Raw genomic sequence first — 144,179 nt, forward strand, 5'->3', positions numbered from 1 at the left:
AACCCTGGTCCCTGTGCACAGCTTTGGAAGATGGGCTGTACATAGGGGAATTGCTTGGGGACTAGGAGGGAATGGAAAACCTGTCTTCCCCAGCTGCAGAGTAGCCCAAAAGTGGCTCTGTGGCCACCACTGCATCCTCACTGAAGACTCCATTCAAAGGGTTTGGCTCGTGAACACTTGTAATCTCAGATATACCAGCCATACTCCCCCACCGCTAATGTGGAGAGAACCCCCACAGAACAGTGCTCTGTGATGCTTAAGGGGCAAAGAAGAACTCCCTGTGCAGATTTGCTGTACAGCAGACCTGCACCAGTTCCGCTACCTATTGGGTCAGAAGCATCAATGAAGAGCATGGCAGAATTTGACTACGAGTTATATTTGCACTGCTGTAAGCTTATTCGCCAGTCAGACATGAGCAGACAAGTTCAATGGTGATTATCTGAGAAAAAGAGAGTGAGTTTTTGATAGTTTTTTTTAAAGCCTACTTTAAATTCAGTCCTGATGGACTTCACCGAGTGTGGAAACTAATGGCCATTACCTTCAAGTACAGCCACTACATGGGGTTTTCCTTCTAAAAGTGAGGAGTTTTTGAATGTGGATCAGGCCAGCCAAAGCACTGGTATCAGCAAAACAGAGATGACAAGGGAATGAAAGCATGGATTGAACTGCAGCAAAAAAGAGCTCTTTGAAATCCTTTGAGCAACACCAAGAAAGGAAAGAGTTTATTCTCAGGCTTCAAAAAACATTTCTGCTTTTCCTTCCTGCAGCATCCGAAAGAAGGATCTGGAGACTGAGTGGCGAGGGACCCAGAGGAGCATTGAGATGTTAAATTTATCTTTTATATCTGTGACTGCTAGATCAAAATATTTAAATAATAGAAGTGGGTTTTAAAAAAACCTTTGACAATAAACTTTGTTTCATTCCAATCAGGATGAGTATAATAAATTTGTGGTGAGCCTAACACATAACGGATGAGATCTTCAAAGGTGCCATGGTGTTTTAGACCTAGTGTGCTCATTGAAATTAATAGGAGTTTTGCTTCTAAATCCCGTTGCAGCTTTGAAAATCTCAGCTAATAGGAAAACAGCATCCTAAGTGTTTGAGGTTAGGTTGGTTGGGTTTTTTTAATTGTAATTTGTGCTTGACACCCAGTAATACACACAAACCAGTTCAGTTCATCACATAATTGTATCCATTCACTGCACCAGACAGAGATTTTCCATTTCATGCCTCATTCAAAATTTGGATTTCAGAAACTGACATTACCATATATTACCTGGTTATACTTTTTTGTTCTTTTTGGAAAGTTTTCTCAAGTTGGCTGCATAAAGCAAGGGCCAAATTCTGACTTCAGTTGGTCTTGTGTAAATCCAGAGTAACTCAAGTGACTTCAATACCATTATACTGAATTTATATCTGACGACAATCTGGCCCCTGGTGTGCATTGGTGGTTTGAGGACTTTCTGGTTGTGCCTGTGACTTTAATCCAACATCCCATAGCACTGAGGCAGCTGTTGGGAAATCTAGGCCCATTTCATTTTAGTATATCACAAATTCTCCACACAGCCTTGTCATTGCAATGTTATACGTGTTTAATATTTGTATTCTGCTGACATTTGGTGAAGTCCCAGTCTGCTGTTTCAGAAATGATCAAAACTGTAGACAGCACAATCTATGCTCTGGTTCCTGTATCTGCACTCCCCCATTTCTAACTTGGCCTTTTGGGATAATGTCCCCTGTCCGTTCAATGGGATGGAGCAAACTTCTACCTCTTGATGGAAAGATCAGTTAGAATAGAACTCATGGGGTTTCTACTCCACTCTGTGTATTTTCCTGTGGTGGAATGGAAAATGATTTACTCTCCATGGAAAAGAGAATGTATTACGGTATCTTTTGTAAAGGGCTCTCACATATTGTATATATCTAATTTAGTTCTAACCTTTTGGAAGAAGGATGTAGGAGTCATTCCGATCAGCTTATACAGAATGTACATAAAGGCAGACAAGAAGGCAGATCATGAAAAGGTGGAATAATGAGGATAATACAACCGCATGTTAATACTGACAATGTTCTTGATTATTCAAAAATAAAGTGATGCTTAGCAACTGTTAGATAACTACAAAAAATCTCTATAAATATTTTCATTGTGTATTTAAATAACATGCAATAATTAGCAAATTAAATGTAAACCAGCTGATTCAGAACTGATTAGCACATAGGATGCGTATTTCAAATTGGTCTTTCCGTTTTCATAGAATCATAGAATATCAGGGTTGGAAGGGACCTCAGGAGGTCATCTAGTCCAACCCCCTGCTCAAAGCAGGACCGATCCCCGACTAAATCATCCCAGCCAGGGCTTTGTCAAGCCTGACCTTAAAAACTTCTAGGGGAGGAGATTCCACCACCTCCCTAGGTAACACATTCCAGTGTTTCCCCACCCTCATAGTGAAAAAGTTTTTCCTAATATCCAACCTAAATCTCCCCTACTGCAACTTGAGACCATTACTCCTTGTTCTATCATCTGCTACCACTGAGAACAGTCTAGAGCCATCCTCTTTGGAACCCCATTTCAGGTAGTTGAAAGCAGCTATCAAATCCCCCCCCCCGATCACATCCCTCTATCTGCTGGCAATGCCCCTACTTATACATCCCAAAATGCCATTGGCTTTCTTGGTAACAAGGGCACACTGTTGACTCATATCCAACTTCTCGTCCACTGTCACCTCTAGGTCCTTTTCTGTAGAACTGCTGCCGAGCCATTTGGTCCCTAGTCTGTAGCGGTGCGTTGGATTCTTCTGTCCTAAGTCCAGAACTCTGCACTTGTCCTTGTTGAACCTCATCAGATTTCTTTTGGCCCAATCCTCCAATTTGTCTAGGTCCTCTGTATCCTATCCCTGCCCTCCAGGGTATCTACCACTCCTCCCAGTTTAGTGTCATCTGCAAACTTGCTGAGGGTGCAATCCACACCATCCTCCAGATAATTTATGAGGATATTGAACAAAACCGGCCCCAGGGCCAACCCCTGGGGCTCTCCACTTGATACCGGCTGCCAACTAGACATGGAGCCATTGATCACTACCCGTTGAGCCCGACAATCTAGCCAGCTTTCTGTCCACCTGACCTTCCCTTGGTGAATCCATGCTGACTGTTTCTGGTCACTTTCCTCTCATGTAAGTGCTTCAGGATTGATTCTTTGAGGACCTGCTCCATGATTTTTCCGGGGACTGAGGTGAGGCTGACTGGCCTGTAGTTCCCAGGATCCTCCTTCTTCCCTTTTTTAAAGATGGGCACTACATTAGCCTTTTTCCAGTCATCTGGGACTTCCACCAATCGCCATGAGTTTTCAAAGATAATGGCCAATTTTTTGTCTATTTCATTTGAGATCCTATTGCCCATTTAACTAGTTTTGTTTGGCCCTTCTGGATTTTTGGTAATTAGTACTGTGTTAAATTATTATTAAAATATTTGCTAAGGATTACAAATGTAGCAACTACATTATTATGCATAACAGATAGTTTTAATGAACATTTTTATTAACATGAAATTGCGTTATATTTGTCTAAAACCATATTTACCTATTTTGATTTAAATGGTTATTTTAAATTTTTGTGTATCGTATATTTATGTAATCTGCATGTACTAAATAAATGGAACTCCCTGAACATATGGATAACTTTCTGAGAAGACCTTAAAAAAGACCTTAAAAGAATTTAAAAAGAAAGCACTGAAACATCTGGAGGGGAAAATATTTGTTTGGATTCCATGACTGGTGGCAATTTTTGGAAAAATAATTATCCAAACTTCAGTGCTACTTTCTCTTGCAAGCTAATTTTTTCTCCATTAGAAAAAGGCACAGTGGGAACAGATGTTCATGGAGGTTTTACGTCTCTGAAGTAGTTGTTCTCTGTTGTACAGATGGACCCTGAATGTGAAGCTACAAACTTTTTGCATGTTAGTTTGAGGCTCATGAAATGTATTCTGTGTAATAGCTATGGGCTGGATATCTTTTCCACTTCTGCGAGCAGAAGGGACCTGGAGCATTGATCCCTGTCTTGGGACCCTGCAACAGTTCCACTCCAGTTTCCTCTGCATAAATTTGGGGGCAATCCTGGTAGAGAAATGCTGGTAGGGAAACAAAGCTCATTCCTGGATGAGTCTACAGATATCAAAGTGAATATGCTTTTAGGAACTGATGTTACTTTTAGCTGCATTAACTCTTACTGGGGTCCTTTTTGTAGTTGCTACCACAGGAGACTTGCTGATAGGAATCCTAGCTATCAGTGAGGAAATGGGCTAACCCAACCCCTCCACACAAGTGTTTCTGTATCTAGCCAACTGTATCTGAAGAGCTACAGGTGAAATTTGGGGCCCTGGTACATTATGTTCACTGCCCCCTCCCCACTTCACTTTATTTATACAGACATTGCAGATCTTTGGTGGGGGAGGAGGGAGGAGGCTGAGCTTGAGGCCCTGGTACAATTGTCCTCACCTTCCTCCTCTCTCATCAGCACTGACAGGGCATGCAGGCTGCACCTACTGCACACTGTGCTCTCCACAAAGCCTCTCCCCCTGTGGGAAAACCTACTGGGAAACTCTGAGAGCACAATCACAAACTGTTTCCTGGCCCCTTTATTCCCCACTCCCTAGTAGCCCTCTAGTGGAATTCTCTGTAAGAGAGGAAAGGAGGACTTGTGGCACCTTAGAGACTAACCAATTTATTAGAGCATAAGCTTTCGTGAGCCAGAAGAGTTCCCAGAAGTTACCTACTACAGGACAGGCCTAACAAAGAAAATAACAGAACCCCACTAGCCATCACCTTCAGCCCCCAACTAAAACCCCTCCAACGCATTATTAAGGATCTACAACCTATCCTAAAGGATGACCCAACACTCTCACAAATCTTGGGAGACAGGCCAGTCCTTGCCTACAGACAGCCCCGCAACCTGAAGCAAATACTCACCAACAACCACATACCACACAACAGAACCACTAACCCAGGAACTTATCCTTGCAACAAAGCCCGTTGCCAATTGTGCCCACATATCTATTCAGGGGACACCATCACAGGGCCTAATAACATCAGCCACACTATCAGAGGCTCGTTCACCTGCACATCCACCAATGTGATATATGCCATCATGTGCCAGCAATGCCCCTCTGCCATGTACATTGGTCAAACTGGACAGTCTCTATGTAAAAGAATAAATGGACACAAATCAGATGTCAAGAATTATAACATTCATAAACCAGTCGGAGAACACTTCAATCTCTCTGGTCACGCAATCACAGACATGAAGGTCGCTATCTTAAAACAAAAAAACTTCAAATCCAGACTTCAGCGAGAAACTGCTGAATTGGAATTCATTTGCAAATTGGATACTATTAATTTAGGCTTGAATAGAGACTGGGAGTGGCTTAGTCATTATGCAAGGTAGCCTGTTTCCTCTTGTTTTTTCCTACCCCCCCCCCCCGCCCAGATGTTCTGGTTTAACTTGGATTTAAACTTGAAGAGTGGTCAGTTTGGATGAGCTATTACCAGCAGGAGAGTGAGTTTGTGTGTGTATGGGGGTGCGGGGGATGTGAGAAAACCTGGATTTGTGCAGGAAATAGCCCAACTTGATTGTCATGCACATTGTGTAAAGAGTTGTCACTTTGGATGGGCTATCACCAGCAGGAGAGTGAATTTGTGTGGGGGGGTGGAGGGTGAGAAAACCTGGATTTGTGCTGGAAATGGCCCACCTGATAATCACTTTAGATAAGCTATTACCAGCAGGACAGTGGGATGGGAGGAGGTATTGTTTCATATTCTCTGTGTATATATAAAGTCTGCTGCAGTTTCCACGATATGCATCCGATGAAGTGAGCTGTAGCTCACGAAAGCTTATGCTCTAATAAATTGGTTAGTCTCTAAGGTGCCACAAGTACTCCTTTTCTTTTTGCGAATACAGACTAACACGGCTGTTACTCTGAAATCTGTAAGAGAGGATGAGCCAGCCCTTAATTTTCTAGTTTCTATGGGCTTAGTTCTAGTGTAAGTCCTTGGCATTAGGCCCAGGATGAATTTGGCCCTGTGGCTTTGATCAGACAAAGGTGATGCTGTACGCTGTACAGTGAGGAAGGAACTGAACTTGCAGTACCTAAGGCTTTCTTCCTTCCTGGGGGGGTCTATGATCATGGTCCAGTTCAGAGGGGAAAAAAATCACCTTCCCTTCCTCTCACTTTTATTCGCAGCTATTTGTGTGCACATGTGCTATTCTTCAGGCCTAATTCCATGCTGACATCTTACAAGTGAGCACTAACTGGGTCACAGACCTCTTCTTTATTTCCTCTTCCGTCTATTAGTTCTTTTCTTACATTTCTTCTGGCAGTTCCTCCTCTCCCTCCCCACTTAGACAATGGCTTCTATTGAAATTGAAGATGTTCTTGCATCTGCTGCCAATACTCACATTGCCTCTGAGTCTCTTCCTCTTTATTCTCTGGTTTACAGGGAGCTTCTTTCTTTTGCTGCCCTCTCAAATTCCATTTGATCAACTTTTCCTCCTTGAGTTTTCCTTTCCATCATCCCCCTCCAAATGGCTGTTGTTGGCAGCCATCAGATTATATTAAAAACCTGTTGAAGGCACCCATTCTCTGAGGAAAGATGAGCTATTGAGTTGTATTGTAACATCCATTGTTTAATTTTACGATTAGGTCTCAAGTGATATAAGAGTAAACTGTCCTTTTAAAAATGAACAGTCCCACGTTCTGCACTGATGTAAACCTCCTTCAGCTCACTGAATTTAATGGAGTTGTACCAAGGTTAAATTAGTGCAGGATTTGACACTGTGTGAAGCCAAATGCCAGCGCTAAGTAATAAATCCTTCCATTTTTTATTACAGTCTTGTTTGTGCTGCAACAAACAAACACACGCACCATGGGAAAGGACCGTGGCCCTGCTCCTGCTCCCATAGAAGTCAATGGAAGTTTTGCCGCTGATTTCCCTGGAAGCAGTATTGGGTCCATTTTTTAAAGAGCCATGCACACCTATGGCCCTGGGGCCAGGCACACCTCTGGCACATTAATCAAACAGAACACCTGCACTGTAAACTGCACACTAATGGCAGTGTGTTTACCATAGTTACATTAGACCAAGAGGTTCCACTGCCAAAGCCTAATGCCCATTTAACAGCAAGGCACTTTTTTTCCCCCTGGGTCGATGGAATACTCTTAGGTAATTATTGAGAGCTAGATGGTACCCAGTTACAGTGGAGGTGTGCAAAGGATGCGTGAAGCCTTTGCAACACTTGCATCTCCTCTACAGTGGTAAGACCCAATGGCTGCCTCTCCAAGTTCCCCTGTAGACTCTAGCCACCCCAAAAGGGGTTGGCTGGACGCATCCACCCTCTCAGGGAGGTAGGAATAGGCATGATCCCCATGCATGCTTGGGAACACTGGAAGATGTCTTTCCTGAGTTCCTACTCTCTCAGCTTCTGCTCTCAGGTCTTCTTATACATTGCTCTGTATGTTTGCTATAGCTTTGCATCATAAAATGACTGTGTCAGCACTTCCATGGTACCTGAAGCCTTAGGGCTGTATTAGAATGGTGTAATTCTGAAGTAATACAATGGATTTGTATTTACTCTGTATTTGCACTGATTTAATTAAGAGCAGAATTTTGGCTCTTTCTCTGTGAATTAGTATGAGCACAGGAGGAGTGCATGGATCATGTCATATTTGTTCTGGGAGACACTGGGCTACTATAAAGTAATTATGTATCTGGAGTAGACACTATAAAAATAATAATGTATTGTATGTTTCTTGTACTTTCTCATAAATTTTGAACAGCAGACTTTCTGGGCTGATCTGTGTAGAGCAAAGTTGATCTGACCACTCCCCTGTTCCTGCATCTGCTCTGTTCAAGGCTATTCCCCTTTCAGAGGTCAGAGCAGCGCTGCTCTTAGACCAGCTCTAAATAGCCCCAAGAACCCCAAACTGCAGCCAAATCTAATTAGATTCACCCTTACCCACAAAACAATTTGTAAAATATGTGGTCAAAAGTTGGATTAGGAGCTTGATTCTGGTCTTGCTGATATTGGTATAAATCTGAGTCAGTGGAATTATACCAATGTCAAACCAGAACCAGGCCCCTAATTTCTATCTTGTATCTTTGACACAGTATTTTCTACCTCCTAACAAATTACAAACATTCTCACTATGTTAGAAACCAAGGGCTTATTGTACTGTTTTGGAAAAAGCAGAGCTCCTGAACCTACCTGAATCTGCAGTCAAGAAAAATGTGAAAAAAATGGCTTAAACACCCCTAGATTTGTTTCTAGTCTGAGACGTGCATCCACCCCCGCAGACATTTTCCAAGTTCATCTGACTCTCACCTGGACTCTTAGATGTTCTTGGTTTCAGTATTATTTCATAGTTTTCCATAGCAGTTTATTATTCCTCTTATACTAATCCGATGTTTTATGAAGTATGTAATTCTCTAAACTTCACAGACAAAGAGGCATGTTGTAGTTCAGCTGATTGGATGTTCCGAGATGAACTTCGGATTTTAAGATCTAAAACTGTGTGTTTTTCCTGGATAGAAATTGGATAATGTGTACTAGCTGAATTCTGGGACGGATCCTTTCTTATACCAAAAGTAACTGACTCTTGGAACTGTTCCTTGCTCCTAAGTGACTGCAGTTATTTTAGGGCTGGTGGTTTGCAATACTCGTTATGGTTTACTAATGAAACCAAATTGGTGACCTTTGTCCTTACCAAAAAATGATAACACGCACATGTACAAAAACCCACATTCATGTGCAGTTTTATTGGTGCATTACAACATTACATTTCCTTCACATTAAGAGAGCATGAAATTAAAATACACTGATCCACAAAAATGCTTTCCTTACGCTGACTTGTACTGGTAATTATAGCTCCTATGGCCTTTTCTGTAAGTTTCATTTTATTACATTTTTCATAATTTTAATTACACCTTAATCAAAGCTTTTCCATGGTCTGTTTTATTACTTTCAATTTAATTACATCCATTAAAATACTTTCTTTGCTGCATTGCAAAGTCCTTTTCACCCATTTATCTTGCAATATAAGTATTATGGTGCACAACATTTCATATTCCAGCATTTTCACAGTTGCGTTTCTTCTAAGTGCTGTGTCAGCCTTTCCCATCCCAACTAAGAAGGGGAATATAGCTAACTTGTATCAAAGTCCATTAAAATAGTGGGGATTTTTACAGCACATTTAGGAGGCCCTACTCATTTTTTAAGAATACACCAGATTTATATAAAAATGTGTAAAATGCACTATATCTCAATAATAAAAGTTCAATTTCAGTTTAAGAATTTTTTAAATATTTGCATACATGCCAGAAGCCAGGTTTTTCCACTAAAAGACAAAGCTAATGGAAAAGTCCTACAAAATTTATAGAAATGATAAATTTGCTAGTTTTCTTCATCATCCTATATAAAATTATATCCCTGATTTAGAATTCTGTAGAATGGTGTAAAAACTCTATAGCAAGGAGATAATTCTTTATTACATTTGCTTAGGTTTCTAGAGTAATGATTGGTCTACTACAGCTGGGTTTTGTTGGTAAAGCTAAACTAGGAAAACCCTTCTAGTGAGGATACAGTTAAACCGGCATAACTATGCTTATATTGGTTTAATTTATGTCATTCTGAGGAACTGGCATAAGCTATAGTGGCATATAAAAACAGTTATGCTGGTCTAATTTTATCTACACTAGGGCCTATAGCACCAGTATAAACCAGGCCTAATTTCTGTGGATCCCCTATTGGTCTCATCCCTATTGCATTTTCTACGACTTTTCCATAAGGTCATTTCCTATTAATGTATATTTCACAATTTTGTATCTGTTTTTATTAAATGACTTTGGCAGCATTCTTTTGCGTGCATTTTTTTTATTTAGAAAAAGGATTCATAACTTGTTTTTCTTCTATAAAAATTCAAGTGTTGCCAATCAGGGAATAGCTCTTCTCAAAAAATCTACAAAGTGTACCTTTGACAAAAATAAATGACAAGCCTTTACACTGAGACACACAGCTTTTTTGAATCACAAAACGCCTACAAGGCCAATACATATTCCAACAGGAACACATTAGTTATAAGGTAGCTATGGCACCGGTTTCCTCCAGTCTAAAGCACCATAATGGATATTGTTGATCAAAGCTGTCATGATCACCTTAAAGAGCTGATCTAGCCAAGAAATGTTCAACTGTCAGAGTGTGATTTTTAGAACATTTTACCTGCTCTTTCCTAATCCATCTATTAAAGGAAATGCTGGAAGCTGACATTCTGCCATTCAAAGGTACATCATTTCACTGGAGTGTGATATGTTTTTAATATGTCATACTGCATGAATAATGAATGGAAACATGAACCTAAAAAAATAAATTAACTAACATAGGTTGGACATACACATAGTTACCTCCTCTGCACTGCATCCAAAGCCCATTGGAGTACTATGAAATGATTCCCATTGACTTAATGGGCTTTGGATCAGGCAACAAGATGACCCTTACAAATGCTAGGCTTAGCAATATGATGAATTGAAAATGGGGAAATGAGCAAATGGAATATTTTTCTCAGAATTCAGCCAGGCATATTACAGTGCTGGAAACTGGCTGAAGCATTCATACATGTGAAACCAGTGCTGATGAACCAAAGTCCTTACATTCCTTAAGATCACAACCAATGCTGGAGTGAGACATTAGAGACAGTTCTACCAGGACAGCTGTGGCACATGGAGATTCACAGAAAACATGGTGTTTCTTCAACTGTGCAGTTCTAGGATTTTTGCTTGTTTGTTTTTAAGATTGCAGCTTGTTGTATGCCATGGGAGTTGCTGCAGTTTCATTCAATTTTGAAAATAATTCCTGCACGAGCTCTCAGAAAAAAATGCTAATATTTTAATATCCAGTTTCTAATCCAGCCTATGAACATATGTTATTGCAAGCTGACAATTTCCACAGCTTTGGCTCACTCTGCTGTCAGCCTCATCCTCCAAAACCCTGGATGTGAATAGACTTGGCTCTTTTCAGACTCTTGCTCTTCATACATTTCAGCAACTGTTTAATTAACAGCTCAGAATAACCCTGCCAAAACTTGATAACTAGCACTTCAACATCATGTGGAAGATTTATTATGTTAGACGACTACAACAGAAACAGAAGGAAGTTGCCGCTTACACATCAAATTATATAAAGAAATAGACCAAGGGCTGATGATGGCGGTTGCTGAAAACCTCCTGAAAGTGATGACCACACTCAACACTCACTGAAGTCATGGACAGTTGAGGATAATCTGCTTCCTAGGAGGTGCTCAGCATCACACAGCATCCACTGTTTTCAGATTGACTGTATCTTCAAATACCTCTCATTCAAAACTATGCAGTTAACTAGCCTGGATTTGGCATGTTCCTTCTATTGACACTTTTCTCCTCCCTGGATTTTTTTTGTTCTGGCAACGGACTGAAAAGAGACAGCTGGACAAAACAGTATGCACTGAAAACTGAACCTTAAAAGTAAGAGGATGTTACTGTATGAAAAAGAATATCTTAAAAAAAAATCACTGCCCAAATGTACTGTAGGAAACATCATGTTAAGAGACCAGTTTGGAGGAATGTGAGAAGGGCTAAAAGTTCATTGTACACAGTTATTAGTCATACTGGTCCTTCAGTTACTCCCTCTAGAGGCAGGCTGGTAGCATTATCTGCTGTAGGTCTCTCTTCTTTCTTCGTTGAGGTCTGAACTAGGAGGCTGACGTAAGGTTTATGGCAAGCCATGTTACCCAAAGGTGGGTAGTGCTGTCTGTAGCAAATATAAGCGAAAATTAGGCCAATGATTCCTCCGACAAAAGCATCTAGGTAGGAAAAGCAACAAAAAATCAAGCATGTTAGTGTTGAAATAACAGCCAATATCAATGGGGGTGGATGGGGGGAATTAAAGCCTGCATCCAAGAGGTGGAAAGATTCTCTATCAGTGTAAGTGACATTGCATTGGGGCCTTAGTAAGAATATCAGAACGGCCATCTTAAGCCAGACCAATGGTCCATTTAGTGCCAAAGGCTTCAGAGGAAATGAACAGAACAGGGCAATTTCAAGTGATCCATCCCAGTCATCCAGTCCCAGCTTCTGGCAGTTGGAGATTTAGGGAAACCCAGAGCAGGGGTTTGTGACCATCGATGGACTTACCCTCCATGAACTTATCCAATTCTTTTTGGAACCCAGTTATACTTTTAGCCTTCACAACATCCCCTGCTAACCAGTTCTAAATGTTGACTGTTCACTGTGTGAAGTACTTAATTATGTTTGTGTTAAGCCTTCTGCCAATTAATTTAATTGGGTGACCCTTGGTTTTTCTGTTATGTGAAGTGGTAAACAACAGTTCCATATTCACTTTCTTCATTCCATTCATGATTTTATAGACCACTATCACAGTGATCTCCATTCCCTCTGTCCTAATCGATAGCATCACATTGGAACTCCTGCTGGAAAATGTCAATATAATGGCAACTCTCATTATATTGATGAAGATGAGAGAACAGCACCCTTTTCATTTAGAGAGGATACTAGGACTCCCAGAGTATCCAGAGCTGCAAGCACACTGTTAATTATGTTATGTCCTTTCCACTATGATCAACATAGTTAGTTGCAGTATAATGACCTCCTTTTGACTCAAACTTCTCCTGACAGCATTGGACTTTACAGCTCAGGCATGAGTATTTTTACTTTCTCTCAGGTTCTTCAAACAAGAGCAGCTGGGAAACCTTGTGTGTTCGTCCTTTCTCTGTCCTTTAAAAAAGAGCTCACCCTTCCTGGAGGCTTTTGAATTATGAAGATTAGTACCTTTTCTTTAGGTTATTGATATGGCATGATTGATAACTCAGACCTCAATTCTGCCAGTCTTACATATAGTAAGTAGCACCTTACTCATGAGTATTCTGATGGACTTCACTGTTACTACTCACACGTTGCTATATGTAGCGAGGATACACAATCATGTGTTCCTACTACTCTATACTGTACACTACACCCACCTGTTACATCTCCTTAATTAGAGCTAGATTGTACAAACCTTTAAATTGGTGAGCACAAGTTGACATGTAGAGCCCCACGGAAGTCAAAGAGATTGCTTGTGTGGGTACATTCTTGTGTGGGTAAATGCTCACCAGTATGACCAAGTGTTTCACAATCTAGCCATTCATACACTCTTTGGGGTAGGGACTGCTTTTATTGTATGTTTGTACACCATCCACCACAGAGGGACTCTGATCCTGACCAAGGCCCATGGAAACTACCACAATACAAACTAACCACATGACTGCAGTGCTTTAGATCTCTGGGTTGCTGATCTTGCCCCACGTACTCCACAAAATTAGAGTAAGCATTTTCAGTCTGGTTTTCTCCAAGAAGACGCCTGTGTTTAGTTTGAGATCCTAGTAGAGACAGTCTTGCAAAATACTATTTTTAATTAATTTACCAACAATAGAAAGGGAACATTGTTCCAGACTCCTTGTTTACTCCGGTTCTATATATTTCCATTTATCTAGTTAATAAATTCATTGGAATCTTTTCAGATTAGAGAAAGCCATGTGTTGAGTTAGGGTCTTAAAATAGTCAATATACTTGGGATTCTATATGGAATATGCTAATCTGTTATAGTTCACTAATGCCAGCACAAAGATAATAAACACTATACTTTCCATCATAACTGAAGGCGGCTCGGAGAAAGCTCATAATATTGATTCTGAGATTCCGTTCTATGGCTTTTTAATGTAAGGTAATGCTATTTCCTCTTTCACCTACAGTTCACTAAGTCCTGTACAGTATATTGATAGTCCTTGCTCATTCCCCACTGGACAGTTAAGGCTGTATCACAAAGCCACCATAAATAATTTAACACAATTGGCTGCCTCCACTGAGCACAAAAGACAGGGGCTGAGCTACAATGCTAAATTTTACAGAGTGACTCGCCCCTCCCTGGAGACTGCGGTTTTCTCAAGTAAGAGCTAAGGTCACTTGCAGGATAACATGGCTGCCTGAATAATCTCTGGTTTGTAAGCAGCCAGCTGAGTTTTCAGCATCATCTACTTAAGCTTCAAAGACAAACATATGCAGCTGTAATGGACATAGTGGTAACCCCTTGGGTGTAATCTATTTCCACAACATATAAAACACATCATAATTATCTGCCTCACAGCACATATTTTAGTCCATAAATAATTCTTGCTCTTGGCAGGATAAAACACACTGCAAACATGCATAGACCAAGCTAGAGAATAATTACTGAATCTTTTCTCACGGACACGCACAGTTTTAATACTACATTCCACAGCATATCTATCTCTATGCACATGAATTTGCCGAAATAATTAGTCTGCAATTTCAAGTAGTTATCTGAATTTTTTAAAATTTAATTTCTATTTTTCTTCATTGATTTAGAATGTTCCACCATCCTTAAAATGTCTTGTCAATAAATTGCTATAAAAATGACTGTCTACACTTGAAATTGTTGCTATTTTACTGTACATTACTTGTACAGCTGGTCAACATTGTTTGACCAAATTTTTTTTCTGTCAGAAAATATGGTTTCATCTAAATCGATTTTGACTAGATATTTTAAATTTTCGAATCAGAAAAAGTACAATGAAAAATTTTGTTTTGAATAGGATAAACCCACTTTTCCATGTTTTGTTTTAAAATTCTTAAATGTGTTGAGGTTGTTTGAGATAAGCATGCAAAGCAAACCATTTTTAAAGTTTTTAATTTTTAAAATTTCTTTAACAAACACTTTGTTTCATTTTTTTAAATTATTATTTTGAGGTCTGTAGTGTCAATGATTGGTAATAATTTTGCAGGTTTAGGAAAAACGTATTTTTAAGAAAAAGCAAAAATACTTCAATTTTGCCATTTTAAATTGTTGAAGGTTAAGTTGCTAAAGCGCAGATTTTACTTTTTTTTCCTGAAATAACTTCTTGGGTAACCCCTCTTTGTTAACAAAACATCAGGGCTGCTACTACACTAACTGTGAATTGAATATCAAGCCACCAGAATGAAGGGCTCTTGCAACACCAAACTTTTTGGTGATTTCTCTGAATGTTTTGTTGTTGTTTTGTTTTTGCTCTCTTTGGGTGTTGCAAAGGGCTCAGAAATGCAAATGTAGTTCCAAAAAAACATCAATTTGTTGCTTCTTTTAAAAGGAGACAACAAACTTGGGTAAGAACACCATCAGGACTAAAGATTTGTTTCCAAGTGTCCAAGATTAACCACTAGTGCCTAAAATATTCGTGGTTTGTGTAAATGTATAGCTTTAACTGTGTAAGTGGCAAAAGAGGGGATTTCGCACACACCCCCATCTTTACCCATCCAGGGCATAGAGACAAAGACATGGTAAGAACTGGTTTGTTCTTCAATATCTTACAAATATATAACAGCACCAGTTTTAGCTACAAATTAAGTGAGTTTGAGTTCTTAGTGTTGTTAACATCTGGAAAATTTAACTGCAATTTTGGTAACATTTAATCAAGTAACATCTGTAAATCCCAGTTTTGGAATAAGAAATTTGCAACCCTATAATGCAAATTACACTATAATCGAGTACCTTTTTCTTTTCCTTCCCCCCCTATATGCTTGTGATAAAATAAGGTTTTTCTTAGTAACTGTGATTTTATGAACAAATGTCTGATACCAGGCGGAATTCATTCATAAAAAAGGGGGATTATATTATGATAATTGGTCTTACAAATTTATTCTAATTGTGAGCTCAATTGTAAAGGATATGTGAAAGTTCATAAAATGTCATAATAACCTATAATAGCAAATGTTAATGGGAACAGGTGCAAAAAAACCTGATAAAAATAACCTCAGAATTAGTCAAAACAGAAAAGTCTACTGATATAATTCACAGTCTATGTCAAAATCATGCTTGGTAAAGACAAAAGGTATGTAACTGGATTATAATGAACTGCAATTGGTGTGTCGGATATTAGGTCTTATATTAGGAACAAAATAATGAGGGCATGAGCTATTCCACCCATCCCTCCCTTTTTGGGGGGAACCTTAAAGAAAGACTTTGGGGGGGGGAAATTAGAAAGCACAGACGAAGCTACTGGAGCGAGCTGCACCATCATGGCGGCCATCCCCAGTGTTTCCTGGGACCCTGGGCCTTCTTCGTCCTAATCCTGAGGGATGTGCTGACCAGATCGGGCCAGAGGGAGGGATTCAGATGACATTGGTATCCCTACCTGCTTGAGCTAAATCCTAAACACCTCTAAGAATAAGCAAAATAGGACTTTAACAACAGCAGCAGCAACAGCTCCAGCTCATCTCAGCTAACTTCTTCTCTTTTACCCAAAAGGACAATTATTACTATCTTTAATACCATCTAAAAGATTGTCAAACACGGGTTTTTTTCCCTTCCAAAACTCTCTCTAGCTAAAGGGAAAATGAACAAGGGGTGTTGTTAAAATGAAAGCCTTACTTAATACTCTACATTTCAAATGCTTTAACCGTTTTGCCTACTTTTCTTTATCTTTAATAAAAGGTTTAAATGATTTTGAATGGTGTGTTTGCCATGGTACTAAGCAGGCTCAGGTTTCTATACAGCAAAAACCGTTTAAGACTGTTTAATGTTAGACAGTGACTGGCTTATGTTAAGACCTTTGACCCATTTATTCCATGTAAATTAATATGACAGTGGCAAGATCTTCTGACTCTGAGATCTGATTGCAGAATTAGGAAAGCACTGCATGTTCCTGCAATAAAGAACATGTCATGATAAAATACATTCTGAATATTTTAATTTGCAGTTGCAACTTAGTGAACATACACTGGTACAATGTACATATTAAATCCCCCCAGCTAACATCTGAGAATTAGTGCATTCTGAAGTAAAATACTGGAATCAAAAATATCTGCCAGAAGCTATGGAAAATCAATTTTATTTTTTATTGGACATGGTGTGAATATGATATAGTTTCCTTACTAAATTAGGTGATTAATTTGGAAACAGAGGTTCTCATTCCTCCAAAGCCATTATGACTGTAGCCTTTTACCCAAACATCTGTTCTACTAAAAAGTTGTAAGACATGAAGCTTTGAGCGTGGGAAAAAGTTGTCACCATCCGTATTCTATACTATATATCTTACGATGCCACAATCCACCTAGTAACATTTCAGAAAGAGTCCTGTAGTTTTCTGTTCTGCAGTAATGGGCCAAAACATGCTTATATGCATTCAATCATATATAAAAACACACAGATATACTGGGCCCCGTCATATTCACACACACTGTTGGAACTAAAATGATGCCTAGAACTAGCAGCGAGTCAAACAAGCTATAACCACTCCATCCCTGGAGCTCTCACTGCAGAAATACAAGGATAATAAAAAGGAAAGGTATCACCATGACTCACCTTGCCAATGATGCTTGTAATCACACATGCGTGACAGGGCAATCATCATGGCACAATACAGAGGCAGAATTGCTGCACAAAGCCGCCAGCTTTTCCCTCGGCCATTTTCGGTGAAGCAGTGCAACTTTCCAGCTAAGTAGAAGGTCGTAAAGCCAAGGCCTGAAAATGCAACTGAGAAGAAAAACACAAAATTACAGAATCATGTAATTAACAACTGGTGTAAGAGTGTGATCCTGTGAGGTTTAACAGAGAAGTGAGAGGCCTATGATATACAGGAGTCAGACTAGATGATAGGGTGGTCCCTTCTGGCCTTAAACTCTATGACTTTATGACAGGTATCTTTCTACTGCAACACGGTCCTGGTCCTAAGGTCCTTTTAGGTTTTCGGACATTAGAACCAGAAGGATACACAAAGCACAGGCCATGCATCCTGAACCCAGATAAACTGTAATGACCATATTGGGGAGCCACGGGTGTAGAGTATCTGGTGGGAGGCACACAGCACTCTTTAGTCTCAGGCCCATATCCACTGTGTAAACCGGAGTAATCTATTGTTTTCTGTCAAGGTCCAAATTTCTCGGTCAAGGAATAATCAAGGTCCAGACTCCAGAGAAAATAATACAAAAATAATAACAATAACAATGATGATAATAAAATAATAATAAATAATAATAAGTAAATACAAAGATTTTGCGGTCTGTTCAAAAGCATCTGGCAGTCCGGACAGAGGCAAAGTGTGTGTGTGTGTGTGTGGGGGGGCAGAATGTGGGAGTCACGTGCCCCGCCAGGTTTTCTGCGTGGGCAGTACCGAGCATGCTCATAAGAACTGAGCATGCTCAGTAACACCACTGAAACTGGCTGTCCTCACTCTGTCCCCCCACTATTGGTAGGCACAGGTCATCTCTGAGTTCGGATTTGGCCAATTGTCTGCCCATTGACAACCCCTGTAAACTTTGCACACACAATAATTGAGAAGGTTGCACAGTAATAACCCCCGCCTTCATCTTAACAGTATTGATATATCTTGGCTATTTTAGTTATAAAAAATTAACCTTCCTAACAGCTGACTTTTAAATGTTTTTTGTTAAAAGGCAATAGTGACATTACAAATCTTAGGCTCAAGCCTACAAGTTCTGAGTTGTGGGTACTCGGTCCCATGCAAGATTGGGCCTATTATTAATACATGCTTTCCATATCTGTGATATACATCTATACACTAATACAAGGTAATGAGGTTGAGTAAATACTTCAGAATAAATCCACCTGCCTTTCAAAGATGTGCAGCTCACACATAACCCACCAAATCCCAGAATACTGTGATCTCTCTCTCTTTTTTTTAAATCTTTTCAGTAAAGTTTTCTTTAACAGTGAACTCTTTTTCTCCGGAAAAGCCAGATCTCCTATCCAGTATTACATATTTATCTTTTGCTTTATGGCATCCGTTCCAATAAGCACATAAGCATATGCTTAACTTTAGGCACAAGGTTAAGGGTTCTGATGAACTGGAGCCTTTGCTGGAAAGTCCATGATTGATGGTGTAAAAGGATTCACTTATATAAAGATATTTTGATATATTTAAAAGATATTATTGGGTTCCATTTACTTGCTTCTATATCACATTCTTAGCTAGCAGTTATGACAGAATCCAAATGCCAAGTTTCTATATACTGAATGTTTTTATACAGATTGCTGTTCACATTCCAGATAGCTGGTGATGGATTTGGGCAGTAAAAAAGTTTTTTTTACTTTTTAATAAAAATATGTATCTTATACATTTTAAACATTTGTTGTAGTAAATGTAGTGCTGATGAAAGGCGTGGAACAGACAGCACTGGAAAACAAAGTCTTTTGTTGCTCCACAAAAGGGTACAAACACAGAGTAACACAGAGAGGCTCACCTATGAGCCTTAACTATGGTCTGGAAGGACCAGCTGTAGGAACGATAGCAGAGATTGCTCTCTAGACATCTGATCCAAAGCCCATTGACATCAATGGGAGTCTTTCCACTGACTTTAGTGAGTGTCAGATCAGATCCTTATATTCATTTCCCAATCCTGTAAATTGCTGAGTACCTTCTCTAAGAAAATGAAGGAAGTTGCAACTAATTCATTGATAATTCCACATAACTTAAATATATTGGTTTCACTCTGATTTGAGGTTATGATTCGAATTCGATTTATGCATGTGTCTAGTGAAAAACAGTCTAATTAATACACTGCCATTATGTAAGTAAATGGAGTCCTGAATATTCATGGGGTACCTAATAAAAATAATTATAAAGAACTACCTGTGTACCTCCCTGTGACATCTGTTATGCGTTTGTCACTGTAAGAACTAGGCATTACTCGTTTATTGACACATGAATTGGTCACCTTCATATGATAAAAGCCACAGATCCCACTCTCGTAGAATTCAATGGCAAAACTCTCATTGATCTTGGATCAAGCCCAGATTTGTTTACTAAACTTATGCTTAGAGCTTTCAAATATCCTTCTTCACATACTTTCCATCGCTAAATGAAATATGAAATAAAGTAATTACCTTTGTGTTCTGCAGATGAATCTATGGAATGGTCAATTTTAGCTGATACCACAGTGGAGCATTTTCATACATTTCAACCATGCAGACAACTGAATGTAGTTACTGAAGACTTGTTTTCACCTTTAAATTCACAAATGAATTGTCTCTTTTGAACAGACGTAGCAGATAGAGATGGGATGCATACTAAGCATCCAACAGGGCCACCAAACACTTAGTTTTCGGATAGCCCCCTTCAGCCTTTGGTGATTTCACTACATTCTTCCTGGCTGAAGAAGGTGGGAAGTGAACTCTGAAACCCAGGTAAATGTCTAATGCACTCCATCACAGTGAAAGGTCTCCTACAGATAGTAAACCTACTTTTTAATTATTATTTCAAAAAAGCTTTTAGAATGTGGGTATAGACTGAAAGTGCCCAAACCAATGGATAGTAAAACAGACAGCACTGGAAAACAAAGTCTTTTATTGCTCCACAAAAAGGGTATAAAAATGGTATCTTTCTACTGCAACATCCTTCTATCTGTACAGAAGTGGTTCTCAAACTGTGGGTCACGACCCCAAAGTGAGTCGTGATCCCCTTTGAATGGGGTTGCCAGGGCTGGCTTACACTTGCTGGGGTCTGGGGCTGAAGTCCGAGCCCCACTACCCAGGGCCGAAACCAAAGCCCAGGGGCTTCAGCCCTGGGCGGCAAGACTCAGGTTGCAGGCCCCCTGCCTGGGCCTGAAGCCCTTGAGCTTCAGCTTTGGCCTCCCTTCCCAGAGCGGTGGGGTTTGGTCTTTGGTCCCCCACCCAAGGCAGTGGGGCTTGGGCAAGCTCAGGCTTCAGTTCCCCCCTCCTGGGATCGTGAAGTAATTTTTGTTGTCAGAAGGGGGTCGTGGTGCAATAAAGTTTGAGAACCCCTGCTCTAGAGGACATGTTGTGGTGGTTTCCTCCCATGTTCAAAGCTAGTCTTAACTTGATGCATGCTTTTTATCTTCTTTACTTGATGAGCTAAGTGAGATGTGTAATAATAGGATGGACTAGCAGGGTATAAAACAGAATCTGACCCAGATGTTCACCACCACTCAAATGTAATTAGATTCCCTTTTTGAAATAATACTAAAAAAGTAGGTTTACTTTTTGTTCATGTCTCTCCTTTCCCCCCTCACCCTACAATTTCTGTGTGCCTTTCCACCTCCTTGTTCTTTCCATGACTGCAAAAGGGAAAGCTGAAATACATTGACAATGGTATTTCCTTCAATCCATCTGGAAGCACAAAATGTAATAAATTTCACTAGCAAACCTCCACCTGTGAGATTTGCAGCCCCTAGCAGTTCAGAGGGTTTGGATAAGCATCTGAATTTTGTACTGATTTTCCAAACCTAGCGTCTGAACAGTTGAGAAGTACCCTTGTGCAGTAGCAATCGCTCTTTGTAATGTAGGTCTTCAGGTCACCCCTACTCGTATTCAGAATTGCTGTGGTTTGAAAGACAATTCCAATGCAGAAAAAAGCAGCAAACACAATTTACATTTTAGTCTGGGGAGCAACGTATTTTCCCACAGTGAAAACTCCAGCGAGGTGTTGTTTAGCATCTTTTAGGATCACGACCAACATTGAAGGGAAAAAAACAGCAATTAAAATATGTTAATATGTTAATGTCAGCGCCTATATTTTATTAATGCTTTGAGAATATAAAATTCACCTGGTATTCAGAAAAACAGATTTCTGGGTGCCTGTCTCAATATTTGTACATTATGAGGGGATGCAGGAACAGTCTTACTTTCCATATATCATGCAATTTAAAAAATGGGAGTTTCTTCCTTAATTTCTTTAATCTAAACCTTTTTATTTTCAGGCATGTAATTTTCACATTCCTAGTGCAAGAAGTATTGGGTTCTATTAAGATGCTCCAGGGCCATAGATTTTTGCAAAGGCAGTGAGACAAGTATTAATCATAGACAGCGGTACCCACCAAAAAAAAAAAAAAAAAGCACCACGTTGCATTTCAATGAACTTAATTAGCCCCTAAAGACAAAGGACCTAACCAAAGCTTTTTTTAGATAAGATCATTATTAGTTTCAAAAAGAGGATGGTAAGTACAGAACTTCCTTGATATTTATCATTTGCATAGGCTGTATCATCTCGGGGGATTCTCAGGGAACTTAGTATCGGGGGTAGCCGTGTTAGTCTGTATCCACAGAAACAACCAGGAGTCCGGTGGCATCTTAAAGACTAACAGATTTATTTGGGCATAAGATTTTGTGGGTAAAAAAACACTTCTTCAGATGCATGGAGTGAAAATTACAGATGCACGCATTATATAATGACACATGAAGGGAAGGGAGTTACCTCAGAAGTGGAGAACCAGTGTTGACAGGGCCAATTTGATCAGGGTGGATATAGTCCACTCCCATTAATACATGAGGAGGTGTCAATTCCAGGAAAGGCAAAGCTGCTTTTGTAATAAACCAGCTACTCCCAGTCCCTGTTCAAGCCCAAACTAATGGTGTTAAATTTGCAAATGAATTTCAGTTCGGCTGTTTCTCTTTGAAGTCTGTTTCTGAAGTTTTTTTGTTCAAGTATGGCTACTTTAAAATCTGTTATTGAATGTCTAGGAAGATTGAAGTGTTCTCTTACTGGCTTTTATATGTTACCATTCCTGATGTCCGATTTGTGTCCATTTATTCTTTCCCTTCGTAAAAGGATAAATGGACACAAATTGGACATCAGGAATGATAACATACAAAAGCCAGTAGGAGAACACTTCAATCTTCCTGGACATTCAATAACAGATTTAAAAGTAGCCATACTTGAACAAAAAAACTTCAGAATCAGACTTCAAAGAGAAACAGCAGAATAAAATTCATTTGCAAATTTAACACCATTAATTTGGGCTTGAATAGGGACTGGGAGTGGCTGGGTCATTACAAAAACAGCTTTGCCTCTCCTGGAATTGACACCTCCTCATCTATTATTGGGAGTGGACTACATCCACCCTGATCGAATTGGTCCTATCAACACTGGTTCTCCACTTGTGAGGTAACTCCCTTTCCTTCATGTGTCATTATATAGGGTTACCATATTTGAACATTCAAAAAAGAGGACACTCCATGGGGAGGGTATTTGCTCATGCCCCCCACCCCACCTCCACCCCTTCCCCAAAGTCCCTGCCACAACTCTGCCCCCTCCCTGCCCCATTGGACCCCTTCCCCAAATCCCCGCCCCGGCCCCACCTCCTCCCCTGAGCGCGCTGCATTCTCCCTCCTCCCCGCTCTCTCCCAGCCACGCGAAACAGCTGTTTCATGGCACAAGCGCTGGAAGCAAGGGGGGGAAAGCGGGCACTCTCTCAAGTGATTAACATTCACTTTCTTTCTCGAATGATCAACATTCACTCTCTTCCTTGAATGATCAACTCTTCTTTGGGGAAAAATAATAATCGCAAAATCCCAGATGTTTTTAGATATTTAAAAATTCTTCCCGGATGGCAATTTAAGAACCAAAAAGCCAGACATGTCCGGGAAAATACGGACTTATGGTAACCCTACATTATATAATGCCTGCATCTGTAATTTTCACTCCATGCATCTGAAGAAGTGTTTTTTTACCCACGAAAGCTTATGCCCAAATAAATCTGGTAGTCTTTAAGGTGTCACTGGACTCCTTGTTTTTTTTCAGAGAACTTAGTGACAGAGAGGTATCAAAATTTGCAGACTCTTTGGGCAGATATACAGTACAGCCTAAGTCAAATTACTGATGTCTCTCGGGTGGGGGGGGAACCTCCTCCCCACCATCCAAGAGATGCAAGTTCTGCGCTGTCCATACTAGCGTTATGTCAGCGGGAGACACTCTCTAGCTGACATAGGGCTTGTCTACATTACCTGCTGGATCGATGGGCAGCGATCGATCCAGCGGGGGTCGATTTATCGTATCTAGTCTAGACACGATAAATCAACCGCCGAGCGCTCTCCTGTCAACTCCGGTACTCCACCGGGGCAAGAGGCAAGCGGAGTTGACGGGAGAGTGTCAGCCGTCGACTTACCACAGTGAAGACACCGCAGTAAGTAGATCTAAGTACGTCAACTTCAGCTACGTTATTCACTTAGCTGAAGTTGCGTAACTTAGATCGATTCCCCCCATCCCCCAGTGTAGACCAGGGCATAGCTTCCACCTCTCGCAGAGGTGAAGTAATTATGCCAACAGGAGAGCGCTCTCCCATTGGCATAGCGTGTCTGCACCAGATGTGCTGCAGCTGCGCCGATGTAACACTGTAGTGTAGACTTGCCTCTAACTTCAAATACATTTACATAGTAAAACAAAGGGAAACAACTCATCAGCTGGGGTTCAAAACCTTCTTAAGATGGAATTCCTTCAAAGTTTCTCTTTTGTGAAGAGAAAATGTTGTAATTTTGAAACACTGACAGTGATTCTAATTGGACTGAAATGACGTATTACTGGATTAAATGGGCAGTGTGATGCAATTAGCGTCAGAGACCTTTAATGCTGATTTGAACAGCTGAGTCATGGCAGGCCATGTATATTATAAACATTCAGTCTGTTGCAAAGCATATTACAGCTATATCAAGTACTGACTTTTAAGTTTGCTGGCAGTTCCAATTTTTTTGAAAATTGATAAAAAACATTTTTCAGAATTTTCAGCACCTCCCAACCCCCTATTTCCTCACTCACCTAGGATGTAGGAAACCCAGATTCAAATCTACACTTTATATGAAACTAAATAGAGAGTGAGAATGATTCTGTAGCTTGGTGGTCAGCGCACTCACCTGGGTTTCAGTCCCTGCTCCAGTGAATATTTAATTATTTATACAAAGTAGAACAGCTTCAATAGGAGAGATTAAGACCCATCCGAGAACAGCCACTACCATAGAGGAGAGATCTGAACTCACTTCTCCCATATCCCAGGTGAGTGCACTAGCCTATCTGATATAAACAGAGGGGGCCCTCCTTTTCCTCAATGTTGTGAACAGCACCTAAGTCCCCTTGTGAATCTAGCCTGGAAAATCTAAATGTTTCATTTTGAAAATGTTGAAATGAACGATAGAAGCAGTAGATGTGGTATAGCTTGACTTTTAGTAAGGCTTTTGATATGGTCTCACATTACCTTCTCATAAACAAACTAGGAAAATACAGCCTAGATGGATCAGTTCTGCGTCTGGTTCTGTTCAATATCTTCATCAATGATTTAGATAATGGCATAGAGAGTACACTTATAACATTTGCAGATGATACCAAGCTGGGAGGGGTTGCAAGTGCCTTGGAGGATAGGACTAAAATTCAAAATGATCTGGACAAACTGCAGAAATGGTCTGAAGTAAACAGCATGAAATTCAATAAGGACAAATACAAAGTACTCCACTTAGGAAGGAACAATCAGTTGCACACATACAAAATAGGAAATGTCTGTCTTGGACAGGGGTGGGCAAACTATGCCCCAGGGGCCGCATGTGTCCCTTCAGACGTTTTAATTTTTACCGGCCCTCAAGCTCCTGCCAGGGAGCGGAGTCTGGGGCTTGCTCCAATCTGGAGCTCCAGCCGGGGAGCAGGTTTGGGGGCTTGTCCCGCTCCACATGTGCCGTGGCTCCGGGTGGCTCCCGAAAGTAGCGGCATGTCCCCCCCTCCAGCTCCTATGTGGAGGGTCAAACAGGGAGCTCTGCATGCTGCCCCCGCCTCAAGCACTGCCCCCGCAGCTCCCACTGGCCGCGCCTCTGCGTACGAGCTGGAGGGGGAACATGCCGCTGCTTCCGGGAGCTACTTGAGATAAGCGCCAGCCGGAGCCTGCATCCCTGATCCCCTCCTGCACCTCAACCTCCTGCCCGAGCCGTGATCCCCCTACCACCCGCCGAACCCCTTGGTCCCAGCCCAGAGCACCCTCTTGCACCCCCAACCCCTCATCCCCAGCCCTACCCCAGAGCCCACACCCCAGCCAGAGCCCTCACCCCTCCCGCATTCCAAACCCCAATTTTGTTAGCATTCATGGCCCGCCATACAAGTTCCATACCCAGATGTGCCCCTCGGGCCAAAAAGTTTGGCCACCCCGGTCTAGGAAGCAGTACTGTGGAAAGGGATCTGAGGGTTATAGTGGATCACAAGCTAAATATGAGTTAACAGTGTAACGCTGTTGCAGAAAAACCCGAACATCATTCTGGGATGTATTAGCAGGATTTTGTCCGCAAGACCTGAGAAGTAATTTTTCCTCTCTACTCTGTGCTGATTAGGCCTCAACTGGAGTATTGTGTCCAGTTTTGGGTGCCACATTTCAGGAAAAATGTGGACAAATGGGAGAAAGTGAGGACAAAGCAACAAAAATGATTAAAGGTCTAGAAAACATGACCTATGAGGGAAGATTGAAAAAGTTGGGTTTGTTTCGTCTTGAGAAGAGAAGACTCAGACAAAACATGATAACAGTTTTCAAGTACATAAAAGGTTGTTACAAGGAGGAGGGAGAAAAATTGTTCTCCTTAACCTCTGAAGAAAGGACAAGAAGCAATGGGCTTAAATTGCAGCAAGGGCGATTTAGGCTGGGCATTAGGAAAAATTTCCTAACTGTCAGGGTGGTTAAGCACTGGAATAAATTGCCTAGGGAGGTTGTGGAATCTCCATCATTGGAGATTTTTAAGAGCAGGTTAGACAAACACCTGTCAGGGATGGTCTATATAATACTTAGTCCTGCCATGAGTGAAGGAGACTGGACTAGATGACCTCTTGAGGTCCCCTCCAGTCATGATTCTATGGTTCTGACATTTCTGAAATTGTTTTCCTTTTTTTTTCCAATTAAAAAAATCACTGAAATTGACATGAATGTGTGAAATGTTTCAATTGTCTCAAATCTACATTTTTCAGGAAAAAAAATTCTGGATGAAAAATTCTGCCCAGCTCTAAGGAATAATTTAAGCACATTATCATCATGCAGGTGCCCCTTAGTCAAAGGATCCATGTACATTTTTATACTTTATACAATATCTGAATCCATTGTGAAGTCTTTAGGGAGATCATTAAAAACCTTCCTACATGTAAAATCTTTTGCATTGTGAATTTCCACTTTGTGGGCTTGGATTCTTCTGTAGAATTCCCTTCATGGTGATACACAAATAAATGAAAAGCAGATAGAGCTGTAGTTAAATGTACTCCATATAAACAATATATGGGTGACTGACAGTGTTATAAATTACATGCATTTAATTCTGAAGGCAAGAAGGTAATTAAAAGCATAGGCTAAGAGGCCAAGTCACAGCAAACTATATCTGACTCAAATGAATGTAGGCAAACCATCCCTACTTTTATTAAGGAACCTCCACATCTGCCTTGTATTCTGTTCTATTCAATCTAATCCACAATGCAATGTCCAGAACTGTATTGATGTGTTATATTGTTCTGAAGATTGGTGGCAGAATCTAACAACATAAAAAATCATCCCTTTAAAAGTATGGTGGAATCTAGTGGTAGATTTATCTTGATGAAGCCTGGATCAAGTCCAATCAAAGAGCCTGGTACAAAAAAATCAAAATGCTCATGGCATTCCTGGTCCCTTTGCCATGCTCTGTATTTGTTCAGAGCATGAAAAATTTCCATTGAGGTCAGTGGAAGTTCCTATCATAAAAGAATGCTCAATACACAGTTGGATCTGTATTTGCAGTGTAGGTGGAGAGACACATTTTGCCTTAGGCTGTTAGCTTGTAACTCTGAACTCAAGGGCAGAAATAAAGACTGACTCACAAAGTCTCCTGGGGGGACTTACGCCCCACATAAGATGAAAAAGTAAAGTCATGATGCTTTAGCTTGTGGCTGTGAAACCAATATTCTCCAGCCAAGCTTTACATTACAGTGTTGTGAGATTGACTTTCTAAAACCTGGAATGTGTACATCCAGAACCCAGCTGCGTGTCCCCATAGGCTCAGTGTGTACTGTCAGCAGCAGAGGAGAACATGGACTCAGCAGCTAACAGCTCTCAGATGGAGGAGCATCAAATAGAGAAGTAAGAGTAGACTCTGACATCACTGGATTGCTGTACTCTCTGTGTAGGCTGCTACTTTGCTTGCTGGCTATATTTTGAAGACATGGTTAGTCAACAACATTAATACAGGCAATTCACTCTGTAAAAAGGATCAAATACTGCTTTTAGGATAATATTCTCACTGCCCAGCTATTCATATAGGCTTCTCTGGATGGTGAACTAAATTCCTTAGCATTCTTTTCTATACATACTTTGCTTGTTTTACTTTTGCAACTACAGCTTTATGGGTTATGCAGACCTGCAAGTCAGAAGTGTTGTAAGGATATGTTTGCAGGAGATTATAATTTAGAGAGACACCCTCATAAGGGACGGTATTATGAACATAGGAATGTGGAGATGTGCCCTGGAGGCAGGGGTTGGGACCACTGTATGGCTGTTGCAGCAGCTCACTACAGCTCTCCAGTTTGTTTTATTAAGTTTTATTCCTTTCTCATTCATTTGTTTGTTATTTAATGAACCCCAAGATAGTTACAGGAGTCTAACTGATTTTGCTTTGAGTATGGTTGCAAACCTATTTGTTTACTTACTTAGGATTTGTGCTGGAAATGGCCCACCTGTTGATCACTTTAGATAAGCTATTACCAGCAGGACAGTGGGGTGGGAGGAGGTATTGTTTCATGATTTCTGTGTGTATATAAAGTCTGCTGCAGTTTCCACGGTAAACATCTGATGAAGTGAGCTGTAGCTCACGAAAGCTCATGCTCAAATAAATTGGTTAGTCTCTAAGGTGCCACAAGTACTCCTTTTCTTTTTACTGTACAATGTGTTCCATCAAACAATCCATACCTCAGTGATGTTACAAAGGAATCTTGACCACTCATCTCTCTGCTCATCATAGGAATTCCCTATTTTTATGCACAGAACAAGTCTCTTTTGAGTACCAGTACACACTGGACCAACTTGTCACTGGCTTAGATTGGGCCAGTGTACATTGAGCTTACACAGCCCCCTGTGACTTACATTGCTCAGAACACTGCCTATCTCATTAGCCGAACAGGGCCCTTTACACAATTCCCAGTAAAGCTTCCTCTTTGTCTTTTGTTTTTACTTTAGTATGTTTCTGTCTGATTGGGTATGTCAGTACAGTTGCTGTGTGAAATGATCCGCAAATTATATGATGCTTTATGTACATTTTATCACTCCTTTTCTCACAATCACATCCCCATCCTGCTCTCAAGACACTGATACTGAGATGAACACTTTGATTCTGTGCTCCTTACCAGCAAATGAGCAAATCTTAGGAATATCAATTTGAGGGAACAGGAATTTACTCAGAACTAACACATCCACAAATGTTCTGAATCTGTAAAAGAGTCTCCTTTGATCAAAACACAGCCTCTTATATTCATAGACTTTATGAGTCAGCTAGCTCAATGAAGCTGGCTCATTTTTTGCTTGCATTCCTGATTTGCTACCAGCTTGCTGTTCTGATGCTAATAATATTATAGTAATGTGATCAGTACTAGAGATAGAATGAAAGAGAATTTTTTTATCTAACTCCTTCCTCCTGAACATCTAAGGTGCAGATGAAGTAGGACTGAGTCAGAAGCAAACCACACCTGACTTGGTCTTGGTTTGACCACTCTGGGCCCTTTCCGCTTATTATCTAAGACCCTGATTCAGCAAAGTACTTAGTATAGGACCAAAGAAAGAACAGACACATGCCAGGTGCTTCAGCAAGGAACTAGAGAACGATCCCTTAAATCCTTCATACAACATATCAATACATGTTGTCTTATTTCAGAGTAATGAAGTACATGCACAACCTCAACAGGACTACTCACATGCATCTTTACATGTATTCTTAAGTGCCTTGCTAATTAGGGCCTAATTCTGCAACAACGGCCCAGCTGGTACCCTCTAGGGCCCTCTTAGGTACCTGTTAAAAAAGAAAAACCTCTCCTTTTATTTTAAGAGAAAGCTGAATGTACTATTGGTGTACAGTGAACATGAACATATCCTCTGACATGATACTGAGACACTGGAAGAATATCTAAAACAAAATCTCCAGCCCTTTGGCTATTTTAAAAAAATTCAGAATGTTCACCTTGACTCTCTTTACCTAGCAAATTACAGTATGTATTTTACTTGCCATTTAAATGATCAGATATGCTATTCATACCTTACATCATTATGTTTTACAGACCTGATGTATTTCTGAACGTTTAACTTGTGACTCGGTAGAGGAGCAGAATAGATGTGAATGAGCACCAGGCTGTCATTCACATAGGGGCTTTGCTGAGGTCATAAACCACTCAAATGTAGCTAAGTTGATTTGCACAGCAGCACAACCCAGGGTTGAAACCCAGCGAGTTTCAGCTTGATGTTGATGTCCTGGAGCTCGCATATTTCCTTTCCATTAGCGTACATGGGAGTATTTGCGAATTGCTGTAATCGACTCTCTGGGTAGCAGAGTAAAGCAAGGTGAAAACAAGAGACAAGGTGGGAGCGAGAGTCCTTGAGTGCCAAAATCTTTATGGTGATTTGATTGATCCCACTCGTGCAATGACGTGTCAGTCCAGATTGAGACATTTGGGCCTGCAGAACATAGTGTTATTTATGATAGCGTGCTTAAACAATCAATAATTTATTTAGGAATATCTTATTTTAATAGTGTGGAGGAACATGAAGAAAACTAGGACTGGAATTTTGTCTGTTTGAGATGTCACCAGATGCCTTTGCTAGAGGTGGTAGATTGTTAATATTTATGTGATGATCTGGCTGTGAAACAGAGAGGTGTCTCCAAAGATGCTTGGAAAAAGATGTCTCTCTTCCTTTTTAACTTTGAGAATTTTAGATCATTGATGACAGCGGGAGGGGAGAGGGTAAGAAATAATTGTTGACAGTGATCTGAGAGTGACAGGGTATCACTGTTTTCCATTGCCGTCATTGAGCCACTGTACCCACGTAGATAGAACTGAAATTATTAAATATGCTTATTTATTATTTATAGATGTAAAGGTATGTTAGGCGCTTTAGAGACAAGGGAAAAGACAAGGTCCGTGCCCAAGGAATTTACAGTGTAAGCCCTGATCCTACAACTGGATTCGAACAGGCAGATCCCTGCCTCCATGCAGTGATCCACTAAAGCTAATGAGTTTCTGAACAGGTGCAGGTTCACCCCTACAGGGATCAGGGTCTAAATCAGGCGGAGGCGCAGCCAGGCAGCTCTGCACACTGCCCTGTCCGCAGGTGCTGCCCCCGCAGCTCCCATTGGCTGTGGTTCCCAGGCAATGGGAGCTGTGGGGTCGGCACTTGGAGCAGGGACAACGTGTAGAGCCCCTTGTCTGCCCCTATGTGTAGGAGCCAGAGGGGGGACATGCCGCTGCTTCCAGAAGCTGCATGGAGTCACGTATGCACGGAGTGGGGCAAGCCCCTGACCCTGCTCCCCAACTGGAGCTCCGGAGCGGGGCAAGCCCCGGACCCTGCTCCCGGGCAGGTGCTCGAGGGCCAGATTAAAATGTCTGAAGGGCCAGATGTGGCCCCTAGGCCCTAGTTTGCCCACCCCTGGTCTAAATGATAAACATAGGTTGGGAGAAGCAGTTTAAGTAGAAGCAAGTAACTGAATGGTGATTTCACATCTCCATGAGCAACACTGGCTGCCAGAGGATTTCTGAGTGAGGTTAAAAGTCCTGATTTTGACCTTTGAAGCCCTCAAATGGCTTATGACAGCTCTTTCCCTCTGTTGTTTAAAGAGGAGGGAGATTTGTGGTGGGCTATCTCAAAGTGCTGAATGGAAGATGGATTTTTAAGCTATCCCATGGGTGCCTATTAGCACTGGGAAAATACCAGTTCAATTAAATTGATACATCCCACAGGAACATGTCAACTTCATCAAATCTTCCAACAGAAACCAGGCAAGTTTCCCAAGGAAATGTCACCTGCCTCTTCAGCAGCCAACCTGACAGGCTACCATGGCGCCAGGAGCCTGGAAGCCCTGGCTGGAGCTGGGTTCTCAGGGATTCTAAGCTTCCTGCTGCATAGAAGGGAGCATGGAAGCAAGACGTAGAAAGGTCTCTGGGCAGCTCTGAAAGCCTCATCAATTTTGTTTCAAAAAGTCTAAATGAAATGTTTCAATTTGTTGAAATAAAATTTCACAATTCCCACTCAATGGGAAACTGCAAAATTTCACGGGGGTTTCTAATGCCGAATGAAATTGTGTTTTCAAATGTTCAAATTCCCAGGCCATGGGAATTCCAGGTCCCGAGAAGCCTTGGAATGTACACATAGGAACTCTTTTTTGACATTTTAATAATCCACATAAATAAATCTTTCTAGATTCAGCCTTCTGTGTGTGTTGTGTTCACGGATATATGCAAAGAAGTTAAGATTTAAAAAAAAAATCAAAATGATCTTGCTGGAAAGTTGCAATGTAACACTAATTCTTTTCTTAGAATTCAGAACCCCAACAAACAAGAACCTAAAAACAGTGAAACACAAAGCAGGCTGCTCCAAGACATGCACACCCTCCCCCGCCTTACTACAGGCTGGCTTTCTGCAGACTGACTCTGATGGCATGCTTCTCTACAGAACCCCCAAAGATCAGGAAACCCCTTACATTTAAAGTGACAGCTTGTAATTTTAACGCAGTAAACAATACATCACAGTGTTATTTGTTCTTGTTTTGTTTCCAGTAATTTCCTCCCTCCACCCTCCCCAAACAGTCATTAGAGAGGAAAAGTACGATCTAGAGGCAGTTTGCCCTAGTGGCGAGACCATGTGCTCCATCCTGCAAATGGATCCATGAAGTCAGTGTGACTCTGCATGAGTGCAAAGACCCATCTGCGCAGATCCTAATGCAGGATTGAGACCCATAAAACTAGAAGCAAGGAACAAGGGACTGATCTAAAACCTATTAAAATCAATGGGATGTTTTCCATTTCCTTCAGTTGGAATTGGATCAGGTCCCAGCTGGGTTCTAACCCTCATTCTACCATTAATGTGCTGTATTGCCTTGAGGAAGTCACTTAACTTCAAATCTCAGTTATCCCTGTTTGGGGATAATAACCTATCACCCATGAGTTTGGTAGATTTAGTTCATTGGAATATATCTATATAATCATAAAGGAAAGCACTGTACAAGTGTTAAGTTAATATTATATGGAAGTTTACTGAGAAAAAAAATGATTTTGTTGGTGTTTGCTGAGAAGTAAACTACCCCATCCAGAATCCTAATCTTATGAAGTTTTAATGGCTGCTTTACTAAATGTGGCATTATATGTGTCTCCTTACTCAAAGCTGCTTTTGTACTGAAGAAAAACTCTCAACGTATCTAAATAGCAACAAATTATGACATTACAAAACAACAATTTACAAAACTGCCTATATAACAATCAGAGAAAATGATCCGTCTCTTTATCTGTAACACTTTATACTTGAAATGATTACTGTATATTTTCCAAATACAAACAGACACCATTCATCACTGGAATTGCACAGCAGCCTGCTGCAATTTTAGCTGGGGCAACTGGTGTATGTTTTCAGTTTCACACTGTTCAGAGAATGGATATTTATCGTTCCTGAAGGAAAATGGATGGTACCAGATGGTTGTGTAAATTTTAATGCTGAAACTCAGTGCAAAGACAATTTGATAGAAGTACATTTTCATGAGAACATTTTGAGTTCTGTGTCACAGGCATTAGCGCATTTTTGAATAGTCAACCATCTTTCTTTTGATTTAATTTTATTTGTTTTCAGAAGTAACAAAGAAAGACAATTTAGCAGAGACAACATGGCAGAGATGTTAAAGTGTAAGCATACTGATATAACAAATGTATGTGTACCCCATGCCTGCTTGGTGTGGTGCTCTGTCCCTCACTAGTGGCACCTAGACCACCTAGAGATTGATGAGTCTGCCACAGACTTAGCTAAAAGCAATGTGGCTTTTAGCTCATGCAGTAAAGGCTCATGCATTTAGCTCCAGAGATCCCAGGTTCAATCCCGCCTGTCGATAACTGTGTACATCTACTTTAGGAATGAATTATGACTGAGCCAAGTGGGTCACTCCAGACTCTTCTGATGCTGTCTGATGCCCTTGGACATGCCAATCTGGTTCCTTTTTTCCATTTCATAATAGTGGCAAAAATCTTAAGCAGAATCTTAAGGGAAACATTCTACACCATATCCTTGGTCCAGAATGACAAAATATTTGCTTCCCTTAGCAGGAGGGAATCACTCACTTTCTCAAAAGATTTTGAGAGGTTGGTCCATTTGTTTGAGGGGCACTAAAACAGGATGAGCCATCTAGGTTAAGCATTTTACCTCTTCATTTTCAATGGCACTTTCCAGTTTAGTCCTCAGACCCTTTGAGTGCCTAGGTAGATTTGTTCTGTTAATATGTTATTTTATGTTCTTTTCAGAAACCGACTTTCACTAGAATAGTGGGGAGAGCCGAACTGGAAAATGTTAACAAATCTCTTTGAATTTATATTTTATCAAGCCTGCCCTGTAGCTGATAACTGATATTGATCTTTTGTCCTTTCTCCTGTCTGAGTTTATAAGCAAAGAAAATGTGGCTTTATTACCACATTATAACAACATTCCTTTAGCTAGCAATGGAATAGCTCTATCTTTTCTTATAGAAAGATATTGAATTTGGCTTCTGGAGATCACAAGCATCCTAAGATTCTTTTGGATCATGGGGGGTTTGGGGTTTTTCCATGTGTTATTTCTAATGGTTCAATTTCATTGTAAAATCTCTTTTCTTTCAATTTCCCTTGCTTTTTCCCAAGAAGCAATGTTCATGAGTTTTCCTTTTATGACTGCTTCATAGGCTTCCCAGACAATGATATTTGGGGTTTCCGCATTTTTAATTAATTTCAAAATATCTTCTTAAATTGCTTAATAGAATTACTGGGTCTTCAGACAGCATCGCTTTCACCCTGCTAGATATCAGTGCTTCACCATTACACCAGTCATAAAGGGCGGCTGAAATTACACCACGATCCCTCTAGCTGACCAATATCAGATTCTCATAGAAACAGCCTAAGAGAGGATGAGATGGGAATACAATCAGGCCTTGACTATACCTGATAAGGCTGAGAAGAATCAGGTGTAGTGCCTCGATAATGGACTTTGTTCCCTGCAGGCATCTAAGATACCAAGCACTGGCATCATATTTTTGTTGTACCGATCTGTATATCTATCTATCTATCTCCAGTTATAATGTATAGCCCGAAGATCTGTCTCCAGTTTTTTATCAGACTTGCCTAAGTTGAAATCAAGTTTTACAATACTAATTAAGATAGAGAGAAAATGGCAGACATCTTATTGTCAAATAAGATGATAACCAGAGACTGAATTTTCCCTTTCTGATCCCAGTTCCAAGATCTATGCATAGAAAAGTTTGTTGGTCAGACTGCATTTTATTTGCTTAACATAATGTTTCTAGCCCTGGGTTGTCTGTTGATTCTCAAAATGTTGATTGCCATATAAATGCTGGAACCGAATTAAAGAGGAAAGAAAACTTGTAATCAGAATGTCTTTAGAGTGCTGCTGGCCCTTGACACAAATGTTGTATATCAGTGAAAAGCTGAGGTTACCAGATTCCCAACAGCATTAGTTACTAGCATTAGGATAATCTGAGGTATTGGACTTCAAACAACCATTATCAAGCAGCATTTTTCTGCTCCAGAACTGAATATGCCAAATTTCAAACCTTGGAACAGCTTGGAACTTTTGCTGCCTGGTAAGGCAATAAATATACCACATTAGCAACCAGCAGTGATGGATTGCATTCTTCTCTCAGTTACTTGCACCGTATTCTTCATGCTAGTTCATTGCTGTGTGTGCTTTAAGGTGGTTGGTATTTTTAATTTAAATGTTATTTGTATTGGATTTGGGCAGAAATGTGGATTAGTATTGGAAAGATAGTCAAAAGTGCATTCTGAAGAGTGATGTGGAAAATGGGAATTTTGCCTGAGATGGGGCCAGGGTGATCATACCAGACATCAGACACAGAATGGGAGAAAGCACAGAAGTGCTTTTGGGATACCAGCATTGATGCTGTTTCTACATAATCCCAGAAGCTAGGGGAACTCCACAGGGCTTTTAGCTATTGCAGTAAGGATTATGTGGAAGATGATTCAGTGAGGCACTGCAGCACAAGAAAGAGTGTTTTACCAACTCCTGATGCACTAGAAGGTGGAAAAAGATAACGTCTACTCTATTCCCTTCAAAAAAAAAAAAAAAAACATTTGGAGTGGACCAGTTCCCTAAAATCTTGGTGAAGGAACAAGATCTGGGAATGCACATCATACCCACAGAAGGAACCAAACCAAAAAAAATGTGAACAGCAGGTCTGGAAGTAGGTAGGGGCTCTCTGGCCATGTCTATACTTGAGAAAAGGTATATTTGCAACACATTCGTTCACATGTGTTAATAGTCTAGTGTAGACAAGGCAAGCTGTAATTTTAACACGTTAACTGGTCAAGGTAATCTCTAGCGACCCTAGGTTTTACTTTAAGCTGCTAACACATGTTAAAAGCCAGTGCTTAATTTGAAAGAGGTGCTGGGGCTCAAGCAATTTTTTTAACCTTCATAACTTATGCAGCAAGCCCACAAGGGCCTGGCCATGAACTGCCAACCCTAGAGGTGCCAGGGTTCAGCCGTGGCACAAATTAAGCACTGTTAAAAGCACACATTTTCCCTAGTGGGCGCAAGGCATCTGTGTGCAGAGGGAGGAGTGGGTTCGTCCTGAAGTTTTACATCTTCATATAGATCTGCTGGAGTTGGTTCATTGCTAGTCCCTGAGAACTAAAGTTTGTAGTGTTAACTTACAAGTCCCTCATGAGTTCAAAAAGCCCTAAACTGTTGCATATTTGACTGGCAAATATGGGTACAACAGGAAAATTTCTGCATATTGCTAGGGTCAAATTAACAATCTCTAAAGGAGATTTCTTTCTGCATATCTGAGAAATTATTTCCTTATTTTCCTGGACTCTTCTTTAAGAGGATGAAATATTTCAGACAGGCATTGCTATGTAGTTGTTAATTAACAGATTTATCTTGAAAATATGGAAGTAGCAGTAATTACAGCGAAGAACCTGGAGTTTGTAGCTAAACTATTACTTAAAGTGAACTTTCATTGCAGAAGGTAATATGCTTATGCTCCATGAAATTACTAAGGAAAGATAATTAACAGCTCAAATTCAGATATCCAACTACAATTACATGGGCTGGAGTCAATACAAATTCTCTGAGTACAGCAAACAATCCGATTAAAATTAAATATTTTTCCACTCTACAACATGCCACTTAAATTTTTTAACTAATCAATTTGTTTTAAAACGTAAAAATATTGTCTTGTCTACAATTCAGTAGCGTTCCAATTACTTTTCAAAAAGGAACAAGGATCTTGTAGTCCTTTTTTACATCTGCTGTGCCGTATTTTTCAGTCATCCATTTTCCTTTCTTTTCACTGGCACAGCAAGACATGCAACAAACTCTATGATTAATGGTTCACAAGACAAACATGGTGCTAGCATAATTGGCTTTGAAATCATAATAGGGGTAGGCTACTCCAGGACTAATATGATGATAATGAACTCTACAGTGGAAAATGTCACCATTTTGAGGAGAATAGTTAATGGCAAACCAAACAGGAAAATGGACTATTTAGTCATCCTAGACTCAGCAGCCTGTAGGCTGCCAACAGAGGTTTCAGTGTCAATTGTGATGGTGATTTTAGCAGTGCAGACAAGTCTTCACTAGGAACTCAGCTGAAACCACAAAGTCATTTCACATTGTCTCTCAATCCACCACCTGATTGTTCATGACTTTGTAACTGTTTTAAAGAGGTACAGTGCAATAGAGTTGTCCCTCCTTTCCCCAAATACTAAACAATTCAGGAATGTTCACAGGCCACCTCCAGGATCCTTGCTATTCAGATCAGAGGAGTTCAGACAATGTGAGAGTGACGTGCTTAGTTTCTGAGAATGAGTGCTGCTTAGTCAATTTTCTGAGTGGCATCTCCTGTCTGAATTAAGAGGGTGCATTCAATGGCTGTCCCGTTCTCACAGCAAATAAAACACCATCACAATGGTGGCCATAGCTTGAACTGGGGAGAGACTAAACTGGACAATCCAGAATGCAGGAACGTGCAGAAAACACCTGGTGTTCATCCTATGATCAAGGCCAGCTGTAGGAAAGGGGAGACTCTCTATGCCGGGGTGCTGTCACACCAGAAGCCAAAATTAAATAGAAAATATACAAACCTACCCACCCTGCAACCCTATATCTGGGGGGAGTGGGGGGGGGGAAGAATGTGAGGCAGATGTGCTCATCAAACGACACACAGGAAACATAGATGTGCAGCTTCATCGATGCCAACAACTCTGACCACATAAATCTTCCTCATACTGCAACGTGTACAAGGGGGGGATTTCATGTGAAATTTGGGATACATTCCAAACCTAACTTACTCATTTTACAAGAAACATTTTGATGAAGCTAAAGAGGAGATGAGTGAAGAGATCATTAGGTTCCTGCCCAGAAGGGCTTAAAGTAGATTGAACCAGGAAGGAGAGCTCTCACCAGACCAGAGAGCTGGGAGAAGGGGGAGTTGAGAAGAACTGCTCACCCTTGCTCTCCAGCCTTTGCTGCCCAGCGGCACATTCCTTTCAACACCATTGACTGGTTTGCATTGGTTTATGTTGGTTCACAATACATGTCGAACATGTTGAATTGGTTTACCACTTGACTAAAACTATCCCTTCCTTCAGGTTTTGTTTTCCATTGCTGAATACTCTGCATGATGTTTTTTTTTCAGATTCAGATAAACCATACCACACAGCTCAGGTAGCTAAATGAACAAGTGATTAGGTGGGGTGCAAACCACAACACTTGAGTCAAGAAGGTAACATGATAAAAGTGTATAAACAATGTCTAATTTTGGAGATGTCCTTGGTATTGGTAAGCAATGTGTGTGACTGGGCAGAATCAAGCTATTTTTGGTTTCCTTTGGATAGCCTTTTGTAGATTTCTGTTGAGACAGAAAAGATACAGAACATCTCGTGTTACAATTCCTTCAATGTGTTTAGTTAAAAGATATGGTTCTTGAGAGTATAAAAGACCAATAGAAGGCCTGTAATAGAAAGAATTGTCCTTTTCACTTAAGATTCAGTATATCATCAGACAGGTAAGTATTCTGCAATGAGTCAGATAAAGGGCATATTAGTGTGGTTATGTCCATTTCGTAAACAAAACAACTCAGGAAATGATTTTGGAAAGCTTCCTTCTCTACCAAAACATCCTATCACCTGTGAGTGAACACTTTTCACAAAGCAACCACTCTATATCTGACCTATCAGTCCTCATCCTCAAAGGAAATCTGCACACTTTCAAAAGACAAGCCTTAAGTTGATTACTCTGCGAGACACTAAAAATCATGGACAGAACAGAGACACTGGATTTATAGCTTCTTACCACAATCTATAACTCACTAAAGCCCTCTTTTTTGTCCTATGATTGCAGAGGTGTTAACACGCCACTCTGCCTTGAATGGTCCCTTAGAATGTGTGCAAGCTACTTATTCTAAATAATCTGTTCCACCTTGCTTTTAACTGGGATGCTCTAGTACTTGTCCCAGACCTGTAGAAGAGCTCTATGTGACTCAAAAGCTTGTCTCTCTGACCAACAGAAGTTGGTCCAATAAAAAATATTACCTCACCCACCTTGTTTCTCTAATATCCTGGGACCGAAATGGCTACAACTACACTGCACGCATTATCTACCACTGTAATACATGCTATTTCCACTTAATAAGCTGTGGATTGGCACTGGTCCGGTACACTCAAGCACTTAATAGCCCATGGAAATTAACTGTCATTTGTTTGCAGGTGGGTGCTGAATAGTAACATGGAGCAGCATGTTTATTTCTTTGTGACTGGTCACCAGGGGATCATACCCACAGGATCCCCACAAACAGGAGACCATCTCTGTGCAGTCTACCCTTCCGCAGAGCAGAGCAGAGCTACACATTTCACAGTGCATCTGTGTCAGCATCCTTCCATTCCTGGACCCAGTGGGCAGCCCTCTGTAGAAAGGGGGAAAGGGAATGGTTGAGGGTGGGGTCAGTGCTTGATGCACACGGTCCCCGTCCCCCCGGCCCCAGCCACCATCAGCAGTCTATGCGGAAATACACCAAAAAGTAAAAGGAGAATAAAGATTATCACTACAAAAGGTTTCCTCCGACCCCCCGCTGGTAATAGCTCACCTTACCTGATCACTCTCATTACAGTCTGTATGGTAACACCCATTGTTTCATGTTCTCTGTGTATATAAAATCTCCCCACTGTATTTTCCACTGTATGCATCCGATGAAGTGAGCTGTAGCTCACGAAAGCTTATGCTCAAATAAATTTGTTAGTCTCTAAGGTGCCACAAGTACTCCCTTTCTTTTTGTGGATACAGACTAACATGGCTGCTACTCTGAAACCTGTCAAAGATGCACTAGTTGTTCATCATAGCCCCCCTCTGTGCTGGGGAGCATCCCTCTAAAGGGAGGCTCCAGAGGCAGTCACTGGTGACATAACAGAGCTGTGCTGTCTAGAAGCCAGACATCAGAACAGAGGCCCTTGGTGTTTATGTGGATGTAATGTGTATTCCCTAAGATCTGCAGGTCTTGGGGGACAACCCCTGTATTTTCTGCAGGGAGGTACCTTACAAGGAGCACCTGAGGGAAATCCTGTGAGAGGAGCCTAGGGGAGTTTTCTTCTCCCCTGTTCCCCTTCTATGGAGTTTCCAACTGGGGGGAGGAAGGATCTCCAAAGAAGAATTTTACTTAAATATATTTAAGGTTGTTACAATAGCTGAAGTAAGCAACTGTAGTTGTATGGAATCTGTCTATTTTAAGTAAGGAATTACTACTCAAAACTGTGATCTTGAGATGTCATCTCATTTAATTTTCCAGAAGTAAAAGTAACATGGATTCTTTTCAATTACTGTCTTCATCCCTCTTCTTGGAAATTCTATTATTTCTCCCCAAGTCTGAGCAAAGATGTCTTAATGCCCAGTAACATCCACTGTGCAGCTCAGACACATAATGCAAAAATAATCTATAACATGCAGGGGCCCAATTCAGCAACTGTACAGAACTTCCATGGAATCCAGTGGTTCTTTGAAGTGCTTTAAGCATGTTTTAAAGGGTTTGATTCTTCTGTTATTACTTGTCACTGTCTTCAATTACTGATTCATTTTTGAACCATTAGCAGTGGTTAATAATAAATTGCTATTTTCATATTAAATTCAGCAAATCAGTTTTGCCATTGATTTCAGTTGGAGCAAGACCACCCTCCAAGATGGAATTGGACTCAAAACCCACTTGGGTTTGAGTTTAATTTTGCAAAACATAATCATGAATGATGAGGGGATGCAAAACCCAAATCACCCCAATAGTATCCCATCCAAATGTTGAAGTCTCAGCAGAAATGATCAATAGCAATCAATAGCATTCGCAGTGATGTGTTAACATGTAGAATTTTTTGCATGAAAATATGCCACTTCGGGTTATTAAAAATAGTCCCTGAATAGGACTGTTTAACTTTCAATCGTACAGTTCTAAGGCTTGCTTTTGAAAGCATTGATTTTCTACAGAAGAAAGGGTCATGCTAGGATTATATATATCAATGAACTTTTTTCCAGTTGTTTACTGTTGTGATGATGAGGTAAATATATGCCTTGCTTTGGAAAAGGGAGAAGATCATTTCTTTTCCACTTCCAGAGGGTCATAATTCTTTCATAATTTCGACTACGGAAGCTTATGCTCTAATAAATTGGTTAGTCTCTAAGGTGCCACAAGTACTCCTTTTCTTTTTGCGAATACAGACTAACACGGCTGTTACTCTGAAACCTGTCTGTAACTTTGTTTCTGTCCAACAACTTTTATTTGTATCAGTTCTGTTTTTCATTTAAGGCCTGATTCAAAGCCCACAGTCTTTCCATTAGGATCAATTGTTTTTGGATCAGGCCCAGTCAGTAAAGATCAGACTGGTGAGAGCCGCACTCATACACGTAGTCCCTTTCATGATTGAATTTTACTGGTAAAAATGAATGAAGTTAGCAAATTTAGAAGTTGCACATATGAGTATTCATGGGACTCAAGAGCCTGATTCTCTGCTTGTTACACCAGAATTACACCTACAAAACCTATCGTTTCAACAGAGTTACAGAATAAAACATGCAGAGAACAGATGTAACAGAATGAAGAGTCAGGCCCCAAGACTTTTAAATGCGTATGTTTATGTATTCCCACTAAAAGTACTTCTGTGCTCATCAAAAAGGGAGCAGAAACAATATATGAGAAAGATCTCTTACCTAAGAAACACAGCTCAAGGGTTAAATCTTCTTGATCAATCCATAAGTGAAACATTTAAAAACATTCAGTAAATGAATTAGAATAATTAAAAAATTCTGAAACAACCACAATCTGCTCACAGCTATTTCTGAGCAGGAAAAAGAGGAATAAATTATTCATCACAAATTAGTCATTCATTTCTACTGAGTAAGCAAATAGGGCTAGAATTTGACATGTTATCTGCAAAGCATTTTTGGCGCCTTTGCAATAAAAGATTCCATACCAATGCTATTATGTACTCCTATGAAGATTTTAACGATCTGATCCAGCAGCTTCCAGCAAAGTCTATTGTCTTCAGTGGGCTCCGGATCTCGACTATCACCTACAAATTCCTCCTTCAAGATTTTAGAAAAAAGGAAACCACTGGAGAAGACAGACTTGCCAGCAGGCCTGCTGATAGGGGTGGGGTCAAAGGGGGCAATTGCCCAGGGGCCCGAGCGATTTGAAAAGGTCTGGTAGAAGCGGCAGCAGCTGGGAGCCCCAGGCCCTTTTAAATCGCCTCGGTGGGCCGCAGGGCTCCTAGGCATGCGCAACCGCTCCAGGCCCCGTGCTTTGGGGGGCCCCATGGGCCAGCGCGATTGGCCAGCGCAGTTGGTCCTGGAAGTAAGATTCGTCATTTCCGTCCCACGCCCCGCACCACCAGGGACAGCCCTTGCCCTGGCCCTGGGGCCCAGAATTGCTGTCGGAGGGCCTGCTAGCCAGACATCGATATCTAATTGTCGAATCAGCTCTAATAGTTGACTCCATAGTAAAACAGCATTTGCAGTAATTTTGCATTAATATTTATTTGCACCGCCCTAAAAAGCTTTTTACTAGCTACTTTCCCCAGCAGTATGTGTTAAGTATGTCAACGTGCAAGGAAAGAACTGATATGCGTTTATGAAGATGTTTCTTGCTGATACTAAAAGCTAGAGCTAACTCAAAATGTCCATTTGGTTATTAAGCTGAGATGGCAGGGCCCTTGTAGATTAGTCTATAGATCTGCATACACCCTTTGTATAGCAGTTGGCTGGGTACATTATCTTAGTTTGAAATGCTAGTCTGAAAAATCTTTTCTTCAGCTTTTATAACTACCCAGGGAACAGTTAAACCATGTGAAGAAGGCAGCAGCTACTGGTAATTAGAGTCCCACAGTCTGAAAAAGAGAATCGCACACTTCCCTTAGCTTTCCCTGTAGCAATAATTCATGAACTTCAGAGCCAGAACCAAGGCAGCAAAGCTACTCAGGGGGAAGATTAGAGGCACGATGGTGTTGGCAGCCTGCTCAAGTGTGTCTGAGTTTTTTTTAATCTTTATTGATCTAGATCAGTGGTTCCCAGACTTGTTCCACCGCTTGTGCAGGGAAAGCCCCCGGCGGGCCGGGCCAGTTTGTTTACCTGCCTTGTCTGCAGGTTGGCCGATCGCGGCTCCCAGTGGCCGCGGTTCACTGCTCCAGGCCAATGGGAGCTGCTGAAAGTGGCGCGGGCCGAGGGACAAGCGGCGGAACAAGTCTGGGAACCACTGATCTATATGTATCTGAGTGCTTGTTTGTTCAGACTATATCCAGACTGCATGTGCATCCAACTTTTGGGAACACATCATGCTGCTCTTATCTGATGCGGTTCAAACAAACACAGCACACACTTTTTTTTCACAACACAACTATGTTTGTGTCCACACCTACCATACTGCCAACCATGTTTGTAACAGTGCATTCTGAGAAAACCTAGGCAGCTATCCCACAGTGCTTCAGTGGGGGATAGAGTGCCCTTATGACACATACACAGAGCAGGACCAGCTTTGCATGGGGCAAAGCCCTCAGGGATGTTGTATCACCCAGAGAGCTAGGAGGAAAGAAGAGAGCTTGAACTGCCTCTACAGGCACTGCTGAGTGTTAGGATATAGATATTCAGGCCTGTCTGTAAAGGCCTATACTCTAAGAATTTAGGTGTATTCTTATCACTTAGCTAGTTATAGAGGTATAAAAGAAAGAATGAAAATCACTGTCTGCCGGTGTAAGGTCCTTCTCTTACTGTGACAGTCTGAGGCCCTGTTCTTAGGCTGAGATCTCTAGCTAAGCAACAGAGGCAGCCATAAGCTAGGAAGCGAACGGTCACATCCTCACATTCCAAACGAGTCACATTGAAATAAGGTGCTATTGGGCTGTTAGGATACAATCCTGTCCTGATAATACCTATCGCCTCCAGAGAAAGGGAAGTGCCTAGAAGATGTAAACGGAAACTTAGTTTGATAGCATCCTGTCTGGTAAGAACTCACTTATCAATAGCTGGGATGTGAAATCCTCACTTCTGTATTGTTTTGTCATTATAGTTCCCAATTTGCCATTGTTTGTCTGTATAATCTCTGTCTGGTTCTGTGATTGTTTTTGTCTGCTGTATGATTAATTTTGCTGGGGGTAAACTAATTAAGGTGGTGGGATATAATTGGTTAAATCATGTTACAATATGTTAGGATTGGTTAGTTAAATTTCAGTAAAATGATTGGTTAAGGTATAGCTAAGCAGAACTCAAGTTTTACTATATAGTATGCAGTTAATCAGGAAGGGGGTGGATGTGTGGGTGGGGGAACGGGAATGGGGGTGGGGAAACTGGAATCATGTTTTGCTAAAGGGGGAAATGGGAACAGGGAATGGGGGTGGGGAAATTGGAATCATGTTTGGCTAAGGGCAGGAACAGGGACACAGTTGTAAGGCTCTGTGGTGTCAGCTGGGAATGGGGACACTTAGGAAGGAAACTGAAATCATGCTTTCTGGAAGTTCACCCCTGTCATAAATATAAAGGGAAGGGTAAACCCCTTTGAAAATCCCTCCTGGCCAGGGGAAAGCTCCTCTCACCTGTAAAGGGTTAAGAAGCTAAAGGTAACCTCGCTGGCACCTGACCAAAATGACCAATGAGGAGACAAGATACTTTCAAAAGCTGGGAGGAGGGAGAGAAACAAAGGGTCTGTGTGTCTGTCTAAATGCTGGTTTCTGCGGGGGATAGACCAGGAATGGAGTCTTAGAACTTTTAGTAAGTAATCTAGCTAGGTATGTGTTAGATTATGATTTCTTTAAATGGCTGAGAAAAGAATTGTGCTGAATAGAATAACTATTTCTGTCTGTGTATCTTTTTTGTAACTTAAGGTTTTGCCTAGAGGGGTTCTCTATGTTTTGAATCTAATTACCCTGTAAGGTCTCTACCATCCTGATTTTACAGGGGGGATTTCTTTATTTCTATTTACTTCTATTTTTATTAAAAGTCTTCTTGTAAGAAAACTGAATGCTTTTTCATTGTTCTCAGATCCAAGGGTTTGGGTCTGTGGTCACCTATGCAAATTGGTGAGGCTTTTTATCCAACATTTCCCAGGAAAGGGGGGGTGCAAGTGTTGGGAGGATTGTTCATTGTTCTTAAGATCCAAGGGTCTGGGTCTGTAGTCACCTAGGCAAATTGGTGAGGCTTTTTACCAAACCTTGTCCAGGAAGTGGGGTGCAAGGTTTTGGGAAGTATTTTGGGGGGAAAGACGCGTCCAAACAGCTCTTCCCCAGTAACCAGTATTAGTTTGGTGGTGGTAGCGGCCAATCCAAGGACGACGGGTGGAATATTTTGTACCTTGGGGAAGTTTTGACCTAAGCTGGTAAAGATAAGCTTAGGAGGTTTTTCATGCAGGTCCCCATATCTGTACCCTAGAGTTCAGAGTGGGGGAGGAACCTTGACAACCCCAATAAGCATCGAATTGTTTGCACCTTTGGACTTCAGGTATTGTTGCTCTCTGTTCATGCGAGAAGGACCAGAGAAGTAAGTGGGTGAAGGAATAAGCCCCCTAACACTGAGAAATCCTGTCTACACTGCAAGGTAACAGTGTTACAGAAAGACTTTCATGAGCTAGCCTCAGCTTCTAGCAAGGGTGACATGCTGTTAGCTGCTATGATTACTAATTGTGTATTACCATGTTGTGTGGGGGGAACACAAACCATGACCCTAGCCAGGTACAGACTCAATTAAAACTTAACATGGAAACGGTTTACAAGAGATTAGCTTAAATCAAAACTGTGAATCTCCATTTTGGGAAAGGATGCATACACAGATCTTGGTTTAAACTTCAACGGTCAGGCCTTTCATCATTTGGCTGAGACCTCAATCCCAAAACTCAACATCACAAACTTGGAAAAAACACTGGATCTGGATAAAAAGAAAAGGAGTACTTGTGGCACCTTAGAGACTAACCAATTTATTTGAGTATGAGCTTTCGTGAGCTACAGCTCACTTCATCGGCTGCATACCGTGGAAACTGCAGCAGACTTTATATACACACAGAGATCATGAAACAATACCTCCTCGCACCCCACTGTCCTGCTGGTAATAGCTTATCTAAAATGATCATCAAGTTGGGCCATTTCCAGCACAAATCCAGGTTTTCTCACCCTCCCCCCCTCCCCCCCCACAAACTCACTCTCCTGCTGGTAATAACCCATCCAAAGTGACAACTCTCTACACAATGTGCATGATAATCAAGGTGGGCCATTTCCTACACAAATCCAGGTTTTCTCACCCCTCACCAAAAATACACACACAAACTCACTATCCTGCTGGTAATAGCTCATCCAAAGTGACCACTCTCCCTACAATGTGCATGATAATCAAGGTGGGCCATTTCCAGCACAAATCCAGGTTTTCTCACCTCCCCACCCCCATACACACACAAACTCACTCTCCTGCTGGTAATAGCTCATCCAAAGTGATCTGGATAGAGGCTTCACACATCAAGCCCTTCTCTAGCTAAGTTCACAGAAATGAATATTAAAAATATACTTTGTAATTCTAGCTGGCAGGTTTCAGGGAAGAATTTCTTCTTGAAACATCATACTCTGTTGTTCAAGAGATTCAAGTATCAGTTCTTTGCAAAACTTTACCTAGTCTCATAAAATACGTTTTCAGTTACAGTATGTTGCATAAAATAGCTCCACAAGAGTTTCAATTACAGTTTTTCTGGGGTGATGTTTTGCTCTTCCTGAAAGAAGCTACAAGAATAAAATCACAATAGGAAAAATGCAGATACATTCCTAATGGGATTTTCACATAGGCCAAGACTGAACTGAAATCAGTGGGAGTTAGGCATTTAAATACCTTTGAGGATCTTGGCCCAAGGAAATTTCAAAATTCCCGCTAGATGTCTATCCTCATTTTTAAGTGCCTGAATACCTTTGAAAATCTATCCCTAAATCTATCCCTTTCTTGTGCTGCCCTGGTGGGAGATGATTAGAGGGAGAATTCTTTTCTATGTAAGCAACATGGCAGGTCTCCATAATAGTCTAAAGGGGTCTAGGAAGTATATTTGGAGTTATAAACAGCCTCTGGCTATATATTTCAGTGCCCCACTCTGAGCCATTCTGCCCAGAAGTGCAGGATGATTTCTTGCACTGGTTGGTAGCCAGCTCTGCTCCCTGCACTAATCCCCAACTGGCTCTTTCAGGTCAGGGCAGGATTTTTCCCATTGAGCTTGATACCTGAATAGATCAGTCGAGCAGTGTTTGTAACTTTTCGTTTCTGAACTACTATTTGTTCAGGCAACAAGAACATGTGACATGCTACAAAGGAAATTTGTGGTAACTGCATAGGCTGTACTTCCACAAGAGCAAAAAGCAGACTTTGTAACAAATAATTGCAGCATTTAGTAAACTGGCATATAACGCAGCATAGCTTAATAGGGGAGAACATACTGAAATGAATTCAGAGCATTCTGAAATGACGCATTAAGTACAAAAGAGAAATATCCAATTACATGGCTCAAGATTAGATCAGAGAGAAATATGTGCCCTATACTGAACACGTAAACTGTATAATAATATTCCTAGGGAATTGCTGGAAACTCTATCAGTTAAAATGCTTAAAATTAGGCTGGAAAAGCTCAAAAAATATATTTTGTTGGGAACAATCCTCCACTAGTAAGGGACTAATCTACTGTAAATAATTTGATAAGGCTTTTGCATCTCTAGCTTCAATACATCTAGATTCAGGATGGACCAGAACTGGAAAGTTTGGTTCTGGATCCAAATTTTCTGAAAGTTTTTAGGGAAGAGGGTTACTTAGATATAGCACTCTACATAGAAAAGGGTCAACAGAAAAGTTCAGATTAAAACTCTAAATCCAAATTCCTCAAGGTTCTGGAGTGTTAAATACCCATTGATATGCTAGGCCCATTACTAGTAACACTGATCAATTATGTTAGAACTAGTTTGTACCTGTGATACATTGGTGAGATTGTTAAATCAAGGCAGAATTTCCCCTTCCATTTTCTCCCTGCCCTCACTGAATTATGGCCTGCTGACTGGTGGCATTGTGACATCAGGACTAGATTAACTCTCCTATTCTCTTTTCCCCTTTATTCTCTCTCACATACTGTCATGATCTTCAATTCACTTGCATACTGCAATCCTATCGGTTGAAATAAGATCTTCCTCCAATTTAATTGCAGCAAAGCTTTGTTGCAAACTGATGTTGCTGGCTTGAGGATGGAAGTTTTAGACAAATACATATGTGGATGATATGCTCTGCTCTATAATACAGAAATGGTTGAAGTGGCCTATGTTTTGAGCATAGCTTCCTGGCCTGCGTAGTCCACTCCACCTTTCCCTATGGAATACCACTGAAGGTCAAGCAGACACCAACACACAACATTACAGCCTCTACTAATGCCTGACAGTGACTTGGAGGTAGAGTCCAGAGGAGAAATAAGAGTTAGGCTTTTTGATGTCTCCTCTTCTTGAGAGGTGAGGTACACTGTCACTAGAGGGTCAGCCTGCAGTATAAAGGAGGAGGAGCCCCCATGTTGACTACACACATTTTTAGAGATTTTCCAAGCCCAGGGAAGAAAGTGAATTAGAATTTGGATGCAATCTAAAACAAAGCTTGTAAGTATGTCTTACAATATTTTATGTTAATTTAGCAGGAACAGTTATCTTTGGTGTTTGCATCTCTCCCAGTTCTGTTTGGGAATCTCTGTCCCTAAGAAACCCCTGAAGATTTCTATCATGAAGTCAGGTTAATCTTCTCCTGTGTCTTCTGTATGAAAGGTGAACTGCAGTTTCACTTCTGACCGCATATCTTTTATAGAAACATGAGGCCTCATGGTGGAGAACCTGTTTTGGATTCTTGTCACATTGGTTCACCAGGTGCTTGAGATATGGCCACTCACCTTCCCATCAGGCAGAAAGTCAAGACCCTTTGTCATACTATTGAAGCTCACTAATAGGGGGAGGAAAGACAAAGAGCCCAATCCTGCATGCCTTGCAGCTCCAATATTCCCACTAAATTCAACAGGAGTTTTGAGTGTACAAGGAATTTGGAAATATTCCCTAAATGAGGGAATTGACTTCCTGAGTAGAGTGATGGCAGACATGGAGAGTTATTTTTTTGCAAGCTATTCAGTTTATTTGCATTGAAGAGGAAACAGAGAGCTGGACAACTGATTTCATTCTTCATGGTCCCATGGTGATAGTAAGCGATAAAATAATGCAATAAAGATATATTAGGATGTCCTCCTACTAAAGCATAATTATTTTATTTCGTCATAAATGTCTGTGGCCATTCATTTATAAAACTGGAAATTGGGGTCACTGAATTATGGAAAAATTGTATTCTACTCTTCTCTTCCAAATTTTCTAACCTAATAAAACTCAGATCCCCCTTCTTCCCCCCAAGTACTAGCTGAAGCCTAATATCAAATATTTACTGCAAGCATAGTACACAGAATTGATGCTTTGAGAAATCTCTCTTGAATTGGTAAACACAAAGCTACTTACAGTAACAAAGGGTTGACAGATATTGAAAAGAACGTTTCTGATTACATTTCCAGTCTTTATCACTGGCCATCTGGTCTGCTTAGAATTGCTTTACTGCATGTAAAACTGGCATTAGAAGGGTTTATTTCCTGTGCACTCTGTTGTCTAAGGCAATCCTGAAACTTAACAAGGAGCTTTTGTGTGATGGTAACTTTTTAACAACAGAGATTCCAAGAGTCAGACATTACTGATTGTTCAATAAATTACATGACAGAACTCCAGGCTCACACTTTGCTTATGGAAGGATCTTGTGGACCTGACACAGACATCAAAATGACATCAGTCACAGGATAAAGGGGAAGAAATCAATTATAGGAGGCTTTCTGTCCACCCCATAAGTATGCTGTACGCCTGCAAGTTCAGTGTGCTTTTCAATCATCCACTACTATGTGCATGGCTTAATCAATTAAGTGGACTTTATTTATACGTTGTATTTTCCCCCATTCAATATGCCAGATGATCATTCTGTTATAGGTATCATTAAATCCAATTTATTCTGACTATAAGAGCTTTTACTGATTCTGCCCAATTCATGCTATTTGTTGTGCTAAATGTACCAGAGCATCAAGTCTGCATGTCTGTCCATTTTGTCCTTTATTGTTTAGTCTGATTGGCTTTCATTGTGCCTCATACTAGGAGAGAGAGAAAATAGCAAAAGGAGCATTTTTGCCTTCCTAGTTCACCTGTTCACAAGGAGGAATAATCTGCCTCCTAGCACTGGGAGGAGTGATCCCAGAAGGGACACAGATTCTCCTCCCCCTGTTACACTGGGGCGGCTGCACTGAGGATGAGGGGCAATGTTAGTTGGATCTGTTACACAGGTGTGATAAAGGGTATTTCCCAGCACACGCACCCATCACTCAGCAGGAATTATGCCTTTGGAAGGCACATTACTGACAGCCATCTCCAGTGGCATGGCTGATTTCCTCCAACTCAGCTACCTCCAAGGGTACTATAACTTATTCTGTTCCTGTGTGCTCTGACATATCTTCAGAGGTAGTAATTTGGAAGAGAGTAAATAAAATAGCCAATAAAATATAGTAGCATTGGAATGTCAAATTCAAAGAGTAGCCTTGCATTTCAGAAGGACTCTGCTTGGATTCAGTGCAGGGTCAATACTGGTGGTCAATTCCAGAGCAGGACAACCAGATGAAAAGTTCTCCAGGGTAAGAGGTTGCATTGGTATAAAGAATCCACAACCTCAGTTGTCCTGCATAAGGCATAACGTGGGAGAGTGGTGGGGATTAGAATTTCTTGGGGTTGTGTTGATTCCAAGCATCGTCTCAGCATCTTTCACCGGTGAGGCTCTGACCACAAATCAAAGCTTCCCCATTCAGAGAAGGTAGCAGTATCGTTGTCTACTTTGGGGTCAACCCACTCCTCCCACTCTGGGCACAGATGACTTTATTGGTTCAAGCAGCTGTAATTTACACCTCCCTGTTCCGCTACTAGTGAATCTGACCAGCTGTTTGCAAAGGATTGTGTTGTTGGAACTTTTCCCCAGACCTTTTCTGAGTTATAGGTTGTATTTTCCACAGTGTTTTGATCTGCAACCAGCCAATTCACCTAAAATACCATAAAATTGGTGTTTAAATGCAAAATAGGAACCATGCTCTGTCATTATTCATGATATGGTTGTCAGCTTTGTTCATCATTTTAGCCACGGGGTTAGTCTAAAGCAGGGATCTCAAACTCGAATCACCACGAGGGCCACATGAGGACTAGTACATTGGTCCGAGGGCCGCATCGCTGAAACCTTCCATGAGGCCCCGCCCCGCCTCTTCCCACCCCTTCCCTGACCCCATTCCAACCCCTTCCCCAAAGTCCCTGCCTCAACTCTGCCCGCTCCCTGCCCCTATTCCAACCCCTTCCCCAAATCCCTGCCTCTTCTCTGCCTCCTCCCCTGAGCATGCCACGTCCCCACTCCCCTCCCCGCTCCCTCCTGGAAAGTCCTAAGTGCCGCCAAACAGCTGTTTGGTGGCAGGAAAGCACTGGGAGGTCAGCGGAGGAGCAGGGACGCAGCATGCTGGGGAGGGGAAGCGGGGGGTGAGGGGAGCTTGGCGGGCCATAGGAAATAACTCCGTGGGCCGCATGCGGCCTCCGGGTAGCGTGTTTGAGACCCCTGGTCTAAAGGATCTAATCCAGCAGTATCTATTGAAGTCCATTGTCTGCAGTGAGCTCTGGATCTGGCCCATCATTTACAAAAGCCTCAATCAAGAGTTTAGAAAAAGGAAACCATTGGAGAACACAGACCGTTCATGCAACAGAGGCACTTCCCAGTACCTATCCCTCCATCAGAGAGGAAAGGACAGCAGTTTTCAGCAGTAGCCAGTGCTACTTCTCAGCCAGCTGTTAACAGGTGTGTGCTCCTTCAAAGCTGTAAATATTCGAACATTGGCATATAATTAGTTTCCAATATAGCTGCCCTGAGTCAATGCCAGTGTGATGATTTATTGTATGATTTGCTTATCTAAGAAATATAATATTTGTTTGTGGAGAAATTCATCCTATTTTACCTTACTTGGTGTCAGAGTGGTTGTGTTTGCTCTTGAATAAAGGAGAAGAATAACCTATGGTTTCCCAAATGTTGGCAGGTACCAAAATTTCCAAATACGTAAAGGGTCATTCTCAGGACTGGTACATGTTGCTCTGTGCCCACCATCCTAGCAGTCCTTCCATCCTTGTGAGAACACAAAGGTGTTGACTGTACAAGATTCCTGCCACCTGTATATTTCAGTGCTTTGCCTGCTTATCGGAATGGATGGACAGAATATTGCCCACATGCCCATTGGCAAACCACCTCAGCACTTGGGGTTAGTCCTAACTCAGTCTCTGAAGTTTTAACAATACTGCAGCACTTTTTTCCTGGCACTGAATCAGGAGAATTTTATTATGTTTATGGGTAAATTCAATTTGGTGTCTTTCCACTATGACAGTCACAGTGTGTTTTGCCTCTGCTGGTGACTATTCATAGATTATAAGGACAGAAGGAATCGTGATCAATTAGTCTGACTTCCTGTAAAACACAGGCCCTAGGACTTCACTGAATTAATTCCTAGAACTAGAACATACCTTTGAGAATCTAGTCTTGATTTAAAAATAGGTTGTGATAGAAAACGCCACCACAACCTTTGGTAAGGCGTTCCAATGGTTTATTACTCTCACTGTTAAAAAATTTCCACCTAATTTTCATTCTGAATTTGCCTGACTTCAACTTTCAGCTCACTGGATCGTATTGGATCATATTGGATCATATTCTACCTTTCTCTGCTAGATTGAAGAGCTGACTATCAAATTTCTGTTCTCTCTGTAGGTATTAATGAAGATCAAATCACCCCTTAACCTTTTATTTGTTACGATAAACAGATTGAGCTCAGAGTCTTTCACTTTAGGAAGTGTTTTCCAATTCTTTATTCATTCTTGTGGCTTTTATGAACCCTCTCCAATTTACCATCCTTCCTGAACTGTGGACACCAGGACTGGATACAGTACTCCTGTAGTGATCTCTACAGTTCCAAATACAGAGATAAACTATAATCTCTCCACTCTTACTCAAGATTGTGTCTGCCAAACTACTGCAGCACAAACACAGCATGTGATGCTTTTATATATTATTCCATTTCTTCATAAATTAATACAGTAACCACAGAGTAGTGATATTAAATTCTAAAATTGTAAACAACCCTACTACTGGCCTCCAAAATCTTTACTACAAAGATGCTTAGCTTCTTGGCATTCCCATTAAGTACCATCAAGCTGCTCAAAAAGAAGGTGACTTTTGTCATTTATTTAGACTATTTCTTGTACACAAGAAGAAAAAGCCACTCAACCTGGAAAGTTAAATTGGGGGAGATTAAAAAAAAAGTATCCAAGCTGCATAAACCTTCCAGATGCACTTAAAAATAATTCTACACTGCTTGCAAGAAGCAGTGAAACGTATTTTACAATGAAAAAAAGACTTTACGTGCTTCTAGCTCTTGCTGTCACCAGCTTTTGAGTTCAACTGCAAAATAAAGTAGTCAAATCCTTTACCCTGTTTAAACACCCTCCTGTATGATAAGGGTACCTTCAAAGTAGGGCATCAGTTTGACACTCTTACACACTTAGAGAAGTAACTTACTTCATGTACAGTCTCACTGGAATCACAGATGACCAACATAACACATCTGTGACTGCAAGAATTCTCTGGTGCCCACTTCCTTCCTGACCTTAATCAGCAAGAAAGACCAAACCAGAAGCAGAATCCAACACAATGCGCTTCCCCCAACCGTCTCACTCTACCCTAGGTACAATTTTTTTTTTTAACATTAAGGACCTGGACCCTCATCCTCTATACAGATGCTTGCAACCCACCCACCACCCACCACAGCAACCCCTCCCTCCCCCCAAACACAGACACACAGCATAGAAAGATGCATGGGAGGATGCTTGGAAATTTTGCTGATCTTCTAACCCCCCTGAGCAGGGTTACCACCATACGTGACTTATCTACCCCTTATAACAAAGTAACATGAGCCCAGTTTTTATCCTGCGTAATGCACTATCATTCTTAATCACATCACTCCAGGAAATATCAGACCTGAAAATGGTGCTTCCTTTAGTGAAGTCATATGATTGGCTCTCATTAGTTGTACTCTGCAGTGATATGACTCTGGAAAGGGTTTTCTGTAAGTGGCATCATTTTCTGACTTGACGTAAGCAAATTACAACTTCCTAGCAGTTTGCATCCCTGCCAGGGAGAATCAGGTTTTTATGGGATACATACTTATAGCCAGGCAGCTTAAGCATCATAAAAGTTGTCCAACTCTCCAAGTGCAGAAGCAAGCCTCGCAAGAGCCACCAGTTAACCTCAGAGTACAAGTAGGGTGGCATTCAACATGGTGTTACTGCACTTGTTACAGGTTCCTCCATTGATGATCTGTCAGTGTGACCGACCTTGCTCTGCATCTATGTAGCACCACAGCCACAACAAACAAATTTTCTTGTCAAAAGTCTTGTCTGCCTGGATCCAGTATCAGATCCTTGTACAACAAGGCTTTTGATTGACAGCCTGGCCAAGGAATACTCGCAAGCATGCTGGTTTGAAAATGAAAATAGCTTTTGACTGAGGCTTTTAATCTCTCTTTACCAGCTTCTGAGCAGCATGTTACTTTCACTTGTGATTTATTTCTTTCATAAGACCAAATGAAAGAGGAAATGCCAAACTGCCGTGGGCTACTTTTAATTATCGTTCCAAGAGAGATGCTATGGTTTATTATGTCAACTTTCATTCCTCCCAGGGTAAGTGATATATGTTTACTACCAGAAAAACATGAAACCATAGGAAAAACTATAAGCTTCTTTGATGCAGCCTAAAAGGAAAGGGACATGGGGTAAAACTCACCTTCAGTACTGTTCCATCCATTCTACACGTTACAGCACAGAAGCTGCCAGGGAACATAACATTGAAGGAGCTAATGCAACACTAAATCCTGTTTCCACTTACCCCTTTGTAAATATGGTGCAATTCCACTAATGTCAGAGGAGTTTCTCTGGATTTACAATGGTGTAAGTGAGACTAGAATTTGGCCCTAAGAGCTAGGTTTACACATCTGTAACAGGTTGGATGGATTCTCCTGTTGTCCTATCCTGCTGGCAGGTTTTAGGTCCAGGCACGGAGCTGCTGGTTAATTACTAGTAAATCATTGGGTTGGTGTGGCCAACCTAGGGAGAAGTCTTAGGCTTGGCTCTTTGGTAATTTTGGAAATAACTTTATATTAATAACACCAAAACACAGGAGGGTTAGCATTCTGACTCTAGGATGAGTGTGTGGTTTTTGTTAGGAGTTGTGTGGGGAGTTCACCATGTTACACAGAAGAAAACCAGGAAATGTATAGCTGTAGTAACAGCTCTAAAGAGAACAACTCATAGAAACATAGAAATGTAGAACTGGAAGGGACTTAAAGAGTTAATCTAATCCTTCCTCCTGCACTGAGACAGTCTTAAATATACATGACCATCCCTAACAGATGTTTGTCTTGTTCTTAAAACCCTCCAATGATGGGGATTCCACAGTCTTACTAAGTAACCTGTCCCAGTGCTTAAATCACACCAAGAACATGATGTGATGCTGCATTTTACATGATGTTTGCTGCTTGCCACACTTACGCCTCATGGAGTAAGTTAAGGATGAAGTGGCAGCAAGGAAATTAATTTACAATGATTATGATTTTTTAAATTTAATTTTATAAACACTTGTTAATCCTATAATCTGGATACCCCTTGCTATGTAGAAAGTTTGGTGGGTACCGAAGTAAAAATGTAATCTTAGAATAGTTTCTTTTTCCTGTGTGGAAATAAAATATTTATTATAAACTGCTTTCTGAGTCTTCAGAGCATACAACACTGCCATATAATGGCATCAAATTGGAAACAACTAAGGATTTGTAGCAATTTCCGAACTGCTGCACTTTAGCACAGGATTACCAACAGATACAAATTGCTGTGTATATAATATCCTCTCAGTCGTATCACTTCGTAATAAAAGGTTTTGTGGTTAGAAATATAATAATCTAAACTGTATAATAAAGTTATGTTAACCGATGAAGGAAAAAGGTGTTCTCAGAATTTTGGTCTGTACCCCTACTGATGTTGCATAAAGTCAATTTACAACTCATTGCTTACAGATCCAACCTAGTTTTTAAAAAAATCGATCCCAAATATACACTCTGGCCCGGGGCACATCAATAATGTACTTTGCTATATGACAGGGAATCTTGGTATGGGAACAGTGGTCGGCTCCTGGGCTGTGCGACAATACAGACCGGAGCACATTACAGCCATGATGTTCTTAGCCTCTGGGGAAAAGTACACTGAATGTCCTCTAGTACCTAAGCTTTGCAGCCCCCAATTTATACTGAAATATGTTCCAGCATGGGGAAGGGACACTGTAATTCACATAACATTAGTGTTGAACATTATTCTATAGACGTGGTGCTATATTTTTAATATGCGCTCAGCACAGGTCCCTTATTAGTACATCTCTGTATATTTACAGTACTTGAAGTAAGCATGCAGTTATCAAAATCTGTATAGGTGTAATTTTTCACTATGCTGAACCAAGCTGATTGCAACCAGATGTAAGGAACCACCATCTGGGGATGTATTGCAACTACTTCAAGTTACTTGAACGTGACATATCATGTACTATACACATAGAATCATAGAATATCAGGGTTGGAAGGGATCTCAGGAGGTCATCTAGTCCAACCCCCTGCTCACAGCAGGACCAATCCCCAATTAAATCATCCCAGCCAGGGCTTTGTCAAGCCTGACCTTAGAAACTTCTAAGAAAGGAGATTCTACCACCTCCCTAGGCAACGCATTCCAGTGTTTCACCACCCTCCGAGTGAAAAAGTTTTTCCTAATATCCAACCTAAACCTCCCCCACTGCAACTTGAGACCATTACTCCTTGTCCTGTCCTCTTCTACCACTGAGAATAGTCTAGAACCATCCTCTCTGGAACCACCTCTCAGGTAGTTGAAAGCAGCTATCAAATCCCCCCTCATTCTTCTCTTCTGCAGACTAAACAATCCCAGTTCCCTCAGTCTCTTCTCATAAGTCATGTGTTCCAGACCCCTAATCATTTTTGTTGCCCTTCGCTGGACTCTCTCCAATTTATCCACATCTTTCTTGTAGTGTGGGGCCCAAAACTGGACACAGTACTCCAGATGAGGCCTCACCAATGTCGAATAGAGGGGAACGATCACGTCCCTCAATCTGCTCGCTATGCCCCTACTTATACATCCCAAAATGCCATTGGCCTTCTTGGCACTGCTGACTCATATCCAGCTTCTCATCCACTGTCACCCCTACGTCCTTTTCCACAGAACTGCTGCCTAGCCATTTGGTCCCTAGTCTGTAGCTGTGCATTGGGTTCTTTCATCCTAAGTGCAGGACCCTGCACTTATCCTTATTGAACCTCATCAGATTTCTTTTGGCCCAATCCTCCAATTTGTCTACGTCCCTCTGTATCCTATCCCTGCCCTCCAGCGTATCTACCACTCCTCCCAGTTTAGTATCATCTGCAAATTTGCTGAGAGTGCAATCCACGCCATCCTCCAGATCATTTATGAAGATATTGAACAAAACCGGCCCCAGGACCGACCCCTGGGGCACTCCACTTGACACCAGCTGCCAACTAGACATGGAGCCATTGATCACTACCCGTTGAGCCCGACAATCTAGCCAACTTTCTACCCACCTTATAGTGCATTCATCCAGCCCGTACTTCTTTACATCTTGCTGACAAGAATACTGTGGGAGACCGTGTCAAAAGCTTTGCTAAAGTCAAGAAACAATACATCCACTGCTTTCCCTTCATCCACAGAACCAGTAATCTCATCATAGAAGGCAATTAGATTAGTCTGGCATGACCTTTCCTTGGTGAATCCATGCTGACTGTTCCTGATCACTTTCCTCTCATGTAAGTGCTTCAGGATTGATTCCTTGAGGACCTGCTCCATGATTTTTCCAGGGACTGAGGTGAGGCTAACTAGCCTGTAGTTCCCAGGATCCTCCTTCTTCCCTTTTTTAAAGATTGGCACTACATTAGCCTTTTTCCAGTCATCTGGGACTTCCCCCGTTCGCCACGAGTTTTCAAAGATAATGGCCAATGGCTCTGCAATCACAGCCGCCATTTCCTTTAGCACTCTCGGATGCAACTCGTCCGGCCCCGTGGACTTGTGCACGTCCAGCTTCTCTAAATAGTCCCTAACCACCTCTTTCTCCAAAGAGGGCTGGACATCTCTTCCCCATGTTGTGATGCCCAGCGCAGCAGTCTGGGAGCTGTCCTTGTTAGTGAAGGCAGAGGCAAAAAAAGCATTGAGCACATTAGCTTTTTCCACATCCTCTGTCACTAGGTTGCCTCCCTCAGTCAGTAAGGGGCCCACACTTTCCTTGGCTTTCTTCTTGTTGCCAACATACCTGAAGAAACCCTTCTTGTTACTCTTGACATCTCTTGCTAGCTGCAGCTCCAGGTGCGATTTGACCCTCCTGATTTCATTCCTACATGCCCGAGCAATATTTTTATACTCTTCCCTGGTTATATGTCCAACCTTCCACTTCTTGTAAGCTTCTTTTTTATGTTTAAGATCCGCTAGGATTTCACCGTTAAGCCAAGCTGGTCGCCTGCCATATTTACTATTCTTTCTATTATCTCATCGGGATGGTTTGTCCCTGTAACCTCAACAGGGATTCTTTGAAATACAGCCAGTTCTCCTGGACTCCTTTCCCCTTCATGTTAGTCCCCCGGGGATCCTACTCATTCGTTCCCTGAGGGAGTCAAAGTCTGCTTTCCTGAAGTCCAGGGTCCATATCCTGCTGCTTACCTTTCTTCCCTATGTCAGGATCCTGAACTCAACCAACTCATGGTCACTGCCTCCCAGGTTCCCATCCACTTTTGCTTCCCCCACTAATTCTTCCCTGTTTGTGAGCAGCAGGTCAAGAAAAGCTCCCCCCCTAGTTGGCTCCTCTAGCACTTGCACCAGGAAATTGTCCCCTACGCTTTCCAAAAACTTCCTGGATTGTCTATGCACCGCTGTATTGCTCTCCCAGCAGATATCAGGAAAATTAAAGTCACCTATGAGAACCAGGGCATGCGATCTAGTAGCTTCTGCGAGTTGCCGGAAGAAAGCCTCATCCACCTCGTCCCCCTGGTCCGGTGGTCTATAGCAGACTCCCACCACTACATCACTCTTGTTGCTCACACTTCTAAACTTAATCCAGAGACGCTCAGGTTTTTCTGCAGTTTCGTACCGGAGCTCTGAGCAGTCATACTGCTCCCTTACATACAGTGCTACTCCCTCACCTTTTCTGCCCTGCCTGTCCTTCCTGAACAGTTTATAACCATCCATGACAGTATTCCAGTCATGTGAGTTATCCCACCAAGCCTCTGTTATTCCAATCACGTCATAATTCCTTGACATCACCAGGACCTCCAGTTCTCCCATGCACTGCTCACCATATATGAGCTAGATTGTGAGCCTGCCACAAGCCCTATTGATGGGGTGGTGAGAAGCTACACTGTTCTAGGAGCAGCGAATGGAAAGAACTGTGCCTCAATTCCCGCTATACTCCAGCGGATAGTAATTTGCTACTGATTTACTGCCTCCCATTATGTGAGGAATCATCTGTGCTAGCACATTAGGGGTGGAGTCAAAGCTCCCCATCTACCTCCTTGGAATGAGCACACAGCTCGTACTTATCCCTGTGTGTGCTTTGACACTAGACAAGAATGTAAGGATGGGGAAGCAGTCTTATTCCCTTTTACAGCCCTCTGTCCCCTCACAGTCCAGCCCATGACACTGAAACAAAAGTAAAAACTCTAGGATATGGAATACTGTAAGGAAACATCACTGTGAAACTGTAAAGATACGGATAAATGTCAACCTGTACAGATAAGCCACCTTAATGACTCAACTTTGTGTTCATGAAGTAGTGCTAAAAAAGAACTAACGATGCATTATTTGCAATTTTTTCAAAACTCAATAAATAAATTAATCAACTCCTGCTCAATTCAAGCATATTTCATTTGAATATAACTAATGAAATAAAACACAATTTAATATTTGTAGACACCTTCCCCTGCCCCAGTCAGAGGTTGGGGTCCCATAATGCTGGAAACCTGTGACACAAATCTTACATACAGTTCTCAATTCTGTCATCCTCTCTCACCTTGAGCAGTTCCTTACTCTACAGACAGTCTGGATGAATTGAATGGGATGGCCTGTGGAGTGAGGTAGTGCTCAAGATAAGAAAGGGTCACAGAACCAGAGCCTAAGTGTTTAAAAGGGGTAATGTCAAAAAGTTCAAGCCAGGTGTTTTCTACAAAAGTACTGTTCCCTCCAGCTAAAACCAGGTGCATGATCCATCAGAAATAGCAATGCTAACACATAGATGAGGATAACATTGCCAAAGATGAGTGGTATTTGAACGAACTTACAGGAAGAGTGGATACTGGGAAAACTCTTTCTGCCTTCGGACACCAGATCTGGATCACCTGTGCAGTGCATTTCAGAGTTCATTACTCCATCTGGAAAGCAGCGGTAAAAGAAATCGGGACGAGGTCTACAAAAAACACCATGGACATTTGAAATATAAGAGCTGTAGTTATAAATGAACCTCAAAGTGATTATTAAATTTACTGACTATCACATAAAGAGAGTTTACTTCCTTCTTTTTATTCTGCATGTGGTAGCAATAGATATGTTTCTTTATTCCTTCCTTCCTGCCAAACTTTTGCACACATGCTGTCTGTAGGAAAACTTCCAGCAGAGTGTGCTAGCAGCCGCTGGATGGTGGCATCTCTGCTTTCTGACAGGCTCATTCCTGATGGACATGTATAGGCTCGATCCTGAAAGGGAATATGCAGGGCTACGCATTGCATATCCCATAACTCAGTCAACCTGCTCATCATGCTCAGTGATCAAGCAGGCTATCCAATAGAGCAATAATTACCACACATGTTCCACGGGGTTGCACAGGGCTTGTTGACTCTGCTCAGTAGCACCCTTACCTGTTACTATAAGAGGAGGTATGGCCTGCTGGTTAGACTAAAGAACTGGGATCAAGGAACTACAGAATTCTAATCCCAGTCCAGATGCTGAGGTTCAGATCCTCAGTGGCATTTAGGCACCTAACTGCCAGTCACTTCAATGGGAGTCAGGCACTTAAATACTTATGAGGATCTGGGCTTGACTCCTGGGACAAGTCAATTAACTTCTCCGCTTCCATTTCCCTATGTGTAGAATGGAACTAGTGATGCTTACCCGCCTCCCAGGGCTCTTGTGAGGATCAGTTAGTTATGTTTGTAAAACACTTTTAAAGTGAAAAGTGCTAAGTATTATGAGTGCCTGCAGAGCAGTGTTGGGGTGGAGCAGGATGCGTGTCAAAATATAAGCAGAGATACTTTGTATGCTCCACTCCTGAAACCATATGAGACAGCCCTTTCAGGAGTCCATTGGTAATGGACTCCTGAGTTCGGTAATCCTGATGGATGCTGCTACTGATGGAAGATCTCATGGACAGTAGCATGTATACTTGAAATGCAGAACCATGAATTGATTTAAATTTTGTTGTGCTAGTGGGAACTGGCAGCTAAACCCCCGCACACTGTGACTGTTCCCCTTATGTGACACCAGTAAAATGTATAGATTTCAATTTACACCTTTTCTTGCTTGTCTGGATCTTCAAACTAGTCTACCTGCCACACAAACTCCAAAAGCTGACAGCAAAGAATCCTGCCAGTCATATGTCACATAATGACGATATGCGCCATCTTTTCCGGGGGTGAGGACAGGGTAACAGGAATCTCTGCTAATCCAATGTGTTCTGGAGCCTTGCTTAGTCTTTATATTAAAATGGATTATAGATAGACAATCTTAATTTGACAGTTTAAGCCATCACTTAGAACATGACAAGACTTACCTCCCCACTATTAATTTAATAGTATTTGTGCAGACTCCATTCAGAGCGAGAGCCAAGGAAACAGCTAAAAAACAAAATGAACAAAGAGAACAACAACAACCTAGGTAACAAGTTATAAATTCTAGTGTTACAGCATTTGATTTATGAACTGAAACTTTTCATAGATTGAAATTGGATTCTTCAGTATAGCTGAAAGATTTTAATAACCCCATTGTTTTGGCTGACAGTAAACTGCAGAACAGGGTAATAATCCTGGTCTGATTCTGTTGTGCTAAAGGGAAAAAAGGAACAATATATTTTGCAAAAAAAAAAAAAAAAAAGAACCAGCCATAGTGCTGACATAATAAGTAATAATAATTAATAATAAATGAGGAACTTTCTAATTAAATGTCAATCCATTATAGTATGGAAATAGCCTACTTTTTATTTGTATTTAAGAAAAGTTCACCAGTGTTCACAGAGGGCCTGATCTAACTCCCACAGAAGCTTTTTCATTGACTTCATCAGGCTCATATATTCCTTTCTGTTTGGATTTAAATTGCTTTAATGCTGCAGTCTATGTTATAGCTACATGGTGTAATGCAAGAACCATTGCATTGCATTTCTTCTTGGCAAGCCTATCAGGCAGATCTCTTACTTTCGTAGAACAGTCAATGCAATGTGACTTGATTATGACACCTATATCAGGTTATTATGTAAAGAGTGGAATGAAGAGGAAGGACTCATAGGCCAATCCTATATAGATGTGAGTAAAGCTAGAAGAAGAAGATATCAGGCTATTATCTCGTTGCATCGATGTCTTACTTGTTGTACTCCAGAACTTCACTAGCACTTATCATTCTGTATCCACAAAATCCTTGCCTGATGGCTCTGTACATCATAAGTTTTGTCTATTTTTTTCTCTTTTTTAAAATCAAATACTAGGTCTTTGAGAGAGAAAGGGGTGGAGGGAAGGTGTTTTTCCAGCCATTTACAAGGCTGCTGGCAGAAATAAAGGAACAAATTGATACCAAGGACAGCAGTATTGTTCAACACAGTCCCCTACCTTCTACTTTCAACATCTCTGGTCATTTGCTATCTCTTACTCTCTCAGTTTTTTATGATGATTGCATGTGCTCAATAGAAATTTTCTATAAGATCAAATACCTTTGACCAGTAGCATCACAGCACTGTATTTCCCTTTAAAGAGAATGGTAATAAAATGCGAGAAACATATATATGAAATTTCCTGAGTTACACTGTGTGATTCTGCACACAGCCTTCCATCTTGAGTTGCCATTTACGTCTATGCAAAGTGAGTGGAATCTGGCTATAAAATGCTACCATCGGTGTAAGTGGCTGGAGAACTAAGACCTGCATTCAGTTAACATGTATGTTAATGGCTAGACCGGGGCAAAGCAGTGGAGAATCACAACCAGCATTTTCAAACATTTTCCCAGCAGAATCAAAGAGTTCCAAAAGAAAATAATAGTTTAGAATAACAGTTTCTTATTTTTTATTTTTTGTTGTGGGCAGAATGCAATGGGCCAGATCCCCATCTGGTGTAACTCAGCATAGCATCATCAAAGTCAGTGGATCTACACCAGCTGAAGATTATGCCCATTTTGCGTCTGAATTATCTCTTTGAATATGACCAGCACATAAAAGGTTTGAATTTATGCAAATATTGAACAGTGGGATATTTTGTAAAACATTAAAATTGTGGTGTCTTGTGTGATTTGGTGTCTTTTTTTGACGATATTTTTTATTATCTGGGCATTTTAGGGCTAATGGTAACAGCAGTCCAAAATAGGGAAAGAAAAAAAAAGATAGAGAATACCAATCTAAAGTATCCCTAAGCCATGGAGGGAGAACAAACCATGGAGACAGATCCAGAGCTCCTTTGCTTTTGAAATGAGAGAGACAGAATGAAAACCAGCACCATGACTATATATTTTTATATGTATAAATGCATGTTCCCCCTGCCTACTAAATACATTTTCATCAATAAAACATCGCTCATGATAAATTTAACAACAAACTGCCAAGTACTGGCAGCATCAGAAAACAATCTCTAAGATCTTTTCTCCAGCTGATATAACACCAGAATAGGTGAACAAGCTCCAAGAGAATTCCACTCTTCCAAAAATTGATTTTAGCACTAATACCCTCTACATCCAGTCTAGCACAGACAAAAGTCTGGGCAAATATATGGGTCTTAGCCCATGATCTGAAAATCAACAAACTCAAGCTCTGCTTCACCAGCAAAAGGGCAAAAAATTCCAGTCATGGACTCTTCACTACAAATACCCTGCCACTAAGCTCCAAATGTTTGAAACCATAACTATTGGCAAAAGTTCTTTGGCTGATCTCAGACTTTTGTAGGGTGAAGTGTACAGAGACAATTTGAAGGTCTCTTATTGTAGTCAGTAAGGACCCAGACCACAGAGAGCTTTACAAATTAACACCACTGCCTTAAATTGCACTTGGAAATAAACAGGAATCCACTGTGGCATAGAGAATAAAGGAGTTGACTGCCACAGATTCTAGCCAATCAACATTAGAAAGATCTCAGCTGAGTTTCATTACCTTACCCAGCAAGGACCACAATCTGATTTGATCAGGAGAATGTAGAAACAAGGCATGGAATTCATAGGCTTAGAAAAGTATGTAAAAGAGAGAGATTTTTTAAAGATTTTCTTGACTTCAATGGAACCAGCATTTCACCCACATTTTCAGGGCTTGGAATACTAATTAGAACAATCACCGGTAGGAACTCTTATGCACTTGCCATCTTAAAAATCAATCTACTTTACCTAAGAAGGCTTCTTTAATTTCAGTCTTATCTGTCCGCCGGATTATTTTCACCACAAAAATGACAGCCAGTGGCGTGAGGAATGAAATTGCCTGGGAGAGATAACAAATAATCACGTGTGAGAGCATCAACTCCCTGTCATCCCCACGGATTAATAATTAGTTCCAGTTAGCACCACTTAGACCGGATGGCTGAATAATCTTTATTGAACTCCTGACCTTGAGCAAAGTGGGATGATTTATACCTGTAACTAGAGGGCAATGAATATACTTAAAAATTGTAACCTAATTATGGGTTATAATTGATTTGTAATTACTTGGAGCTACATTTAAAGTGTCAGTTTTGCAAATGAAAAAGAACACTGCATAAAGATCATGACTCAGTACTGCCAACAACTACATCTCTGTACGTTTGTTTTCTAGAAGTGGATAAGCAAGTTCTTCACCTTTCTGATCTATTAAGAAACACATATATCACACACAACAATGTAATGTTTAACAGAGTAAAACATGTCAGGTTGTAGACCCTGAGCCTGCAAACAAAGAAGCAAATAGGTAACTTTATTTATTGAGTAAAGTTGCTCATGTGCTTAAGGGTCCGGACCATAGTTTGCAAATTAGACACTAGAAAATAGTATTGGACCTGATTCTGCCACCCTTGTATTAAGTATGTTGGTAATCTCATTGAACCCAATTTCAACAGTGGGGCTATTCACAAAGAAACTACTGCTCAATGTGACAAAGCATGTCAGACAGGTGCATTATTTGTGCTGTATTTCATGCAGGCTGGTCACAGTTAAAATTCTTGGTGAACAACTCACCATAAATATACTGTACTGTAGTTTGAAAAGAATGAACTATTTAGCATATGTAACTGGCGGTGCACAAAAGCAAACGGCCTACTTACTATTTTGCTGATCCAATATTTTCCTCTGTACAGATTCCTAACAGAAAAATACTTCTAACTGAACTCACTGTGCTAACTTGCTTCATATATCTAAAAATGTCCTTTTCCTGGCTTCCATAAACAACAGGATTATAGGTCACTTTACAGCCTAGGGCAGTGGTTCCCAAACTTGTTCTGCCACTTGTGCAGGGAAAGCCCGTGGTGGGGCGGGCCAGTTTGTTTACTTGGCCGAAACTGCAGACGCGGCAATCGCGGCTTCCAGTGGCCGTGGTTTGCTGCTCCAGGCCAATGGGAGCTGCTGGAAGTAGCGGCCAGTACGTCCCTTGGCCCGCGCCACTTCCTGTTGCTCCCATTGGCCTGGAGCAGCGAACTGTGGCCACTGGGAGCGGCGATCGGCTGAACCTGTGGACGCGGCATGTAAACAAACCGGTCTGACCCACCAGAGGCTTTCCCTGCACAAGAAGTGGAACAAGTCTGGGAACCACTGATCTAGGGATTAACTACTTGGAAATGCATGGGCTCACTGCTGTGAAACACATAGCCGTCACATATCCCATCATACTTATCACAAATCTCACAAAATCCATCAGTGTTGGAATTTGGCTGCCATTCTTTACTACTACCTCAGGTTAAAAAAAACCCCACTCATATTCAGACCTCAATTTTCTTGTGTTGAATAGTGTTTTTTCTTCATAAGAAAATCCATTCACTTCAAAAGGACGACTTGTGGAGTAAGATACTACTCAGTGTGAATAAGGGTAGAAGAATCCAGCACAAGCTTTTCCAGAGCTTGGGGATGCTTAAATCTTTTCTTAATATTTTTCCCAAATCTGCAAAAGTGCACTGAGCTGACTTTTCTGGAGCATTAGGGGATCTGAGCCTTATGATTCTCTCATGTACACAACAAGTGTACTGGAGTGGAGCCAAAGGCAGGTTGCTTAATCTGGATCAAAAATTATGGGTGGGGGGGGGGAACAGCTCCCAAAGATCTACAACTAAACTCTAGGGAAGCAAGGTTCAGCAATAGCATATTGTGTGCCATTCTTGTCTGGCAAAGGAACTTGCAGTCAAAATCTACCTTGGATGCATGTGCATGACTCCTGGGAACCTTAATGACAATCCCATTAAAGGAAGAGTTTGGCCTTTGGCGGATGGATCACGTTGCAATAAATGCTTGATTGCAAAGACGCAGTCTGGATTCTTGTGAGGCGTGTCCTTCAGCAGGGATGCTGCTCGTACAGCTCTGCTACTGCAGGCAGTTAATTATATTGTATAGCAGAGCAAAGTGAAAATAAGCTGCCTAGGATGTTTTAGAGAACCTGAAAATTAAACTGTACATTACGGTACTGATTTGTCTGCCATGCTAGCTTGGGCAGGCCATTTAACCTGGGCCAGATTGTGCTATCTTTGTTTACATTGAGTAGTATCTTACTCCTTGAGTAGTCCCATTTAAATAAAAGATGGAGAAACTGATGGAGACTTGGGGAACTAGGACGAAGAGGCCTCTGTGTCCTAGTTCACCCTTCTGAAAAATGGAAATAATACCCCATGCTCAGAGCCAATATTAAGCTCTTTTAAATCATCAGACGTAGTGAGCTATATAAAAGTGCAAAGTATTTATTGCTGTTATAATCTATCCTGGTCCAGATTCCACTCTCTCTTATATCCGTGCAACCCCATTGACTTGAGTGAATAATAAGGGTGAAATTGACAGCAGGAAATGGCTCCCCCTATTTTTACATTTTATTAAGCATGCCATAAATTTTTGTGCAGAACATCTTTCGTTCCAGTTGAATCTCCTGTGTGGACTGGTGGCAGAATACAGGGCTAAGAATGGACTTTATTTCTTTTACCATAGGAATGCAAACATCTCCATCTCTCTCTGAAAACAGAAATTAAACCTTATTATCAGAGACAGTGAAAAAAATGGTTAGTGTAAAATCTAGGCTTATTATTATTTTTAAAAAGAAGGATTCCCAACACACACAAAAACCAAATCTGTCTTCCATTATTGAATAACATGTCAAACTATAGCCTCGCTGACAGACTTATAGCTTATACAGATGAAACAGGGGAGTTAGAAATCTTTTGAACGGGCAGGAGCAACAGAAGATATCAACAAAGGATAGAAGTAAAGCAGAAACTAAATCCAAAATGTTGCACAATCCGTCTGGTAACACTCCAGGTTTTCATATATTTTTAACAAACTGATGGATTTGTGATGGAGATTCAGAACTGTTCACATTTGCAATTCATTGTGTTGGCTGTTATTGGTCATTTGAAAACATCAATTGATAACCCCATGCTCTGGGTGTCCCGAAACCTCTGACTGCCATAAGCTAGGCCTGGCATCAGGGTACGGATCATTTGATAATTGCCCTGTTCTGTTCATTCCTTCTCAAGCATCTCACACCACCCATTGTTGGAAGACTGGATAATAGGATAGATGAACCATTGGTCTGCCTCAGTATGGCAGTTTTTATGTTAGGAAATCAATTTACTCATCAGTGCAATATATGTATAAGCTAAACCTGACCTACCAGAGATTGCCTTTTACTTCCATAATAGAACCGTGCAGGGCTCACATCTATAATATATGTCACAAGGGTCTAGATAATAACATCCCCCTCATGATTCAGTGAAATCTGCTAATATTGCTTTGATGGGTGAGACACCAGTAAAAGTCTAGCACATTCATTATTCATCTTGGCAGCCTAAAGATAAATGGAAGTTGCACAAATCTCCCAGAAAAGCACTTGTTGTTGTCTCTGATTACTTCAATAAAATCCATTGGCACACAAGATTTAATTTGTATGGTGAAAAATACTGATTTTTCACTTCCATGCTGCTTTATTGCTTGATAGCATACTTTAATGATTTAGGGCTAGATTGTATGCTCACCCTCGGAGCCTGTGTAAGGGGCAGTATAGCAGTGCGGTCCTGGAAGCAGCATTGGGAAGGAGTCATATTCTCCCCTTACTCCAGGGGGTTAGTAATCTGCTACTTACCCATGCCAGAATACTACCCTTCCTGCACCACACCAGCTTAGCCCCACTGGCTGGAATGTTTAGGGGCTGGGACCATGGTTCAGGAGCTCAAGCAGGGAAGCATGCACATGGGTTGGTCAGGCTATGATCCAGTGGTTCTCAACCTATTTACCACTGTGGGCTGCATATGTGGCCTGCAATTCGTTATGTGGGCCGCATCCAATGCTACCTGTATGGCCCTGATGATGTCACATGGGCCGCAGCTGTGTGCTGATCGGGCCACAAGTGGCCCACGGGCTGCAGGTTGTGAACCATTGATTGGGGAAGGCATATTTTTCTATAGTATAGAAATTAGAGTGGAATCCACCTAAGCAAACACCTGGTACTGAGTAAAGCACTCACTTGTCTTATTAAACAGTTAGCAGATGTGATGGACTGTGTAAATGCCTAAAGCCACGAGGTGCTGTGCTGAGCAGTTCCTGGGAGGGGCACTTCCTCAACCTTCAGTGGGAGCTGAGGGTACCTAGCACTTTGCAGGGTCAGCCATGAATATCCCATGCATGCCTGTCCTTGAAGACACAGAACAGTGAAGTCCCTTCCTGTTCTTCCCCTTTGCCAACATGCAGATTTAGCCTAACTTGAGTCTGGAGCTAGACTATTCATGACTTTCCTCTGGACTTTAAAACTGCCCAGTGTTCTAAATGTAGGACTTTGTAACAAATGCTAAATAATTCTTTGTTTGGACATTCATTTTAAAATTGGTTTATGACGCTGGTAACAGGAAGCACCTTCAATTATGAAAGTAAATAACACGTGTGTGTGTGTGTGTTTTGTTTTAATTAAAGAAATAAGACCAACTTTCTTAATTCAAGGAGTCACTCACAGATGAGCTGCCTTTTACTGAGTGAAATAGTCTAAGACAGAGATGGGCAAACTATGTCCCTGCCTGGCCTGTCCTGAGCTCCTGGCCCCTGAGCTCCTGGCCAGGGAGGCTAGCCCCCATCACCTCCCCACTGTCCCCCCTCCCCTGCAGCCATGCCACCACAAGGACAGCATGGCTTGCGCCCACCCACCTCCCAGGCTTTCCAATAAGCCTATCCTGCTGCTCTGAGTGGCCTGGTAAGGGGGCAGGGAGGGCGAGGGTTGGATAAGGGACAGGAGGTCCCGGTGGGCAGTCAGAGGACAGGGGGTGGTTGGATGGGGCGGAGGTTTGGGGGGGTGGGGGCGGTCAGGAGACAGGGAGCAGGGGGTTGGATAGGGGTGGGGTCCTGGGGGGGGCAGTTAGGGACGGGGGTCCCAGGAGGGTTCATCAGGGGACAAGGAGTGGGGGGGGCGTTGGATGGGTCGGGGGTCCTGGGGGTCCTGTCAGGGGGTGGGGTGTGGATAGAGGTCGGGGCAGTCAGGGGACGGGAGCAGGGGGGTTGGATAGGGGGTGGGGTGCCGGGGGGGCCGTTAGAGGCAGGGGATCCCAGGAGGGGGCGGTCAGGAGACAAGGAGCGGGGGGGGGTTGGATGAGTCGGGAGTTCTGAGGTGGGAGGTTGGGGCGGGAAGTGGGAGGGGGAGCATAGGGGGTAGCGGCCAGGCTGTTTGCGGAGGCACAGCCTTCTCTACCTGGCCCTCCATACCGTTTCGCAACCCCCCCCGATGTGGCCCTCTGACCAAAAAGTTTGCCCACCCTGGTCTAAGCCAATCCGAGCACATGGTTACTGACTCACAGCTGCACTGGTGCTTTCAGCTGCCCTACAGTATGCCAAAAACTGGCATTTGGGGTAGGAGAAAGATAAGGATCAAATGTACCACCCTTACATTCTTGCTATTTATGAACCACTGGATGTCATCTATGACATCTAATGCATTATCTTTCCTACTTCTCCCACGGCCATTTTATTTTTTTAATGTGATTTCCACATTGCTGCAACCCCCTGCACAGTTATTCACTACTGCCCTAAGAACTCATCAACTATATGCCCAAAGCAAATTTTGGGCAGGATTCGCTGACCCTCGCACACTGAAGAGTAGTACCTTACTTCACTGATTTCAGTGGGGCTGCTCATGAAGCAAGATACCACTCTGTGTGAGAATTAGGCTCCTGGCTCCATCTGCCTCTATCTTTTTACACTGTTCAAAATGTCTGCTTTTCATTTAACTTTTTCACCCTATTGTGATGGGGAAATACTTAATGAGGCTTCCTCCTAACTTAGTAATAACTGTATCCTGGGCGATTAAACATCTTGGCCTTCAGCTTTTGACTTTGTTTGGTCAGAATAGGATTATTGTCTCGTAAATAAGAAGCACACTCAATTTATCAGCTATATAACTAAAAATATTTATTAACTTTGGATTTACTCTCTTGTCCAAAGACAAAAATCATCAAACTACATCATTTGTTTTGCCTTCCTTCTGAATTAAAGCCACTGACCTTAAAGACAAAAGACTCACAGGGAAACCCTGGCCCCACTGAAGTCAGTGGCAAACTCCTTTTGACTTCAAGGGAACCAGGATTTCCCTGAGGTAATTCCACACAAGCTGGTGGAGATACTGTAGGAATTTTTCCACCCGTAGAATTATGTCCACTGACTTCTAAAAATATATGCTCCGTATGTGGAGGTAACTGGTATGATGGGGGGGGAGGTACTCAGTGCCAGGGACTTATTTAAATAAGTGTAGTATCTCTCCACAATAAGTGCTGAAAGCTAGTATTGTAAAGGTACCTTGATATAAGTTGCTCCCACTAGCTTAAAACCATTCCTGCATGTGCATATGAACTCTGCTGGGCGTGGCAGGGTGAACAATAACACTGTCATGTCAGGTGAGTGCTAGGATTCTTGAAAACTGATTCTGTGATATACTGGGCACCCTGATCTCCCATTGACCCCTTGACTGTTCACAGAAAACCAACACAAAGGGGCTGTGAACGTGAGCAAATCACAATGTAGAGATTTGGGGTAAAATTTTCAAAGGTGCCAAAGGGCACTAAGAAAGGTAGTTAGGTGCTTAGGGATGCAGACAGATGCCTAGTGGGATTTTCAAAAGTGCCCAGACACCTAATGCAGGAGCCTATCATACCTCACATCCATTAGTGAACTCTTGCTTAAATCTGAAACAGCACCATCAATATAGAATTCAGAATATGGTACTTCCGCTCCTCCTGCACTGTTCGTTGCGTTTTTTCTAAGCATGCTCTGTAACATTTCTCATATTATGAATACGTTCAGGCTTACATGGTTTTGAATCTTATCATAATCAGAACCCAAGGAACAGTCTATATTTACACAAGTTTTCCTGTTATCAAATGAAAGTGTGTTTAGTTTACAGTTCATATAGCTGTCAAATGATCCATTAAATCTCTGGTACTTACAAACATGAGGCGTGTAGGTATGTTGTCTGATTGTACCAAAGGATTTTTATAAAGCCAGATTTCTTCTGGCTGGATAACTCTCTGGAATGGATCCAAAAACTCTGTAAAACTAAACATAACAATAAAAGATATTTTTTCCAGTTCAAAAAGATGATGGATATTGAAATAATAGCCTTGCAGAACCCCCTCGCCAAAACTAATTAGGACACTACAGCCATTAATCATCCATACATATTGCCACCCTACACCACTGTGTTATAGTTATATAACCTTCATACATATACACTCAGCAAAATGGTTCTGAAAATTGCATGAACTGCACCTTTTAAAGAGTATCTTAAACTGCACTCAAGGGGATAAATTACCATTATTTTCTACTCAAGGTACAAACTAGAACAGGATACCATGGGAAGAAGGTGCCATGTACAGAAAAAGAAAAACACTAATTGATAAGTCATAGCATCCAAATTTCAAGTCTTGGGATGCAAAGTTTGAGGTTCAAAAACTAGTAGTCCTATAGTCATTAGGCAGATAGAAAGATACAATAAAGAGAATTTCTCCCATTGACAGAAAGAACAGGATAATCTTTACAAAACATCTTTTCCAAAAGACACTTATCCCCTAAAAAGACCCAGTTGGCGACCTCTTTAGATTTGGAATATGGGCAAGTAACAGTGTCCAGCCTTTGAAGATGGAAAGAGCTATTACTGAAGTCAAGTCAAGTAAGTCCCTCCTCTCTTGTTCAGATACCTTTGATTGATTGTCTTTTAAAGTCTGAATACTTTAATTGGGTAGAAATGTCCTCCGGAACTTTGGGAATAACCTGGAGGTCTAGATTTATTTGTAGTTCTTGAAATATATCAGTCTAAAATCATTCCTCCATGTCCTCTGACCTGTCCATCTTAAGGCAAAAGTGAGATGCTAGAAAGATGGAAAAATTCAAGAGGAAGAAAGGATGTTTATCTTACAATTGTGGAATGCAGGTGGAGGTGGGGATGTGAACCAACTAAGAAAAGCAGGATTTGGAAGGAAATGGGATAGTCAAAAATAATGTAGGGCCACATTTATAAAAGTATTTACGTGCCTAGTGGGATGTACAAGAGTGCTTAAGCTCTTAACTCTAATTGAAGTCAATGGAAGTTAGGCACCTAGAATCATAGAATATCAGGGTTGGAAGGGACCTCAGGAGGTCATCTAGTCCAACCCCCTGCTCAAAAGCAGGACCAATCCCCAATTAAATCATCCCAGCCAGGGCTTTGTCAAGCCTGACCTTAAAAACTTCTAAGGAAGGAGATTCCACCATCTCCCTAGGCAACGCATTCCAGTGTTTCACCACCCTCCGAGTGAAAAAGTTTTTCCTAATATCCAACCTAAACCTCCCCCACTGCAACTTGAGACCGTTACTCCTTGTCCTGTCCTCTTCTACCACTGAGAATAGTCCAGAACCATCCTCTCTGGAACCACCTCTCAGGTAGTTGAAAGCAGCTATCAAATCCCCCCTCATTCTTCTCTTCTGCAGACTAAACAATCCCAGTTCCCTCAGCCTCTCGTCATAAGTCATGTGTTCCAGACCCCTAATCATTTTTGTTGCCCTTCGCTGGACTCTCTCCAATTTATCCACATCCTTCTTGTAGTGTGGGGCCCAAAACTGGACACAGTACTCCAGATGAGGCCTCACCAATGTCGAATAGAGGGGAACGATCACGTCCCTCAATCTGCTCGCTATGCCCCTACTTATACATCTCAAAATGCCATTGGCCTTCTTGGCACTGCTGACTCATATCCAGCTTCTCATCCACTGTCACCCCTACATCCTTTTCCACAGAACTGCTGCCTAGCCATTTGGTCCCTAGTCTGTAGCTGTGCATTGGGTTCTTTCATCCTAAGTGCAGGACCCTGCACTTATCCTTATTGAACCTCATCAGATTTCTTTTGGCCCAATCCTCCAATTTGTCTACGTCCCTCTGTATCCTATCCCTGCCCTCCAGCGTATCTACCACTCCTCCCAGTTTAGTATCATCTGCAAATTTGCTGAGAGTGCAATCCACACCATCCTCCAGATCATTTATGAAGATATTGAACAAAACCGGCCCCAGGACCGACCCCTGGGGCACTCCACTTGACACCGGCTGCCAACTAGACATGGAGCCATTGATCACTACCCGTTGAGCCCGACAATCTAGCCAACTTTCTACCCACCTTAAAGTGCATTCATCCAGCCCATACTTCTTTAACTTGCTGACAAGAATACTGTGGGAGACCGTGTCAAAAGCTTTGCTAAAGTCAAGAAACAGTACATCCACTGCTTTCCCTTCATCCACAGAACCAGTAATCTCATCATAGAAGGCAATTAGATTAGTCTGGCATGACCATCCCTTGGTGAATCCATGCTGACTGTTCCTGATCACTTTCCTCTCATGTAAGTGCTTCAGGATTGATTCCTTGAGGACCTGCTCCATGATTTTTCCAGGGACTGAGGTGAGGCTGACTAGCCTGTAGTTCCCAGGATCCTCCTTCTTCCCTTTTTTAAAGATTGGCACTACATTAGCCTTTTTCCAGTCATCTGGGACTTCCCCCATACGCCACGAGTTTTCAAAGATAATGGCCAATGGCTCTGCAATCACAGCCGCCATTTCCTTTAGCACTCTCGGATGCAACTCGTCCGGCCCCGTGGACTTGTGCACGTCCAGCTTCTCTAAATAGTCCCTAACCACCTCTTTCTCCAAAGAGGGCTGGACATCTCTTCCCCATGTTGTGATGCCCAGCGCAGCAGTCTGGGAGCTGTCCTTGTTAGTGAAGACAGAGGCAAAAAAAGCATTGAGCACATTCGCTTTTTCCACATCCTCTGTCACTAGGTTGCCTCCCTTATTCAGTAAGTGGCCCACACTTTCCTTGGCTTTTTTCTTGTTGCCAACATACCTGAAGAAACCCTTCTTGTTACTCTTGACATCTCTTGCTAGCTGCAGCTCCAGGTGCAATTTGGCCCTCCTGATTTCATTCCTACATGCCCGAGCAATATTTTTATACTCGTCCCTGGTCATATGTCCAAACTTCCACTTCTTGTAAGCTTCTTTTTTATGTTTAAGATCCGCTAGGATTTCACCGTTAAGCCAAGCTGGTTGCCTGCCATATTTACTATTCTTTCTATTATCTCATCGGGATGGTTTGTCCCTGTAACCTCAACAGGGATTCCTTGAAATACAGCCAGCTCTCCTGGACTCCTTTCCCCTTCATGTTAGCCCCCCAGGGGATCCTACCCATCTGTTCCCTGAGGGAGCTATCTTGCTTAGTCACTTTTGTAAGTCCAATCAGGCATCTATCTGCATACCTTTGTAAATCTGGGCCATAGGAACACAAGCTCTGCAACAGAAACTCTCATCCAGGTCTCATAGCTCTTTCAGAAATCCACCTGAAATTTCTTGTCAATGTCATGGCTAAGGCTACAAGAAAGCCCAATACAATACAGGCTGACAAATAATATATGCAAAAAAAATCCCACATTAATTTGTTGGCTGAATCCTCTTTCCCCCATTTTCTTCCCCACAACCACCCAAATTCTTTTAAAAGCTTGAACAGAAATCTAGAATATTTACAAATCTGTGATGCACAATACATTGAGCCCCATTTCCAATGAGTCTGGGCCAAAAACTAAATGAAATAAAGCTGATACTTTAGAAAACCAGAAACTCTCTCAAAGGACTGCAATTAAATGAATCATAGCAATGATTTTAGGATTCTGGTAGTTCTACAATCAAGGTCAATAAACCCAAGAAAATTAAAAAGGCTAGAAATAACAAAACTTTTCCCTTTAGGTTACTTCCTAAAAAAAGAAATCTGCTGAGTCGAAAAAAACAACACACTTTCTCATGCGCCTGGTGATTTTTTATATTTTTTAAATTTTTTTGTGGGATGACTGGCAAATAAAGGATATTCTAAGAAATGCTTTTTTGTTTTGCTTTGAAGAAAGGGATTCAATGATTGTTTCCAGCAAATTTTATTTTCTTTTGAATGTATCAGCTGTATAAATATTGAGACATTCTTAAAAACAAAAATTGCTTCAAGTCAGATTTTAAACGTTCTCTGTTAAGGCAAATATTTTACATAGATTCAGTGGCAGATTTTCAAAGGGACAAATGGCACCCTAAGGTTAAAATAAACAATACACACACTTTCCATACAATATTTTTCTTGTTGGTTCGGTAGGGCCTAATCAAGTCTGTTTAGCTCAAACAGTGAAATGGTATCTTAACAGATTAAGAAGATTTTTGTTGTAAAAATTTTTTACAGATGATTTTTCTGTGCTCAGATAACTCAAGTATGGCTATGTTTGAGAACTTCTGACTCCTCGTGTGCTATAAAGTGTACAGTCCTCTAAGAAATATGTGCTTTGCTGCGGTTGAAAAAGATCAGTTAAGATCTAATTGTGATATAATACTGTTGCTCAGTGGTTGTGAAAAAATTCAGATAACTAGCCAGGACCCTGTCCTCCTGTCTGTTAACACGCACGCACACAAACACACACACACCATTCATGACAGCGGAACAAAGCTTTGGAGTCCAGTCTGACACATTGTTAAGCTAACTATCAGGTGGATTCAGGGTATGTCTCCATTTGAGCTGGGAGGTGTGATTCCAGCTCGTGTAGACATACGCATGCTAGCTTTGCTCGATATAGTACCTAAAAATGGCCATGTGTCCACAGCAGCACAGCCAGCAACTTGGGCTAACCACCTGAGAATGTACCCAGGGGTTTAGGACTGGATTGTTTTGGGGGCAGCTAGCCCAAGCGGCTACCCATGCTGCCACAGTTGCAGCTACTTTTAAGGACTAGCTCAAGCAGAGCTATCATAGGTACATCTATGCAAAATAGGACTTGCACCTCCCAGCTCCAATGAAGACCTACCCTAAGTGGTGAAAAAACCTTTCCATACCCGCAGCTCTGTAGGAAATGCCACCCTCCCGTTGGACTGCAGATCTGGCCACAGTGATGCATATGCTAGTTATGCTCACGCTGGATTATGGTAACACACCGCATCTGAGGTTGAATGTTGAAAATATGCAAAGGCGCCAGCTTGTGCAGACTATGGCTGCCGGCCTCCTCAGCAGGCTGCTATGAATATATCAGTGATTTTGTCTCCATCAGTAGCCAATCTGGAGAAGTAAACTCCTCTATACTAGGCAGAGCCGAGGACAAAATGCATGAGAGTTGGAGGTGAAGCATTCTCAACTGAGGGCATTCCATATGGTTTGGAAAGGATAGCAGTATTGTCATTCGAGTCATTCTGGGAAAGTTGAAGGCCACCAAGAATCATAGTTCTACTATATCTAAGGCACTTCACACCCCTGATTGTAAAAGTGGAGTGGGATAGGGAGAGCACGGATTGCTCCTGAAGGTGCTTATCCAGACATACATATATAGACAAGCACATGTGTCTGGATATCCAAACAATGAAACAAAAGCTACTGCTAGAATTTCAGAGAATGCAGTTATTGTAAGGTCACATCTTAAATGACACCTTCCCGCATGTATCTAGTGGTCTCAGTGACTCAAGGATCTGTTTCAAGGCACTGGAAAAGATAGACATGCCAAGGAATGCCTTGAAGCACAGACACACTCTTTGATATGTCTAGGCCTTGATGAATTTCCTCAAGCTATGAAGAACAATGGATACATGTGCATTGATGCTTCAAGGCATTGCTTCTGGCATCTAGTTGTATGAGCATCACTGCACTTCTTGAAATGTGTCACATTAGACCGCACATTTATATAAACACACATTTGAGTACATGAACAAACGACAGTAACATTAAAGGTTTGGGGGGCTTTCTGCTGCTTTGCCTTCTGTCTCCTTTTTTCCTCTTAAAAACAAAAAGTATTAATTAAACATTTGTTTGAGAAGTTAAACAAATGTAAAGAAATACAAATGTATAGTTCTCATAGCAATCAACACCCAACCACACTGCAAATACATATTAAGGCATAAAAGTTAACCCCTCAAAGGTAATGTGAAGTACTACATATTCAGAGGAGAACAAAGTGTAATTAATGTTAGCATATTTTGGTTCTAGCAAGAATCATAACTGAATTTTCTGATTCTTAAGCTTCCAAAATCTTTGAAATCTTCTAATGACAGATTTAATTTTGTCTCAGCATTTAACCAACAATTATAGTTATATAATTAGTAAAAACAATCCTGTGTCCACATAGCTTATTAAATTCGATTATGAATATGTTGCTTTCTTTTAATTGTTTCTATGAACTGTGGTCAGCTACTGCATTGGAACATAATGAACAAAAAGGAAAGCAATTTGCTGAAACTGAACAAGAATCAATTAGAAAAATTATAACTGAACAAAATGAAGCAGAAGTGGAGGTGGATGTTGTTGTGTGAGCAATAAAGAAACAAACAATAGAATGAGAGGGAATGAAAAAACAGAGACTGTACCTGAAAAAAAAATCACATTTTTGTATAGAAAGACCAATTATTTTTCATACCAGTTCACATCACCGGTGGGCAACAGGATCTAAGAATTCACCAGCTTTGAATGTACATGTCCTATTAAATAATCATGTGGATACACTGGTTTCCTAAGTTTCCTGATACTGAATGATTTATGTTCCTTGGTCCTGTTTGATAGTGCAGGCTATTACTATTCATAAGATACCACAAGTTTGTTTGGATGAGTATGTATATTAGTAATAGATAGCTATACTCTGTTTTGCCAGGTCTTACATAAAGAAAAATGGTTTCTAGATATTTTGTATCATAAATCAAAACATAGGCACATCCATCCTTAAATAAAGCAAATCTTATGTTTCCTGGGTTGTAACTTAGAAAGTTTACACTTTATTCTTATGAACGATTTACTTGCTTTCCTCTTTCCCTCCCTTTCCATACTTTTATAGGTTTGGAAAAATGTATAACATTTGTTAGTAATAGTCTAACAGACAAAAAGACAGACAAAATGTTCAAATGTAACAGCCTGAGTCAAAGCCTTAAGTGAATGGAAAGACTCCCACTGGCTTGGATCAAGCTCTTGGGATATTTAAAGAAGCCTAAAGGAGTTAGACACCCTAATCCCATTAAAAGTCAACTGAAATTGGGTGCCAAGTTCACTTAGGCTTCTTTGCAAATCCCCGCTTTAGGGTCTAACCAATACACTCCTAAACTGGTAGTTAAGCACCTAAATAAAAGTGGTCTGATTTTCAAGGCACTGAGCACCAACAGTTCCTATTGACTTCAGTTTGATTTAAGGGTGTTCAGCACTTCTAAAATTGAAACGAGTTGTATGTAGGTGCCTCATTATGGATTTAAGAACCTAAAGCTAGATATTAGTGTTTAAAATGCTTGTCCTAAATAATGTTGTCAATAAAAACCATCCAGGGATACAGAATCAACCAAACTTCCTTTGGGCATCACAAAAATACCCACAAGGAATCTGGGAATTGTGCCTCCTCTGTAACAACTGCTACTGGCATTAAAAACCACAAATAAGGGCTAGGGTCGCTATTTAATGCATAACCTTTTATTGTTTCAAATTGACTGCGTAGGCTATCTGCAGTCATAGAATCATAGAGCTGGAAGAGACCTCGAGAGGTCATCTAGTCCAGTCCCCTTCAATCAAGGAAGGACTAAGTATTATACGCGTTGGCATTCAGCAGTGTGAAGTCATAAGGAACCAGGGACATCAGAAAGTGGCTGAGATCAGAAAGAGTGGAGATAAAAGTAGAACAGAAAGCAGAAAAACATCTCAGGAGAGTGACAGTGAGTGCAAAGGCAGAGAGAGATCAAAAAGAGCCCAAAGCCTACTAAACTTGTAATAATGTGTGGCTTCTGCTACCCAAATATTAATTGTGTCACACAGGGACAGAGACCGCATGTTTTAGTATGACATTACATTTAAGAGGGCTAAATGTAAATGTATACATCAAAGAACAAAGAATATAAGCCATATTTAGAGTATGGGGGACTCTATCCTGGCAAGTAGTGACCCTGAAAAAGATTTGAGGGTCGTGGTGGATAATCAGCTGAACATAAGCTCCCAGTGTGACACGGAGGTCAAAAGAGTTGATGTGATACCTTGGATACATCAACAGGGGAATCTCAAGTAGGAGTAGAGGTTATTTTACTTCTGAATTTGGCACTGGTGTGACTGCTGATGGAATACTGTGCCCAGTTCTGGTGCCCACAATTCAAAAAGGATGTTGATAAATTGGAGGGGGTTCAAAGAAGGGCCAGGAGAATGATTAGAGGATTAGAAAACATGCCTCATAGTGATAAACTCAAGGAGTTCAATCTATTTAATTTAACAGAGGGAAAGTTAAGGGGTGGCTAGATTGGGCTGTAAGTATCTACATGTGGAACTTGGACTCTTCAGTCTAGCAGAGAAAGATATAACATGACCCAGTGCATGAAATTGCAGCTACACATACTCAGACTGGAAATAAGGCGTACATTTTGAATCATTGGAACAATTTACCATGGGTCATCATTGACAATTTTAAAATCAAGATTGGATGTTTTCTAAAAGATATGCTCTAGGAATTATTTTGGGGAAGTTCTATGGCCTGTGTTATACAGGTCAGACTAGATGGTCACAATGGCCCCTTCTTGTTTTGGAATTTATGACTAGAGCTCATCAGATTATTTCTTGCAAATAATTCATCTTTATTTTTTCTGTTCACAAATAGTCCCAAGAACCGGTTGCAATGTGCAGTTGCTCATCTAATAACTGATGGAAATGTGTAGCGCAGGGAATCATTGACTTCAATAGGACACCACATGGTCTACTCACATGCCAGGCATTGCAAGGGGAGTGGCAAATTACGCACTATGGCTTATCCATAAATTGGTAGCTGTATTTTATATTTGCATTTCCTGCCACATGATGAATCACAAGGTAAAATTTTTCAAAAGTTTCTAAATGGTTTAGCATTTAGCTTATGTTCAGCTGATTATCCACCACGACCCTAAATATGGCTTATATTCTTTGTTCTTTGATGTATACATTTACATTTAGCCCTCTTAAATGTAATGTCATACTAAAACATGCGGTCTCTGTCCCTGTGTGACACAATTAATATTTGGGTAGCAGAAGCCACACATTATTACAAGTTTAGTAGGCTTTGGACTCTTTTTGATCTCTCTCTGCCTTTGCACTCACTGTCACTCTCCTGAGATGTTTTTCTGCTTTCTGTTCTACTTTTATCTCCACTCTTTCTGATCTCAGCCACTTTCTGATGTCCCTGGTTCCTTATGACTTCACACTGCTGAATGCCAATGCGTATAATACTTAGTCCTTCCTTGAATGCAGGGGACTGGACTAGATGACCTCTCGAGGTCCCTTCCAGTTCTATGATTCTATGACTGCAGATAGCCTACGCAGTCAATTTGAAACAATAAAAGGTTATGCATCAAATAGCGACCCTAGCCCTTATTTGTGGTTTTTAATGCCAGTAGCAGTTGTTACAGAGGAGGCACAATTCCCAGATTCCTTGTGGGTATTTTTGTGACGCCCATAGGAAGTTTGGTTAATTCTGTATCCCTGGATGGTATCCCCATTGAAAGTCAGGCTCCTAAGTCACTTAGGTGCTTTTTAAAAAGTTTCCCCATGTTATTTTGTCTGTTCCTTGATTCAACAACCTAAGCTTTATAAACAAGAGGAGTCCGTTACCATTTGAAAATTACCTCCAAATTGGTCAAGAGTTTGAGGAATTTGTCGACTATTCATATTTATTTCTGTATTTATTCATTATAATCAATACATACATCCAATTTTTAAAATGCCTGTGTGCCAGAAAAATACTAGAAACATTAGCTGTGCTTCCTCACCCATAGAACCAAAGCTAATGACCCACAAAATGAATAAATCAAAAGCACTTGTCTAAATCTTCTTGGGAATAAAAAGAACTATGCAAACTGGCCAGCGGGAACTCTTCCAGTCTGAGAATATTTGCAAATATTTATTCCTGCTGGCATTTGCATGGTTTAAACTTTTTCTACAAACATTCTTGGAAATGAAACCTCCATCCCCTAAATGTTTGTGAATTCGGACCAGAATTCAAAAAGTACTGAATTTCTATGGGAACTGAGGCACTTGACTTTGTGAAGAATCAAGCCCTATCTGAGTCACCCAACAGCACACAGGAAGCCTGTGGCAAAGTCAGGAATTGAACCTAGTTCCCAGACACCCACTGTAGTAGCTTAACCACAAGACCAGGCTTCCACTCCAGCGTACTGGAAGGGAGCCCACTCTGAATGGATAAGTGCACAAGCTAACATGAGTTAAGACTCCAGAAGAATTAAATGTTCACAAAGGTGAATGAGTTTTATTTGCCAGCAAACAAGTTCATATCAAGAGAGAAATGGGTGGGGAAATAGGTCCCCCTCCAACTTCAATTTAAAATCATGCGTCCATTGCAAACCTGGGACTTATCATCCACTTACGGATCCTGCAGAACGTGCATGATGTTGAGCTTAACATGTTTCAGGTGAACACTGTCCACTGTCAATCAGCAAGACGAAGTGACATATTAGTTCCCACTCTTCTGCCCATGGTGCTATGTCCAGCTGAGTGACTCCAATGTGAAGTCAGAAGGACAGCAGACGAAAAGGAGAGAGAGAGTGGAGGCAGAGGCATAATTCAAGAGAAACGACTAGCAACGGAGGTTGCAGAGAACATGGATAACAAGAAGAAGAGAAAGAAACTGGGGGAGGGGAAAAATGGAAAGTGAGAATTGGGTGTGAAAAAGGAAAAGGACGAGAAAGTAGAGGGAAACAAAAAGAGAGGAAGAAACAAAAAAGGAGTGGGACAGCATCTGCCATCAGTCATAGTGAGACAAGGAGCCAGGAAAAAACTGCCACCAGAAAACACAGTTTAGGAATCTGAAGCGCATAATGAAGAGATATCGACTAAGGCCGAGGGATTTAAAACAAATAAACTGCACAAGAAAAAATGCCGTGCACGTGGGTGTAGTTTGGGGGAGCGTGGGAGATGTTGCCACCCAAACTGCAAGCTTCGGGCAGGTGTGGAATTCCCGCAGTTGGCCTGGCTTGAGCTGCCCCTCCCCAAAATATACAAGTCAAACTCCACCTATATGGAGTTGTATGCAGTGTAGTTGTAGCCGTGTCAGTCCCAGGATATTAGAGAGAGAGACAAGGTGGGTGAGGTAAAATCTTTTATTGGACCAAGCTCGTCTCTCACACCCACCTGGCAAGAAAAAAACTGCTCAGGTGAAAGAGGAGTGTTTGGTCCAAGAGACTAGAAATGATATACCAAGCTGGCTCCTCTTTCTGCCCAGATTGGTAGTGACTGAAAGTGGTTGTGTGCTGTTTGGTGAATTACGTGAGATGAATCTGCTGGTCTCAGTCCAGTTCTTAATGGACAGCATAATGTTAGTCACTTGAGGCAATGGATACTTATCCCAGTCATGTGAGGACACTGGCTCCCAGGTTGGTATTGGCAGTGCTCCTACATTGAGAGAGCTAACACCTGCCCACATAGTAACCAACAAAGCAAAACACAAAGAGAAGCAAACCCAAGTTCAATCTTAGCAGTTGAACAAGCCAAAGCAGAAGGAACTGTTTTGTCATATGACCTTTGTCACCCTGACCCGCGATTGGATGTCAGGAAATAAAGTGTAGTCTCTGAAAGGAATTACAGAGAGGTGTCTACATCATAAAATAGTGTCATCAAAATGGTATCCCTCTAGGTAGTATCATATATTTCAGTATATATAAAACTAGTAATAGTAACTCAGAGAATGGATGGGCTCAACGTGATGCCTGGCAAATTAGAGGTTAAGATCCTGGCCCAGGCACCTCTCCACCTCCCATAGGTTGCTATGCCCCGGATAAAGTTATAAAGGTAATTGTAAGTGGGTAGCCCTGTTCTCAGAGGATATAAACCCAGCAGGAAGGGGACTGAAGTGCTTGCTCCTGAGAATTTGAGGAGCCCAGATGGGTCTACTACTCATAGATGCCACTCGTGTACTTCAAGACATGGGAAGCTTCCCCCTTACTGACTGTGAGCCACAAGAAGCACAAGCCTTTTTGTCTCTACTTTGAAGCCTTTATTTTGTGACTGAACTGGAGGGTTCAGATTCCTCTTTTCCCTCCCTGATGCAATTTGGTTCCCAAACCCGCGCCCCTGACCACCACTACCCCTCAGCCCCGGCCTGTTACAATAGCTGAGAAATAAACGGAAGTCCAGCCAGATACCATATAAGTGAGAAAGAAAGAAAGAACATTCGAAATAGAGTAATGTAAAAATAAAATGGGGAGGGATCCTTTTTTTTTTTGGTGTGGTTACGGTAGGTCTTTGTTGCTGATGAATCTTTTATCCTCAAATACCAAGAGACTAGATCTCCTTTCTTCTAAGCAATACCTATAGGCAAGTGGATCTAAGCCTGAACCTGCTTTGAATATAGTTCCCTATACGCCTTACTAAATACCAGAGAGGTAACAGTAAAATTATAAAGGTCAATGAATCTCTCACATAAAACATAAGAAGGCTGTTTAAAGTAAAAGAATGGAAATTGGAGTAATTTCAGTTTAAATAAAGAAAAATATTCACTCTTTTAAAATGAGCTGGCTACCTAATATTCTTCAGAACTCTCAGCATGAGTTAACTTATCAATATTTACCTCACTGACAAAGACTAGTAATGTATTGGACGCATTACCTTTTCAGTGAATTAGGTATTATATGGACACCTCTCTGCCTGAATATTTTCACAACCACTGTGGATTTCAGTAGTTGAATGTAATAATAAAAGCATTTAGAGCACATCTTTAACCTCAAACTGTTTTGCAAACTGTGACCTTGATCCTGCAATTGGATTCAGGTGGGGGGAGTCCAGGAGGTTTTGTATGGGTTGATTTGATTACAGGATATGTGTATGTTCTTTATACGTGTACAATGGGCAATGGGTGGGGAAAGAGGAAAATGCTGGCCAAAGACCACTGGGCAAATGTTTAATCTTAGAAAAAATGCCCTGGGATCTTTAATGTCTGCATAGCAGATGGAACCTTATGTTGTTAAACTGTAATGAACTCTATTTTTCATTGTAAGGAATGAGTTGTCAGGATTTGAATATGAGGCTTGGATGATTAAATCACCCCCTCCAACTGCAACATGTAGCCCCCTGCACCCTCCAAAATAGTAATTTAAAAGGTACTGATATTACAGTATTTGTCCACCTCCCTACTGAATAACTTTGTAGATTTTTTCATTCATGGTATCAAAATATCATGTCTTCTATGCATTTAATATTATTCAAGGAAACAGGCGTTTGGGGATTTATTGGGAGGAGGGTTGGTTACTTTGTGGACTTCTGAAAATAAAGGGCAAATATTAAATGCCGGAGATGGACTGTGGCTGTGGTGTAAAGCGGCATTAACAGAGCAGAAGTCGATAGGCAGGGCAGTGGTAAGGCAAGATAAGTAGTGAGGACTGTGGGTTATCACTGCTATTACCAGCAGGACAGTGGGGTGGGAGGAGGTATTTTTTCATATTCTCTGTGTATAAATAAAGTCTGCTGCAGTTTCCACGGCATGCATCCGATGAAGTGAGCTGTAGCTCACGAAAGCTCATGCTCAAATAAATTGGTTAGTCTCTAAGGTGCCACAAGTACTCCTTTTCTTACTGCTATTCTGCTCGCCACATGGAAGCTGGAACAATTCTATCAAAGCTACTAAAATGCCACTGAACAGTTGTCACCATTGGGGAGATAACCTGGTTTTATATTAGCATAAAGGTTAGTCTCAGGAGGGAGCTCTGCCTCTAATTAGATTTTTATGCAGTCATTTGGGAGACTAAGAATTCCTTAGTTGGAAGCAAATGAAAACGATATGTTGGAAGTACAATGAAAAGACTAAGGTCTTATTATCACTGATGATCTGTAATCTCATTAAAAGAAACCTGACACCATCGTTAAATCTTAAATCAATTAAACTTTTATTTAGTTCGAAAAGGGCGCTTGGCCTAGTGATTAAAGCACAGGACTGGGAGTCAGGAGATCTGGGATCCTTTCCCTTTGTGCCACTGACTTGCAGTGAGACCTTGCTCAAGTCACTTAGGCCAAAAGTTCGGTGCATAAACTTAAGCGCCCAAGTCCGTATTTGGGCACCCCAACACGTGCTCTAATTTTCACAGATGTGGAGTATCCACAACTGACAGGTATCATAGTATGAAAACATTAGCCTTAACTTCTCAGTGTCTCAGTTTCCTCATCTATAAAATGGGGCATTATTATATCTATCCCTTAGCAAGGATCTTGAGAGGATTCAGAGTAACAGCCGTGTTAGACTGTATTTGCAAAAAGAAAAGGAGTACTTGTGGCACCTTAGAGACTAACCAATTTATTTGAGCATAAGCTTTCGTGAGCTACAGCTCACTTCATCGGATGCATACTGGGGAAAGTGTAGAAGATCTTTTATACACACAAAGCATGAAAAAATACCTCCCCCCACCCCACTCTCCTGCTGGCAATAGCTTATCTAAAGTGATCACTCTCCTTACAAAGTGTATGGTAATCAAGTTGGGCCATTTCCAGCACAAATCCAGGTTTTCTTACCCACTCCCCCCCAACACACACACAAACCCACTCTCCTGCTGGATATAGGGATATATCCAGATATAGGGAGGAAAGTGGAGGTGGGGAGAAGCTAGGAGGGATTGTTAATGGGTTATAGATTGTTGTAATAAGCCATAAGTCCAGTGTCTCTATTCAGTCAATGAATTTTAGTGTCAAACAAAGTTATGAATTTATGCTCCCAGGCTCATCTTCTGAAAGTGTTGTGCAGGTTTCCTTTGAGGATGAGGACTGATAGGTCAGATATATAGAGTGATTACTTTGTGAAAAGCGTTCACCCACAGGTGTTAGGGTGTTTTTGTCTTTTATAATTTTCCTTTGGGAGTTCAGTTGAGAGCATAGTGATTGTCTGATTTCACACACATACTTGTTATTGGGGCATTTAGTGCACTGGATGAGATACACTACATGTTGTGATAGGCATGTGTAAGACCTATGGATCTTCAAAGATATGTTGTGAGGAGTATTGATCATTGTAATAGCTGAGCTGTGTCTCCAGGTTTTGCATCTGTTGTTCTGACAGGGTCTGGTACCGCTTTGAGTTGGTGTGTCCTATTCTGTGGGGAGCTTGCTTCTGATGATGAGCTTGGAGAGGTTGTTTGAAGGCCAGAAGAGGGGGTTCAGCAAAATTTCTTTCAGGATGGGGTTCCCAGTGAGTATAGGTTGTAATTGTTTGATGATCCCCTGTATGGGTTCCAGTAAGGGGCGGTAGGTGACAACTAGGGTTGTGCGGTCGGAGAGTCAGAGTAAGTTTCTAAAACCTGAAGAAGAGTTCTGTGTAAGCTCAAAAGCTTCTCTCTCACCAACAGGTGTTAGTCCAATAAAAGATATTACATCACCCACCTTGTCTGTCTAATATCCTGGAACCGCCATAGCTACAGCACTGCATACCACGGAATGGTTCATTTATGTGAAAGGAAGGAGTCAAATGTTGTATGAAAGGGCCATAAGGTCACTGAAATTGCCTCTGAGGATTCTTGTGTTGAACTGAAAGGTGCATAGTGGTAGAGAGAAGATGAGGAGAGGAGAACTTGTAAATAATTACCTGTGTGCCTATCATCACCCAGAGCCCTTTGCATGTCGCATCCCTTTCTCCCCACACCCCGCTCAACTGTCCTTCTTTTTATAGACTATATGCTCTTTGGGGCAGGAACAGTGACTTCTTCCGCACTCAGAAAGTACCTAGGATATGGTGGGCAATAAGACAAGCTCTGTAATAAATAATAACAATTAGCTGCTGAAACCGCGTGGGAAAGAGAGTTGCAGTGGCACTGTGTTACTGACGTTGCTGCAGCACAGAAAAGGAGGTAGGCTTAACTGGAGACACCACGACAATGGGCTAGGCAGCACTGCTCACTGGTACCTTGCGACAGGAATATAGCTAACAGACTAGCACAGATGTTTTCAAGACCAGTAAATTTTTCTAAGCTGTGGCCCTGGACTCGTGATCAGATGATCTTTTATCACTGAGAAATTGTGTTTACTCAGCCTCCCAATAATTTGCAATCCTCACACTCTCCGGGGTATCTTGAATAAATAAGCTGCAGTGACCTTAGTGTTTATACAAAATTAACAATGTTTCCTCTGTGGCATGAAAGTTTGCTCCATTTAAAACATCAAAAATTCAGCATGTTTTTGCCCAGGAGATGTTTGAAGGAAATCAGTAGAGAAAGCATCAAATAATTATGAACCAAAAGAGAAATGAATTGGGGACTGGGGTAAAGGGGCCATAAAAGCAATTTGTTCCTATGCTAATCAAAGAATGGAAAGGTAAGAGAGTTGCTAGGAATATTTTGATTTAATGCCACTGAAAATCAGAATGCTGGTTTTCAAGGCGTGGATCTGGCTAGGATAAATAGGTTGCAGTTGATGCCAAAGACTTTTCAATGCTTTAAATCAGGTGGTCGTGCTAAATTTAATCAGTGCACACACCAGTTCCCCACTAGACCTTGACATTTATGGAACCTCATTTTAATTAAAATCCTATTTAAAATCAGTTGTAACATGAGTTTTAAACCACACAGACATTAAAAAGGGAATGCAGATATTACCTAGCAGCTCTGTGTTCTTGGGGAACCAGGGCACAGTACCCAGCCTGTCTGACTCACGAAAGACCCTGCTGCCCCCACCCCCAGCTTGAACCAAATCTGCATCAGAAGAAAGACTTACAAAAAGCAATGAAAAGGCAATGGGAGACCTACCTAAACCCTTGGGATAAGGATGACAGAATTAAGGAAACACCCCTAGCCTCATTTGCATCGAAGATGGGACAGGGAGGCATCTCCATTAGCATACAGAATGGAGAACAGAGATTCCAAGGCAAGAACTGCACGGAACTCTGGGACCAGAAAAGCAGGGAAGCACTGCATGATGGGGGATCTCTGCTCCAGATGTTAATGAATCCATGCCTGCACACACCCAGCTCAGTAGTTATCGGACCCAATTCTAGTAATAAATCCTTTATTGGTAACCAAAATAGTGAAGCTCCCTAATTGCATTGTAAGCTCCCTCCAAGGAACACCGCCCAAAGCCAGAAATGATCAGGAATCCCATGGTCTAGCCTGAACAAAACAACTTTGGTATTCTCCCTTGTTTACACATAAATAAATCTAGTGTTCTCACTTGAACCATTGTTGTTTCTCTACAAAAACCTACCCATGCTCAAGTAAGTGCTCTCATGCCGAGATCCAAAATCTACATCAGTTCCATTGGAACTTCATCTTCCCCTGACTGATCATGCTGGGGGCTCTGCCTGTCTCCAGCACTCCAGACTCTCAGCTACCACCACCACTTGGGACCCCCAATCTATTCAAGCTTCATGGAGTGGTGAGAACTCAGCTCTCTCTCTCTCTCTCTCTAGGTATAGCCTTCTAACCCTGACTTGTATGATCAGCTATAGTTTGGTAAACCTGGCTTTTATAATCAAATTTAAGTTAAATTTAATATTGTAACTGTTTTGTTTGTTTGGCTCCCCTATGGCTATTACTTGGCAATAAATAACTTTCATGATTAAGCTGGTTGCTTCTCTCCCTCTCTCTCTCCCCCTCATGGGCCGTTCTTTGGTTTCCTCATTCACTCTGCAGCAATGCTCCTCATACCTAAGCTACAAGATCCCTGCAACACCCAAAAATCCTAGGGAATTTGCTCATCAACTGGGTCACTACCAGACAATTATAACGTGAAAGTGGGGATAGAGACGTGCTGAACGAGGGACATATGAGGGCGGCAGCTTGGAAGTGCCGCTTGACCCAGCCTGCTGAGTCCAGGGACATATAAGGGGTCAGTTTGGGAGTGCTTATTAACCCGGTCCTCTCAGATGCACTCTGTTAATGTGTGTGAGTCTGATTCTGGGGCTAAAGAACCAAGCCCTGGGAAACGTAGGTCCTGCAGAATGGTTCCACTGGGAGGGAACCTGCAGCAGGGAGAAGTAGAGCTCCATATGAGAACACAAGGGACACAATTAGTACATTGATCGAAGTACAGACCCCTCCGCCCAGAAGAGTAACCCTAATAAATGACCATACCACAAAGTAATGGGCAAAGTTGGTAACACAGATTACTTTATTCCATTTTTCATTTTGTGGCTGAGAGGAGAATGTTTGGTGCGTGGTTATAGAGTATCCGTTAAATTGGGAAACGGAAAATTAACTGGGTCAAATGTTTCCAGGGCAGGTGTCATGTCCACCACCAACTTCTATGACTAGGGCCTGGGAATCATTGCCGGCAAGCTGGATTGATTAGTCAACATTCTAGGACATCTCCGCTAATTGGCAGTTTGCAAGGTCAGTGGTGGGACTCTTGGAACCGCTTGCAACCACAGGACTTTTCTGCTGCTGTCAGTCATATCTGGTTTGGGCCTTATGACATCATCATTCTAATCTCCTGCCCCTACGCTTTAGCTGACGTGAGCTATCTGTGAACACAGGCGATCTGTGAGGTTGATAGCGACTAGTGCTTCAATGGATGTGGACAGCAGTTGGTTGTATTGTCTTACAAGTCTATTGATCCTACAGCTAGACACTGTTCTCAGCTATCAGAGCCCTCTGAAGCTCACTCAACCCATGACTTGCTAGATGTGGATCATTACAATTGTCCCATCTCCCAGATGGGCAGAAAGGCATGCCCGATAACTGTCTGAAGGAGGTGATTGTTGGACTAGGGCAGTGCTCAATTTGTAATGAAAGAGGTGCCGGGGCCCAAGCAATTAGGTGCTGGGGCTCAAGCAAGATTTTTATTTTCATAACTGATCAGGCAAGCCCAGAGGTGCCAGGGCTATGAACTGCCAAGCCTAGAGGTACCAGGCCTCAGCCCTGACAAGCCCTGGCACAAATTAAGCACTGGACTAGGGCAGGAAGACAATGGGACTTTGAGAGAGTCTTATCAGCAGGTTTTCCAAATTGGCCTTGTCCCTCAACTCACATACCGGGTGTATGTTTTGGAATGGGGCACCTTTTACATCTCAATGGCCATTCCCCCTCATTTTCACTGTCTGGTCTCCTGTTTCACAGAGTAGCCTAATAGGAGTGAGCTGTACTAGCAGTGGGCAAGAAGACTATCCCAGTAATGCAACCTAGATGGAGTTCTTTCTCAGACTGTGGATGATGGTGGTGTTTTTGATCCCCATTCTTGTATCTATCATCAGTATCTAGCTACTGGGCCCTGTCCTGATATGGTGTTTGAGCCTCCTGGTGCTAAGCAGATAATAAATAGATACATGATAATAAGTATCTGCCTTTAGATCTGTGCCTGGAGATTGGATCTTTTGTCTCAGGACCTGCTATTCACACGCGCCTACACAAACACAGAAGGAATGGGAGTTGGAAAGTTTCAGAGGGCATTCTAAGTTGTTGGGTTTTTTTTGACAAAGTTCAATTCAAATAAGGCTCTGAAGGTGAATGGCTGAGTTTTATTTCTGTCTGAAATCTTTATGAAAGAATGTCAGCCGGAAGTTTAATAATTCAGTGTGAGGTTTCTCAACACCAAGTTAAAAATCTGCTGCTTTCTCAAGCCCTAGAATACAATTCCAATCTGACTACATGATTGCACTAACTCATACAGTCCTATCAAGCCTAAGAGGAAATATTCTTATGTTAGAAAAAGGCAATGGTTAACTGAACATGCATGAACCACACAAGTACATTTGATAAACACAGCAGGATAATTTCACTGACATGGATCTAACATTTCTTTTACATGTGCCAAAAGAATCTGAGATCCTAAAGCCTAGAAGCTCTTCCTATTAATTAGCTAATGTTTGGTAAAACATATGGAACATGAATAGCACTGTATCTTGCTAAGTATCATTATTTCCAGTGTGTACAAAGGGAAACAACTTGAACATGAAAACCTCTATTCAATGAAAAGCAAAAGAGATTTCTTATGTGGGAGTTAGACAACTTTTACTTGGACCTTTTCTAACGGTCTCACCCTTTTAGAGGATAATGATCAAAGTGAAAAGGAAGAAGAAGGGGGAACTTGGATAATGCTACACCACAGCTCTGAACAAGGTAGCAGATGACAGGGCGATTATGATGAAATAGGAAAAAGTACTGCAGAACTGGTCCAATTCTCATATTTTTTGGTTCTCTTTGCTTCTTTTATTCAAATGTAATTTCTTTTAACCTATTTAATTCTGTCTTTGCATCATTTGCTTCCTGTTCAACTCAATATGTAAGAATCATTTTAAAATAAAAACATCCCCATGTGGGCATTCAGCTCATCCAGGGATACATCAACTCATCTAGATATTTGCCTAGTTTTACAACAGGCTACATAAAAAGCACTAGTGAAGTCAGTACAAACTAAAATTTCATACAGACAATGACTTGTTTATACTGCTCCATATACTATACACTGAAATGTAAGTACAATATTTATATTCCAATTGATTTATAATTATATTGTAAAAATGAGAAAGCAAGCAATTTTTCAGAAATAGTGTGCTGTGCCACTTTTGAAGTTTTATGTCTGATTTTGTAAGCAAGTAGTTTTTCAGTGAGGTGGAACTTGGGGGTTCACAAGACTAATCAGACTCTTGAAAGGGGAACAGTAATCTGGAAAGGTTGAGAGCCACTACAGTACCTTAAATATCTGCAAAAATTCTTAACTGAGTTGCACTTGGGATGAGTTAATATATTATGGACTCTGAACAGTCATCGCTCCCCTTTTACAATAATAATTATAATTAAAATTAATTTTGATCAGGGGATACATAATATAATTTCATGTGCTTGTGGCTGCCTAATAATGGGCTTAATAGCAGACATTATGGGGATGATATGAGTTAAATGCTTTAGTAAATTGAAATCGACTGTTCTGTGTTTTATAATCTAGCCAGAGTCCTAACATCAAAACACGTGACAGGGGACAGTGTAGCTCTAAAGTCTGTCAAACATCTGATGTTTTCGAAGTGTCAGAATTGCAAGAAACATCTGAGATTAATCACAATAGACTGTCTGTGGATAGACTGATCCACTGTGAAAACTGACAGCAATAAATAGCCCACAGCTATCTCATTTTCTTTCTGTAACAGGTGGTCTGTTTTGGGCTATAGTCTAAAACTTGGAAGGAACAGGACAATGGGCTGAAATCTCATAAAGGGGTTTTAGCTCTTCCTCCAGCAAACATGTAGTGCTCATTTGACAAGCAACAAAATAACCCTCATCCTTCAAGTACCTGAGTCAGAAACATTAAAACTCACTATTGATTAGGGATATATATCTGTACCCACTGAATTGCCAATAAGCCACAAGCAGCATGCCCCATGTGAGCAGGATGTATGTCTTGAGAGGGGCGTGAGCTCCTGATGGGGGAAGAGTTCAGAGGTTTGGTTTGGGACAGCGTCCGGAAGTTCAGATTTAAACTGTATATTGATTGTATATTGGTTCTCATCATATCTGAAGTAAACAAGATCAGGCTGGAAATCTTCTAAGACTACTCCTGACATTTCTGCTTCCAGATCTGGGGAGAGCCTGGGAAAGCAGAGGTGCAAATGAAAACAAATGGGAAGTGAGGGCAAAGATTAAAACAAGCAAATGGTAAAGTTTACAGTAAAAGTTCTGGTTATTTCTTATTTTACCCAAACTGACTCACTTATCCCTAATTCTGGACCTTTATCAAGGTATAGTTGTGCCCATGACCTGGAAAGTGGGTGAGGGAGAATGAGTTTGTGCCTTCTTGTTTATTTGTTTGCTTGTTTTTACAATGTATAAAGAAAACCTCAAAGGCTTTTTTTTTTCTTTAGGTCTTGTTTACTGTTTCCTTCCTACAAGATTCTGTGCATGACTGACCTGCTAATAGGGAGGAAGAGCGGCAGTGGAACTCAGGGAGACATTGGTTCAATTCTTAGCTGTGCCATGGACTTCCTGTCTGACTCTATGCAATAACTTAATCTCTCTGTGCTTTAGTTCAGCCACTGAGGATCATACTTCCTCCGACCCTTTGTCTTGTTTAATTGCAAGCCCTTTGAAGCAGGCACGCTCTCTCTCACCATGTGTATGTACAGCACCTAGCCCAATGTATCATTTCTGCACTGGTGTAAAAGAAATAATAATAATAGCAGGCTTGTGGTAGCACAGATACCAAGAAAGTGAAACCTTATTCCTCATCCTACCAGCTAATATTTTTATTAAATTATTTTTCATTCTATGCATCAATTCTTAATTTATGCCAAGTACAGTTGCCCACACACTCTTTTTATGGACAAAACTTAATTTGGGGGCCTAAACTACTTAACAGTGTCCCTTTAATCTCTGTGAAGAATAAACACAACCCTAAGCAGTTAAAATGCTGACACAGCAGTAGGAGATTTCATAAGACCTTGTTCTGCCAGGGGATTAATTCAAAGCAGGCAGTTTTCTATTCTTCAGAACTAACTGAAAAACATAATTCATATTATAGACTTAAATCACACAAGTACACTAATCATCAATCAAAATATATTGCTGCCAAAAAGTTTTATTGTTGAGACTTCTTAATGTTTGATTTTTCTTATACATCAAGGAGTCCTTGTTTTCAACCAAATTACTCTCAGAATTCCCTAGAACATTTGCTTAATGTTCACAGATATTCTGATAAAACAGCGCACACTCCAACTTTACTTGTATATTGTCATCTTGTTGGCTATAAAATGAGAAACTGAAAAAATAGGGAAGATAAACAAGGATATTTAGTTTCTACTGGTGACCATAACTTTTCCTTCTCTCTTCCTTTCATTCTCTCAGTACCTCCCTGCTAAAGGTCCCTTTGTATTTCACTGTCATCTCCATGCTAACCTTTAAGCTGATACGTACCGCCTTCCCCCCCCCCCCCCTTCTTGAGTCAGTTCTTTAAAATCCAATAGCTGGGCACTGATGCTGTGACAGAAACTGTGTTGGGTCCCACTGCTGATCTGTTTCTGTTGCATGCCACGTTTGAGCCATTGGTTGAGGCTTAGGGCTTTTCAGTCTATGGCTTGTGGTTTCCTTTGGTTTTGGTGTGAAGTGAAAGGACAAAATTTTGAGTGAGTTTCAAAACTCAGGTGGCGTCAACATGCAGATATCAAAACTGAAGGAGAGATCTGCATTTTTATATAGGTCCCTGTGGAGGCAAACAGCTGATCTTTCTACAGTTTGCTCTGCTGAAGCACGTTAAGCCTTTTGAATATGTTATTTTATGTTTTTCTTTTTTTGGGCTATCAAAACATTTTCCTTTTGTAGCTTTCACCGGAACGCAGCCATAACTATGTGAGTGAATGAAAAGGCTTAGTGATATCATTACATCTTCAGCTTCCACTCTTCTGCTACACAAAGATGCAGATCAGAAGCGTGATTTTCTGTTTAATAGGAAGAGGCAGGTAGACTCCATGCCATGTCAAGAATCAGTGACCAATTGTGTCATACTTGGCCCTAGAAGATGGTGTAAATGTTAACCAGCAGAATGAGCCTTGTAAGAAACATCATGTGAACTTTATCAAATAAGATACCGATGCAGTTTAGGGAATCCCCTGAATGCATGTAAACAGATTGCAGGGGATGGTTGGCTAGATAGGTTAGATAGAATCCATTACAACCTTTCAGCAAAAAAGGGAATGCCTTAAGAGTCATTCCTGTGTTAACAGAACTCTGCCTACTCAAGCAATTGGCTTCCATTCACCCAATCCTAATAAACTGGAAGGAGCTGTGTAGTTCTGACAGCTTGTCCTGGGGCATCATCTGCTCTAACGACTACATTTTCTACATACTGGAGACGACATTCCACCATTTGCCCCCTTTCTGCCCTTCTTCAAAGTCCCACATCATAAGGACTTCAAGCTCAGCTAAGGAGAAATGAACATAAGAGTAGCTCTGTCCATCTCTTTCCTAGACCTGGCCAACAATTTTCAAGGAGTCATGCTTCATTATTCATGATGTGTAATCAGTCACCTTAATCACATGGTATTATTTCTGCTCCCTCATATAATGATAGAAAGAGTAGCCTAATAAAGAACAAACAGATTTGTTCACAAGCAAATCCAGGTATACCAAGACTAGCCATTCTGCAGACATCAGTGTGAACAAAGACGTTGTGTACAAAGAGACTCGTTAATAGTGAATGAAAAGGAGTCTGAACATGGGCAAGATGGCTATACCTTTCAGAATTCAGTTTCTGCACTATTCACCAATCTCTACTAGCATTACTTACCCACCCTGACAAAGTGCTTTGGGCACAACAAGAATAAAATGTATTATTTATAATAATTCCCAATATGGGCTATGAAGATATTAAGCCAGATAAACTGGAAGACAATCGGAATATGCCAGCTTACGCTGAGTGAGGATCTAGCCCATTGTTTCTAGAGAAAATGTGCTATCCCAAATACACCTAGCTGGATCCCATAAGCATTCTCAAATGCATCCAAGTCTGGGATTTCTTTTTCCCACACTAACATCCAGATACAGGATATTTAAACGATGTTATCTGAGTGCAAAAAAACCCAAAACATGAATATAAAAATCCTGGAAACCTGAAAACCTATTGAAAATACACTACGAGTGCCACAAAAGACTTGGCCACTTTGTCTGCTCCAATGAAGACAGTGGCATTCAGATAATTTTTGAAGCAGTTGCTCTAACATAATGTAGAATACACTGACACTTTCCACTGTAAATCCTTTATGACTCAGAAGTGGATCACAATCAATAGTTTGGGAAGCATTGTGTGTAAACATTTATCTTCAAGGGATGTTATTAACAAGATTGAGCTGTCGAAAAGATATCCAATTATCTTGAGTGGCATTTATATTGTAATTACATCACATTCATTGAAGAGCTCAAGGTTTGATGAAGCAGTCTTGAAAGACTTTCTTTTTAATCAGTTAGAAGCAGCTCTAGAATCATTGGAGATATGTTGTTGATACTAAAACTCACCATGCTAAACCTTCAACAATGGACACCAGTACTCAGATCCTCACTTTAAGCCAATGTTGTGATGTTCTAAAATGTCCAAGAAACATTTAAAAGGACCCCCATTCAAGATATAGCTTAGACTGAAGGTTGATCTTGTCAACTAGCTTACTAGGTAACTCCTATCTGCAATCATCCTTAAAGTATAATAGCACACTCCATGCATATTTCATTGCCAGTACCACTTCCTTTTTTATGTGAAAGACAAAATATGACCTGAGATGTTTTTGTAGTTTCCTCTAATTGTCAAGTCGGTCAAGGCTGCGCAGACTCGCAGCCAATCAGAGAAGGCCTGGGGAGAGTCAATCAGGGCCAGGGTAAGCCCTATATAAAGGCTATCTAGTAAAATGCATGGTAGTCTCTCCCTGACTGGCAAGGGAGGAGGACTGGCTCCTGAGTGGAAAGGTAGCACCTTGGACAGAACAGTGCTGGGGAAGGGCAGAAGGAGCTGGGGAGCTCCGGCCAAGGAAAACCCCAGGCTGCAGGCCTTGCTACAAAGGGCTGAGCAGGTGCATAGGGCTGAAGGGGAAGTGGCCCAGGGACAATAGTTTGATTGAGGGCAGAGAGGCTGCTGGCTAGAGGGTCGCTGGGTTTGAACCCAGAGTAGGAGGTGGACCTGGGTCCCCCCTTCCCCTTTGTACTACACCTGGCTGAGGGTCCCCCCTTCCCCTTTGTACTACACCTGGCTGAGGAGGAGCATGGCCTGATACAAGCTGTGGCTGGCCCCTGCAACAAAGGAGCTAGACTTTGAGGCTGCATTTGGCCACTAGAGCTGGTGTAGACTGAAGACTGCTGATAACACCTCACCCCTGGAAGGGGGTGAGACTGGAGCAGTGGGCACTGCTGGAGGGCAGTGTCCTGAAGAGGACACTGCAGAGCCGGGAGCAATGCAGGTCCCCAAAGCAGCAGAGCAGACAAAGGGCAAGGCACCACACGCAAAAGGTGCTCTATGACTGTATAGAGCTAATTCCCAGAGCAACCAGCAGGAGGCACCAGCGGTGGTGAATCTTGACCCCGTCACATGGTTGAAAGGTTAAATTTAACATGCTTTAGCATCAATCAGGCACTATCAAAAATACTGAGTCATAGGAATAACTACAAAATGCATGAGGCACAAAATATGTTCAGATCATGGATCTGTTCAAACTATTTTTTTTATTCTTGAAAGAATAAGATTAAACTCCTATGATTGTTATATCAAACAATGATCCTACACTACCCTAAAAATCTTTCCTAGTAAACACAATATGGTATCTCTTTTTAATACAGAGTAACTTAAAGCATCATGAAGATAAATTGGTTGACTTTGATTTTAAAAGATATTTGATTTTGTAGAACCATATATAAAATTTGCCTACTTAAGTTTTATAAAGCTGATGAACTCCTAGAGTTAAAAACATTTCTTTGCCTGCAAGTCATCACATCCATTCATAGAAGGATGGGTTCAGACAGCCCATTTTATGATCCTGAATATTTTTCAAAAAAGGAAAGACTTAATCAGATGAGAACCAGGAAAAACTGTACGGCATAACAAAACAACACTACAGTTTCTTCTGTTTGCAGTTATGGCTTGAGGGCTGTTTCACTGAATGCACTCAAAGGAAATGTATCCTTGCTTCCAGGGAAGTGTGCATCATCCTATCTTTTTCCTTTTAAACAATTTAGTAAGTTGTGGCTCAGAACTGTAGGCAGGCAGAGATCTTCAAATAATTATTATTGAACTCCTCTCTGCTTCAGTAGCAATAAACCCTGAGGAGTAAAATAACCTTCAGCACATGGTCCTTATAAAGGCACAGGAGTTTTATTTGATTTTAATAGTTAAGGTGTTCCTTAATTATTTATCAAGCATCGATAAAGATATCAACTTAAATGATTTCTCAGACTACCTCATTATTTTATTAGTCTGGACTTGAGAATTATTCCTATTCCATGCTAATACAGAACTGTCAAACAGGTGCATAAATTACGGTGGTTTCTGGTATTCATTTGATCAAAAAACTTTCAAAACCTTCAAGAGTACAATTTTTTTGCTGTCATCAGAAGAGTCTAAGATGGTGATTACCATCACCGCAAAAAGAAAAAGTCTCCAGTCTTTTAAGTACAGGAGAGACAGTTGTCGCAGTGTATTTTCAAACTGGAAATACAGTGGATTTCAACAACTGTCAGCAAAGTTACATGAACAACTATATTAAATATTCCACTTATACATATTTCAGCACTTTATGAAATGTGCCATTCATCATCAGCCAATGTTATGGTACAGAAAGTGCATCTTTCTCTTTTGTGTCTCATAATGAAAAATGCTCCAGTATATTATTTTGAGTTAGAAGGTTGAAGCTAAAAAGCCATCTGGGGGGGAACAAACAGATCTCAGGATCGGTTCCATAGTTTAGTACCTTTCTCCTAAAGTCAACATTCTAATTCTGTGAAAATTGGTAGTGATACAAAATCAACAGCATATTTGTAAATGGAATGCACATGGGGGTCTTTCCCTAATGAAGGATGGAGACCACACAGCCCTCCCAATACTAAAGATTCTCAACCCTAGATGGTTATTCCAGGCCAGGACTGTGGAATAGCATACGATAATTTTGTATTGCTGCTGACAGGATAGACAGAGGGCTTGAGGCTCCAGAGGACTGTCAATATGCCAGATTTCACTAACACTGGTAGAATAATTATTAATAAAAATCAGAAAGATCTCCCCATCCCCATAATAACTCCATTGATTGTGTTACAAAACAAGGTGTAACATAAAACAAATATAAAGCTGTATGAACCAAGGAAGTTTCAAAAGCATAATTCCCCCTTCTCACTGCAAAAAATAAAACTTAGAAAGGAAAAACAGAGATTGGAAAATATTGTACTTCAGCAGCAGCAAAGAGCTGTTTGAGGCTAAGATTATCAGAATACAAAGTCAGTATATTATCATTCAACCCAGGGATCGTATCCTTACAACTATTAGTCTAATGTACAAGCTTTCATAAAACAATATTTACCCAGATGTGAATTGCAAATGATAAAATCTTCAGTACTTTTAGAAGTCATGATCTCTTCTTTGCCAAATAGATGCTGAAAATTACCTACTAGAGTGTCATAATGTGTATATATCTCCAGAAGTTCCAGAAGGCAAGAGTGGAAGACTAGCCATATGAAAGTGCTAGACTTGTTAAGTTGTTAAGCATTTGGAGTTTTGGTGACTTTACATAACGCATTTCTTTCCACCATTGAAAGCTGTGAGTTATTGAATCCAGATTATGGGATGCTGTTGTGGGAAGGAGATCTGCTGGGAAAAGATGGGGTCCACCGAACCAAGAAGGGGAAGAACACCTTTGTGCACTGACTCATCAATTTAGCAAGGAGGGCTTTAAACTAGGGACAAAAGCCCACTAATAAGCATTAAAGAACGGTGACCTTGACAGAAAGCTAGATGTTGGGGGGCAAAGGAGGGACATGGAAAATTACAATAGTCATAGGAACTGCAAGAATGAAATCAGGGGGAAATTTGCTCAACATCTTAGATGTCTATACACAAATGCAAGAACAATAGGGAATAAACAGGAAGAACTGGAAGTATTAATACATAAGCTAAGTTGTTACTTAATTGACATAAGAGTCTTGGTTGGATAAATCTCATGACTGGAATAACAGTATAGAGGGGTATAGTTCATTCAGGAAGGACAGGCAAGGAAAAGGGGAGGTGTTGCATTATACATCAAGAATATATATACTTGTTCTGAGGTCCAGAAGCAGATGAGTCAAAAGTCACTGGGTAAAAGATAAAAGTGGGGGGAATGGGTGATGTCATGGTAGGAGTCTATTATAGACCTCCAAACCAGGAAGAGGCATTTCTAGAACAAAATAACAAATGTCCAAAACACAAGACCTGGTAGCAATAGGGGAATTTAACTAACCAGACATCCGCTGGAAAAGTAATATAGCAAAACACAAAATTTCCAGCATGTTCTTGGAATGTATTGGGGACACCTTTTCATTTCAGAAAGGTGAGGAAGTAACCAGGGGACAGCCATTTTAGACTTGATTCTGACCAACAGGATAGCAAATCTTAAGGTGATAGAAGGCAATTTGGTGGGTAGTGATCATGAAATGATAAATTTCATGATCCTGAGGAAAGGAAGACATTAGAGTAGCAGAATAAGTAGAATGGGCTTTGAAAAAGCAGACTTTAACAAACTCAGAACAGGTAGATAAGGTGCCATGGGAAGAAAATGTAAGGAATGAATGAGTTCAGGAAAGCTGGCAGTTTTTTCAAGCAGACAGTATTAAATGTACAACTGCCAACTAGTCAGTTGTGATGGAAAGATAGGAAGAATAATAAGAGGCCAACATGACTCCATCAAGAGTACTTTGAGGATTTCTTTTTGATTTTCAAATCGTTAAAGTGGAAACATGGATGAATTGCTAAGGAGGAGTATAAAAGAAGAACATAAGCATGCAAAGACAAAACATTAAAGGCTAAAGCACAAAATGCACAGAACATAAAAGGCTTTAAATATACTAGGAGCAAGAGAAAGAGGAAGGAGAGCCAATAACTGATGACATTAAGAAGGCTGTGGTGTTAACTCCAATTTTGCTTCAGTCTTCCATAGAAAAGTAAATGGTGACCAGACTTTCAACACAGTTAATATTAATAACAAGAGAAAAGGCATGCAAGCCAAACTAGTGAAAGTACAGGTTAAACAATATTTTGCTAAATGAGATATTCAAGTTGGCAGAGCCAGATTAAATTCATCCTAGGAACTAGCTGATGCAGTCTCAGAACCGTTAGCAATTATTTTTGAGAACTCACAGAGAATGGGTGAGGTCCCAGAGACTGGAGAAGGGTAGACGAAGACTATCTTTAAAAAGGGGAACAAAGAGGACCCAGGGAATTATAGAATAGTTAACGTATCTTCAATACCCCAAAGGAGACAAACAAATTAATAAACTTGTCAGCACCTAGAGGATAATAGTGGGTTTTAAGGAATAGCCAGCATGAATTTGTCAAACAAATCATTTTTCTTTAACAAGGTTACTGGCCCAGTGAATGGGGGGGAAGCAGTATATGTGATGTATCTTGATCTTAGTAAGGCTTTGACACAGTCCCACATGATATTCTCATCAGCAAACTCGGAAAATATGGTCGAGATGAAATTACGATAAGGTGGATATACAACTGGTTGAAAGATTTATAACTACTCTGAGTACAATGATCAGATGTTAAACTGGGAGGACATATCTAAAGGAGTCCACAGGTGTCAGACCTGGGTCCAGTACTATTCAATATTTTCATTCATGCCATGGATAATGGAGTGGAAAGTATATTTATAAAATTTGCAAATGATACCAAACTGAAGTGTTATGTGTGTTAGAGGACAAGATTAGAATTCAAAATGACCTTGATCAATTAGAGAATTGGTCTGAAGTCAAGATGAAATTCAGTAAAGAGGAGTGAAAAATACTTCACTTACGAAGGTAAAATCAAATTCACAGCTACAGATGGGGAGTAACTGGCTAGGTGACAGTACTGCTGAAAAGGATCTCGGGGGTTATAATGAATCACAAATGAAATATGGGTCAACAATGTGATGCAGTTAAGAAAAAGGATAATATTCTGGGGTGTATTAACAGGACTGTCATATGTAAGACACAGGAGGTAATTGTCACACTATACTCAGCACTGGTGAGGCCTCATCTGGGGTACTGTGTCCAATTCTGGGCACCACACTTTAGAAAAGTTTTATAAAAAACTTAGAGAAAGTCCAGAGGATAGCAAACAAAAATGATAAAAGGTTTAGACAACCTGAGGAAAGATTAAAAAAAAAAAAAACAGGCAATTTTTAGTCTTGAGAAAAGACTCACAGGGGGACCTGATAGTCTTCAAATATATTCGGGCTCTTATAAAGAAGACAGTGATCAATTGTTCTCCATGTCAGCTGAAGGTAGGATAAGACGTAATGATCTTTAATCTGCAACAAGGGAGATATAGGTCACATAGCAGGAAAAACTTTCTAACTATAAAAGTAGTTTAAGCTCTGGAATAGGATTCCAAAGGAGGTTGTGGAATCTCCATCACTGGAGGTTGGTGGTAATAGGTTGGACAAACATTTGCCCTGGGATGTTCTAGGTCTACCTGGTCCTGCGTCAGTGCAGGGGTCTGGACTTGATGACCTCTCAAGGTGTCTTCCAGCCCTACACTTCTATGAGTCTATGAAAAGTATCAGAATTTAGATCAAAATGAAGATGTCACATTATCAAACATGCTCCATTTCTAATAAAAGATCTGCCTCAATATTTTAAAAAAAAGAGCTTTGAAGAATATCAGCTGGAAGTATATTAGGCAAATGACTCACTAGCAATGACAGGCCCAGATAGAAATAAAATCAAAGGATTCAAATATTACTAGCTGTAAGGCAGTGTCATGGCTTAATGGATACCCTGTACTATTTTTGTATTTGTTTTGTGTCAAACTAGAGCGATAGTTAAGTCGGTAAGAAGCAAACAGGGCTTTTAAAAATGCCATCCGGTGGCAGTAACCTTCATTCAATCAAAAACTGCTGCAGTTTCTAATGCACAGCAGAGAGATCAAAGTTTGAGAATACAAATCTGTAAACGTTTAGCAGCTGAAATATGAACTTATTTAAAATACTTAAGTTTTTCATTGCTCAAATGTCTAAAGAGTGAAGGATTCTACCATAAGGGGGGGGGGAGGAGGATTAAATTTTATTGGGTTGATAGTTGATACATAACTTAAACAGAGAATTCTTGTATGACTTTCTACTAGAGTAGTACTATTTGACAAGGAATAAGAATTAAAGAAATAGTGTAGGTATAGAAGTACTTGTACTTCTTTCAGAATCTTTAAAAGTCAGTTTTCCAACTCCTTAGCTTCCTTTACACAAATATACATATATATATATGTGCTTCACAATGTAAACTACAATATTTTGATATTCATGTCTGTCTTAGGAACATGACATCATTATATTGCTCTTTTCTCATGAATGCCTGCCCTTGGAATGTTGAGCGCACCCTGAAGATTCTGAAAGGAACCTGACACCCAGCTAGTTGTTTCAAGTCTCTGACACATTAGTTATGCAATTAAAAATAACACTGCTCTAAAGGAAGTAAATACCTGATGGAACTCCACACACACACAGTCTCGGACACAACTTGAGATTTTTTTTTTAATAGCAAACGTCTTAAGGTCCTTGACACATCATTGTTATCCCAGCATAGATTGGGCATCCCTGTCTTTTTATTCATGTTCTTTATAGAAGATTATCCTCGGGACAAAATGAAATTCACTGCAGCAGCTTTGCCTTCAAAAACGTCTATGACAAGAGAGGGGTAGGAACCACCGGTCCCTACTATCCTGCGGTCCTATTTTCGTAGATCGGCGAATAGCAACAGTTATCCACTTGCTTAAAGCTACAGTGTGAGCCACTGAAACAGAAACCATTGCTGAAAACGACCATGCACAGATAGACTGAATGCTTCCCCTTTACAAGCAGAACACTGCAGCTCTCAGTCAAAGGCTAGTAAGGCTGTGAGAAAACCGTTGTTAGGAACATGCATCGATTTTGATAGGGGTGATTAACTCTTCTCTTTACACTTCTCCCCCTCCCTCCCACCTTTGACATTCAGCTAAAGCCGGAAGCGTATTAAGAAGGAAGCCGGACGAAGGGAGGAGGAAGGACAGACAGGCAGGGGAACTGCCAGGCGTCTGGCATGCATGTACAAGCCCCGTCCAACTTCTGCTGTCCCTGCCCCTTAAGTCCTATTTTCCTTAGGGCCATCCCAATCCCACCTGCCGCAGTTGATCAAATCTGTGCTTTAAAAATCAAATGGGGCGAGGGGGCAGAGAGGGAATTTAGGAGGAAACACGCCAGCCCATACACGTTAAGCCATTAACCTGCCATCGGCACTGAGCGTGATTTGGCTTCATCTCTAGAAATGATGGGGGGGAGAGGTGTAAAGGAGGGATTGTGTGTGTGTGTGTGGGGGGTAATTATCAAGGTAATGGGGGTGACCAAAAAAAGTCAAGAGCCAGGGGAGGCAGAGAAAACTCCAAGGGGAGGCAGAGAAAAGTTTGGGCGGCCGGAAGCATCAGCTGGGAGGGTCAGGAGCTAGTTCTCCCCATCGGTCCGGTACTTACACAAAGACACCGAAGAGCAGAACTCGTATCCCGATCTCGATAACTAGATCCCGCATGGTTTGGCGGAGGGGAGGATCCAGGCAGGCTTCGGGAACTTCAGCACCCCGCCTTCAATTCCATCCGCAAAACCAGGCGGAGCGGGCTGGGGGGAATCCGCGGCGTGCGATCGGCCAGGAGCCGGCTCCTTCCCCACCCGCGCCGGGAAGAACGTGCTGGGGAAATCTGCAGCCCCGCACAGCCCGAGCAAGCCCCAGACCCGCCCTGTCCATTCCCTCCCCGCCCGGGCTGAGGGTCAGCAGCGGGGCTGGCGCTCTTGCAGCTGCTGGACGCGGACAACCTTCTTCCCGCGGAGCAATGGGGCCGGACTGCAGGCACCTGGCGCTGGGCGGTGTTGACTGCTAGCCCCCGCCGCCAGACTGACACATCCACCCGGGCGGCGGCGGCGGCTGCTGCTGCTGCTATTGATCCGCCGGTGCCCAAGCGCAGAGAGGGGGAGGGTTCCCGCGGCTAACTTCCAGGCGGAGGAGAATCCCGGGGACTTCCACTCCCCTTCCCTGCCCTCCTACTCGGTGAACTGTTGCTTCCCTCTGGCTGTTCAGGCTCCGCCCAGCAGCCCTAGGGAACTCTTCTCCCCCCCGCTAGCTGTGTGCTTTATAGACTGTTTGCTCACCCCACCCTTCAGCCTGCAGCTCCCAGGCTTGGCGGTGGTTTCCCCTGGTCTCCGATGAGCAAGAATGTCACAGCCCACGCCCCGCTGCCTATCCAGACAGCCCTCCTCCCCCAAGGGGGGGTTTACCGTGCCCGACAGACTATCTTCGCTCGCTCAGACTCTCCCGCTGGTTCGGTGAAGCTGGGCATTCCCACGCTTCTTGGGGAAAGGCGAATCCCAGCTCCCAAACAGACACCTGCAAAGCCTCGTTCGTTTGGACCCACCTGGAGTCATGCACCAGGCGCTGTGCTTAGGACACTCCGCTGCGGTCAGGAAAGATTTTTTTTTTTCTTTTCTCGGAGCAGTGGCTCATTTCGGTGGATAGGGACAGCTCTGCAAAGGGAGGGCCTAGGGACTTTCACGTTCGCACGGGATTCCACACTGGGCTGTTAGGTCTAAATAAAAATGAATATTCGGTGAGGACGCTACTTCAAATCCCCCGCCCCTACTAGGAGTGGGACTGGCTCAGTGAAGGTTGCTCAAAATCATGGAACCGCCCCCTAGTAGTATTGAGTATTTGGGTAACACCTGGCAAGAATGCTCCTGTTTAGTTGTACTGCCCTGAAGTAAGTGAATGAAGGTACAATACTTCTCAGTTTAAATCTGCATTCTCAGCGAGAAAGAAATTAACAATTTGGCCTTTATCATAGAGTGTTGCCATTTTGGGGGGAGGGGGGGAATCTACTCATGGAACAGGCTGCAGGAGGCTGACTCATGTGACCTACCCCTCTGATACTGTGTAATTTCAATAAATAGCATCTAAGATCAGGATTCAGCAGGTTGAATTTCTTTGCTTGCAACTGGCTCATAAAGAAGGAATTTGCAATATGAAATGGCGCACCTCCCAGAAAAGGGGGACAGGGGGAGAGAGGAAAGGCTACTATTGCTGTAACTTGTGCAGCTGGCAGTTACAGGCCAAACAACTCATGTGGATACTGTGCTTGGCAGCATTATGGGATAATATTTGCCTAATGGATTAACAGTCTCTGGATACTTTCTTCACCGTATTTGGCATATATAATAGGTTTTGTACCAAGCTTAGGCACTGATGTCTTTTTCTAAACCACATTTATTGCTGTCAGTGCAAGTAACATCTTAATCTCTGATCATATGTATATTATTATTATTTATATAGCACTTGAAAGTGTGTTAGATGCTTTACAGACATGTAAAAAGACAACTCCTGTATTTATAATATAAGTGCTAAATTTTGCTGCCTTTGCTCAGTGAGTAGCCCCATTGACTTCAGTGGATTTGCAGAGCAAGCAGGGCAGAATCTGGCCCCATATAGGCAACGAACAGACAAAAAGATGCAACATGAGGCTGTTTCCACTATGTATTCCATTATGTCCATTGTAACATCCGTAATAGTAATAGAGTATTATGTGTATCTCAGTTCCATAAAGCAGTTGGTAATGTGTGGTCATTTTCCGAACCAGTAGTTCTGTTTTTTGAGCAATGAAATTCATGTTCCACATCTCAGTTTGTGATAATCTAGACCCAGCAGTTTTCCTTTGACCCCTTTTCACTGAGGAAATCCTCCTTGTAAATTGATCCAAGGCAAACTTCCCTATTGCCTATGGATCTCTATGTACACCCAAGGCAGAGAGTTTGTCTGAATTCTTCTCTTGTAGCTTTGGGGATGGGGTGTGTTCTCAGACTTACATTTCTTCTGCATGTGGACGGTCTCCAACTAATATCTGAGATTAGATTTATGTGTGCGTATTTGGCTCAAAGTCCCTGTGCAGACTGACAAACACAAACCTCACTTAGATTCCCCTCTCCTGAATGCACTTGGGACTTGAATTATTTTTAGCATATTTATTGTGCTGGAAGTTCAGGATCACCACAGTTAATGCAAAAGAGTAATTCACATTTAGTTACATAAACTCCCAACCTACTCTCATATGGCCTTTGAAAAATGTGTTCTTTGGAAAGTGTACATGGTTATTATTACTGCACACAGTTACAAAACAAACATCATTGCAACATGTGGGCACCAACTCACTTCGGTATATTCATACTTAATGACTAATTGTATGCTCTGGATTATTCATATCTGTGTTGTGATCTTTACCGTAGCAGGTCCATGTATAATACATATGTCCCTCTTCATAGTGCCTCCCCATTTCAGGTGGCTGCTGTACATCAGGTCCCCCTCTTAAGGCTCTGTATGAGCTACCATATAGTCAAACTCCCACTGATCTATAGTTGTGGAGGATCAGGCCTAAGAGACATAAATTGCCACATCAATATATTATAAGTAGTAATTTGATATGTACTTGATTAAATGCACAACAGCTGTACTTCTAAGAAGAGTGGTTGAAGCACAGTGCATGTGGCAGTCCTGATTTGGAACATTGACCCATTTGGAGAAATCACTTTTTTGCATAGCTACTGAAAAGACATTTCTGTTATTTAGCTAAGATCCCCCTCATGTTTTATTATTGTCTATTTGTGGCATGCACTGATTTTCAATAAAAATCAGAGTTGCTTTGGGTGGAGATACGTCATTAGACTTGCACTATGCTCCCATTTCTATCTTTGGTCCTTGCACAAACTAGTAATATGCTCACCTGTGCCTAACCAAGCGAGCTGTGCAGATCTGAGAGAGGCTGCAGCTAGGGCCATAAAATAAATTTCAGAAGCATGTGGTCTACTTTAAGGATAGAACATGTCCCCTGCATGGCCACATGTGCAAAATTGGGTCTAGTGGCCTGCCTTCCACATTCCCTGTTTTTTGAATAATTATGACCCTAGTTCAGCAAGATATTTAAACGTGCTTAATTATAACTACATGAGTAGCCCCAATGAGGCCTCTTTACCCGATTGTCCTTTTAAATGAAGCTCATCTCCCTCTCCATTGAAAAGTCTCAACTGACATGTCTTCCATTGTCAAACACTTGGGCCTTTTCTAATCTCGCCCCTAGCTGACTGGTGTATATAACGTCCTACCTGTTGTATGTGCATCACTGCTGGAACATGTGACTAATCCTTACTCATATCTGGTCGGATATCTCTGGAACTCCTAAAGGCAGCGGGGGAGAAAGCTTGTGAGCGACATCCTTACACTTCTCTGCACCTGCTGGGAAGAAAGCCACATGCAAACACAATTACTTTATACAAAAATAAAGGGGAAACAACTACTGAGGGATATCTTTGCTCAGCGTGATCAGCAAGGTGCTTGCAAGAGTCCTGCTGAAAAGACTTCAAGTCCTTGATGAGAGAATTTATCCTGAGAGCCAGTGCAGGTTCAGAGCTGGACACTCCAAGACTGACATGTCCTTCACAATGCACTTGTTGCAAGAAAAAAGCCGTGAACCACAGGCACTTCTCTATATAGCATTTGTCGACCTTCAAAAGGCCTTCACCGTGGCTAGAATTCTTTGCAATGAGGTGAGCATTGATACTGGCATAAAGCAAGACCATGTCTTTATGTCTAATGGCTTTGGCATCTTTTTCTCTATTCTTCTTAAGTATACTTTTGGAAACATTCAGTCTGGAGAATTAATTGAATCGAGGACGAACATCAGCTTGTTCAACATCAGACAATTTCAGAGCAAAAAGTATGTCACCCAACTCACTGTTCGGGATCTGCTCTTCACAGATGACGCTTCATTCATCTCTTAACTCGCCTGATGAATAAATTCTCTGATGCATGTATCAAGTTCGGCATGGTAATCAGTATCAAGAAAACAGAAGTCATGTCACAGGGCACCAACATCCCACCTCAAATCTATGTCAATAATGAAGCGCTAGACAACGTGGATCACTTCTCTATCTTGGCTCAACTTTATCCAGCTATCTTAGCCTTGCTAGAGAACTTGACATGAGAATCGGCAAAGCTGTCACCTTTAGCAAACTTACCTCCTGTATCTGGAGCAACAAGCTGCTAACCCTGAATGTAAAGGTGTCCATTTATCAGGCTTGTGTCCTCAGTATCCTCCTTTACTGCTGTGAAAGCTGGGTCAAGTAAGAGCAGAGGTAGAACAGCTTCTACCTTCACTGTCTCAGAAAAATCCTTGGAGTCACTTGGGGCCACTAACAACAAGATCCTTGAGAGAACGGGCCTACAGTCTATGCAGACCATGCTGGATGTTCACACCCTTCGCTGACAGGGACATGTGGAGCATATGTCTCAAGATCATCTGCTGGAGGCTGTGCTCTATGGCCAACTCAAGAACTGCCTGCGACACAGAGGAAGGCCAAAGCAACAAAGTGATACAGCAACAAAGTCAAGCAAGGTCTCAAAAAAGAGAAGCTGGATTAAGATTGGCGCGGTCACCATGGAGAGCCATCAGAGAGCCCAGGCTGAGGCCCACAGGCAAACCAGGAAGCAGAGTGTGCTCCAACCTCCATCTGGTGAGTGGACCTGTAGCCACTGTGGGAAGGTCTGCTGCTCGGGCATTGGGCTCTTCTCCCACACTACTGTCAAGCACCACTGACTGATTTCATCATGTTTCCTTTAATCCATCAAGATGTTGGGATGGCCATACTATACTAATCCTTACTTATGTGAATAGTTTTCATCAACTCCAATCGGACTACTCAGATAAGCAAGAGATTGCAGGATTGCAATGTAATATTTCCTGACTATGCTACAATTCCACACAAACTGTGGTGATGGGAATTGGACAGCTCCATTGAGTTCAACAAAGCTAAGCTAATTGTGACACAAGAACCTCTTAATGCCAACTGACAAGGGGATGTAGAGGAGTTACAGGGATTTCTTATTGGTTTCAGAGTAACAGCCGTGTTAATCTGTATTTGCAAAAAGAAAAGGAGTACTTGTGGCACCTTAGAGACTAACCAATTTATTTGAACATAAGCTTTCGTGAGCTACAGCTAACTTCATTGGATGCATAAAGTGGAAAATACAGTGAGGATGTTTTTATACACACAGACCATGAAAAAATGGGTGTTTATCACTACAAAAGGTTTTCTCTCCCCCCACCCCACTCTCCTGCTGGTAATAGCTTATCTAAAGTGATCACTCTCCTTACAATGTGTATGATAATCAAGGTGGGCCGTTTCCAGCACAAATCCAAGGTTTAACAAGAACGTCTGAGGAACAGTGGGGAGGGAAGGAATAAACAAGGGGAAATAGGTTACTTTTTATAATGACTCAACCACTCCCAGTCTCTATTCAAGCCTAAGTTCTTAGTCTGTCGTGTACATTCTAGTTCACCAAAGATTGTCATGTGAGGTCTCAACGAAAAACTGGGGTTGCTCTGGTCATCAATATCATTGTGAAACTCATGTGTGTATGTTGGTTAAGGAGTCACGTATATACATTGAAAATTATTTTTGTTAGGGACTGGTCACCAGCAAAGGTGAAGAAAAGGTCTTCTGTCAGACAAGACATGTTTATCTGGTTGTTTACATGTCAGTTAAGTATTGTATTATTTCACAATGGGTCTCTTCCCACCCGTATGAACCGAACTGAACGCTAATGAAGGATTGTGGAAAAACTTAAAAGAGAGGAAAAGTAACAGGAAGAAGCAAACAATAGATGGGGTTGGAAGGGGGTAAGAGAATGCTATCTTAAGATGCATATCAAAGATTTGCTCTAGTATATCTGGGGCACAAAGAAGACACCCTGTCAACCTTCTGCTAGGAAGTGAACAGATTGAGTGCCCTCTTTCATGAAGAAAACGCGCTACCAGGCTTGGTTTAAAATGCTGTAGAGAGCTTTGGGTGAGATAACCTTCTTTGAGTGAGAAAAGCTTGCTTTTAGATACAAGAGTAACTCCTGTTAGTTTAGCATCTAAAAAAGCATGTTATGATTGTCTTATATGTAACCAGTTGTTTCCATTATTCTTATTCACTATCACTTGAATCTCTGTTTTTGATAATACACTCGGTCTTGTTTTCACTGTAAATATGTCAAAGTGCTGTAGTGCTAAGTGGTGATCCTGAGTTGAATCTTACAAGCTACTTTTCCTTTGGTAACAGCAGGCTTGTAATTCTGTGAATGTTCAGTGGAAAAGAGGCTGGACCCTGCATGGAAAGCTCTGAGGATTCAAGGGTTGATGTGTGCTTATCATGGCTTGTACAGAGAGAACGAGGCCTGGAAGGCAGTGCTTGTGCGGCCAGAGGCTGGCGGTTTCAGGAAACTGATCCACAGCAGGCACAGCCATGACTTCCTCACCCTAAGGGCTGGTGGGAGTGAGGTGTCTCACAACCCTGGGTACCTCTGGGGAGCATCATACCAATTTACACCAGCTGAGGATCTGTCCTGAAGTATATAAGATTTGGGGGCAGAAGAAAAGTTTATTTTTTCCTCTTCTTCTTTCCTTTCTTCTTCTCTCTCCCCCCTCCCCCCCCCGCCACTTTTGTAATATTTGGAACTGAACATATTTATCTCATTCACCTGCAGCTATTTCCTGTCCTTACCTTCGTTACTGCCTGGGGGAGTTCTGTGTACAGTACAGGGGTTCTCACCAGCGTATTAACTATATGTCTTCATTTGGGGTTAGTCAACCTTTACTTGAACATAAAATAATAATTTTAAAATGAAATAAAAGCTGTCCTATGGCAATTATCTTTTTGTTAAGGACTGATTTCAAAATCCTTACAGCTAAATATCTCAGATTGGTTTTCTGATACCAAGTTGAACTTACAGTGCTAGAATCTGGATTTAACTTGTTCTGACTTTTCAACTTTTCAATCACGCAAACTAGGTATAGGGACAATTGGTGGGGAATATAATAAAGTTGACATTGAGTCATTAAGCCACAGCCTTGAATTAGGAGCTCCTAAAAAGTCCCCCTGCACCAGCAGAATTTTCCTACAGGCATTGTGCCTCTGAAAGGCACCATGCCTCTTGGAGCTCCTCAACTTGCTGTGGGAGCTTGGCCATTGCCCAACCCCTAAAAAGGAGTGCAGCATGTGCTTTTCTCAATGGCTGCCCTGTTCAGCGAGCTAGTATGGTGTAGAGATGAGGTCAAGATCCCAACTTCTCTCTTCTTCTTTTAGAGTGGCTATCAGGCTACTGGTGCTCTTAACAGGGCTCACCATACTCGGTCCCTTTGCTCAGGAATGGCCGCACTCTCTAACTGTACGTGGCTCCTCCTTGGGGGCACAAAGATGGAGGATCTTGGTGCCTTTCTTGCAACTGTGCACCTACACAAGGCCCAGCACAGTTCAGCCCTTAACATGGCCCATCTAGATCCTAGTTTTACAGAGTCATTTTGCTGACCATGACCTAAGTGAGTGCAACATTCCTGGGCTTCTAAAAAGTAAATCTCTCAGTAATACAATGTAGTCTGACTCATTGCTAGGCCCTGCAGTAGTTCTGCATCCCTTAGAGCTTTCATGGACTGATGGCTAGAAGGTTTATCTCTTTTATAATGGAGCCCAGAGAAATTCAAGATCCTTTGAAAAGGTTGTAGAACATCTAACTTTTCTGCTCTTATATAGTTAGATAATTACACATTGGTAGTTATGTAGATCAAGAAGCAAACCCATAGATCTACTATGCTTGGATTATTTAATGACAACACCATCACCATCCTACATATTTTGAAACTTTCTGTGCCAGAGGAGAATTAAACCACTGCCATGTACAATAACTAACGAGAAGCAAGAAGATTATCCGGTCTGCAGGATAATCGATATAATTTTTTCCCCTGATCTTTGATGGATGAAAATCAGAGTTGCTTTCCATGAAGAACTGGAAGCTACATTCTCACAGTTGGGCAATTCCTGATTCCCAAAGGAATTTATGAGACAGAGCCCCATTGGTGCCAGCTGGTAAAGGGTTCACTGTTCTGTGTCAGCAACTCCCAACAGGTCTGACAAACTCACCATACCAAGCACACCAGTTTCCTAGTATTTATCTATAAAGAATATCCTGTGAGGTACCAATTCTCATAATTGCTGTGAGATGTATGTACAGATGATATTTAAGGAGTTGTGTATATGTACTGAAAAGATTTTAAAGATCTATGTCCTAGGCAGGGCAGACAAGCAGGTTTTGCCTGACAAAGGAATGTAGAATCGCCTGTCTGCCCTGGTTCATAGCACACCAACACAATCAAAGCCCTGTTTTTGCATAAGGGATCAACATGAAAATGTGAACGGCAACTTGGAGCCAGCCCACCGGAAATAGAACCATGGAGTGGGGAGAGAAGGAGGGTCATGCTGGCTGTGGACAAAAAGGAGAAGCAAAAAAACATTTTGTTATCCATTCACTGATATCCATGAATCCTGGCTAACTGAAAACCAGCTAGCTCCATGAAAGACTGAATCCTTGGGGGAAAATCTGCTTTATAATATAGGAAAGATAACTAATAAGTGTAGACTCAAGTTTGCGTTTGATGTTTTTGTTTTATATGTAACAATTTCTGCTTCTATTTTTCTTATTTACTATCTCTTAAATCTTAGCCTTTGATAATAAACTTATGATTGTTTTCATTATAACTAGTATCTCAGTGCTATGATGTTTTAAAGGACCTGATCCTGAGTTGTACCACCTAAGTTGGGTATATACTGGTCTCTTGGAGACAGCAAACATGGTAATTTCTGTGAATGTCCATTCACGGGGCTAGATACTACAAGGGGCTGCTTTCAGAAGGACTCGGGGGGCTAAAGTTCATCTTTGTCTTGCAGGCTAACAGTAGTAAAAGCTGGCAGAGCCCTGAGGAGGAGGTTGGGTGGCTAACAGACTGGTGATATCTGGGAGCTGACATCCAGTCAAGCACAAACAAATCTTTCTGTCTCCGGAGGCAAGGAGAGTAACAAGGTGAATCATAGATCAGAGCACCCTGGATTCTGAATGAAGTTTGTTATTTCAAAGCTACTCCTATCTCCACATCATTTTCAAAAAAGTAAAAGCCTGAGAGCCTGAATTAAAGCCTATAGAAGTCAATGGGAGTCTTTCCACTGACTGGAATGGGCTTTGGATCAGGACCTTACGCATTGCTTTAGAATGAACAGGCATTCAAGTTATCAGTGGTTTCTTGAGTAATGTATTTTCCTTGTCATCGTGCCTGACCAAAGGTTTCTGCTTTAAAACTTATGCCATAATGTGACTCATTATTATGATTATTGTACTGAAAACAAAGGATGGCTAATCAAATGAATGGGGATTACACATTTTGTAGTTTCAAAATGGGTTGGAAAAGGAAGGGGTGGTAACTAAGTAAAAATATTTTATGCTGTGAAATGTGATTTGTTTCTTCATGCTTGAATAATTTTGATTATATTTAGATTCGAAGCTCTTTGGGGCAGGAACCATATTTTTATTCGGTGTGCACCTAGCATAGTGGAGTCTTGGTCCATGACTGGGATTCCTAGGTGCTGCTGCAATGTAAATAGTAAATAATAATGACTTTTTTTTAAAAAAAAATCACCTTTGAGCAGAAAGCAAGAATAAGGTAGTTCATCCCTCAACGGAACACGAACTGCTGTAACTGACGTAGGGAGTCAAAATCAAACAGCTCTTTCAGTCTTTGCTTTAACATTGTTGCTGAAGTGCTGTGCTCCCAGCAGTTCCTTGTGGTTTCACCAAATCTATCTTCAGGAGAGGGAGATTTGAGGTATCAATATTTGGGCTCAGACAGGGGAGGATTTGCCTTATCTTCCCAAATCTGAGAGCAGAATCAAAAACAGTCAAATCAATCACAATAACAATAAACACATAAATAAAATGAAAAGGATACTCTTGTTTACAATTGAGGGCTATGCAAATACTCTGATTTCCATTTTCTCTCTCTCTCTTCACATCTCTGCAGCTGACAAGGTGTTTCTCAGTAAATTGACATCTTCTAAATTGGAGGTATCATGCACAAAAGTTCTTTAACAGTATCGCGGTTATATGTGATGAGGATTTAAACACACTCTGATATCATTCGTTATAATGCCAAAAGTTTGGTTGTCAGATTCCACTAGCATTGATTTTGGGATAACAACACAAGGGTGTCATTAAAGTTCATATGCCAAATTCAGCCCTGCTGTAAGCAGATTTCATTGATTTCAGTTGTATTTGACCCCATGGTTTCTGCTAATATCCCACCTCTAAATAGAAATTACTACCTCCTTTGGCCACACTGTGGGGCTATAAACATGGAAGGTTATAACTGAAATCTTTTTCATCTGTGGAACAATGTCCTAAGTAGAGCTGGATAGGAAACTATTTTCCTGTTCTGGGAAAATGTTCAAGATTTGGTGGGGGGGGAATCCCATCCCATCCCAAACTGAAACAAAACTATAAAACCTCAAAAATGTTCACAAACTAAAATTCTACAAAAAACACAAATAGGTTTGGGTCAATAGAAGTATTTCATTTTTATTTTGAAACACTTTTATAAACTGTAAATTAACTTTGGTTTTTAAAACAAAAAGTCATTTTGAACCAAGAAAACTGGACTTTTCACTTTGCAAACATTAAAATGTTACATTTTAACAACTTCAAAACTTTTCTGTGAAAATTTTTAGAAAAAAAATTAATCAAAAGCTGTCCTTTTACCATGCCAAGTTTTGGTTTCGTTGAGCCAGCATTTTTAATAAAAACTTTTTGTTTAAAAATTCTGTAGTCTGAAGATTGAGCATTTTTCCAGTCTACTTTCTGTCTTTTCCTCTCCCATTATACAGTTAGTGATTTTAATGATGGTGAAAAGGATTGATAGCACTAGAAATTCAAGGCCAGTTTATACATGGAACAGGTACCGCTTGGCCAGTAGCAGTGTAAATTTCCTTAAACTGCCCTGCTAATGTGATTGAACCTTAAGTTAAGGGACCATCTTGAAGTGTAAGAGGGATTTAATAACCCTGCCCTAGGCCTCCAATGTGAGCTTGCCAACAAGGTTAACAAAAAGTGCAAATTGAGACCTTGACCCTGCATTGAGAACCGTGCAGGCAGACCCCCGTGTCCACCCAGAGCCTTGAAGTCAAGGTATAGCCACAGGAATCCACCCACACCTTCACAGTGAAAGATCAGGATCTGAGATGGTGATGTGAATACCCAGGCATTAGGAACTGGAATGCTGCCACCAACTCATTTCACATGCATCCTAGAACAATTTTGTCACCATAGCCTGGGACTGAACTTTGTGCATAGCCTTGTAGATGAAAAGTCCCACAGCCTAACACAATGTACCATCTGTTATTTCAGGTTATTTATCAAAACCAGAACTATAAGCAATGAAAATTATGGAAAAGGTGGAATACGTTTCTTCATGACATTTATTTCTGGCTAAATCCTTATGTTTATGGGCAATTATCTCATGGGAGAACTTTCAGACCTATATAAGTCATTCCTTAGTTACATGTTGCATCCGATGAAGTGAGCTGTAGCTCACGAAAGCTCATGCTCAAATAAATTGGTTAGTCTCTAAGGTGCCACAAGTACTCCTTTTCTTTTTGAGACAATCTTGCTTCCTGTGGGACATGCTCTGCTGTATCTTGCACTTATGTAAATGTGGCATATTTTCACTAAGCCTTTCTATTGAATTACTTCACTCAACTGAAGCCACCAAATGAAAGTCACTGTTATTGGTGTAACAGAGCTGAATTTATTCTACATGTGTTTACACAGGTGCAACTGTTAAAGGCAATGGAAACTGTACTTTCACAAAGGGAAAATTGGGCCCATTGTTGAGAGAGCCTGCCATACAGCCCTATTTGCTGCTACCTATAAGTGACCTCTATACCTCAGAGCAAAAAAATCTCAAAAGACAAGAATATCAATTCTCCATCAAAATCATGCAAGATGTTTGGAATGAAGTCTGAAACCAAAGTCTCACCTAGTTTGATTTTTCATTCAGCCCAAGTTTGTCAAATAATTTGCTAAGATTTGAGAATATTTTCAGTGAAGTTGAGCCAAGCTTTTCATTTTAATCAAACAAATCTTAACAGTTTTGATGCAAAGTGAGTTTTTCTTTGAGCATTAGGTCCATTTGAATCTGACACTCAAAGCAAAAAATTGCTGGGGTGAGCCCAGACAGATTAGAAACAAAGAAAATGTCTGAATGAACCGAACTCACATCTTTCAACTGCATTATTTTGTAGCCCTTCTCTCCCTGGGCTTCTTGCCTTCAATGATACTGGAGCTATTCATTCTTTAATTTTGGGACTACTGTCCCTCACTCTCTTTTCTGGATGGCTGCCTGACCAACCGACTCTGAGCCTTGGTCTACACTGGGGGCAGGAGATTGATCTAAGTTAAGCAATTTCAGCTACGTGAATAACGTAGGTGAAGTCGACGTACTTAGATCGACTTACTGTGGCGTCTTCACCACAGAGAGTCAACTGCTGCCGCTCCCCCGTTGACTCTGCCTTCGCCCCTCACAGCGCTGGAGTACAGGAGTCGACGGAAGAATGCTCGGGGATCGATTTATCACGTTTAGACTAGACGCGATAAATAGATCCCCACTGGATCGATCACTGCCTGCCGATCCAGCGGGTAGTGAAGACATACCCTGAGCAGCCACTGAGGGAAACCTCTCTCTCTCTCTCTCTCTCTCTCTCTCTCTCTCTCCCTCCCCCCCCCCACACACACCCCTCATATTTAGGATTCCCTGTACATACTCAAGAAGTCATCCTGACATCACACCCTCCAGTGCTGATTGACATATGTGGCAATCAGGACTGAAGGATCTCTAGGGATCTGTTCTAGGAGAAGTGGCAGCAAACAAGTTGTACCTCAGACTTCCACAGTTTATGTTACTGAGGGATTTAGCCTACTGAATTAGCTAAAGACTTCTATGTAGTTACAAAATTTCCACAGGGACAGATTTTTTTAAGACATTAGGTGATTTGTCTGCTGTATGTATCTAGCAAATTAATTTTCCATAAAATAAGCACATTTTGCCAACAAGACCTGTTTCTTGGGCTGCATGTTCTTGCAGTATATACATTTTTGCATGGTTCAGGATAGCTGTCTCCTTATGGAAATGGCTTTGAAATGTGCACATCACTGAAAAAAACACATCTATTCTGGCTGTAATTCTACCACTACCACACACAAAGTTTTTTCCTGCTAGGAATAAGAATAGCCTGTGAAGGTAGAGACACTTAATTGCCACTGCCAGATCATAGAGTGTATACGTTGCATTGCACAGGCATACTATATAACCCTTAACCCTAGATGTTACCTTAGAACTTCTCCTCTATTACCCTGGTCATGAAGGACTTTTGTACAGGGAACCAGAATCAAGGCAGAAAATGTTTTGATGCACATGGCAGATGGAATTTGGCTTTTGGTCTGGATATGCAGAGTGCAACTATTGAGGGTTTGGTGCCTAAATAACTACTATTCTGTCCATTGGTGATGGTTTCTTACCCTAAAGAGGGCTCTAATGGGCAAAAGAAACTTCAAAGAATGCAGCTCAACAGAATTACAAACAGTCTTTAGATGTAATTATCTTGTATGAAGATAAATTGTTAACATTTCTCTTTAGTTACTGTATAAATGTCTCTAGTTGTCTTATGATTATGTCTAATTAGACAGTTATTCTGAACATTAAAGTATTTCACTACTCCTCATTTAATGAAATCATGTCAAGTGCACATGCTGAAAATTTATTAGGCCCTGAATGCATGCGCTTGGAGCCATCTTGTGGCCTAGAACTACACCGCAGTAAGTATAGTTACTCACTGCATCTACCTACACAGAGAAAATTTACTAACACATACAACAGTGCTACATTCCACTATATCAACAAAGTAAGCTCTATACATTCCCGTAATTACAAAGCCCGGCAGAGTGTAACATTATTTTCAGTGGACTTTGTCATTTCTCACCTGTCTTTGGAATAAAAGCTTTGAAATAGGTCAACAGTATTTCCACATTTGCCCTGATGGACATGGATATATTTTCAGGCTACAACAGTTGCATTTAAGTTACATGCCAGTCAAAACAGCTAGAGCTAAATAGTGCAATGCATATATCCTGTTAAGAGCCATTTGGCTATTTGTGGCACCTCAGTCAGCAGGTTTTCCAGTACAGTATGTACTGCATACTTTGTTGTGATCTTACAGCTCATAAAACCAATTAATGATCCCAAATACCTGTGTTAAATCTACTTTTGTAACAATAATATACAGTGAACTATATTAAAGTATTCATAGGGTTGTGTGTAATAGGAGAATCACTTCTCATCACAAAGCATCCTTACAGATGGAGGTCACCATTCATTTATGTAAGTGGCTTGTTCTTCCATTACCTCCAGCCTGGTCATGTCCCTGCATACAACATCCTGACATTTAATCAGTGGCCAGCCTCTGACTGACCTTGGTTGTGTTCACATTATTTTCTTGGCCATACTATCATCTGTCTTCTATTGTGTCCACACTGCCACAATCTTTTCGGTTGAAGCCAATCCTGTACCTAATCCTACTCACCTTCTAGTTTTTTCATTTGCCTTAATATTATTCCACTTTACACTTGCCATCTTCCAAAGAACTCTCATCTCTACTGCCTGCAGCTTTCTGATGTCTGTTTTGTTTAATGCAGCTGTTTCCAGACTATAGAGTAATACTGTTAGTAGGGGGTTTCATAAATTTTCACTTTGGTGCCAAATGTAATGTTTCTGTCAATCCATAATTTCATCAACTTCTCTGCAGCCTTTGTAGCTAACACACATCATTTCTATACCTCATCCTTGATGGAGCCATTGGCAGTGATCAAGCTTCCTAGGTACAAATGAGATTTTACTTGTTCTACGACTTCACTGTTGCTGCATTTCTGTACTTTATCTATTGTCCCCCAAGATGCAACCATTTTGTCTTCTTGGCACTTATTCGCAAAAAGAAAAGGAGGACTTGTGGCACCTTAGAGACTAACCAATTTATCTGAGCATGAGCTTTTGTGAGCTCCAGCTCACTTCATTGGAATGCATCTGATGAAGTGAGCTATGCATCCGATGAAGTGAGCTGGAGCTCACGAAAGCTTATGCTCAAATAAATTGGTTAGTCTCTAAGGTGCCACACGTACTCCTTTTCTTTTTGTGAATACAGACTAACATGGCTGCTACTCTGAAACCTGTCCTTGGCAATTATTGTAATTCCAAGTTAAACTATATCAATTTTCCAAGGTAGTAAAGGGAAATCTCACTTGAGGCCAAATTCTGATATCCTTACTCTTAGTCGAACCTTACAGCATAACCTCAGTGGAGCTATTTGTGCATTAAGATGCTGTTAAGTGTGTGACGGTGTCAGAATCTGACCCTCGATTAGCAAACTCACTTGGTTGAAAATGAGAGAGACAAGGCGGGTGAGGTAATATCTTTTATTGGACCAACTTCTGTTGGTGAAAGAGGCAAGCTTTCGGGCTCACAGAGCTCTTCTTCAGGTCATTTGGTGAAAAATGACAGTTGGCCTCTAGGGAACAAAGTTACATTAAATAGGAAATGTAAAACTCGGGTGGAATTAAAGGAGGAAGAATGAATAATGCTAATACCATGAGATAACAATACAATGGAATGGCTACCTCTTGAAATACAACAAGTTGCAAAATTTGAACCCCTGAGAGTTTGGATCTGGGGTGTTTTTGGCATATTGTAAAAGCAAGGGGCCATTCATAAAAGTTATCTGAGTCTTGGATTCTGAGTAGCCCAGAACTTTGGTTGTTCAGATCTGGAGCCTTGGTTCTGTCCCATCTCTACTTGGAACTAGTCCCAGAAGACATGAGAAGGGATGAGTTCTGATAACTTAATGGATGCCACACTTGGCCTTTTATCATCTTCCATTCAGGAAAGCCAGGATTATGAGTGTTGTTATGATGCCAGGGGAAATCATACCCTGAGGATTCCTCTTTTCTGATAATGCAGTGGCTCTGATCTTGATTTGACATTTCATAATATTCCTCTACCCATGCCAGGAGCCTCTGTAACAATAACAGTAAGGGAAGCAGTAATATTTTCTCAATGAAAAGTCTCTGGGCAAATTCATCTCTGGTGTAACTTCAGTTGAGTTATACCGGAGCGAACCTGGTCCAGTACACTGTACTTACTTTTCAGAAAGTCCTTAGTTGCACACTCCGTGTAGGCTGACTGGTTAGCAATAGCACTTCTAAATGCACAGTAAAACTCCTTCACAATGCTGAAAGAAATTAAAATATGCAGCTATGGCTGTATTCAATGCAACCATACCTTCAAGCTGCAGAAGGACTGTGCAGAGGGGATTTCCCACTGTGAATCATGTTACATTATCATTCCACAGGCTTCCACCACCCAAGAATGTGTCAGTGATAATGTGGGGGGACAGAGGGAGAGGCTTCTATGCTGGGTAATTGTGACAACTGGAGTTGCTAAGGTTTGAGCATCTGTGAATAAGATGTGAATTCTATTCCAAAAGCAGGGACCAGGCAATGCTAACAGGAAAGTTCTTTCCTAATTGAAATTCCTAGGTCATTGTCAGATTCAGTGCATCTATCTGTGTCCAGAACAAGCAGAGCGAATCGTTTCTCACAAGCTACGGCTGTTAGAGGGTGCACTTATTTTGTATCGACCACAGGGACATGCAGATGATGTTTTGTTAGACATATTGGGTAGGTCAGTGGTCCTCAAAATGTGGGTCAGGACCCAAAAGTGGGCTGTGATCCCATTTTAATGGGGTTGCCAGGGCTGGCGTTAAACTTGCTGGGGCCCGGGGCCAAAGCCTGAGCCCCATTGCCCAGGTCCAAGGCCGAAGCCTAAGCCCCACCACCTTGGGTGGCAGGGCTCAGGCTTCTGCTTCAGCCCTGAGTGGCAGAGCTCAGATTACAGCTCCCTCCCCTCCCCCGCCCAGGGCTGAATCCCGTGGGTTTTGGCTTTGTCCCTCCGCCCCCGCCCCCTGCCCAGGGCAGCTGGGCTCAGATGGGCTCAGTCTTTGGTCCCCTCTCCTGGGTCATGTAGTAATTTTTGTTGTCAGAAGGAGGTCACGGTGCAATGAAGTTTGAGAACCACTGGGGTAAGTCGACGGAGCACAGAAGGTGTTCTGATTTTTTTATCAGTTTTCTTCTCAGACCACTGGTGAAGGGGATCTTATTAGGCTGGAAACCCAGTCTTGTTAACTGATGTCACACACAGCTTGTGCCAAAGGTGTCCTCCATCTCAGAAGATAGAACTGCTGCTTCATTAAGAACACAATACATGGGTTTGTATACAAATGTACAGGTCATTGCTGTTTGACCCATCATATAAAATGTAGAGTTCAACAAATGAAAATATCCTATTTAATCTGTAAGTATATTGTTTTCTCCCATAACTCTCATGTAATTTTACCAAGTGACTAGTGTGGGACAGATTTTGCAGATTTCTATTAGTTGATATTTAATATTGTCATCCCTCATAAGGAAACCTTGCACCAGAAAAATAAGACACCAGTGTGAATTTGCCATCTTGCAACATCAGTTAGCTCTACAATCTGAGATGGTAAAACCATCACAAATGCCCTGGGAGATTAAGCATAAATTAATGTGATCTTTATTAAGACCAATATGCAAATGCAGGTTTTGTTTATTTAAAGGCCTTGGTAGCTTATGGAATGGGAACCGATAAGCTGAAGCATGCAAGCTGTCAAGCATTTGTTTACTTGTCTATGTAGGGTGCAGTTACCATGTGAGCATCTGTAGATCACTTTCTACAATGCTCCCAACCCTTTAAAAGCTGAGTCCCCATCAGGAAATAACTCGCACCTATAGTAAAGTGGTCTTAATGAGGTTAACTCTTTGGTTAATGGGAATTTTTCCTGCTCCACCCTGTTCTGTGATGCAGTTGAATAAAGCCACAAGTTCCCAGCTTACAGTATTGTGAGTAGAGCCTTCTGCTTGTTGAACTGGAAGGTCCTTTTAAAAAACCATCCCTGCCCTGCAACCTTGCCCAGGGTGGTTAAAGACCTGCACATCTTAATTTATACAACTCCCTCCTTCCCCTGACTAGACCTTCACACCCCCAATACTTGGGGAAATGCAGATGCTGGTGAACATCTTCATAACATGGTACATCCTCTCCTTTCTAAACCGTTTTGATGAGTAACACAAATGGGACCGTGAGTGCACCTATCAGAGGTATTGTTCCAGGCTCTGTGCAGACATTGCTGCATCTTGGGCCACTTGGGTCACATTTCTAAGGTTTTCTTTGCAATCAGAACAGCAAGATACTGACTTTTTAAAATGAAAGCTGAGATTGGAAAACAATTGAGAGGTCTGTCTATGCTCCCACTGTTACTCCTTCACATCACCTATGGGGTCGTCACACCCCATGCTTTGGGAAATTCAACTTTTTAAATCTTCATGATTGTTTTGTAGTATTACAACAGGGCCAGATGTAGCATTGTGCCGGTTACAAGATAACTCAGTGATGATGTCAAGGAAGACCTGAGTTGTTTGAAACTCTTTCTTGTAACCAAAAAGCACAGTAAGTAATGGCAAGCCATAGGTCTGGCCATTGCAATAATGAAACATTTGTGAGACTGGCTATTGTGTTTTTATGCAGGACTTAAGTGGCTTGCCTTCGCTGTGATGTCCTAAAAATTAACCCATTACCCACTTTCATATAGATCTATGTTTCAATTCAGGCCCATCTCTAGTGAAGTGGCTTGCCCAAGATCACACAATATAGGAGCACAGGATTTGCCACACCAGAGCTTCCTTTTGATTTTAGTAGAGCTAGGAGCAGTCTCCAGTTGCAGGGTTTTCTTTCCAAAGGACCATCTTGGCATCACAACCTTTCTCAGTCTTATTCTATGATGCTTTTGTGTGATACCTTTCAGCTAGTGCTTCAAGCTAGCTATGAATAGGCAGGCATCTCACTAGTAATATTTCACGCAAAACAAATTATGAGTGCAAAATTTGTGCCTGCAAAATTGGAAGCAAGTTGTTAAAACCTACTTTGAAATTTTTGAATTTCCTGGGTTTTAGGTGTTTAATGTATTTGCAGTGAATTAAAGAACATGTGTTCAAGATGACAGAATGTTTACTATTTGCCAAACATCCAAGATGGTTCTTTGTAAACATTCAGCCATCTCAGCTAATGAAACAGATTCTTTGGTTGAATATGTATACTAGATTGTAAGCTCTCTGGGGCAGTGTCTGCCTTTTTCTTTGGTATTTGTACAGCGCCTAGCACAATGTGGTCCTGGTCCATGACTAAGGCTCCTAGATTCTAACTCAATTTATATAATCATAATAATAATGCAATATTTTAAAACGATATTATGTAGCCAGTATAATAGAGCAAGTGGGTTATTTTTTTCAAGAGGGGTGGTGGTGGTGTTCTGGTGTTATTTAGTTAGGACTTAATCAAGTTTTTTAAAATAGTAAAAATACAGTATTTTATACTATGGTTTCCCTGGATGTCTCGTCTTGTTCAGAGCCTTCTGGTTAAATAAGCACTAGAATTCCCAATATTTATGCAGAAGTCAGAGTGGGTCTTAAGATGGACAGAGCCAGCTGGCTTCTCATGAAATTAATTAAGGGTACATGATAACATGTTATGCATAGTAAAGAACCCCATGAAAGCTCTTTTAAAAAGTCACTGTGGTGAAGGCCAGTTTTCACACTTGTTATGCTGTTTCCAAGTGTTCATGCAACTTGAATATTCAAAACATTGGCAGGTGATTTTTCCCTTTGTGGTGATAGGAATTCTTTCCCCTTCAGCCCCCAAAACTCCATCTCTGTCCATCTCTTTAAAACTCAAAATGTTTTTTATTGTGGCTAACGTTTTGCAGCAGCTTTCCATATTGGTCCCTCCTATTTGGTTGTAACTTTTTGACTCATACAGGGTATTTTCCTGTATTTTAATTTGCCTTTGTGATGTTGTTTGGCACTCCCAGTCTTTGTCAGGTGGTGGCGGGAAGGGGACACTGTAGAAATAAAATAAGTTATAGAAACAAGCATTCCTCTGAACTAAGGCCCAGATTCCCCCCTGTCCAGTTCTGCTGAAACAAATTGCTCCTAGAGCTGGCATAGTCAGCAATGGAAAACCCACCCTAGTTTAGTGTGATTCCCGATGGTAGAAGGCCAGCATTATGGTTTCTATACCAACCCTTCCTTGCAAATGGCATATGGGGTGTGATTTGGGAAAAGGGGGTGTGATCAGATGCTCTTTAAACCCTGGCAATCTCCAGCTGCTCTATGAATCTTTGGGGCCATTAGCAACCAGTGTAACCCTGATGCTGCAACCCTTAGGCTGTTCTGACTTGACTTACAGGACATGACTGGCACACAGCTGGCCAGGATCAGGCAGAGCACAAAACTGCTGAGGATTAGGACTGAATTAATAACAAGGATTTCCAATATTTACTGTTTTGTTTTACCCATAAGCTTTGCCTTCTCTGAACAGACACAGACTACATAGTACATAAAGATGGTATTCAGACATATATTTGATATTACTGATTAGATGCCCAGAAAATGTATTAATAATTTAGTTATTCCCTGTAATGTAGCCTAGAAATGCTTGTGAGACTATGGTGCTTATTTTTGCTTTAGCATTAGTGTGCCATCTTCAGCGTTTTCTTTCTTTTGCTTTGTCTTTGTCTTGCCTGCATTAAAGGATGCAACAAGACAGCAGACGAAGGAACAGACTACACAACCGATTTCATGTGAGTGTTACTGGTAATTTCATACGACCTATGGCATTTCGTCAAAGTGAAGGCTGCTTTTTCAGTAAATGATCTGGTATAGTTCTAGCTCACAATGCAAAGCAGCTTCTTATTCCACATCAGTTAAATTCATTAGTCAATTTGATCCACAGTTGTTTACAATGTGCAGAACTACAAATTTACACCATTGTCTGATATTCCCACAGTTTTTGCATCAGCAAGTAAATAATTTGGCAAACAAATATATTTCAGAATTTAAGCAGGAGTTTGCTTGTCTTGCCCAAATATACTGAAAGTAGTAACAGCTACTGGTAAAGATGGATAAGAAAACTATGCCAGATCTTCAACTGGCTTAAATTGGCATTGATTTCAATGGAGCTACGCCAGCTTATACCAGCTGAGGATCTAGCCCACTGTTTGGGTATGATCCAGATTTAGATTTTTATTTCACTGGGCAGTTGTAGCGCTTATCAGATAAAAAAGATAGGAAATTCTTCTGATGGAACAGAAGCAGACTTTGCTGAAAGAGAGACTGTAGGCTCAAGTGCAACTATTAATAATTTCTCTATATATTTTTAAAGTACTGTGAAGTTTATGTAATTAAAATTCAGAAACAACATAATGGAGTAAATTAGATGACATCCACTCTTTTTAAAGTCAAGTCATTGTGATTGCTTTCCCATCTACAATGCCAGAAAGATTTTTAGCAGCCAACGTTCTTAGAGATTAATGTATTATAATGTTTGAAAACTGTGATTACTAGTTCTCAGATGACATACATGATTGGCTCTTGATCTACAGAAAGGGAGACCGTGGCCACTTTAGAATTGAACTGAAGGGAGTAAAGGCAAAGAGTGTAATAATAATATTTTAAATTCAGGAAGACAAGGTGAGTCAGGTAATCTTTTACTGGACCAACTTCAGTTGATGAGAGAGACAAGCTTTTGAGCTACACAGACTTCTTCTTCAGGTCTTGGAATGTCACATGATTTTTAGTGTCTAGCAAAGTTATGAATTTAAGCTCCCAGACTCATCTTTTGAAAGTGTTGTGCAGGTTTCCTCTGAGGATGAGGACTGACAGGTGAGATATAGAATGATCATATTGAGAAAAGTGTTCACCCACAGGTGATATGGTGGTTTTGTCTTTTATCATTTTCCCATGTCAATTCACCCACATAGTTGTTATTGTTGGGGCATTTAGTGCATGGGATGAGGTACACCACATGTTGTGATAGGCATGTGTAGGACCTATGGATCTTGAAAGATGTAGTGTGGTGGGGGGTATTGATTATTGTAGCAGTGGAAATATGGCTGTAGATTTTGCATCTGTTTGTTCTGGCAGGGTCTGGTGCCTCTTTGAATTAGAATGCCCTGATCTGTGGGAAGTTTGCTTCTGATGATGAGCTTGGAGGGGTAGGCGGGTTGTTTGAAGGCACTGAAAATCATGGTCTTAATAAAGACACTGGATTTATGGCTTATTACAACAATCTGTAACGTACTAACCCCCCTCTTTTTGTCCTATGACTACTGGGGTGTTAACAGGCCATCCCTTAGAATATGTGCTAACTACTTATGGTAAACTATCTGTTTGACCTTGTATTTAGCTGTGACACTGGGAGTACTTTTCCCAGACTTGAGGAAGAGTTCTGTGTAGCTTGAAAGCATGTCTCTTTCACCAGCAGAAGCTGGTCAAATAAAAGATATTATTTGACCCATCTTGTCTCTTTACTATCCTGGAACTAACATAGGTACAACAACCCTGCATACAACTATTTTAGGTTTGACATCTTGCAAACTACCAGGCTAGAAAAACCTGTTTTGGGGTGTTGATAGAGTACTTCATGACGAAGTACTTAAAAAAAAAAAAATACAAAGAAAAATTCACCGAGCAGTGGCAGCTCCTACAGCTCCTGTCCCACGGGCTGGTAGTCGACTCCCCACTTCAGGTGTTGTGACTTGTACACAGAGTCGTGGCACACCTCAGGTTTGGCCCAGCCACCCCTCTGCCAAACCTGGCTGGCGCTGTGACCCTGTGTGCCAGGTCACAGTGTAAGGAGTGGGGAACTGGGCCCAGCCCCAGGGGACAGGAGCGGCAGGAGGTGCCATTGCGGGGTGAGTGTGGGCTGGGCTCGTTCTGCAACACATACTCTCAGGGACTCCCACACTACATGGGCATGGTGTAAATCCAGAGTAACTGCGCAATGGAGCCCACTGGGCCAAATTCTGCACTCAGTTACACTGGTGTCAATCTGATGTAATTTCACAACAGTCACTTTAGATTTGTACTAATGTATCAGACAATTATTAGAAGTCCATTGTAATCATTGGAAAGACTCCCATTGGCTTTAGTTGATTTTGGATCAGGTCTAACTGACAGCTAGACTGACACACTAGTGTCCAATTCTGGCTTCTGTTCCAGCTGTACAATTACAATGAATTATAGAAACATAGAACTGTAAAGCTGGAAAGGACCTCGATAGGTCATCTAGTCCAGTCCCCTGTGCTGTGTCAAAACAAAGTATTATCTAGACTATCCCTGACAGGTGTTTGTCTAACCTGCTCTTAAAAACCTCCAGTGACAGAGATTCCACAACCTCCATAGGCAATTTGTTCCAGTGCTTAACTACCCTGACAGTTGGGAAGATTTTCCTAATATCTAACCTAAATCTCCCTTGATGCAATTTAATCCCATTACTTCTTGTCATGGCCGCAGCAGTTAAGGAGAGCAATTTATCACCCTTCTCTTTCTAACAAACTTTTACTTATTTGAAGACTGTTATCATGTCCCTCTTCAGTCTTCTCTTCTCCCGACTAAACAATCTCAATTTTTTCAATCTCTCCTCCTAGGTCAGTGGTAGGCAACCTGCGGCCCACAGGCCACACGCAAACAGTCAGGGAAATCCGCTGGCGGGCCGCGAGACAGTTTGTTTACATTAACTGTCCGTAGGCTGTGGTTCGCCACTGGGGAGTGTGGGTGGTCGTGCCTGCAGACGGTCAGTGTAAACAAACTGTCTCACAGCCAGCCAGTGGATTACCCAGATGGGCTGCACACCACTGTCATAGGTCATGTTTTCTAGATCTTTAATCCTTTCTTTTGTTCTCCCCTGAACTTTCTCCAGTTTTTCCATGCCTTTCCCAGAGTGTGGTACCCAGAGCTGGACACAATACTCCAGTTGATGTCTTATCAGTTCTGAGTAGAGTGGAATAATTACTTCTCGTGTCTTGCTTACAAGAAGTTATATGGTTGTAACTTAAAGGCAGAATTTGACTCTGTGTTTGATCAGAAGCATTGGCTCTCAGTTGCACCAGTGGAAATACAAAGTAACTTCATGGGTATTGATGAAGGTTACTCTGGTGTAACTAAGAGCAGAATCTCACCCTGTGATTTATATACTCAGATCCTACTTCAATTCTATTCTGTTAACCACAATTGCGACCCTGTAGAGAAAGCCAAATAACATTGTGTTATGAGAAACCAATATCGCTGTAGGCAAATACCACAGTGAAGTTGGCAAAAGATCCCCCTTTCTCTTCTATAAGTGTGTATAAAGGGTACTACTGTGGATACCCACAGTATCACAGAGGATAGCAGTTTTGAAGAGGATATCAATTAAAACTACACAAGGGGGCATTCCTACATAACTGTACTACATTCAAATTAATTCTAAGTGTGTTAATCATAATTAATGTTGTTGTTGTTCCAATGAATACCAAAGGAATTATGATGATTACCTACTTATTGTTGAGTATTACTGAAGAACCTAACATTACTCTGAGTTTTCAGTCTCTGTGTACAAAAGAACATTTCTGGTAATGATGCAGCCCATAACTATAACATGATTTCTGTTATAGTTGCAGAAATGTTTCATGCTCTAATTTATTCTCAAGGGAGCATTTAATTGAACTTCAATTAGTCGTGGAGGTAGAGGTAACTTGATCCTAGAGGTTCCTGCACTGAGGTTGCAGTATAACAGTATCATAGATTTACAGTATCTGTAAAATGCTTGTAAAAGTATTCTTTGAAATGCATTTGATTAGGCCCACTATAGAATTCCTGTGTAAGCAATACAGCTTTATTATTCTTCCATCAGGCTGCCTTTGCCATTAATTCAGAGATGGAAAACTTTCTTTCCCCCTATACCTGGGTTTTTCTTTAAAATATTATTGTGAAAAAATAGAGAGAGAAAAGAGAAGAAAACTGCTATTCCAAAAAAGACTGTAGAGACATGAAAACAACTATGCCCTCAAATTATGAGGGATACAGTCAGCCCTACAATAATCTATCCCTCTCTTCCCTCAGTATTGGTAGTGATGATATAAATGTGAGGGGCAACTGATTATTCCAACATGTGTTTGGTGCAGGAAAAATGTAAAACACCAAACCGCATTGTAATGATCAAAATGTCTTGATAGAGTTTTGCTAACGTGTTTTGTTCTTTTTTTTCAGGGGTTCTCAACCTTTTCTCTCTTTCTGATCCAGTCTCACAATCTTTTGCCTATATTAACCATCAGGATATTTTTGCTCATATCAAATATTTATTATTTACCTGGGGATTCCACATAAATGCACACAAAATATTCATTATTTATATGTACAAAATAAAAGACTAGTTAACTGAAACAAGTTAAAATTTATAGGTGGCTGCATGATCAGATATCCTAGTTTTACCCCCCCAAAAGTCTTGAAATCTTGGATAAGTTGTTTGGACACCAAGGTTTCATCCAAGTTCCAAGATTTACCCATCTGAAGTAAAATCTTGGCTGGATTGAAGTCAATGGCAAAACTCCATTGATTTCAGTAAGACCAGGATTTTGCCCCTAGTTCCTCTTCCCCTGTTATTCCCAATTCTGCTTTTCTCCCCCTTTTCCAACTCTCTGGTTCTGCTCAGGCTCTCCTCCCCTCTTGAATTTCCCAGGCCCCATTTCCATGTTCAGGGACATGTTTCTCTCCCTAGCCCCATTCTTTGGCCCCAGTGGCTCAAGACACATATGACCAGACCTCAGTGGAGATCTTTGTGCACCAGTGGCAAAAGCTGCAGTGGCCTGCTCCCCCCATCCAGAGACTGCAGTCTCCTTTTGCTGCATAAGATTAATTCATTTCCACACTCTGCAGTCTGAAATGAGGACAACTTAGATATACTATGGAGCAAAAGTATCAGAAGGTTTTTAATGCCATCACAACACAGAGATAACCTTGATTTCACATTCTTTCTATGGTTTTTTATTGATGGAATATTGATCTGTGACTGTGATTTGTCCTGTGCCCGTTGGAGCATAAATCATTGCAGCAATAAGCAGAAGTTAAAGGGAAATAACTCTTATTCCTACTAGTAAAAGGGGAGGCAGCAAGACTGAGATCGGAAGACTTCCTACAGCCAGATTAGGGGTGCATCAATGCCATGAAAAGGGTCACCTTCCAACCACAAGAATGATGATACAAGGTGATTTTTTGTTTTAATCAAGAGAATTTGTCTGCAAACCCACATCTCCCCTCTGAGGACCAACTCTGGGTTCCTAGATTGAATAACAATATTTTATTTCATTATTTTCTCATTGAAAAATGAAATGAAAAACATATAGCCCCATTGTAATGAAAACATTTCAGCATCTACTTTAAAATAGTTGTTACTTAGCGATGTGGAATTTTTTTAAAATAAGAGGCCATGAGCTGTGGTTTGGGGTGCCATTTTAGTCTCTCTGAAATATTGGGAATGTTCCAGCTTGTTTATTTTCCTGTTTTTAAATAAGGGTCCCATTTCTACTGAGCTATGCTCTTGAAAGCAAAGTTATAGTCTGAAGAGTGACAATAAAAATTCCATATTTATTGCACCAGATCCTCAATTGGTGTAAATAGCTGAATCTCCACTCAGCAATCACAGAACTATGCTCATGTATACTAGCTAAGGACCTTGCCCCTAATGACTTCAGAGCAAATGATCATTTTACAAGTATAAAGCATGTCCTTTCTATTTGCTAGCACTGACCACTCACACTGGATTTTGAAAATCAAACTGTTATTCCAGTTTATATATCATCAGTAGTGACAAAGATTCTGCAGCTGGAACTTAGTTAACAATTTTGTTGACAATCCACAAGCCAGAATAGAACCCAACTCACTCCCCAATAGCTGTGTTGGCTCTGTAAGGCTAACAGAAATAGCAAGTTGTAGGAATTTGTCTTTGACACTGAGATCAGGAGAGCTGACTCAGAATATACGTGATGAACAGATCTGGTTAATACGAAGGTGCTAATTTTACAGTTACTTTTCTGATCATACACTCACTTTAAAAAAACAAAAAGCAATAATATCATCCCTATGCCTTTGCCTTCTCTCCGTGGAGCAAACATCCTTTCATGTTTGCAGTGATCACTGCTTTTGAGCATTCTTTCTACCCATCCCTTTGTAAAGTCTCAGCTCGACAGCAGAGAAGTAATTGGATCTTTTGTTTGTGGGGAATGCTGCAAATTGAAAAAAAAAGTTTTATTTTCCTTTTGTTCCATTTCAGTATTAAACTCTGAAACTTCTCATAAGACTAAATTTCCCCAAGAAAAAGACTGAAATGCTTTTTTCCCAGTTTTTCTTCCAAAATGAACGTTTATCGAAATCGACACATTTACATGAAAGATTTCATTTTTGACAAATTATCATTTTCCAGCAGAAAAAAAGTTCCACTGGCAAATTTCTGACCAACTCGACTTAACTCCTCCCTCTCTTTAGTGTTCTTAACTCCCAGCCTGGTTATGAGCCAGGATCCATCAATGGGGGTTTCTACACTGCAATCTGGAGATGTGATTTCAGCCTGTGTAGACATACCCGAGATAGCTTTGATCGAGCTAGATCAAACTTTGATTTAGCACGATCAGAGCTAGCTTGGGTATGTCCACATATGCTGCTGCAATCAACCCTCCTAATTGCAATGTAAACATACCAAATTGGGAGGTGTGCATTTTTCTCCTAAACACACTAGCTGGTTTGCACACCAAACAAATGGCTGAGAAAAACCTGAGTTAGATTTATAGCCAGTGTCCTGGTATAACAGAATGGATATGAGAATTATAGATATCTGTAGTGTGACTGAATGGGTAAATGTTACACAGCATTAGGTTTGGATATACACGATTGACAGCTATATGAGTAACAGATATTTTGCAGGTAGAATGTCTCATTATTTCTCCTTTCTCTTTAGTACCATATAGATCCTATTTTCCACTCAGCAATATAAAATGGAGAGCATACCACCGCTCTTTAAGCCACTGACAGTAAGAAATGCGCTAAAAGCTTTCGGAGCCACTAGCTATACTTTAGCATTCAATAGGCATATAGGCATGTTCCCTGAGTTTCCAAGGAAATCTTTCCCTTTACTTATGTTAACAATAAGTGTCTGACAAGTTATTCTTTTGACTGGTAGGCTTATGAGCTCAGGCATATAACAATTTCTCCTTTCACAGCAAGATTTGTTTTGCAATATGTGAACTGTATTGATTGTCATATCTGTATGTTCTGAGAGATGATTACACAATACATACTATTCAAGGCTAGAATTCTGTCTAATGCTTTTTATTTTGCTGTATTCTAGACTTAGTGGGCCAGATCCTCAGCTAATGTAAACTGATGTAGCTGTATTGACTTCAGTGAAGCTATCCTTATGTCAGCTGAGGATCTGGCTCTCTGTATTCTTTTGTGCTTAAAACTACAAAGGATGGTTATTTAGAAATATTATGCCTTTCTATGTTTGCTTAATATTCTGGTGTTAGTTTTTTGTGGGGTGGAGGGTTGTAATAGATTCTTCATTATATCTCTTTTGACTGAAAGGGGAGAAAAGGGAGAGAAATTAATTATTTGATTAGAAATGTGATAATAGACTTCCAACAGTTTTATCTTAGAATAGAGCCTGAGGCTGAAATGGGCTGTTCATTTCAGGTTTGTGGTGAAGCATTAAATTCACTCCACATTATTTACTGAGCTTGCTTTTTCCTCGTATGTGAAATTTAAATATCTTGGGTGACTGCTTGGGATGAGACTATTTCTCTGCTAGTTGTATCAAGTATGATCTGCACAGTACAAGAATACAGGGTCTGCAGGGATTTGGGGCATTCCATTTATTGGCAGCAGCTATGACATTTATGCAAATTTGATCTCTATTTCTTGCATTCGTTTTGGACACAGCTCTCTCTCGTCAATGTCACTTTAGACAGGTGCTTCCACCAAAGCGGGAGGAATCATTGTAGCCCTTCCTGTAGAGCAATCGCAGGATCACACAAGCAAGATAATCAAAGTAACTGTGATGCTTTCCAGGTAACTCTGCCAAGAAAGCCAGGAGAAAGAGGGACCCCAGAAATAAATCCAGTTTAGAAAAGTGTGGCAGTTCATATGTAAAAAATATCAGACCAGATCTTCAGCTACTTAAGGACCAGCCCCCTAATTTATAACTTTATGATCCTTACTTGCATGAAGATGTATATACATCAGCAGTGCTAAATCTATGATTGTTTGCTTGTCCACTCCCTAGAACGCTTTCAGGTGATCCATCAAACTGCCTTTTTCTCAATAGCAAAGCATTTTTCAGCCTTCAAGTAGTGAAGCTGGAGTCTAATCCAGGACTCTAATGCTTTCCAGAGGTTTATTTGACCTACTCAAACAAAGCCAGCACCTTTTAGCATCTTGTGGCTGCTTCATTTGTGTCATTTTCTGAAATTTCTTTGCAAACAAATCTGAAGATGAGACAAACTGGAAGAGGTAGTAAATAGAGCTGGTCAGAAAAAAGTATGGACTGTCTTGGAATTGGGGGCCCCAGGGCTTCCGGGGCCCCCAGCTCTGGGATAGCGCATCATATGGACTGCCTCCAAGCAAGTGCTCCATTCTTAACTGAGGAGAAAATTTTCATTTTGGGATTTTGCTCCACATTGAAACAAAACCACATTTCAAAATATCAAAATTTTCCATGAAATAGAATGACAGTTCTCTGCTCAGCTCTATTAGTAAACACAAAGGAGGACGGAACCCAATTGCATCATAACCTGGAGAGATTAGAGCAATGGGAAGGTTCAATATTAATTCAGGTCAAATTCTGTGCTGAGAAAGCAGTAAATAAACAGCCCATATATGAGGGGTTGTAACCAAACACTGCACCAACTGCATTAAAGTGAGATTATTTTCACCTCTCCTCCCTCCCCGGGCCTTAATACTAACTTTGCATTGAACCAAGTGTTATAATTGCCCTTGGCAAGGTGTGGAGTTAAGATTGGGAGTTTGGCAAGGAAGGGGGCCCAGACAAGGATCTCTGTTTCAAGAAGTGACCCGCAATTTAAAATAACTGAGAACCACTGCAATAAGCAGTAAAAGCCAACACAGCATGGCGTTAATGATAATAATACCTAAACCCACAAAACACAGAGTGCAATGTGAGATGTCAAGACAAAGGCTAAATGTCTTCTGATTGTGCTTTCTGCAGGGCAGGGACTGTGTCTTTCAAAGGTCATTTTGAGTTCTACTGCACTAAAAATAATGATAAAACAAGTATGGCACAGGGAAATTAACTGTACACTAATGATGAAAATAACTCCTCTTATCTTTGGGGATGGTTGAGCGCTTGGGGCCTGATCCAAAGCCCACTGAAGTCAATGGAGAGGCTCCTATTGACTTTGATGGATATTATATCAGGTCCATGAATGGGGAATACTTAAGGCAGTAGCCAATGAGAGTTAATGGATTTATGGTAACTAATCAGGGTTGAGACGTGAGAGCACCTTTCATTATGATGATGATGAAAATAACTTGAAGCTCCTTTTTGCTAACTCAGAAATAACTAGAAACTGGCCTAATAGTCTCCCTCGCCTTTCATGCCTGGGTTTATTTAGTTCAGGATATGACAACCATCTCTTTAAAAACCAAAAAAAACCAAAACAACCAAAAAAACCCTATACATTTTAATTCAGTTACCTCTCATTACCACTGTTTAAGTAGAGGCATTATACATTCTTACTATACTTTGTCTTATTGTTATTATTAGATGTTAAATCTTGTTCTTATCACTAAATATATAGGGCCAAGCTTTTAAAAAGTTACTAGTGATTTTGAGTGCCTCTATTTTTGGGTGCCCAATGTGAGGCATCCTTTAAAGGGTCTCATTTTCAGATAGTTCTGAATTCCTCCCTCTTCTGCCCCCGCCCCTTGAAAATCAGAGTCCTTTAATGTATCTCAACCAAAAATTTGAGGCATTGAAAATCAGCCATCTTTTGGGAAAGTCTTGACCATATATATATTTTCAGAAAGAAAAATTGAATGTAATTTTGGTTCTCGCACTCCCATAAGGTACTATTTAGTGACATCATGCTTGGTAATTTCAAGTGAATTATAAGACTCCATTTTGTAAAGCCCATTTTACAACAGAGTCTGAACCTTTTGTTGTTTGAGAGATCAAGCATGAATATAAACACATTATTTGTGTAATGAGTATCTGTCTTACATAGACATGATGCAGTATTTATATTACCATTTATAAACCCAGGCTACTCTTTTTATCTACTCAAAGATGAGTTCAGTTCAAAACTTAGCTTTAAGTTGAAAGAGAAAAAACCAACTTAAAGCAATGGTTTCTCTTTGAAGAGCATCTTTAGCCCAAGCCACATCAATTTCAAAGACATGCAGAAGAAACATAGCATAAGTTGAGATGAAGCTGTAGGTTCCTTAGCAAATCACCAAAGTACTTTGGGGTCCTGAGCCTGCTAAGATGTCCAGTGCTCCTAATTCTCAAAGGAGTTGTATAAATATTTGATGTTGCATTGTACTTTGCACATATATAGATCCTATCATCCCAGGTTCTCAAATTAGTGAATGAATTAAGCTTCATAATACTGTTTAGGGATGGGTGTTTATGAGGTTGCATTTATTGCACACATTTTTTAAAATGTTTCCTATGACAAGAGGAGCAAAATAACTTGTGACATACTAGTTGTTGTAGTAGATGCTGCTGGTATCCTACTCTCAATGGTTAGAATTGCTATAGACTCCAATAAGACCAGGAACTGGCCCAAAATGAGAAACAACAGTGTTCACCTCTTTCATGATTTGTGATTAACCTTAATCCACATTCATGATGTAATGTACCACGTGAGCATATAGGTTTCCATGAACTAGTGGTCTTCCAACTATGTTGTTTTAGAACATCGTCACATAGGCACATGTACTCAGTTTAGAGGGGAAAAATGGATTTAGCATGAAACATTTTTCTGTATCAAAAGTTTGTGGGGTACAAATGTACCCCAAATGTGTTGTACTGTTATCCTGCTGTACATTTGCCTCTAGTGAGAGTATTTTGCATTGTGCTTACTGTGTCTCACTCACTAAGCAAGCTGGGTTTTTTTATCTAAATATAATTTGCATATGCTAATTTAGAATGCATTTATGATCATAGAATCAGAGGACTGGAAGGGACGTCAAGAGATCATATAGTCCAATCCCCTGCACTCATGGCAGGACTAAGTATTATCTAAACCATTCTTTGTCTAACCTGCTCTTAAAAATCTCCAATGATGGAGATTCCACAATCTCCCTAGGCAATTTATTCCAGTGCTTAATCACCCTGACAGTTAAGAAGTTTTTCCTAATGTCCAACTTAAACCTCCCTTGCTGCAATTTAAGCCCATTGCTTCTTGTCCTATCCTCAGAGGTTAAGAAGAACAATTTTCTCCCTCCTCCTTGTAACAACCTTTCATGTACTTGAAAACTGTTATCTGTTGTATCCCATGATCCTATATGTTGTAATAACTCATGAACTAGTGGCCATCCAACTATGGTGTTTTATGACATTGCATATGCTAATTGCAGTGACAGTGGTTGCTGCATACAATCACCCTAAGGCAGAAGATACTCTAGTGATGTGTGACAATTGCATAGGCTCACACTGAATCCTGATAGTTCTTTCAATTTGATAATTAAATAAAGTTTTTTTTTAATCTAAAACATTAAAGAATTGTTCTTGGTTTCTGAATGCATTTGGGGGACAAACTTCCTCCATGACACAGTTAATATAGCTTTATTCTTGGCAATGGATGAACGTTAAGGCACAGGATTGGGAATCAAAAGATCTAGGTTCTATCCACAGCAATTCTACTAACTTTCTGTGTGACCCCAGGCAAGTTATTTAGCCTCAGTGGGAGTTGAGGGAGCTGAACATATCACAGGGGGCACTGAGCAGTTGCTCAGAGGTGGGTCCTCTATGGCTAAGTTTCCTCACTGTAAAATGGAAATAATGGTACGTCCCTACCTCACAGGTACTAACATTTGTGAGCTGATTTGAGATCTTTGGATAGAAGCAGCTATATGATTGCAAATTATTAATAATAGTGATGTTGATGATGATGATGAAAATGCATATTATGGGATAAATTTAACACTATATGTGGAAATGCAAAATATTTCCCGTTTACAATGTAAGCAAGTTAGAACTGTAACTGACTCTTAAGTGCTCACAATTTGTCAAAGCAACATACATCAACACACACTTTTTACATTTAAACTCCCTGACTTTCTGTCACGATGTCTCCATGGGTCACAACTGAGAATACCAAATTCAGGACAAACTACTGCGAAATAGGGCAGAGACACTCCAAAACTGGTGGTTATTCTTCCGTAAGATGTACCCAACCAACAACAAAATTAAACGTCTGTTTCGCCACACTGGCTAACAAGAAGTCAGAAAAGCAGTCTCCTTAGGCATTCCAGTCCTTGCATCACCACCAAAGGCACTAGACTTAGAGAGGAGTGGTTCTTTAAAACCAGTTTCATCAAACAAAAGGGTTCTTCTGATCCCAAAGGACTAGTCACATACCCAGATCAATATATAACTCAGATCTTACTCAATAAAAATTGTTGCCAATTCTTTAGTATCTAAAATCTAAAGGTTTATTTCTAAAAAGGAGGGAAGGAAGAAAGAAAAAGGTGAGAGTTAAAATTGGCTAAAGGAATCAAATACATACAATAAATGCAAAGTTCTTGGATCAGGTTTGTAGCAGTGATGGAATAAACTGCTGGCTTGTTAAGGCTCTGGTTGCTTCCAAATCATTGGAAGGTCCTCAGTCCCTTGGTTAGAATGCTCCCATCAGTACAAGTTCATAGTCCAGAGGCTTGAGCAGAAAATGGGTAAAATGGAGATGTTTCCAGTGCCTTTTATAGAAGTTTTCTGGAAAATCTGCCAGTTTTCAGCAGAAATCTTTTTATTTTCATTTTTTGATGAAAAATCAAAATTTCTCAGAATAAAAACAATATTCTGATTAAAAAAACAACTCTGATTAAATTTAAGATACTAATGCGTCTGTGCATTCCCATATTCTTTGCCTCTGACTTCAGGACCTACTGTAATTCCTTCCTCATTTCCCACCCCTTGACATATATGCAGATAATGTGGAAAATGCTCCCACTGCTGCTAATACAGTGTGTTACCTAGCAGTTAGCGAAAGGAACTTTCAGTTAAAGACTCAGCTTCTCTCTCATTTTTCAAGGTCCCCTCTATTTGTTACTCCTTCCCTTTGGCAGGCAAAGCCAATTCATCTCAGATTCAAATGCATAGCAAAGGTTAGTCACAGCTGCATTCCCTGCAAAGAATACATTAAAAACCAAGGGGCAGTTTTAAAGATGAGTGGTATCAACGGAAAACAATAATTCCTCCATTTTTCAAAGCCCCATGCAGAGATGAAGTTGCACAAACTCCATTTAACATCAGCAGGAGTTGCACAACGAAAGCCTTTTGGATTGCTTTGAAAATGAGAGGGAAAGTGGCAGCTTGGTGAGAGGCTGAAATTATCATCTATCCCTGTAGAACTTCCCTGATTCAGACTTTCAGAAAGGCCGAGAAGCTCAGTAAAATCCATAAAGTTCACTTGACATTTGGGTTGTGGGGGGAATTTCAAAGATTAGGAACTGTACTTCCAGCTGTAAAAAGGGAAGGCAAGTGGCACTGTGAACAGAAGGAAATCCCATCAGAACAGAAGATTGCTATGGCAACTCTCTCATTCTTTTAGCTTAGCTGTTCTGATTGAGAGACAAGTCCTTCATGTTGATCCCTTGGGAGAAAAATGTTGAAAACAAGACTCTATTCTACACTTTACTAATATATATCACAGTAGTTTTCAGACAAAAATTATAATTTAAGAGAAAGTGTTTCCTTGTATGCTGGGATTTATCCAACCCAGCTTTCCAAGCTTTCATCAGAAAAGATTAAATCCATCACCATACAGGACTGTCTCTCACAGGCAATGGAGGGCTGCTGACTATAAATGTCAGACATTTTTCTCTAAGGAGGAGCTTCACTTCACCCCTCCACAAAAATCATGCACAGCACCTGAGAGAGTTACACGGGGCAGAATCAACCGTCCAGGAGAGCAGCATTTCTGTCCCTCCACAGCCTCTCTCCCAGCCACTGGGCTAATATGCACTGTTCATTCACACTGCTCTTCCTTGCATCCCTTTCCCCCTTCCTGCATTTGCATGTTGTCTGTGAAGGCCCTGATTCTACAAAAGGATGTCACAACTGAACCCTTATTCCCTCACAGTGTCTACACAGGAGTAGGGGAGTGCTTGCGTGCACAGATCTTGTCACAGCATCAGGGTCTTAGATCATAAACGCCTAAGGTCAGGAAACTTGTATTAAGTGTCTGTAGAGTATTTAGCATGCTGTTGGTGCTATCCAGATAAACAATAACAATAAATAATCCTTCCAATTTAAATTTCTGCCTGCCTGCTTTGTCTTCCTTCCTGCTTGCCTTGTCTCCCTTGGCTGCCTGCTTGCTTGCGGTAGGTATATCATCTTCGATCATACAGCCCACATATTATAACCAGTACATATTCATTCAAATACTGACTGCATATTAATATGCACATTTTTCTGTACATGTTTAATTTTTCTTGGTTTAAAAACATGCTGTCATATAAAGAGAGAATTTTCAGGGTCTTGTATGTATTTGAGAATGAACGAGTTAAGTTTAAATGTGTCACTGCAGTATTAATGCTGACTCCAAGATATATTATTTCAGATGTGTATGGTCTCCCAATCACAAGGTCACATCCTTAAAGAGCTACAGTTCTGACTAACAGAGCACCGAGTCAGATAATACTGACTGGAAATGTACAGATCCCTTCAGATTGCTAATATCAAGGGACAGGACCTTATTCCAGCTTTCAAGTCTTCGTAAGTATTCAGTTCAGTAAAAATGATATGCACAATCAATTTGCATAGTGATCTCACTCCGGTGTGAAGTTTAGTCCTGAAAACAGTTTAACTAAAAGAAAACAAACCATGAATCTTGGTGCTTGGGATTCAGTTATAAAAGATAAAGGATCCTCCATCTTGCATTTGCAATCTTTCAGTTTTCAATGGATGAAACAGGAGTTATAGGTCCAGAGAAATCATTTTCTTATTAAAGTACAGTGAGCCAAATTCTGGCTGGCTGTTGCTTCCATGTGCATTCCATAAGAGCTGTAGGCCACGGGGACTGCCATGCTGCAATTTTTCATTCGGTCCCAGTTGCGACTTAGAAAAACTATTATGCAGGTCCTCTACAATGAGGGGCACTCTGGGGTGGGGTGAATTTTGGGTCTGGAGGTATAGTCTGTAACTTTTGGTGCATGCACCCTCTTACCCAGTGAGGTGCCATGGATCCCTAATGCCAATGCTCTTGGCAGAAGTAGCCTGCATACAGGATCTGTATGTGGGTTTGTGGCTTTTCGGAACAGATTTAAACTAGTTTTGCAGTATCCCTATATGGGGGCAATTTGATCTAACAGATTTGGTGGAGTGACAACATGTGGCCCCCATGTTTAAATGTTTAGAGATTATAAAGAGCAAAACTCTCCTCTCGGATCTGCACTTCAGTCTCTGATTTCTATCAGAGAGGAGCTTTGAGAGGAGGATGTTGCCCTTATTCACAAGGAAGAACCCATGAAAGTTGAGCAGGAAGTGGACAGTACATTCAAATATGCTATTTACAAGCTCACTTCTGCTCCGCTGAAGTCTTGAGTTTTACTATGTTAGTAGTACATTGGGCCCTCAGTGTTTAATTGAATTGTTAAGATAAAATAGCTGAGAGAATTCAATGTTCTGTTGAGCCTTTTTGCTGATAATTTCTTAAGAATGTGCTTGTACTGATAAGCAAATTGCACTGGAAACTGAAAAGGGTGAGAGAGGCCTAGGGAAAGAGAGAACATAGTTCAGTGGGTATCTCTATCTTTTAGAACAGGTAGATACAGTGGAAAATGGCAAATGTGGCTGACCAGAGCTAGACAGAGACTGATCAAGGAGAAGTAAAGGATGTTAAAGACACACAAAATGCTGTCAGCTGAAAAGGGTTGTGAACTTGTATTTATTATGGGAATTTTTGCAACACAGGTTCTGACAAATATCCATTGAGTTCAATAGAAACTTAACTGCTAAATTCTATAGCTGCCCAACCTGAAGCAAATACTCACCAGCAACTACACACCACACAACAAAAACACTAACCCAGGAACCAATTCCTGCAACAAACCCCATTGCCAACTCTGTCCCCATATCTATTCAAGGGGCACCATCAAAGGACCTAACCACATCAGCCACACCGTCAGAGGCTCGTTCACCTGCACATCTACCAATGTGATATATGTCATCATGTGCCAGCAATGCCCCTCTGCCATGTACATTGGTCAAACTGGGCAGTCTCTATGTAAACGAATAAATGGACACAAATCAGATGTCAAGAATTATAAAATTCAAAAACCAGTAGGAGAACACTTCAGTCTCCCTGGACACTCAATAACAGACTTAAAAGTGGCAAATCTTCAACAAAAATCTTCAAAAACAGACTCAAATGAGAAACTGCAGAACTGGAATTAATTTGCAAACTGGACACCATCAAATTAGGCCTCAATAAAGACTGGGAGTGGATAGGTCACTACAAAATTAATTTCTCTCTGCTGATACTCACAATTTCTTATCAACTGTTTGAAATGGGCCACCTTGATTGCATTGGCCTCATTAGCACTACAAAAGTGATTTTCCCTCCCTTGGTAGTCACCCCTTCTTGTCCACTGTTGAGAATAGGCCACTTCCACCTTAATTGAATTGGCTTGTTAGCACTGA

At 41.1% G+C, this 144,179-nt stretch overlaps 1 protein-coding gene across 2 annotated transcripts; it reads right to left on the minus strand.

The window, feature by feature from the left end:
• Positions 1-8,789: 8,789 nt before the first annotated feature.
• PLPP4 (phospholipid phosphatase 4) lies at positions 8,790-106,545 on the minus strand. 2 transcript variants are annotated; one of them, XM_073354964.2, is made up of 7 exons: positions 106,501-106,545; positions 72,657-72,765; positions 65,407-65,497; positions 62,612-62,675; positions 61,128-61,252; positions 17,430-17,600; positions 8,790-11,877 (listed from the first exon to the last, which is right to left on the minus strand). In XM_073354964.2, the coding sequence occupies exons 2-7, from the start codon at positions 72,660-72,662 to the stop codon at positions 11,678-11,680; spliced, it is 657 nt and encodes a 218-aa protein (XP_073211065.2). In that variant the 5' UTR covers positions 72,663-72,765; positions 106,501-106,545; the 3' UTR covers positions 8,790-11,677. The 2 variants fall into 2 exon arrangements, with proteins under 2 accessions (XP_073211065.2, XP_078709990.1); XM_078853864.1 differs by lacking the exon at positions 106,501-106,545 and adding an exon at positions 105,831-106,076.
• Positions 106,546-144,179: the final 37,634 nt, after the last annotated feature.

The sequence above is a fragment of the Lepidochelys kempii genome, chromosome 7 (assembly GCF_965140285.1).
Source record: "Lepidochelys kempii isolate rLepKem1 chromosome 7, rLepKem1.hap1, whole genome shotgun sequence".
In the NCBI taxonomy this organism is placed as follows: domain Eukaryota; kingdom Metazoa; phylum Chordata; order Testudines; family Cheloniidae; genus Lepidochelys; species Lepidochelys kempii.

Excerpts from the sequence above, each read along its gene's own strand:
- PLPP4 (XM_078853864.1), bottom strand. The coding sequence starts at position 105,886 with ATGCGGGATCTAGTTATCGAGATCGGGATACGAGTTCTGCTCTTCGGT. Across the intron at positions 62,676-65,406 it reads AATTAAAGAAGCCTTCTTAG|CTGTTTCCTTGGCTCTCGCT; the intron begins GTAAAGTAGATT and ends TTTGTTTTTTAG. Across the intron at positions 61,253-62,611 it reads ATTAAATTAATAGTGGGGAG|ACCTCGTCCCGATTTCTTTT; the intron begins GTAAGTCTTGTC and ends TGTTTTTTGTAG.